The sequence below is a fragment of the Mangifera indica genome, chromosome 9 (genome assembly GCF_011075055.1).
Source record: "Mangifera indica cultivar Alphonso chromosome 9, CATAS_Mindica_2.1, whole genome shotgun sequence".
NCBI classification, from domain to species: Eukaryota; Viridiplantae; Streptophyta; class Magnoliopsida; order Sapindales; family Anacardiaceae; genus Mangifera; species Mangifera indica.
This window is the reverse complement of record NC_058145.1, coordinates 5390015-5534193: the sequence shown is the minus strand read 5'-3', so window position 1 is coordinate 5534193 and position 144179 is coordinate 5390015. Positions and strand designations below refer to the sequence as shown.

The following is a 144179-nucleotide window of genomic DNA, read 5'->3' as shown; positions in this document are numbered from 1 at the left end:
AAGACCATCACCTTAACCCTCTTTAGCCCTCAACAAGTCTATAAGGCTATCAAAGGAAAGGAAATCAAGAAAGAGAGCTTGTTTATGAGTAGTCTACGAGTGGAGAGAGTTCTCAATTGTCACCAACCCGTTTATGCATTGTTAATGCTTGAAGGGAAGATCAACCAAAAGGTGATTCAACTAAGCCTGTTAATGCAAACTCTCTTAACTAAATATGAAGATGTGTTCCTTAATGAGCTTCTATCCAACCTTTCTCCTTTAAGGGGCATTGAGCATCAAATTGACTTGATTTCCAGAGTACTATTGCCTAACAAGTTAGCCTATAGATGCAACCCCCTCGAGACTAAAGAGCTACAAAGGCAAGTAGATAAATTGATTGAGAAAGGCTATATGAGGCCTAGCATGAGTCCATGTTCAATTCCCACCTTACTTGTTCCTAAGAAAGATGGCTCCTATAGAATGTGTGCAGATTGCAAGGTGCCTATGTGTTTTCAAAGATTGATCTAAGAAGTGGCTACCACCAAATAAGGATGAAAAAAGGTAATGAATGGAAGACAACTTTCAAGACCAAAGGAGGCTTGTATGAATGGATGGCTATGCTCTTTGGCCTTTCCAATGCTTCAAGCACATTTATAAGGCTTATGAATAAGGTACTAAAACCTTTCATTGGCAAGTTTTTTGTTGTTTATTTTAATGATATACTTGTATATAGTAAAACTTATGATGATCATGTGAAACATTTTGATGGTGATCAAGGTACTGATTAAGTGCAACAAAGCAAGTATTCCTAAGATCCATTGCAAGGAATCGGTGGTCCAATAACTAGGGCAAGGACAAAGAAGATGAAAGAGGTATTACAAGGTTTAATCATGGAGATGCATGACAAAGAGGTTGTTTTAGAAGTTTCCAATCCTACACCAAGGATAATCACTTATCTTTATATGCAAGATAATGGACAAGGCTTAAAACTTGAAGAATAAAGCTTTGAGTCCATGACATAATTTTGAGCCGATGGCCCAAGCTAAAAAAAGGCTTAAATAAAATGATTAGGTGTTTTGGATTGTTAGATTTTAAGTTAAGGCTAAATATGTAAAAGACTTAATTTCTTAGGTTTGTTTGGGCTTGTAGGTTGGCCCATGTCTTGATATATCAACTAAGGTTTTTACTTTGACCTTTATGCCTAGGATTATGATGATTACATGCCTATATAAAGGCTACAACTATGAAAAAAGAAAATAGACATATCATTAATAATTTTGAGGTATTTTTTCAGCAAACTTTGCTTTGTTTCTTTGTGTCTTGGAAGAATACATCATCTTGACATATCAAACGAGTGATTAACCTTTGTGGCATTTTAAGATTGGGGTTTTAAGGACTTAGTTTCCTTAGGGTTCTAATTTGATTGATCAAATTTGTTTTCTAGCTTTTTTGGGATATGCATAACGAATTGATTCAAGAAGGGTTCCTAGGGTAGGTCGCCTAGAGGGTTCTTTATCATTTGGTATCAGAGCCTTGGTTCTAGAAATAGATTTACATCTCTTTTATCTATCTTTCCTTAGTACTTTTCTTTATGCCTTATTCATTCCTTGTGTTCTTTTTTGCTTAGTTCTTCTTGTCCGTGCTAATTAACTTCTTGATCTTGAAGTTGTATTAATTCTGTTTGTGTTTGATTTGATTAGATATTAAAAAAAAAGAAAAAAATCAAAATTAAGAAAAAGAGAACAAAAAAACAAAAAAAAAAAGAAGTTGTGTTTGAGTTGAGCAGTGTATCTTGATTCTTGTCATCTATTGGTACAATTGCACTCTGACTTTAATTCTTTTCAAGCATCAAGAGGATATCTTAAAATTATAAGTTTCATGTTCCTATTTGAATTATTCATAAAAATATCTTATTTCTTTCTTTTTTTGGATTTGGCTAGTTGACTAATTCAAAGCAAGTTGTATATTCCTTTTAGTTAGGAATTCTTTTCCTGAATTATATAACAACTATCCTACTACATTAATTAGTCCTAATCCTCATCAAATAAGGAATTCTTATGTCTCAATTATTTCAATTTCGTGCTCCATATTCTACTTAGCCTATTCCGGTTCAATTGTGCATATATAAAATTATTTTTGCTTCATTTTGCTCTGCTCCTTAAGTCTTTGTATTTTAGTGATTTCCTTTACATGTCTTTTGCTTCCTTTTGGAGTTTTCTTATTTTCTTGGCTCCGTTAACTAATTTTTTATTTTATTTTATTTTCAACTAAGTTTTTAAAGTTCTAATTTTGAGACTTGCCACCATCTAACTGATTGCTCCTTGTGATTTGTTGATCTTGATTCTTTTAAGAACATAAAGGGGGTTGGCTTAAATGAAAAAAAAAAGTGGTGAGATCATTATTGAGAATAAAGTGAAACACGAGAGATAACAATTTGGTTTAAGTGCAAACACATGAGAGAGTGTGTGAGGGACAAATTTCTTTTAATTACTAACGTGTTTTGCTAGTTGTAACTATAAGTAGTGAAGGAGAATAACACAATATAGACATGAAGTTTTGGATAAAGGCTGTTATCGAACAATTTAAGCTAATAAATGCACGGCTAGATGATTTATAATCACCTAGCAAATCCAAATCTTCTAAGAGACGTGTGATTAAAGAAGAGGAAGAAGAAGAAGAATTGGATTATGAAGAATTAGGCTCAAGAAAAGGCAAGAAGGCTGTTCTAAAAGAGATAGCAATTTGGGCAGCATAAAAATGAAAATTCCAGCATTTCAAGGGAAAAATGATCCCGAGCTTTATTTGGAATAGGAAAGAAAGGTTGAGCATGTATTCGATTGCCATAATTATTTTGAGGAGAAGAAAGTAAAACTGGCAATCGTGGAATCAATTGATTATGCAAGTATTTGGTGAGACTAATTAGTGATAAATAGGAGGAGGAATGGTAAGAGGCCAATTCGTTCATGGGAAGAGATGAAATTGGTAATGGGTAAGAGATTTATACTTAGCCACTTCTATAGAGACTTGCATAGGAAGTTACAAGGTCTAGTTTAAGCCATGAGTATGGAGGACTATTACAAGGAGATAGGGATAGCTGTGATTAGAGCTAATATAGATGAAAACCAAGAGGCTACCATGGCAAGGTTTATTGGTGGCTTGAACAAGGAGATTGTCGATGTGGTGGATTTGTAACACTATTTGGAGATGGAGGAGCTATTGCACAAGGCTATCAAAATGAAGAAACAAATCAAGACCAAAGGGTCCAAATCTGGTTTGACCTCTACTTCTACGTGGAAGACAACTTAGAAATACACCAAATTAGCCTCAAGGCCAAAAGAAGATGCAGAGCCAAAGGATTTGGTTGCTATTTCTAAAGGTAAAACCGAAACCAAATCTTCTTCTAAATCTCGTGATATTAAGTGCTTTAGGTGTCAAGGGCATGGAAATATTGCATCTCAATGCCCAAATAAAAGAACTATGATTGTGTTGAAAAATGGTGACATAGAAAGTGTTAGTTCAACTGATAATGACATGCCACCATTAGAGGATAGTTCTGATGTTGATGTTAAAGAACCCGTTCATAGAGATATGTTGGTTGCAAGGAACACACTAAATATTTAGCCTAAGGATAATAATGATGACGAGCAATATGATCACATTTTCCATACAAGATGCCACGTTAAAGACAAGGTATGTAGCATGATTATTGATAGTGGAAGTTGTACTAATATTACTAGTACTTTGTTGGTAGATAAGCTCAATCTGGAAACCTTTAAGCATCATAAGCCATATAAGTTGCAATGGTTAAATGAGTATGGAGAAATTAAAGTAACCAAGCAAGTTTTAGTTGCATTCTCTATCGACAAGTACAAGGATGAGGCTCTTTATGATGTGGCACCAATGCACACTAGTCATATACTTCTTGGCCAACCATGGCAGTTTGATAGGAAGGTTACTCATGATGGCTACAAGAATAGATACTCTTTTGAATTTAATAATCGAATTGTTATATTAACTCCTCTCAAACCTTTTGAAGCATATGAGGATCAGATTAAGATAGCAAGAGAGTGCAAAATGAGAGAAGAACAAATGAGAGAACAAAAGGAAAAGAAAAAAAAAAGAGTGAGAGGTCAAAAGAAAAGAGAGGAAGTAAGACCGAGAGGAAAAATTCAAGTGAAAAGAGTGAGACCGAGAGAAAAGTTAAAGAGAAAGGTGTGCAAAAAGAAAAGAAAAGAAAAGTAAGAGAACGAGTGTGCTTGCCAAAAAAAGTGAACTATTTGTACTTATGTACAAGGATGTTTATTTTCTTATTAATGACCTTAACCCCTTTTTGCCTAATGTGGTTGTATCATTATTGCAGGAGTTTGAAAATTTGTTTCTTGAAGAGATTCCTCATGGATTACCTTCTTTAAGAGGTATCGAGTACCAAATTGACTTCATACTTGAGGCTGCCATACCAAATTGACCTACCTATAGAACTAATCCTAAGGAGACAAAGGAGATACAAAGGCAATGGATGAGTTAGTGGAAAAGGGATTTGTTAGAGAGAGTCTTAGCCTATGCTTGGTTCTTGTCATCCTAGTCCCAAAGAAAGATGGAACATGATGCATGTGTGTGGATTACGAAGCCATCAATAAGATCACGATAAAGTATAGACATTCTATCCCTAGATTAGATGATATCCTTGATGAATTGCATGGTTCGTGTGTGTTTTCAAAAATTGATTTAAAGAATGGCTACTATCAAATTCACATGAAAGAAGGAGATGAATGGAAAACCGCATTTAAAACTAAATATAGATTGTATGAGTGGTTAGTAATGTCTTTTGGTTTAACTAATGCACCTAGTACATTCATGAGGTTAATGAATCATGTATTGCGTGCTTTCATAGGTAAATTTGTAGTAGTTTATTTTGATGATATTTTAGTTTATAGCAAGAATTTGGGTGAACATGTGAAACACTTGCATGCTATTTTTAGTGTGTTAAGAGAGAACTGATTGTATGCTAATCTCAAAAAGTGTACATTTTGCATGGAATCCATTGTATTTCTTGACTATATTGTTAATTTGCAAGGTATTAGTGTGGATGAAGAGAAGAAAAAGGTGATAAGGGACTGGCCTACACCTAAGAACGCAAATGAGGTAAGAAGTTTTCATGGTTTAGTAAATTTTTATCGAAGGTTTGTTAAGAATTTTAGTTTTATCATTGCACCTTTGAATGAACTTGTTAAAAAGAATGTTGTTTTTAAGTGGGAAGATGTGCATGATCGGGCTTTCAATACCTTGAAAGAAAAGCGTACTAATGCACCTTTGTTATGTTTGCCTAACTTTGATAAATTTTTAGAGGTAGAATGTGATGCATTTGGAATAAGAATAAGGGTTGTTTTGATGCAAGATTCCAAACCAATTGCTTACTTTAGTGAAAAACTAAGTGGGGTAGCCTTGAATTATCCCACTTATGACAAGGAACTTTATGCATTGGTAAGAACTCTTCAAACATGGCAACATTATTTGTGGCCAAGGGAATTCATCATTCATTCGGATCATGAGAGCTTAAAATTCTTGAAATCCTAAGGTAAGCTTAATAAAAGACATGCTAAGTGACTGGAGTTCATCGAAACGTTTCCTTATGTGATCAAGTACAAACATGGAAAGGAAAACATTGTTGTCGATGCATTGTCTAGGAGGTACACATTACTTCTTTGCAAACTAAGTTACTTGGTTTTGAATTACTTAAAGACTTATATAGTAATGATTCTGATTTTGGCCAAGTATGGAATGCATGTGATAAGTATGCGTTCAGTGATTTTTATGGGCATGAAGGATTTCTGTTTAGCAGAGATAAATTATATGTGCCTATTTGTTTTATTCATGAGTTGCTTGTTAGGGAAACTCATAGGGGTAGGTTGATGAGTCACTTTGGTGTGCAAAAAACTCTAGATATATTGTGTGAGCATTTTTATTGGCCTAATATAAAACATGATGTGCAATCTATTTGTGATAAGTGCATTACATGTAAGTAAGCAAAATCTAAGGTCAAACTGCATGGCTTATATGCCGCTTTACTCATACCTAACCAACCTTGGACTGATATTTTTATGGATTTTGTCTTAGGATTATCGAGGTCTCAAAGTGGTAAGGACAACATATTTGTAGTTGTTGATAGGTTTAGTAAAATGGCTCATTTTATTGCATTTTCTAAAACCAATGATGTAACACATATTATTAATTTGTTCTTTAAGGAAGTGGTTCGCTTACATAGTTTGCCAAGAACCATTGCTAGTGATAGAGATGTTAAGTTTTTAAGTCATTTTTGGTGCACTTTATGGACTAAATTGAGAACTAAACTTTTATTTTCTTCTATTGCACATCCTTAAACAGATGGACAAACTGAAGTAGTTAATAGGACACTTATTACTTTGTTACATGCTATCATTCAAAAGAACTTAAGGCAATGGGTGAAGTGTTTACCATATGTTGAATTTGCTTATAATAGATCTGTTCATTCTATTACTTCATTTTCACCTTTTAAAGTTGTTTATGGCTTTAATCCTTTAACTCATTTGGATATTTTACTTTTGCCTACTAACGAACATGCTAATATTGATGGTAAGAAAAAGGTAAACTTTGTTAAGGATTTACATGCCAAGGTTCATGCTAACATTGAAAGAAAGAATTAGCACAATGCAATACAAGCTAATAAGGGGTGTGTGGAGATTGTCTTTAAACCTGGTGATAGGGTATGGATGCATCTGATAAAGGAACGTTTTCCCCTACAATGAAAGTCCAAATTGCAGTCTAGAGGAGATGGACCTTTTCAAGTCTTGGAAAGGATTAATGACAATGCCTACAAACTAGATTTGCCAAGCACTTACAGTGATGTTAGTACTACTTTTAATGTTGTTGACTTATTTTTGTTTGATGTAGGTGATTCGAGGATGAATCCTTTTGAGAAGGGGGGGAATGATAGAGATCAAGTTGCTGATCAAGTACAACAAAACAAGTATTCCCAAGATCCTTTGCAAGGAATCGGTGGTTCAATGACTAGAGTAAGGACAAAGAAGATGAAAGAGACTTTACAAGGCTTAATCATGGAGATGCATGACAAAGAGGTTGTTTTAGAAGTTTCCAATGCTACACCAAGGATAATCACTTATCTTCATATGCAAGATAATGGATAAGGCTTAGAACTTGAAGAATAAAGCTTAGAGTCCATGATATAATTTCGGGTTGCATGGCCTAAGCTAAAGAAAGGCTTAAATAAAATGATTAGGTGTTTTGGGTTGTTAGATTTTAAGTTAAGGCTAAATATACATGTAAAAGACTTAACTTCTTACTTTTATTTAGGCTTGTAGTTGGCCCATGTATTGATATATTAGCTAGGGTTTTTACTTTGACTTTTATGTCTAGGATTATGATGATTACATGTCTATATAAAGGCTACAACTATGAAAAACAAAAATAGACGTATCATTAAAAATTTTGAGATATTTTTAGTAAAGTTTGCTTTGTTTCCTTGTGTTCTTGGAAGAATACATCATCTTGACTCATTAAATGAGCGATCAACCTTTGTGGAGTCTTAAGATTAGTGTTTTAAGGAATTAGTTTCTCAGGATTCTAATCTGATTGATCAAATTTGTTTTCTAGCTTTTCTGAGGTGTGCATAACGAATTGATTCAAAGGTTCCTAGGGCAGGTCGTCTAGCGAGTTCTTTATCACATAAGTATACGAAAGAGAAAAAGGTGAAATTAGCAGTTATGGAATTCACCAATCATGCAAGTATTTGGTAGGATCAGTTGCTAAAGAATAGGCGTAGAAATATGGGTAGACCCATAAATACTTGGGATGATATAAATAGTCTAATGAGGTGGCAGTTTGTTTTCCAACCCATTACCTTAGGGATTTACTTCAAAATTATAGGGGCTTAGGCAAAGGATAAAAAGTGTAGAAGACTATCACAAGGCAATGGAGGTAGCCATGATTAGGGCTAATATAAAGGATAGGAAGACCATTATGGCTAGGTTTTTAAATGGGCTAAACAAGGATATAGCAAATGTAACAGAGCTTCAACATTATGAAGAATTAGGGGATTTGGAATATACAACAATGAAGGTAAAGAGACAATTAAAATGAAAGGGTAAAAAAGATGTGGGGTCTTATTCTAGCCCTTAGAAACCAAGTGTGTCAAAGAGAGATGACAAACCACCTTATAAGACAAAATTGAACACTCTAAACCTAGGGGAGAGGAACCCAACTGAGAGAAACCTAGTACCAAACCTGAACCACCAAAGATAAATAGTGAGATCAAATGTTTTGAGTTTTGGGTAGGGAGGATGTGAGTATGAGATAGAAAAAGAGTCAAGTGATAAGTCTATACCACCATTAGAGGATGCTAATAATGAAGAGTTACAGTATGCAGTAGAGGGTGAGACATTTGTGTCTAAGAACGCTTTAAATTTACAGTACAAAAAAGAAAATGATGAGTAAAAAGATAATATCTAGCATACTAGGTGTCATGTGAAGGGTAAGGTATGCACTTTGATCATAGATGAGGGTAGTTACATGAATGCAACTAGTATTGAGCTTGTACAACTTCAGTGGTTGAATAAATGTAGAGAGATTAGGGTGAATAAACAAATGCTGGTGGTTTTATCTATGGTTACGTATCAAGTTGAGGTTTTGTGTGATGTAGCACCCATGATTGCTAGTCACATTTTGTTAAGAAGACCGAGCAAATATGATAGAAAAGTGACACATGACGGGTTTAAAAATAGATATTCCTTTATGATGAACAATAAGTTAATAACCCTTGTACCTTTGTCACCAAAACAAGTTTATGATAATCTAGTAAGGAAGAGAAAAATGCTTGATGAAAAGAAAGAAAGTGAGAGTGAGAAGAAAAGAGAAAATTTGAGTGAGGATGAGAGAAGAGAGAATGGGAACAAAAAAAAGAGAAAAAAAAAAGTGAGAAATTCGACCTTGAGAAAAGAAGAGGGAGAGAAAAAAATGAGCAGGAAAAAAAGAACTTTTATGCAAAAGCGAGTGATATGAGGGTAACCCTTATAACTAAACAATATTCATTATTGTTGGTTTATAAAAAACAATTTTTGTTTTCCACTAACTCTGACCATCTCTTCCTAGTGTGTTTGTTTATCTTTTGTAAGAGTTTAAAGACTTATTTCCCGAGGAAATTCTAGATAGATTGCCACTGGTTCATGGGATCAAGCACCAGATTGATTTCATACCTCAAATAGCGATACCTAATTAACCAGCCTATAAAAGTAATCTCGAAAAGTTGAAAGAGCTTCAGAGGCAAGTGAATGAGCTATTAAATAAGGGATACATGAGGGAGAGCATGAGTTCATATGCCATATCGGTGATTCTAGTGCCTAAGAAGGATGAGTCGTAAAGGATTTGTGTTGACTGCCGAACCATTAATAAAATAACTATGCAATATTATTATCATATACCTAGGCTAGATGATATGTTTGATGAATTGCATGGATCGTGTATCTTTTCAAAAATTGATTTAAAAAGTAGGTATCATCAATTAGGATGAAAGAAGGTGATAAATTGAAAATTGCCTTTAAAACCAAACATGGCTTGTATGAGTGGTTGGTACTACCATTTAGGCTTATTAACGAACCTAGCACAATTATGAGGTTAATAAACCATGTTTTACGAGCATTTATTGGCAAGTTTGTAATCGTATATTTTGATGATATACTAATTTATAGTTATACTTTAGATAAGCATAGAGGACATATATGTGATATTTTGCTTGTGTTTAGGAAAGAAAAATTGTTTGGTACTACCAATTAGGATGAAAGAAGGTGATGAATTGAAAACTGCCTTTAAAACCAAACATGGCTTGTATGAGTGGTTGGTACTACCATTTAGGCTTACTAACGCACCTAGTAAAATTATAAGGTTAATGAACCATATCTTACGTGCATTTATGGGCAAGTTTGTAATCGTATATTTTGATGATATACTCATTTATAGTTATAGTTTAGATGAGCATAAAAGACACATGCGTGATATTTTGCTTGTGTTTAGGAAAGAAAGATTGTTTCGTAATCTTAAAAAGTTTTCTTTTTGCACTGTCTAGGTTGTTTTCCTAGGATTTGTAGACTCATCTAGAGGAATTAAGGTAGATGAGGAGAAGGTCAAGGCTATTCAAGAGTGGTCAACACCTACTTCTATTACCGAGGTTAAGAATTTCTATGGTCTAGTTAGTTTCTATAGGAGATTTGTGCAAGACTTTAGTACACTAGTTGTACCATTAATTGAAATAATTAAAAAGAATGTAAGGTTTAAGTAGGGTGAGGAACAAGAACGTGCATTCGCTTTGATTAAAGATAAGTTGAAAAAGAATGTAAGGTTTAAGTAGGGTGAGGAACAAGAACGTGCATTCGCTTTGATTAAAGATAAGTTGAACATTGTACCTTTACTTTGCTTGATTTTTTCTAAATTGTTTGAAATTGAGTGTGATGTTGTGGGTGTAGGCATTGGAGCTGTTTTGATGCAAGAAAACAGGCCCATAGCATTTATTTAGTGAGAAACTGAACAGGGCCACCTTGAAGTACCTTACTTATGACAAGAAGTTATATGTTTTGGTAAAGGCATTAGAGACATGGCAGTATTACCTTTAGCCATACAAGTTCGTCATATAGGGTCTCTAAAACATTTAAAAGGACACGTTGAACAAGAAACATGCCAAGTGGGTTGAATTCATAAAAACTTTTCCTTATGTCATCAATTACAAGCAAGGTAAGGAAAATATTGTGGCAGATGCATTATCACACAAGTATACTCTAATCTCAACTTTAGATATTAAGTTGCTTGGGTTTGAGTATATCAAGGATTTGTATGTGACTGACGTAGACTTTCAGTATTTATGATGCTTATAAGAAATTTGCATTTGGTAAGTTTTATCGGCATGATGGATATTTGTTTAGGGAGAATAAATTGTGTGTGCTTATGAGTTCTTTGCGTGAACTACTTGTTAAAGAAACACATGAAGGTGGATTAATAGGTCATTTTAGCATAGCTAAAACCTTAGACATCTTACAGGAGCATTTCTTTTGGCCACTTATGAAAAGGAAAGTTGAGCATATTTGTAATAGATGTGTTAGGTGTTAACAAGCCAAGTCAAAAGTTTTACCCCATGGATTATATACACCCTTACTAATACCTAGTGAACTTTGGGTTGATATTTCTATGGACTTTGTGTTAGGGTTGCCTTGGATAAGGAAAGGTAGGGATGCAATTTTTGTAGTCGTTGATAAATTCTCCAAAATGGCACACTTCATTCCATGGCATAAAACTGACGACGCTACTAATATTGTTGATTTGTTTTTCAGGGACATAATACATTTACATGGAGTTCCAATGAGCATCATGTCCAATTGAGATGTTAAGTTTCTTAGGTATTTTTTGGAATGTATTGTGGGAAAAATTGGGTACGAAGCTCTTATTTTCCACTACATATCACCCACAAACCAACGGGCAAACTGAAATAGTAAATAGGATATTAACTCAATTATTGCATAATGTGATTGAAAAGAACTTAAAAACTTGGAAGAAATTTTTTCCACACGTGGAATTTGCATATAATAGGACTGTGCATTCCACTATAGGTTATTCCTCAATTGAGATCATCTGTGGTTTTAATCCACCAACTCCTTTGGATCTTTTACCACTATCTGTTGATGAGAGAACTAGCTTAGACAGGAAAAGAAAAGTGGAGCTTGTGAAGCAGATTCATGAGAAGGTCAAATAGAACATTGAAAAATGGATTGAGCAGTTTGCTAAGTAAGCTAACAAAGAAATGAAAAAGGTGGTATTTCAACCAGGAGATTATGTGTGGGTACATATGTGAAAAGAAATATTTCCTTAGCAATGAAAGTCAAAACTTCACCTAAGGGGATATGGTACATTTCAAGTCCTTGAGCGAATTCGAGATAATGCCTACAGATTGGATCTTTTGGGTGAGTATAATGTAAGTATTACTTTTAATGTTTTTGACTTATCTTGTTTGATTATACAGAGATTTAAGACAAATCCTTCTCAAAAGGAGGAAGTGATAGAGACATCATTAGAGCATCGATTAATGCACCGAACCACGAGGTTGATCCACTTCAAATACCAATAGAACCAATTACAAGGAATCGAGCCAAAAAATTACAACAAGCCTTAAATAGACTCATGGAAGAGCTTTGATACAAGTCAAGCATCATGGAGGCTGATTGGGTCAAGGAAGGCATTAAGAGACTAGTTAATTTGATACAATGCTCAATTCAAGGAGTAGAGGAATTTGCCATAGGGGATAAAAGCCTAATATAAGAGTAACATTCATATTCAGCCGTCAAGGAAGCATTCAAGAGAAGTCGTCCAAGCATGTCTTCGTTAGGCTTAGAATTACGCTATTATTTTTGTAATGGGATAAGACTTCTTTTATTAAAGCCCAAGCTTTTATTTAAGTTATGTGTTATGTAATGGGCTACTTAAATTAGTTATTTTTAAAGCCCAAATGTCATGTTGGTTTTTAACTTAGGTTATTTGGCATTTAATTAGTTAATAGGCTTAGGTAAATTGGGTAATCCATTGGGTTAAGGTCAAGTTAGACCTTTAGGGTTTGAGAAACCATTTTAAAAAACAATTTTTTTAGAGGAATGAATAGTAACTATGAGTTTTAACATTGCTTTAAGATTTCAACTTCTTGATTCAAAACTATGAAAAACTTATCCAAGTTTATCCCTTGTGGTGTTCTAATCACTAATTTACACCAAGGTTCATACGAATTTCATTCATATTGGGTCAAGGTGGAACTTGTTTCAATCTTAAACATAAATCGATTTTTGATCAGGTTTCATATGTCGTTGTTGAATTTTGTATTAGGATGCCATTAAAATTTTTTTTGTTTCGAAAGAGCTACTCAAGAAGGTTAATTGTACCACTATTACCTTGGTTCATACTTGTTCTCATCCTTCGACTTGTGGGGATTATAGGACTATTTCTTGTTGCAACACTATCTACAAATGCATTACTAAAATCTTGCCTAATAGAATTAAAAGGGTACTTCTGAGGATCATCAATAATGCTCAAGCATCTTTTGTTTGAGGTAGACATATTGGAGACAACATCCTTCTTTGCTAAGAAATCCTTTATAATTATCATAGAAAGACATAAAATGGAAAGAATTATATTATGAAAGTGGATATCATGAAGGCTTATAACTTGGTTAGATAGAGTTACATGCTTCAAATAATGAAAGTTATGGGATTTCATGAAAGGATCATCAAATGGATTGAGGTTTACATCTCTTCCCTTAAGTTCTTTATTAGTTTGAATTGTGGATTGGTTAGTTTTTTTGGTAGCTTAAAAGGCCTAAGACAAGAGGATCCTCTCTTTCCATATCTCCTTGTCATGGCCATTGAAGGTCTCTTCAACTTATTTGATGAGGTAGCAATACATTCTGATTTAAGCATCATAGAAATTGTAAGGAGCCTAAATTATTCACTTGTGTTTCACAAATGACCTAATGTTTTTTTTCAAAGCGGAAGAGAAGTCTATTTTTCTCCTTAGAAATTTTTTTAAACCTTTTCAATTAAAAGCTAATGTGAGGAAGTCCAATATATTTTTCTCCGATCAAACTAATTCTCTCCGTGGTTGCATTGCGTCTAAGTTAGGTTTTAAAGTCAGTGTTTTGTTGATCAAATATCTAGGTATGCCTCTAATTACTTCCAAGCTTAAAATAAAGGGTTGCAAACCTCCTTTGGACAAGATTCTTAGCAAGATAAACTCTTGAAGGAGTAAGTTTTTATCTTACATGGGAAGGATATTGTTGATAAAGTCGATTCTAGCCTTTTTATCTTCCCCTCTAGCATTCATAAACGTATGGAAAGGATCCTTAGAACTTTCTTTTGGGTTGGTCCATAGGGAATCAAAGCTAAAGCAAAGGTGGCTTAGGAGGATATTTGCATTCCTTGAAAGAAGGAGGGCTTCAACATAATGAGGACCTTTGAATGGAAAAAGGCATCATGATGAGAAATTTATGGAATATGGCTATTAACAAACAAGACTCTATTTAGGTTAGATGGGCTAATCGACATTACTTGAAGAATAAATCTATTTGGCAAGTTCACACTCCTCAAAGTTGCTCATGGACTTGGAGAAACATCTTTAAGCTTAGGAATGTTGCCAAGGATTGTATTGACTATATTGTTGGTTATGGTGTTAGGATTAGCTTGTGGTATGATAGTCGCACCCCTTAGCACTCTTTCAGATAAATATGGTGAGCTTCAAATCTATGACACTAGAATTAGTAAACTAGCCATGGTTGAAGTTATCATTAGGAATGGGAATTGGTGTTAGCTGAATGCTACCTCTTAGGAATTGATAAAGATTAAGAGAGAAACTACTTTCTTGCCTAGGAGAAGAAGTGATAAGGTGCAATGGAATCCAACAAGTTTCGGATGCTTTAATACATATTCAACTTAAGAAGAAATTAGAACTAGATGTCTCTTGGTTTTGTGGAGTAGTTTGGTTTAGTTTAAGCACCGCATTCTTAAGCATTCTACTATCCTTTGGATGGTCATGAAGGAGAAAACATATACTAAGATAAACTTATGAGATCTGGCATATCTAATGATCAAGATTGTGTTTTTTGTAGCAAGCATTTAGAATCTTTGAATCATCTTTTCTTCTCTTGCCTTGTGACTAGGAGGATTTGGAGGAAGGTTCTAAACTGGACTAGTATGACCTATTTTGCTATACCTTGGAAAGATTTCATTACTTGGGCTAGCCATAGATGAAAGGTAGATAAGCTCAAACATAAAATGACTAAGCTTACCCTTGGAGAGGTTGTGTACTTTAGTTAGAGGGAGAGAAATAATAGAATTCTCTCTTAAAGAACTAAAGATATTATGGCCTTGATTATGAAGATTAAGACCATTGTGAGAGTTAGAGCTTCTTTAATGAGAATCCATCACATTAAAGAAAGGGATGAGTTTATTTTCCAAAAATGGAACTTGTCTTGCCTTAATGTATTTTGTTATGTTAAGCCTTGTTCGTCTTGTATTAGTTTACCTTGGAAAAGCACATGGCAAAGTCTAATAAAGCTTTAATTGATGAGACAAGGAAGACAAGTGGGCAGCTTAAGGTTACCCCATTTGGCAAGGATGATTAGTCCAACTCTATGGTTAACTTCAAAAATAGGTTTGGGCATCTTGTTAAAGTTGTGAGATATTATCAAAAGGAAAGAAGAGTAGTCCCAGTGAAAGATGATGTTAATAGTAAGGAACTTGGCTAAGGGCAATGAAGAGGAAACTCAAAAGGACAACACTCAAGCTTCAATTAAAGGAAAAAGATCTTGCAATCTAATCAAAAGGAGAAATCCCCTCAAGTTAGAGCTAAGGAATCATAATTAGAGAGGAAAATAAGTAAGAGATGTCCTCGAAAGAGGAAGACTTGAATCCTTTCAAGTTATTACTTTTGGTAAATTCTTAAAGATTGATGAGAATGAACCTAAGGGTGGTAAGATGAGCAAGCATCAAAAGAAAAAAATAGCCAAAAAGAATAAGGAATCTTGTTCTTCTAAAGGGGATGATGATTAATCTTGGACCTTGGAATATAAGAGAGCTTAATTCCCCCTTAATATAAAAAGAAATAAAGCTTTGCATGCCTAGAAATAAGTTGGATATGAATACTGTGTTAGAGACAAAAGTTAGGGATGAAAACTTTGATAAAATCAAAAGGAATGTTTTTGGTGATTGGGAGTACATTACCAATAATGACTTACATCCGAGAGGACATATGTGGGTGACTTCGAATCAAAATATCCGTTAAGTGTCTTCACTTAGAGGTGAGAATTGTTTCTTCTCATGAAGCTTTTTATGTGACTTTTGTTTATGGCCTAAATGACTATATTAATAGGAGGAGACTTTTAGAATGAAATTAAAACATTCTCTAGGACAATAAATAATATTCCTTAGGTTGTTTTAGGTGATTTTAATGATGTTAGAACTAGAAATAAGAAGGTTGGTGGGTCAAATAAATGGGAGTCTTATCAGGATGATTTGAATAATTGTTATACACAAACCCACTTAGAGGATCTTAGGTATATAGGTTTGATTTGGATTCAACCCATGATTAACAATCAAGCTCTAACACTTCAGGCTTTACTAACTCAATCCAAGCCTAATGAAATTACTTGTTTAGTTAATTATGCTTTAGTTAATCTTGTAATAGATTAATCATGTGCTTTGTTAAGCAAACCCTATTAGTTTTGTACTAGTTCAACATGGGGAAGTTCAAATCAAGTCAAATAAAGCAATTAATGGTAGAGGCCAAGGAAACAAGTGAATGGCTTAAGCGTTACCCAAATCAACAAAGACAACATCATGGATGGTCCTTGTCCCTTACCTCTTTGGGAGATCCTTTAAACTATTATTTGTCTTAAATTTTGAATTTGATAATGTGATAGTTTAGTAATATTTTGAGGTCTATATTAAGGATCTAACTTCTCCATGTAATATCTAAAGCTTGGTTAAAGAAAATCATGGTGCTTGTTCATTGAGCAACTTGTTTCCTTTATCTTTTCTCCTTTGGTGGGAGATTAGTGATGGATTTTTCCTAGGCCAATGGTTCTCCTTTAAGTTGTAGGTGTGTCTTTGGCCAATTATTATTTCTCTTTTATCCTTTCTCTCTTGATCGAAGTTAGGTGGTAGAATCCCTTGGCTGGTAGTGTGTTTTTTAAGCTTCGGGTTATTTCTTAGTCATTTATCTTATTATGTTATCATTTATTACTTGTGTGCTTGTATCTTGAGTTCATTCATCTTTTTCCTATCTACCCTGTTAATGACCTTTTCAGTGTTGGTCTCCCTTCTAGGAATCCTACTAGTTTTCGATCAAGCTTTGGTCCATTGTGGTTTTCTTTCTTATTCTTGTTTTAGTTTGTTCTTTTGTAGTTTGCGTTTTCTTTTAATCTTCTTGTTTTTGCTAGTTTTCTTCCTAGTAGTGTTGAGTTGATTCTTTTGCTCCTGTTATGGAGGTTGTTTATATTTTTCAAGGTTTGTGGTCTTGCATTGATCTATACTTGGTCGTTCTTTGGTGTTGGTGGGCTATTTAATGGTACTTGAGTGGCTCAATGGTTTGTGTTATTTTTTATGTTTTATTGTTTCTCTCCTTAGTGGTTATTGTTTAGTGCTACTTTCAGTCTTAGTAGGCTACTGTTGGTTGACCTTCCTAAGGTTTTGTATGTCTGTTCTACAACATCTTGTCCTTAAAAGAAAGAGTTTCTTTTCTCGCATTTAATGGTGTTTGAGTCTTATTGCTGGTTTTTCCTGATTGGCTATTTGGTCTAATGTGGTTACCAACATGGACAGAGTTCTTTGTGTGGGTTGTTATCCCTACTTGTGGGCTCCTTTACAGTAGCCTTTTTAGTGCTTATAGACTACTTCTTTCTATCTCATTCTATTTTCTTTTAAGTTATGGCATTACTAATCCTTTGTGTGCATGCAATGTAGCTTTGCTTCTTTTATTTCCTCGATTACTGTTTTATTTGTGTGCTCTCTACCATGGCTTCGTCTGCCCCTCTAGTTTCGTCCCCTTCTTCTAGTGATGGAACTATGGCAACTGATTCTCCCTCACTTAGCCTTACTAATGGTGTTGTCTATAGAATATTTTCCCCTTCTTATGTGGAAGGCACCCAACAAAGCCTTTGTTGAAGTCTCATGTGAGGTTAATGATAAAGAGGCAAAGTTACAAGAATCTTATGTTGTTGGCTTCTTCCTTAACTGATGTGTTCCTTTCCTATTTGTCAAAAGATTCTCTAAAAATACTCGAAAGAGTTATGGTCTCTCTAGAATCACTTTTAATGATCAAGGTATGTTCATCTTATCTTTTTCCAATAATGATGATTTGATGAAAATTATTAAGGAAGGTCCTTGGGTGGTTGGTGGCCAACCTTTTTTCTTGCAAGAACAGTAAAAAAACTTGGTTATTGATATTGCAAACGTTAAAAAAGGTAATGGCATAGGCAAAAATCTTTAATGTTCCCCTTGTGTTGTAGACGTTGAAAGGGTTGAGTTGCATGGCAAGTAGCTTAAGAAAACCTTTGTATATGGATTTGGTTATTGAAGAAAGACCCCATCTTGAATTTGCTAGAGTTTTTGTGGAAATGAATGTTGATAGCTACTTCCCTGATTTTATTGATTTCAAAATGCCAAATTGGGAGATTATGAAGTTTTGTATGGAGTTTAGCTAGCGGCCTTTGAAGTGTCTAAGTTGTAACACTTTTAGCCATATGAAAGAGAATTGCTAGCTTAATAATGAGAAGGAAACCAATCATGTTCCCTAACAAATGAGTAGGAACATCTTAGTTCAGAGGAAGGTTGTGGAAGGGTAGGAGAATAAGAAAGATAATATAATGAAATGGAGGAAAGATAATGAAAACATAAGGGATGTACAAGGTATCCCTTATGACTCTTATTTTCTAGCTTCTAAGAAATGAAGCAAAGAATTTACTAATAGGTTTGGGCACTTATCAAAGGAAGTCCACTTTGATGAAGTGGAAGGAAAAGTGAAGCCCATGAAATGGGAAGTTGCAAAAGCTAACTTAAAGAAGAGCAAGGAAGTTATGATGGTAGAGAATGACAAGAGTAGCAAATCCATAAAAGAAAAAGCAAGTGACCAAGTTGAGAAGTAGTGCATTCTCATCCAAAACATGCAACAACATCCAAAATGCAAAAATTTGTTTTCACTGTTCATTTAAAAGGGACAGTTTTTCAATTCATTCAATTTGACAACCAAGACATTCTAATCCAAACCAAACTTATATCAATGCATTCACAACACAATGAGCTATCTTTTGATCTATGGCAGCACAAAAATGGGATAAGATAAAACAATCAAAATGAAGATAAAATTCAGTGGCTGATTCAGTAATTTCTTCATAGCTCTTTAGTGCATACATTTCAAACATACACAAATGCATTCAACATTGGATTCTAAGGATGTAAAAATGAAACCAAGGCATAAAGGAATGATTCCACCAACCTTAGGGTCTTCCACTATCAATCTTCCACCAAGATGATTGGATAAAGGAAATGAGGGATAAAAGCTTCAATGTTTTATCTCAAGTTTCATTCAAAATGCCAACCAAAAAAATACAAATGAAGGCCTACCCCTTTATATAGAAAGCATAGAGGACAATGATACAATTTTGTCAATAAAATTAATTAAAAATAAACTAAACTCCTTAAAGTATGTTGAACTAGCCATCATAAACTAAACCTATACCTTATTAATTTACAAGGAAATAAAAAATGGGTATCTTTTTCCTTAAATCTAGGAAATATATCTCTTATCTTTGCAACCAAGTTTTCATCTAGTTCTAAAGCAACTAAATATACAAGTTTGGGCCAAATGGGCTTTTTAAAGCTCCTTAGATGGTTTGGGCTCAAAATAAACTTCATTTGTTGCTTTTTTGGGCTAATGAGTGCAAGTTATTCACTTGAACCTTGGGTGCATGCTATGAGGCTATGCCTAAAAGTAAGATTAGGCCAAAGATAAGGAATCAATGCTTCTTTTGGCTTATGAGTTGTTGGATTTTCATTATTCTTGGTTTCAAGGGTAGCATGGAGACTTAAGAAAGGGTTGGAACCCGAGAATAGTGATAGAGCTGGGTATGCATCAAGAAGCATGTTGGCCAACTTGTTTATTTAATTATGTTTTAGTTAATCTTCTAATAGATTAATCATATGTTTTGTTAAGTACACCCTATTAGTTTTGTACTAGTTCAACATAGCAAATTACCTTCTTGTTTTTTTGTAAAGTTGAAGAAAAGGTTACTAGTATTGTTAAGCAAGCTTTGCTCCTCTTTCACTCATGCTCTATTTTGAAGGCTAATGAAGCAAAAAGCTATATTCTTTTCGGGTGTGGCTAATGATGTTAAGGAGGCCACCTTGAGTTAGTTGCACTTTAAGGAAGGTTATACTTCATTTACCTACCTTGGTGTTCTTATAATTACTTATAAGCTTTCCTTTAATGATTGCAAGCCTTTGATTGATAAGATTCTTATGACGATTAAGTCTTAGAAGAGTAACTTTCTCTCTTATGCTAGTCGGTTAATGTTTATCAAGTCCATTCTCTTTAGTATTCAAATATTTTAGGCTTCTATTTTCCTCCTTCCTTCTAAGGTGATTAAGGAGATTAATGGTAATCTTAAAGCTTTCTTTTGGGTAGGTGTGTCTTTTAATAAAAGAAAAGCTATAGTGGCATGGAAAGATATTTGTTTACCCAAGGAAAAAGGAAGATATTCTAAGCTAGATTAGAATAAGATAGCTATGGCTAAGCACATTTGGAACATTTGTGATAAATCTAGCTCTTCTCTTTGGGTTGATTGGGTTAAAGCCTTTAGATACAAGGGTAAGAGTTTATGGGAAATCAATGCTTCTGAAAATTGTTCTTGAAATTGGAAGAAAATTCTTAAGTTGAAAGATTTCATGAAAAGTACAATCAAAGTCATTATAGGTAATAGGGAGAAGATTCTTCTTTGGAAGAAATTTTGGCATCCCTTTGGCTCTTGTATTAACTATGATATGGGTTTTGGTGAGTTTTCTAAGGTGGAAAACATCATTGATGTCTTGAAGTGGAGATGGCCCTTGGCTAACACTACATACCTTGTAGAAATAAGAAGCTTTGTCAACTTTCGGCCTAGTAGAGTAGAGGATAGGACTATTTGCCTTCCTAGTAAAAATGTCTCCTTCTTCATCCATGTGGCTTGGAATGAACTAAGAAGAAAGAAGGATGAAGCGACTTGACCAACTTGGTTTGGCACAAAAACTACATACCTAGGCATGCTTTGATTCTATGGATGATTTTAGAAAAAAGATTTCCAACTAAAGATAATCTCCTAAGGTATGGCATTACCCACTCCACCACTTGTATTCTTTATAATGAGGCTAATAAAACTCTTAATCGTCTTTTATTCCATTGTTTTTTTAGCAAGTTCATTTGGGATGGTCCCTTAAGTGCGTGTGGTATAAGTTATATCTTTCAACCATGGGATTCCTTCATTGATAATGCTATGATTAATTGGAGAGCTTATAATATGAGAAATATTATGAGTAAAATGGCTTTTGGGACTATGACCTATGCTATTTAGAGAGAAAGAAACAGTAGAAACTTCTCGAGTCAAGCTCACCCTAAGGAATTAATCCTTACTTTGGTGTTTCGTATTTGTAGAGATAAATGAGCTTTTTTAATAAGGTTAGACAAACTAGGGAGAATGAAAGAGCTACCAAGGCTTGGAGTCTTCCTAGATGCATTTTCAAATCATGGAAGATAGAGTATGGGTAAGTTGGGACTGGTGGTAGATGAGGGATTTTTTTTTCCTACCCTTGTGTGTTCTTTTGTAAATCTTTTTGTTTTATTTCCCCTTACTTAGAGCTGTTATTAGCCTATTATTACTTTGTTTGTGAGTAGGAGTAGTTTGTTGCTAGTCCTTTATTTGAGAGAGTTTTTCCTACTTTCTTAGATGAATTGGGCTCAAGTTTTCTATGCTTGCTAGTGGTAGGTCTCTCCATTTCAATGGTTGATGTTATGTTTCTTTCTTTAGCTGAAGTCATGGAGCCTCATTTTCTTCTAGCTACTAGATTTGTTCTTGGTTGTTTGATGCTTTTGTCTGATGATTATGAGCTAACTACTGACTTGTATAGATTTTGTGGTTGCTTGTATAGCTTGTGTATAGCTCTTGTAACTAATAAAGCCTTTTGTGTTGGTATTGTGGTTAGTTGCTTAGTGCCCACTCTTGTTATCTATCATGATAACATCTTGATAGGTGATAAGAAAGGGAGGCTTATTTGGATTTGCTTTCGTGTTTTTTCTTTCCTCGTAAGTTAGTGCTTGTTCTAGAGTTGGGGTGTCTTGGTTTTGTTTAGCTTGTTATTTAGCGGGTGGCCTTTTCTTTGTCCATCATGCTTAGGTTGTTTCTGCCTTTTTGCTTTATATACTTACTTATTCAGTCAAAAAAAAGTCAATGTCGCTATCATCGATGATATTTATAAGGCTTCTTGTAATACCCATAGGTGCATAGTAAAGTTGTTTGTGTCCTTTCATGTCAAATTAAGTTTATATTGATATTTGAATAAGTTAAAAATGATTACGTATTTTTAGTTAAGTAGTTAAGTTGGTGAATAATCATACATAAAGTGTTTATGCACCATTCATATCATTCTTATTGGATCTGGGTCTACCCATATTTGTTATCAGAGCCTAGGATACATATTTGTTATGTTTTTTGTGAATAGTATTGCGTATACTATGCCAATTAGAATCTGTATATGGAAGTTTGTTTAAAATTTCGTTTTTAGGGACGAATTTAATTCGGGCAAAATTGCATGAAATTGGTGTTGGGAAACATGTTGGATGTATGCTAGGAATAATATTACATGTTTTAAATTGAAAATCAACTCGAATTAATGCCGAAATCGATCGAAATAGACCCAAATCCGAGACCGAAGGTGTGTTTTTCTTGCTCGCTGTTTCAATGGATTTCGGCGCCGATGGCGTCAGAACTTGGAACCATTGGACTCCGCGTAGACTATACTACAAAAGCCCTATGGTATTTTCGTTGAAAAATCGTCGAAAAATGGCCAATTAGACGGACAACAAGATTAGGGTTCATCGCGTAATTTCGGGTCAAAATCGGGTTGGGAAAACCTGATTACCCGAACTGGAGGTCAACAGGTTGGTCAATACCTGAACCGGTCAATGGGTTAACCCGTTTAGTCAACCGGGTCGCCCAACCCGGATCTTGACCCATGGATAACCCAGTCAATGGTCAACATTTGACTGCGTGTGGTGACCCATTTCTAGGTCATGAAAGCGCGTGACAGCACATCTGAGTCATTCCTGGCGCGTGTAGATATTTATACAGCTCGTGGAGGCGCGTGCAGTGTCTACTTGGCGCATGAAAGAGCTTATGAGCTTATTTCCACGTATAAACACCTACTTTCAGAGTGTATTAGCACGTGAAACTTGTTTTTTAGTCCTTGGAAGTTGTGTAGTACTTGGATCGGTATATGAGATGTGTTCCATGGGTCTTAAGGCATATAATGACATGTAATATCTTATTCCAACTCCCGAAAACACATATTGGTGTTTTATGATACATGTTTCTACTTCATGCAAATTTATTGATTAGAGACCATCACGTTGCATGTAGAAATTATCAATATCCTATTGAATTCTCTTAATTGGGAAAGAGAAAATATCCATGCGTGAATATGATCCCCGTAATCAATGATCTTATTCAGGACAAGAATTTAAAACCTTTTGGGATTGAGTGGATTCATTACAACTTGCTATAGAGCGACGCTTAGTAATGTACGATAGAATATTCATTATTTTATCGTTATTCCCAAAACTAACGTAATGCGAGGTATTTGACCTAACGCAAATGTAAGAGAGACTTTATCATGGATAAAGTGTCTCAAAGATCGATACGGGTTGATGAAATGGTCCTAGTCAAAATAGATAATGCATTCGTTGTATCATATATATTTGTTAAGTGTGGGAATTCTGAGATTGGTAGAATTTAATGAAATTCTCATCCAGAATTAATATTGGCGCAATTAGATTAAAGTTTAAAATGTCAAGCATTTGTGTCATGGGAGATGATTGGGAACATAGTGAACTTTTGATTTTGTGCCTTATATGAGATATTTTAAAATTTTAACGCGTAATTGTGACAATTGATGTGTATTTGATTGCATTGATAGCGTTGTGTCAGATAGATGTCTTTGTGATCTAGTTAACCATAACATCTTAGAAAATAATGGCTGATTTGAATGAGAATGATACTGAATAGAGAGAATTAAACCATGTGGCATTTGAAATGCACAATATCCTAGATAAGCAAAAGGCTTTAGAGGCTGTAAATCAGGTTAAGATTTAGTTGTGGCTGACTAAGGGATAGAAACCTAATCAGTGCCTTACACAAACGTGATGTGGACGCACATCACAGATGTAAGAAACAAGATCCACTTCATGTGATATTTTGATTAGTTTCATAATTATCGATCTGGTATATAAGTAACATGAAAGTTCAACTGTATATGCCATAAGTTTGGTTTTAGTTGAAAAGTTTGGAGGAATTGTGGTCCCCAACCAAAGATAGTTGATTTTTGAATTTGATTGAATGTCAAATCTGATTATGAAACTAAAGTCAACACGCGTAACCTGATACATGAACATGAGGTTCATTTAGAAAAACGATTTCTTCTCAATAGTGGGAGTGTATAAAGGTACATATGACCCACAATGAGAAAAAAAGGACTTTTGTTAATTATTCTAGCCACATAAAATTGGAGTATAAGCGCCCAAGAGGTAGCTGAATTTAATACTCATGCATACGTTGTAGAATCAACTTTTAAAAGTGAGTGGCTCAAGTCCTACTATAAGAAAGAGATCGTTTAATGCTCAAAGAATAAGAACAAGGAATTAAAATGAGAAAAGTGGCAAAAGTGTAACATCCGAATTCAGGTGTGTCAGTAAACTCCACTTTCAAAATTACCCCTAAAGTTGATTTTATAACTTGTTGTGTAAAGAAATTACAAAAGAATTATAGAAAACTACTAAATAAGCAATATTTTTCAAAGGGGATAAAATGGTCATTTTATAAAAATTCAAGGGACAAAGTGGGTATTAAAATTGAAGGGCACACTTGAAATTATATGGTGGTGCTAAGGGTTTTTGGTAATTGGCTAAGGATAAAATAGTAATTTATGAAAAATGTTAAGGGCAAAATGGTCCAAAAAGCTTATAAATTATATAATCTATTCATCTTCTTCCTTATTGCCGAGAACTCCATGAAATTAAGCTAAAGTTTTTCCCTTAACCAAAATTTGTCCAAAAACCTAGCTAAATCACCTAATTTTCAGAGGCCCCAGTTATAAAAAGTGTAGATCTGTCAATTCTGATCAGTTCTAAGGTAAGAAATTTAATTTTTAAGATATGTGAAATTTGGGAGTTTGATGGATGATCATATTTTTGGTTGATTAAGGTTGCCAGAAAGAAGAAAAGAAGGTGAATAAGCTTAAATCACCTATTTGGCAAAGAAAATGTAAGAATTTCATACTTTACATACTTGAAGTAAATTTGAGTTAGGTTATTTAAATAACCTTTACTTATATAAGTGTGTAAGGTATTAGAATTAAGGTGATTTATGCTTAAAAGGATAAAGAAATTCATTATGATTCATGATGTAATTTTTGGCCAAAAGGGTAAAAAGGTAATTTTGGTCATAAGGGCAAAAATGTCATTTTATGTGATATAGGTTAATTTTGCTTAATTATGTACATGTTATGTGAAATAACCCTTATATTAAGTCTATATTGTATAATTGAAATTAATTTGAGGCATGATATATATATATAAATGCATGAGAAAATAATATGATGTTTGAGAAGGAATGAAAAGAATAAGGGAAAATAACAAATGCGCATATTTCATATTATGATTATATATACATACATGAGGAATCATAACATATGCATGATTTAGAAAAAAATAAAGAAAGAGGAAAAATATTTTCTAATCATGCATGTTTTCAGAAAATAGAAAATAAGTATTTTTGGTTTTATAATGACTCATATGATACAGGAAAGCAGAAAACATACTAAAAATCCTTACACGCCAGCTGTACTGTGTGGACAGCAAATAAAATAATCGGTTGTACTGTGTGGACAACCAGTTGTACTGTGTGGACAGCAAAGAAAAAAAAAATATCAGCTGTACTGTGTGGACAGCAAAGAAAAATATCAGCTGTACTGTGTGGACAGCAAAAGAAAAATATCAGTTGTACTGTGTGGACAGCAAAGAAAAATATCAGCTGTACTGTGTGGACAGCAAAGAAAAAAATATGCGTGTAAGAGAGAATTATACTTTGTATAGTGACTGCAAGTACTATCATATGTAGTCTAGACCGGTCAATGAGAAAGAGAAAGAAACAAATTAGTAAATATTTTATGAAAGTCATTTGCATTAGAATTATGCATACAAGCCTGTGTGGCTGATAAAGAGCTGAGAAAGATGTACGATCAGAAAATAGAAATGTCATGACACTCATACATGCATAAATCATAACGAGTGAATCATATCTGTATAGTAAGGAAATGAATAAATGTGTGAAAGGAAAGAATTCTGATATGTGTTTAATGCGTGTTCGTGTCAATAATTTTATATATGAATAGCCCAGACACGCTGAGTATGAAAGAGATTAATACTGGTATGAAATACTTTAAGTGTTTAGTATGATTTTCTTACTGAGCCATAGTCGCTCACTCCGTTTAATTTAATATTTTACAGGTAAAGAAATGCAGCATAGGTTCACGGGGAGCACTAATGAGACATGAGGCTAAGGGAGGAAGACACCATATTTTTATTGATATATATATGTTTTGATGTATATGTGAATATATGCCTATATATATATATATATACACACTTGATGCAGATATTGGTGGATACGTATATATATATATACAGCTAGTTATGAAAATTGGTTATAAAGTTTCTGTGGGTGATAATTTTTATAATTGTTATTATTATGTATTTATTTTACTAATTTAATATTTTACAGGTAAAGAAATGCAGCAAAGGTTCACGGGGAGCACTAATGAGACATGAGGCTAAGGGAGGAAGACACCATATTTTTATTGATATATATATGTTTTGATGTATATGTGAATATATGCCTATATATATATATATACACACTTGATGCAGATATTGGTGGATACGTATATATATATATACAGCTAGTTATGAAAATTGGTTATAAAGTTTCTGTGGGTGATAATTTTTATAATTGTTATTATTATGTATTTATTTTACTAATTGTGATTAAGTTGATGAAAATCCAGTCGATTGGTAGGACTGGTTTGTGTGAATTACAAATTGGGAGTGTTACAGGGCATAATTAAAAAGAGAAAAAAATTCCCCGGGCCCTCTAAAATAGGGGAACTCATGCCATTTTTCTGTAACACACCCAATGGTTAAGAGAGGTTACATTTTTGGTATCAGAGCGCGATTTTGGGCGCTTAAAGGAAGATATAATATAATGTGTGGTAATATAATACAATATATCTATGGTTTTACATTCTAATATTGCACAGGTGCCTCTCATGTCTCACAGATTGGCTCCCGAGAATCGACTGCAGTAAGTTATTTTCTTTACTTGTATTCAAATAATAGAATATTATGTAATTACACTTATGCAGTTATTAGATGATGAGTACCCCAAGACGAGGACGAGGACGGGGTCGTGGAAGAGGTATTCAGAGAGAGACGGGAGAACCGTCTAACCCTGCCCCGTCAGTTGGTTCAGGATTTGGGCTAGCAGAAATAAGAGATATAGTCCGTCAGGTGTTGACTGAGAGTCAAGATAGACCCACACCTGAAAATATAGCCAGAGATGCCATCCGAGATGAGATTAGAAGCGAGATTCGTGAGGAAGTCATAGAAGAAATCAGAAATGAAATGAGGAATGAAGGGAGAGGAGAAATTAGAGCTCAAAGGCGACTTGAGCCCATTTATTCCTTACCTAATTAGCATACCCCTCCTGAATTTAAAGGTACTAAAGATCCTTTAATGGCTGATGACTGGATTAAGCAGGTGGAAAGTACTATAGATTTATTTTCTATGACTGATAGAGAAAAAGTTCGGTATGCCAGTTTCTTAATGAGTGGAGAGGCCCGCGTATGGTGGGACCTAGTTAAAGAAACCAGAAATGTAAATCTGATGACCTGGAAAGACTTTAGAAGGGTATTTGAGGCCCAATACAGAACAGCTGATGTCGTAGCAGTCAAAGTTCAAGAGTTCATTTCTTTACAGCAGGGAGAGGGTTCAGTAAAGGATTACTCTACCCGTTTTGATGTCTTAGCCAGTTTTGCTCCAGGTATAGTGAGTACCCCTAGTCTCTGGTTGGACAGATTTCTTCAGGGCCTTAGACAGGAGATAGCCTTACATGTGCTAGCTGGACCTCAACCTCCTCAAACTTATGAAGAGGCATTGGAAAGAGCATTGAGGTTGGAGGTATATGTTAATAAGCTACCTAGGAATGCACCTTCCATGTCAACACCTCCATCAGTGACAGTACCCCAAACAGTGATGCCAAGTCAATCAGCTTTACCTGTTTTATTGACTATTTCAGCACCAGTTACAACATCTAGGGGTAGCTCAATTGGCTCTAGTTTCAGAAACAATAAGGGAAAAAGAAAATTCCAGTCAAAAGCAAGTAGAAAAGGTTAGAAGAGTGACAAAAGGCCTAGAAAAGAAAATATTCCCCAGTGTCAGATTTGTGGGAGACGTCATAGTGGAGAATGTTGGTACCAACAGAAACAGGTGATTTGTTATAGATGCCGACAGCCAGGGCATATAGCAAAGGATTGCCAAAGTACCAAAGTGCCAGTTCAGATACAGCCACAACAAAGCCTAATTCCGCCAGTGCAACCAAGTAGAGGTACTAATGCACGGGTCTATACAGCTACCCATAGTCAGGCGGAGGCTAGTCCATCTGCAGTTACTGGTCAGTTCTTTTTCCACTCTGTTTCCTTATATGCATTGATTGATTCAGGAGTTACACACTCCTTTATTGCACTAGGGGTTATTGAAAGGGTAGGTTTAGTGCCTGTTAGATTTACCCATTCCATTAGAATTGAGATGCCAGATGGGGGGAGTGTGATTACAGATAAAATGCTAAAAGACCAGAAGGTAGTGATACATGGGAGAGAGTTAAAGGTGGACTTGATTGTCTTTGATATGCCTGATTTTGATGTTATCCTGGGCATAGATTTCTTAGAAAGATATGGAGTTGAGATTGATTGTAGAAAGAAAAAGGCTCGATTCCTACTTGATAATGGGGATTACTTTAATTTCGGAGAGGGTCATCAGCCTAGTATGATGATCAGTAGTGTAAAGGCGCAAAAATTATTGAAAAAGGGGTGTACGGGATATTTAGCTCATGTGATACATGAGCATGATGTTCAAAGATTGGGTGTTCAGGATGTTCCCATAGTACGAGATTTCCCAGATGTCTTTCCTGATGAGTTACCAGGTTTACCTCCAGAGAGAGAGTTGGAATTTAGTATCGAGTTAGAACCTGGCTCAGCCCCAATTTCAAAAACCCTTTACCGAATGGCTCCAGCTGAATTACAAGAATTAAAGAAACAGTTGCAAGAACTTTTAGATAAGGGTTTTATTAGACCTAGCCACTCTCTTTGGGGAGCACCTATACTATTTGTCAAAAAGAAAGATGGGTCGCTCCGTATGTGCATAGATTACAGAGAGTTGAATAAATTAACAGTGAAGAATAAATACCCGTTGCCTCGAATTGATGATTTATTTGATCAATTGAAAGGAGCTTCTGTGTTCTCTAAAATTGATTTGAGGTCGGGTTATCACCAGGTGAAGATTGCAGAGCAAGATATTCCAAAGACAGCTTTTCGGACTCGCTACGGGCACTACGAGTTTGTGGTGATGCCCTTTGGATTGACTAATGCTCCAGCAATCTTTATGGATTTACTGAATCGGGTATTTCATGATTGCCTTGACAAATTCCTGGTGGTATTTATTGATGATATCTTGATATACTCCAGATCAGAAGAAGAACATGCCGAACACTTGAGATTTGTGCTACAAAGATTGAGAGAAAAGAAATTGTATGCCAAATTCTCTAAGTGTGAATTCTGGTTGGATCGAGTAGTATTTTTGGGACATATGGTTACTAAGGAAGGTATAGTTGTGAACCCCAGTAAAGTAGAAACAATACTTGAATGGGCGAGGCCAAAGACTGTGAAAGAGATCAAAAGCTTTTCAGGGCTAGCCGGCTATTACAGAAGATTTGTTCAAGGTTTTGCTTGGTTGGCCAAGCCACTTACAGCTCTTACCAGACAAGGAACTCCTCTTCTATGGACTGATGCTTGTGAAAAGAGTTTCCAAGAGCTAAAAAGGTGGTTGACTACAGCTCCTATTTTAGTATTACCAAAGGAAGGTGTAGATTATGATATTTATTGTGATGCCTCGCATAATGGCTTAGGAGCCGTGCTGATGCAAAAGGGTAAGGTGATAGCGTATGCCTCTCGACAGTTAAAAGATTATGAAACACGCTACCCTACCCATGATTTAGAGTTAGCAGCAGTGGTTTTTGCTTTAAAAATTTGGAGGCATTATTTATATGGAGTTAAATGTAATATCTACACCGACCATAAAAGTCTAAAATATTTCTTCACTCAGAAAGACTTGAATATGAGACAAAGGAGATGGTTGGAGCTAGTCAAAGATTATGAATGTGATATTAAATATCAACCGGGTAAAGCAAATGTGGTAGCCGATGCTTTGAGTAGAAAGATTGCCATAGCTCACCTCACCATTCAGATAGAGTTACAAAAAGAGTTTCAGAAGGAACAGATTGAGGTGATAAGAAGTCAAGTGGCTAGATTGGAAATTCAACCTAATCTCTTCAATGAAATAAAAGAGAAGCAAGTAGAAGATTTATGGTGCCAGAAAATAAGTCAACAGATATGCGAAGGGAAAACAACTGAGTTTCAAATGATAGATAGAGTGCTCAAGTTCAGAAACAGGGTATGTATTCCCCAAGATCTGGAGTTGAGAAAGAAAATTCTAAGTGAAGCACATGATACACTTTACACTGCCCACCCTGGGGGAGTAAAGATGTATCAGGATTTAAAGAAAACTTATTGGTGGATAAGTATGAAAAAAGATATTGGAGACTATGTAGCTAAGTGCTTGGTATGTCAACAGGTCAAGGCCGAGCATCAGAGACCTTCAGGTTTGCTTCACCCACTTAGTGTTCCTGAATGGAAGTGGGAAGATATTTCAATGGATTTCATCATTGGCCTACCTCGAGTACAAAAAGGCTATAATGCATTATGGGTGATTGTAGATAGATTGACTAAATCGGCCCATTTTATTCCAGTGAAAGATAGTTTTACTTCAGATCAATTGGCCCAAATTTATATACGGGAGATTGTGAGTAGGGATGGCAATTTGGGCCCGACTTTAGGGGCCCCGACCCTCCCCGACCCTAACGGGGAGGGGATTCCCCCATAAAAACGGGGAAAGGGGCGGGGATGGGGACAAAAAAAATCCCCGTAATCGGGGACGGGTCGGGGACGGGGATACATGTGTCCCCGCCCCTCCCCTCCCCGCCCCGCCCCGCCCCTCCCCTCCCCGCCCCTCCCCTCCCCTCCCCACCCCCTAAATCTAATATATTAATTTAATAATTTCTAGAAAATTTTACATTATAATTTATTAAAACTATAGCTTTAATTTACTAATTTTTGAATTATCAATTATTAGCTTTTACTAATTTCTAAACTATTAATCTAATATATTAAAAAAAACCTAGAATTTCATTATCATAAAATGTAAATGCACCAAATTAATTTTATTTCAACTTCAAAACTTAGTTAGTCAATCCACTAGGTTTTACACACAAAAAATAATAAATTATAAACTTAATAAAATCAATTGAAATCAATGAAAAGTGTTAAGTTTAATGTTATTATAAAATTACCCTAAATCACATACATGAAGAGATTGATTATTGCATATTGTTAGATTTTATGAAAACTTTATATTTGAACTAAAATAACAAAGAATATTTTATAGCTCTTGTAGCAAGTGATATTTTGAAAAAATATGATTTATTTTATTTATTGAAATATATAAAAGAATTAAAATTTATATTTATGGGTATGGGGAGGGGATTTTTCCCCGCGGGGACGGGGCGGGGCAGGGATGGGGAGGGGATTTTTCCCCACGGGGACGGGGCGGGGATGGGGAGGGGATTTTTCCCCGCGGGGACGGGGAGGGGATGGGGAAGGGATTTTCCTTCGCGGGGAGGGGACGGGGATTATTTTTTATCCCCGCAACGGGGACGGGGCGGGGACGGGGATTGATATCCCCTACGGGGACGGGGACGGGGATTGATATCCCCTCCCCGCCCCTCCCCATTGCCATCCCTAATTGTGAGATTACATGGCGTACCCAAAACTATTGTGTCAGATAGAGACCCCAAATTTGTTTCAACTTTTTGGGGTAGTTTACAAAGAGCATTGGGTACGAGGTTGGCATTTAGCACAGCATATCATCCTCAAACAGATGGCCAAACAGAGAGGGTGAATCAAATACTAGAGGAAATGTTGAGGGCCTGTTGTTTAGATTATAAAATGACCTGGCATGAAATGATTCCATTGATCGAATTTGCATATAATAATAGTTACCAGTCCACCATTAAAATGGCCCCATATGAGGCTCTTTATGGAAGAAAGTGTAGATCCCCATTACATTGGGATGATATAGGAGAGCGAGATGATTTGAGTCAAGTTCTTGGGCCTGAGTTAACCCAAAGAATGGTGGAAGATATAAAGATTATCAAGACTAGATTGAAGCAAGCTCAGCACAGACAAAAGAGCTACGCGGATTTGAAAAGGAAAGAAGTAGAGTTCCAACCGGGTGATAAAGTTTTTGTGAAAGTAGCCCCTTACAAGCACGTGATGAGATTTGGAAGAAAAGGGAAACTTGCTCCAAGATTTATTGGCCCATTTGAAATTTTAGCAAAAGTGGGCAAGGTGGCTTATAGACTTGCACTTCCACCTAGTATGGATCGAGTTCATAATGTATTTCATATTTCTTTATTGAGAAAATACATTAGCGATCCTTCACATATCTTAAAATCAGACAATGTGGAATTAAAAGAAGATTTAGCTTATGAGGAGCAACTAGTGCAGATACTGGACAGAAAAATAAAAGAGCTCCGAAATAAGACAATTCCATTAGTGAAAGTATTATGGAAGAATCATAAGGTGGAAGAAGCCACATGGGAGGTTGAGCAATAAATGAGAGAGAGATTTCCCAACTTATTTGTTTAAATTTCGAGGACGAAATTCTTTTAAGGGGGGAAGAAATGTAACATCCGAATTCAGGTGTGTCAGTAAACTCCACTTTCAAAATTACCCTTAGAGTTGATTTTATAACTTGTTGTGTAAAGAAATTGCAAAAGAATTATAGAAAACTACTAAATGAGCAATATTTTTCAAAGGGGGTAAAATGGTCATTTTATAAAGATTCAAGGGACAAAGTGGGAATTAAAATTGAAGGGCACACTTGAAATTATATGGTGGTGCTAAGGGTTTTTGGTAATTGGCTAAGGATAAAATAGTAATTTATGGAAAAGGTTAAGGGCAAAATGGTCCAAAAGGCTTATAAATTATATAATCTATTCATCTTCTTCCTTATTGCCGAGAACTCCATGAAATTAAGCTAAAGTTTTTCCCTTAACCAAAATTCGTCCAAAAACCTAGCTAAATCACTTAATTTTCAGAGGCCCCAGTTATAAAAAGTGTAGATCTGTCAATTCTGATCAGTTTTAAGGTAAGAAATTTAATTTTTAAGATATGTGAAATTTGAGAGTTTGATGGATGATCATATTTTTGGTTGATTAAGGTTGCTAGAAAGAAGAAAAGAAGGTGAATAAGCTTAAATAACCTATTTGACAAAGAAAATGTAAGAATTTCATACTTTACATACTTGAAGTAAATTTGAGTTAGGTTATTTAAATAACCTTTACTTATATAAGTGTGTAAGGTATTAGAATTAAGGTGATTTATGCTTAAAAGGATAAAGAAATTCATTAGGATTCATGATGTAATTTTTGGCCAAAAGGGTAAAAAGGTAATTTTGGTCATAAGGGCAAAAATGTCATTTTATGTGATATAGGTTAATTTTGCTTAATTATGTACATGTTATGTGAAATAACCCTTATATTAATCCTATATTGTATAATTGAAATTAATTTGAGGCATGATATATATATATATATAAAAATACATGAGAAAATAATATGATGTTTGAGAAGGAATGAAAAGAATAAGGGAAAATAACAAATGCGCATATTTCATATTATGGGTATATATGCATACATGAGGAATCATAACATATGCATGATTTAGAAAAAAATAAAGAAAGAGGAAAAATATTTTCTAATCATGCATGTTTTCAGAAAATAGAAAATAAGTATTTTTGGTTTTATAATGACTCATATGATACAGGAAAGCAGAAAACATACTAAAAATCCTTACACGCCAGCTGTACTGTGTGGACAGCAAATAAAATAATCGGTTGTACTGTGTGGACAACCAGCTGTACTGTGTGGACAGCAAAGAAAAAAAAAATATCAGCTGTACTGTGTGGACAGCAAAAAAAAAATATCAGTTGTACTGTGTGGACAGCAAAGAAAAATATCAGCTGTACTGTGTGGACAACAAAGAAAAAAATATGCGTGTAAGAGAGAATTATACTTTGTATAGTGACTGCAAGTACTATCATATGTAGTCTAGACCGGTCAATGAGAAAGAGAAAGAAATAAATTAGTAAATATTTTATGAAAGTCATTTGCATTAGAATTATGCATACAAGCCTGTGTGGCTGATAAAGAGCTGAGAAAGATGTACGATCAGAAAATAGAAATGTCATGACACTCATACATGCATAAATCATAACGAGTGAATCATATCTGTATAGTAAGGAAATGAATAAATGTGTGAAAGGAAAGAATTCTGATATGTGTTTAATGCGTGTCCGTGTCAATAATTTTATATATGAATAGCCCAGACACGCTGAATATGAAAGAGATTAATACTGGTATGAAATACTTTAAGTGTTTAGTATGATTTTCTTACTGAGTCATAGTCGTTCACTCCGTTTAATTTAATATTTTACAGGTAAAGAAATGCAGCATAGGTTCTCGGGGAGCACTAATGAGACATGAGGCTAAGGGAGGAAGGCACCATATTTTTATTGATATATATATGTTTTGATGTATATGTGAATATATGCCTATATATATATATATATATATATACACACTTGATGCAGATATTGGTAGATACGTATATATATATATACAGCTAGTTATGAAAATTGGTTATAAAGTTTCTGTGGGTGATAATTTTTATAATTGTTATTATTATGTATTTATTTTACTAATTGTGATTAAGTTGATGAAAATCCAGTCGATTGGTAGGACTGGTTTGTGTGAATTACAAATTGGGAGTGTTACAGGGCATAATTAAAAAGAGAAAAAAATTCCCCGGGCCCTCTAAAATAGGGGAACTCATGTCGTTTTTCTGTAACACACCCAATGGTTAAGAGAGGTTACAAAAAGTACTAGAAGAAGAGACAAAAACAAGATGAGTAGTTGCAATAGAAGCAACAAGAATTATATCGCCTGCGAATGAACAGAGATGAAAATGATAGTCTTGTTTAAAATCAAGTGATAAAACTTTGATTTTCTAGTACTATGATATTAACTAAGTATTATCCTATGTGGATTATGGACTCTGTAGCCACCGACCAAGTAGTTCATGATAGAAGATCTTTAGTAGATTTCTATCAAATTTTGAATAAAATGGATTGGATATATGTGGGCAACAACACAAGGGTTATAGTAAGAGGAATAGACACAAGCAAATAAGTTTTACAGATGATCGAATCCTATACGTACACAAAATCCATTATGCTCTTAATATTCAGCAAATCCTGGTCAAAGTACTTGTTCTTCTTAAACTATGATATAATTTGAATTTCTATAGATTTTGTTTGTTGGTTGAATGGTTATATGGTGTTTGTCACCTTACATTTTTTATGATGTTAAGTTTTTCATTATTTGCTTCTCCTATGTGTATGGATATGAATGCAAATATATGACATGTTACACTTGGGCATGTAAGCTAAGATGGGTTGAATAAATTGGCTTATGATATATAGAATTGTCCATATGTAAGCATTGCTTAATTAGAAAAACTTATAGAAAACCATTTGACAAAACTATATGAGTTTGACTTCCTTTGCAATCTATATACTTAGGTATATATATTTTCCTATGAATGTAAAGTTTGAGAATGTATCTCATTTTTTATTACTAATGATGATAACAATACTTGATTTGGTCTTGTCTACTTGATCTCCCATAAGTCAAAAATAATAGACTGCTTTAGACACTATATATAATTGAGGTTAAGAATCAATTAGACAAAATTGATAAGAGTTTTATGAACTCATCGAGATCCTGAGCATTTGTTCCAACAGTTCAAGGAACTGAGTAATGAAATAAATAGTATGGTAAATAGTAATTCCAAAACTTCGCAACAACCAGTGTAGTGAAGAAGAGTAATTGAACTCTATTGGAAATGGTTAAGTCAGTGAAAGCGCAAGCAAAACGTCAAGTCACTTTGTGATAATATGATATTTATTATTGCTTGAGAACTTAACCGATTGCCTACTAATCTAGTTGTTTCCACTCCCTATGAGTTATGGTCAGATAGAAAATCTGAGATAATTGATTGCAACCTCAGTGGTTAGCAATATCAATCCATAATTTTTCTCATAAGTTAGAGTGATTGGGATTGAGAAGAAATGAATGTATCTTTATCAAATATGTTGAGCACTCCAAAGGGTATGTGTTCATTAGGGAGGATTTTGTTGGAAGATTAACTGAACTTGTATTAGAGATATTACATTCATAGAGGATATTTTTCTTAATAGGGATGATATTGATAAAAGGTTTCATCTAAATGAGATGAAAAAAGAATGAAGATGGGTATATCTTAACGACCATTGGTTGAGTCCTAAGATATAAGACATATACTTGTTCTAGTTAGTGGGAGCAAATGCAATTGAGCTCCAGCCTATTTTGGATAGTGGGAGTAATGATCTTTAATTGTTTGCTTCATTCATCTCACCCTAGTAGGAGCATTGAGATTAAGCTTCAATTTATTTCGGATAGTGAGAACATTAATTCTCAATTGCATTGGAGTGGATGTCCAAAAGTATTCAAGTGACGTTTTTAAAGTGAAAACAAAGTTTTCATAACCACTCCCCAAGATAATAAAGAACCTGAAATAAATGTCTCATCCTTTGATAAGAAAATTTTGAAATGCATTTGAAGAAGAGATATGATACTAAGAAAACAAACCAATTCTAGTTTTTGGATGACTTATCGCCAGATCAAAAATTCATTGGGAATGAATAAGTTTCCTGAAAGTCGTAAGGCGGATGGCTCAATAAATATATATAATTTTGCTTAATAGCGAAAAACTATACCCAATGAGAAGGTATAGATTGTGTAAAAGGATATTTTCGTCATTTATAATATTTACTTCAATGTATTTGGTTCTAGTTATAATAATAACACATTTAAATTTAGAATTACACCAGAGGAATGTCAAGACAATTTTTCTTAATGGAAAACTTGACAAAGAAATCTGCATGAAATGGGATATAGATCTTATTGTTATAGGTCTGAAGCGCAGAATGTGCGAGCTTCAAAGACATTGAATGTCCTAAAACTGTCATCTAGATGCTGGTACTTAAACTTTAAAATGATTAATCAAAACCGTCATGTCTATGTGCAAAGTCTGATGACAAATTTGTAATTCTATCAATGTGTGTGATGATGTATAAATAGCTAGAAATGATTTGAAGTAAGTGATAATCATCAAAGGATGGTTGTCCATATCTTTGACTTGCAAGATGTAGGAAAACAGAATATATATTGTGAATTTACATTTAGAGGAATTGTTCAAAGAAACTTTTGACTCTGTCATAAGAGCGTAATATTCAAAAGATTCTAGAACAGTCCATTATGGTATATTGTGAACCTGTTGATATTCCTGTGACAAATGACGAATTATTGAGCCAAAAGAGATATGTCCCAAAACTTAAGATAGAAGCAGAGAAATGTCAAAGGTTACCTATTCAGATGCCATCAGATGTATTATATATGTTATAGTACATACATGCCCAGATATTTATTTTGTTATTGGGCTGGTTAGTCGATATAAGTAAATGTTGAAAAGAGCACTGAAAGGCTGTATGTAGAATTGTTGATATTTTTAAGGCTCTGTGGACGATTGATTATGTGATTAAGGATTGAACTTGCGTTTGATTGGCTATTGAGATGCCAGTTAGGGAAGTGTTTTTTAAACCAACGCAAATTATATAACGGTTAAGTTTTTCTTACTCCAAAAGGACCAATATCTTGGAGCGATAAGATACAGAGATGCGTAGCCGTATCCACATTGGAAGCCTAGTATATAGCCTGTTCAGTTAATGTGTAAGAAACTGTTTGGTTAAAAAGATTCTTTGTGAATCTGAGTAAACAGGACAATATTGTTTGTTGAAATGAAAGATCTTGAATTTTTATAAGATAATCAAACATATCGATACTAGACACAACGTAATAAGAGACTCAATTTCCAAGAGGGAAATGAACGTACAATATAATTCTACGCATTGTATAGTCACTGATCCTTTGACTGAGATTCTTCCAAGAAAAGTATATCTTGCACATGTTAAATTTCTTGGATTGCGTAGATAATGATTGATAAGTGTTGAGCTTATATATTGTACTGATGACACAACATCGAAAACCATGAATTTAAGTTCATTTTATGTTTTTGAACTTATGTCCCGAAATTCTTGGGTTTTCACTGCATACACATCGTTTTTAGCTCAACAAGATTGTAATGTCACACAAGTTAGAGATTGACTCCTCACACAAGCAATCGCCTTTGGCGCTAAGAAAGCGAGCAAAGATGAGACATTATTCTTGAGAATTGTGATGCTAAGAGAGCATACCAATGGGAGACAAATTTCTCAAGAAAAGATTTATTGAAATAAAAATGTCACCTTGATGATTGATCAAGATGAGGTCATAAATAGATACATTTGAAAATGACCGATTTGGATTCCCTACGTCCAAATAACTTGTGAATGTCAGATGTGAGTTCTTAATATAAATAAATACCTACAAGTGTGAAGATGATTAAGAACTCAGGTTAGACGCTCGGGGTAGCGACTGAACTAAGATCTGTACAGTGTTGTGAATGACATTTGAGAAAATACACACTGTAGCACATGATTCATACCATGTGTGCATAAGTAAGAGGACCAGTTAAAGTAGTGGAAGGATGAATCCCTGCTCCTTCACTATGTGAAACTTTATGAGAATTAACTCATGTTGGTACCCTTTGACTCTTTACTGTTGTTTGATATTTACTCTTAGTGTTACTGTCTTAACTTAGAACCTATGGCCACGCATGATTCGGTCTATGGAACATGACTAGAAAAACAGCTAAGTTTAAATTAAGAATTTCGAGTAGAAGAGGAAGACTTATATATATTGCGTGTGTCCATTAGCTAGTCGATCATGTCACTTATATGAAGATTGGACTTGATCATGGATACATAGGAAAATAACACAATGAAAAATGAGGGATTAAAGAGAGCTGGTGTTATCGAGTAAGTTTCGGGTGCTGCGAGTCTAACGCTTTATTTTTGTTTTATTCGGGTTGAAGCGACTATGCTATTCCTAACAGATGCATAGTATTTAGCTCTCAAGTGTAGGTTGCTCGCAAGGTCGCACGACACATTTACAAGTATGAAACGTACTGCTATATGAGATTTTTGTGGCTAAGCATTTGGTTTGGGTCTTCCATCATGTGTGAGTGGGAGATTTGGATCCAGGTCCACCCATGACGGGTCGACCCGACCCGATTTGATTAATTACCAAAGGGCAGTTATTAGCGGTTATTGGCGGTTATTATTGGCAGTTGGACTTTTATATAAAGTCTTAACTGCCTCCCAAAGCAAAGTGATAAGAATATGAGAAATGAGAGAGAATGCCATTTTTACAGTGAACTTTTCTCTCCTGCCAAAACCAGTGCACAGTAAATTAGTCTCCCAAATGGAAATCAGTACGTGGGCAAATGGCGTCGTGGAAATAGACTAACGTCAACACCTCACGTAGAATTCGATGACGCTTCATCGAAAACAGAAATGGGTATGCAAATTCGTATTTACAAATTTCACAGATTATGATCCTGGCATGTTTAATTGTTTCTAACAATTTTAAATGGACAAAATGGATAATGTGCCATGTCTAATAATATTAAGCGATAAATGACTAGTCATTAAGAGTGAACAACCATTCCAATGATTATTTGATTTTTGTTTTTTTAGTGACCGGAAAGTTAGGCAAGTAAACCCCATGAGATGCAATGACTAAACCCACAATAACTACATTAAATAAATCAAAATTTTGCTATGTTTTGACCATCTATTCAAGCTTAAGCTAGTTAGCCTAAGATTTTTTTATGCAAAGGATGCAGCTATCTGATTTGCATAACTCCACACCTAAAACTCAATAAACGCACACTCTAAAACTAATATTTGATATTTACAACCATAAAAGCGATAATTCTGGGAAGAAATAAGAATTTGTTATCAAATTCTTAAAGGGTTTATGGTGTGACTGAATGTAACATGTAAATTGGAGATATTATATTTTTAGGAATTAAAATGGCTGAAATATAATGTATATGATATGTTAGAATGGAATATTGTACATATATAAAGATAATTTAAGGGTTTTGCATGATTAATGATTATAGCAATAAAACATTGTGCACAACTTTATACATAAACAATGATGTGTCGTCATGTGATTTGATATTGTTTTATCTCTAATTTTAAAGTATGGAATCATATGATAACACATTGTTGTTTGTTCACATAACACTAGTTGTTAATATAATTGGTGTAGGGTTTATTTGATTATGATCTATTACTTGAATGCATATTTAGTGTTATATATAAGTTAGAAACCATAAGAAATAGATTGGTTTTGGCTTGGTGAGACATCCCAACAAAGATAGTTGAGAATATTTGCTCTATAAACGTAGGGATGATCATTTCAAGGACATGAATGGTTGTGTATTGATATAGATTAGGATTTCATTCACAAGCAAAAACTATATAAAGATCATGCATGATTTTCCATTGATTAGGAAGAGACGTCGATATGTGGGGGCGATCATAGAGAGGGCATGTGCAATTGTTTGTGACATATAGGATAAGATGCGATGAACATTCATGTAGAAGAAATAAATATACAACCGTTCATGTAAGAGAAAAAGCAAAAATACCCCTAGGGTGGTGAACGGTCATAAATGTGAAGTTGATGAGTTATTCATGATATAAGAATGAACGACCATTTAAGGACATGCATGGTCATACATATTGACTAAGACATGAACGATCATGAAGGAAGAGAAGAGTTATTCATGTTGTGTAAAAAGCATACACCTATTCACAGAGGATGAATAATCGTACAATAGACAAAAAGTGAATGAACACTCATTATAGATGAACAATTGTTTGTAAGGTTATCCCACTAGTTTTTAGGTAAGTTAAAGGCTACGTAGTAGTACCAAGACACGCCAAGGGTAAATTTATGATTAAGGGGCATGAATAGACATGAATTTTAAAGGATGAAAGCAAGATGTAAGCCTAAGTTATATGTTTAAGGGGCTCAAGTGCATGCACATGTTTTTCATGAAAAGATATCCCATAAGATGTTTTATGCATGAGACTAGTTTTCTAGTATCATATTTCCCTAGTATTAAAGTGTAAAGCCATGTTTTGGAACTTGATCCTATAATATACATGTGAGACTAGAGCTTCATAGTACATATGTGAGACTTGATCTTGTAGTACACATATGGACCTAGTATACCTAGAGTACATGTGTGGGGGACAAGTTTTGTAGTTTTCATAGTTTTCATGACACCAACGAAAACATATTTTTCTCATGATAGTTTTTATCAATATCTTTGCATAATGATTGTTATGAGGGAACACTCATGAGATTCTTCTTACACATGTCTGCAATAGGGCATAAACTATGTAAATAGTAGTCCAATAGATATGTGTAGGAAAAAAGAATTGTTTAGTTATGTTACTTACATGGTTAGAGTGTCATCAACTTAATCAACATAGAAAAAATGTTTTTAAAGCAAAATGGATTCACCACAACTTATTATGCATTACACAGAGTCATCATAGATTAAGGTCCAAAGGTGTGTATCTTAGATGTCTAAGAAAATGTTCTAAGGCATGTAAAGTCATCAAAGTTCAGGGACCAAGAGTGTTCCTAAGATGAATTGGTATAAATTAAGAATTCCAATCACGTAAGTTAGAGTTTGAAAGTGCACTTTAGATGACTAAGTTTGAGTGGAATATAAGTTATGAAATGGAAATGAATAATATAAAGGGATGTGTAGGATTAGTTTCTCCTACTCATGAGTCATTATTACTCACTTCTTTCTCTAGTCAACTACGCTGAGGCATGAGAGTATGGTAGTCAATTTATGATGTTGGTGTTTTATGTTATGATTTATAATTTGAGTATTATTTTATAGATTGTATAAATTGCACACTTGTGGTATTTTAGTTGAGGACATTTTTGACATTTTTATTGTTGAATGTACAAGAAGATTTTGGTGAATTTAAGAGAAGTTTTATTTCCACACAAATTTTAAGGTTAAATCATGCATATATGAAAATGAAAGTAACACTTATAGAGTAGTAATTTTGAAGATGAATGTTACACTCCTATTATCGGGATTTTTTTGTACTCATACTTGTATATGGCTTGCCGTCAATATAGAAATGTTTGCTTATTAATTAAACTAATCCCTCATACATTGTGTCCATAAGAATTTGTATTTCATTATGTATTTCCCTCCATACCAAATTAAAGTAATAGCAAAACTCAACATATTAATCGATGCCACAACAATATATAATTTCATAAGCAAATTATTGAACAACTAATTTAGTAATAAAAAACTCAATTGTTTCAAAAATTCCCATTTAACCTAAAATTTTCAACATTTTGCACATTCGACACATGATAAAAATATTAATTACCCAATCTATATAAAATATCCATTAAGCCCCATATGATAAAATGTTGATTAACGTCATATGATAAAATTTTATTAAACCCCTATACGGTAAAATGATGTCAGCCCCCAATTATTTTGCTAACTAAAATTATCATATTTCTATCATTCATAATTAAGAAATGTACTTCAGAGTAATAAAATCAATTCAAACACACCAAATAACAATACACAATCATTAAAATAAACTTTTTTAAAGATTTAGAGGCTGATTGTAATGTCGGTTGGCATGAAGGTCTTGAAAATTTGATGCATGCCCATACACACAAAAACATTTATCATGTCTTTAAAGATCAAACTGCACGATATGTTTTGACATTTTGCTTTCGTCTTTTACAAGTTGGAGAACCCTGCTTTCGTCTTTTACAACTGGATATTCATTCGTCCAATTCAAAACTCATTCAGGCACAATACTTTTGGGTGATGGAAATAGGCAAAAAAAATTGAAATTGTCTAAACCATAACAAATATCAATATCACGGTGAGATAAATGTTGATTGAAAACCAGATAAGGGACAAAAAGCTCCACCATATTGGTGTCAACAGAGGTACCTCAATTCAACCAAGAAAAGGACTTGCAGCCACCATTTTGTGTAGCTTTCATACCTGTCTCCAATTCTCTTCACCTATCGTTAGTTAGGAGCAGCCATCTCCCCACCTGATACCCTTAAGTTTTCTTTACGAACAGCTGGGATATCCCAACTTCCTACAACTTCATTTGACCAAAACCTCCCTTGAACGAACCATAAAGAGGTTGTGATCTTCTGAAACAGAAAATATCATCAATATGAATGATGGTAGGTTCAGCTGATTCACAGTTTTCTGATGTGTACTCAGATGCATGTAAGCTCCCATAAACTCTAACACTTAGTGTCTTCTTCTGAGGTGCACCAATTTTAACATATTCATTGAAAAAATCTATCAATTCTTCTTGTGTAAGCTGCCTTAAAGCTGCAGCCTGTTTCAGATTCAACAATAATTGTAAAAATCAACTATTTCATGAAATAACAAGTCCATGTCTATAGATGGAAAAAATATTTTTAAATTTTGCATGTTCTTCAAAATCAGAAAGAGTTCTAACAGTGCAGAGGCTACGTTCTTAAGGCCCCTCACTGCATTTTATTTCTCTAGGAAAAAAGAAAATAAATATCCAAAGATGAAGAATCTTATCTTGAATATGTGTAAATATATGAGATTCCTTTTCATACCTCAGCTTCCCTCCTATCAAATTTGAATGTCCCATCAGAAATCTCTCGCCAGTAGAATCCAGATTCTTCCCTTAGATTCTTGTGCTTCTCAAGTTTCATATCAATCAATGCATTCACGTTACTCTGCGTCACAATTGCTATGTTATCCTTATGGTGCCAAGCCGTTAAATCTCATGTATGGATCTAATGTAATTTACCAATTAAAATCATGTTACCCAATGACTTGATTGAATTTTCTATTTGTAAGAGATTTGAACTCTGGAACTAGCACCCCCCCACAAAAAGAAAAGTAAAAAAGCATAAAAACCTACCAATGTTTTCGTAAAGAATAAATAATTTAAATTCTTCCATTGTGATCATAGAAACATTCTCATCACCAGAACACCAAGAAAGAAGTTAACTAGAAGTGTTATCTCACCTTGAATTGTTCACTAGTTATCTCATAAAGTTTACTTTCAAACATCTTGAGGAATGATTCAACTCTTGTATCAATACATTTTGGACCCTGTGAAAAAATTAACAAACAACTTGAGGCACTGACGCAGTGCTGAAAATTACAAGTGGAAAACTACGCCATATACCTTCACTGAAGATTGGATGATGAACTGCAGCCCACGGATACCAGAATCATTCCTACATCAAAAGAGATAATTAAAATTAAGTTAAAATGCAAATATTCCAAGTGCAATGTTGAACCAGAAACTATATGTTCTTTCTTTGTACCTCTGCATAAGCACAGTAATGTACCCAAGTTGCTCCACTGATCTAAGCTGGTGGAATGCTGCTTGTTTTGCAATGAGAGCAAAAAGTTGAAGTTTTACATTCATTTGGAAATTATCTTGATGGACCTGAAATATTGACAGGACCTGATGTCAGAATTGCAATAAACCTCCAACAAAGAAAATTCATCCAGTTGAATCAACAATGTAGAAAATGTCATATAGACATCATTAGTACTTTCAAGTTTCAACCCACAAAGCTTTGAGAATCATATTTAAGTATCATTTTTTTCACTTAACATATTAAATTTAAATTAGTACATTCAAGTTTCAACCCACAAAGCTTTGAGAATCATATTTAAGTATATCATTTTTTTTTCACAACACATTAAATTTAAATTAGTACTTTCTCAAAACACACAACCTTTTGTCTCTTCAATGATACAAAGGGTCAGGATGCATATATATGATTTTGTTGGATGGATAAATTTATTGCTCAATACCTTCGAAGATCAAAGGTCACAAAGCATTGTAACCTCCAAGTCTGGTCATGTGTCCAGGATTAGAAACAATGCTTAAATGCAGCATATAAATTTACAAAATAATGAACCAATTCATTTTCTTCAGAGCTTAATTTAAGAACCTCATTGGCATGCAATGAAGTAAGAAACATTGCCGCTGTTGATTTGCAATTTGCATAAAATAACAAAATTTACCTATCACATTTTATTCTATCTTTGTATGACCTAAGCTGAATAACTTAGTTATAAAGCACAGTACACGGGAACGCCAGTTGTGGTTACAAATCTGGGCCTTGATAAAAGCAATAATCTATATCAACATGTTTCAAAGAAGTTGAAATTTCTTTAAGATTGTAAATTGTAGAAACACGATGCTACAAACTAGGGGAAAGACATTAAGTAGCATTAGCTGAAGAAATTGACTATCAACTATGGGGAAAATAATCTTTAAAAGACGGTTCATGATCATGTAATGGATTTTCTATTCACAAGGTTGTGACACTTTATAGCTCTGAAAATTTTGTATTGAGTTGGAGATATTTAATCCATCTATCAAAGAACCTTTTGGCTTGAACTTTCTTCCATATGTTGCTTTAGATTTTCAGTACTTTATCAAACAGTTCTACATTACAAACTTCTTTGCTATTGAAACTAAGATATATAGCACGTGCTTATAACCAAATAAAGGTAGAAAAAAACAAAAATGGTTACTTGTGACGCTTTTTCTACAGCTTCCCTTTTAGATTATAATAAATGTGCCAAAAGGGTGAGTATAAATGTAAACAGTAAGTTGAGATGGAGTGTTAGACTAATGAATTTTCAAATGAAATTAATCTAAGAGTGTGTAGAAGCCAACTGAAATACGAAAAACAAAATTAAACCTAAATTGTTTATTTGACACAGAGCTAACTTTTGAACCAGTGGGAAGGCTGAATAATTCTCTGTCAAAGGGAGACAAGGAAAAGGCCCTAAAAGAACATGTTTAATACTGGAAATGACAAACTATCCAAAATATATGATCCTAAAAGGAACCCACATTAGCCAAAAAGATATACAGAAATAACAAAATCATAATCCTTTTGTTTTGTATTATTTTTTTTTTTTGGGGGGTGGAATAAAACCTCCAACATCCAAACATGTCATAGCATGATGAATAAAGAATATTAATGTTCATTCAAATAGAGAGAAATAAAGAATATGTTAGAATATAAATGATCCTAAATAGCAATCAGGAGCCAAATCTGACCAAAAAATCTTGCCCTCTATCCTAATAGCATGTTCAGATCTTCTAAGCGTCAGAATAAATTCATTTGAAGGTAACAACTACTAACCTTGACAAGAAGTCACTATATTTTATTTTTATAACCAATAAAACTATGTTTACACACTTTTTACACAAATGGATACAGACATGATGTGTCATTATGTAATTGAGTGATTTTAAATTAATGATAAAGTAATACTCAATCACATGATAACATATCATATCTATACTCATTTGTATACGCAAAAGTATGTACACATAATGTTACTCTTATATAACAAGTGTATTGAAAACTATTCCACAATGAGATCTCCCCGTTCTTTTCATAAACGCTAGTACCTGAATATAGTGGACTAGGCAAGAATTCTCATCATTTGAGTTCAAGCCATGCTTGGAGTACACATAACTGTTCCCCCTATCAAGCTTAACAATTCGATTTGTCAAATGTTGGGATGGGAACAAAGGTTGGCATATTGGGTTTGAACCATTAAAGAAAACATCTTCAATGTGCTTGATCATTGATCCTGCTTCATTTGATTCAATGTTTCCTAAAAAAAGATAGAAAATATTAGACGATGATTAGAAACCACAAAACAAAGACTGACATGAATTTAAAATAATTAAGCACAAGAACCTGCTATGTAACACTCTAAGAGGGCCCTGGAGAGCATCATGGGAGCAAATTTAGCAAGATCTTCAGCTTCAAGATGAGGAAGAACTTCAAGTTCTTCCATCCAAGGCCACGTCTGATCCTGTAGGATTAGCGAGCAGTAGTACATAGCCTGCTGATATGGTTGTTGAAACTTGAAATTTTGATATTCCTTTGTCACCAATTCCTGACAGAAAGGTAATAATAGGCGCACTAGAAACATTATACTTGCATAACTGCTCTGGTTAATAAATGATGTTCCTAGATTATATGCTCTAATAAGAACCTACGAGATCAGTCAAGGCAGAGAAACAAACTGGAGTAAGGAATCCAGGAAGGTCTCATTGATGTCAATGATGAACAGATATATAAGAACTATAAGCTCAGCCTCAAGGAATGAAGGTGTCTCCTGGAAAGCATGATTACAATATATAGCCAGGGACTAAATATTGAAAGGAAAAAAAATAAGTCCTCTAAGAATTCAACCCATTAAGTAATCCACAGGGGCCAGTTTGTTGGCTACCTGTGACAAGATCATAAATGAACATACAACCAGAGGCCTGATAATTTGTGGGACAGAGCAATCATAGTCCTGGATGAACTTTGAATAAATAGAACAAAGTTTGCTTGTAATAGCATATGAAATTTATGCAAAAGTGTAGTCCATATAATCAGAATAAAGAAGTGAAAAATAAAGATAAAATTACACATTCTTGCCATAAGACACGCAATTCATTAACAGCTCAATATAACAAAAGCAAACTATACTTTGGAACAACACAACAGCACAAAATAATTTCACAACCATTCAGCTGTCATTACCTTAATAATTCAACCAGAGCACTAATAACCATCACAACACAACAGCAAAAATAATTTCACAACACAGCAGTACTTAATAAATTAACGCTCAACATTATAAATGTAACATAGTTTGATCATAATAACCATCAGTCATTACCTTAACAACAGAGAATCTGTCAGGTTTCACCTTAAATTCTGCAATTTTTTGAATAACAGTTTCCAGTAAGATCCTCAATTTGTGGTTATACCCGACCAGAGTCACCTGATGAAGCAACAACAATTTATGACATGAAAACAGATGTGTCCCACAAAGAGTTTCAAATATGCAATAACAATTTTACCACAGATATTAATGAGCCTAGGAAACAATTAGAAAAGGTTAAATGCCAAAAGCAAAATATAGGGAAAAAAAAAAAAACAACCAAAGACAAAATTCATCGAAGTTGCATCTATGCAATTCAACAAAGTTTCAAAAAATGGTACAAATTGACTAAATAAATAACAATTTACAGTCGTGCATAATAACAGTGTCACATCCTCCCTTGGAATGTCCAAGGATAAACTCCCCAGTTGTGCCATAAGAACAGAAAATTCAGAAGTTCCTATATTGTTCAATTCCTCAAAAATTCAATGTTCCACCCAGGGGAATAAATGAAAATTACACCTTATGCTTGATCAAAATGAAATCAATAAATAAACAGTGTTTTATACAAGCTGTAAAGTAATGAGTGCTTGATGCATTACTGACGTTGGTCAAAAAGACATCTAGATCATTTCTGAGGACTTAGCTTAGGTTGGAACAGCTGTACGCAATGGCCTCTTTATTGAAAATAGTAACATGTGTAAATGTATCGACTTTACAATAAAAATGCAAGTCTGAACTGTTTTATGCAACAAATCTTTGTTACCCAAAAAAAACAATTTTTCTTTGATTCCTATCAAAAAGAACAAAAGAAGGATCATGCAAGAAGGCGCATTTTAACTAGAAAGCTGCAACTTAAGCTTTCTAAGGCCTTTTTTGTGCTTTTTTTTTTTAGGAACTCCAAACAACCCCTGCCATAGCACCAAGTGACAATTCAGCCTAAAGAGTTCCTTGAATTCATAAATCTCACACATAAATCCCATCCAAATGAAACCACATATTGACACTTCCTTGAAATCATAACTCAATCACCCAGTTCTTTACTGACAGATTTTCTTCAAGACAAGGAAAATAGGAATCAGAACCTCTTGAGAGCAAAAAAATTCCTTATAAACACAATTATCTTAAAATATCTATTTAATTTAATCATATGATTATCTGCACAGTAAGAACCTCAGAGAGTAAACTGGTATTTAAATTGCAATTATCCAATAGTTAAATAGAAATTTGATAAACCATCTAATGTTAAACATTAGACACATTAAGTTGCATTCCCCTACAACTGTATATACACAAGTATTGAGAAAGAGTGGACAGAGTGTCACATCCTCAAAAGTCTGATATAACAAGTCTTTCAAGACTTACTGCATCATAAAACAACTACCAAGCTAACAAGTCTTGCACAAATTTTATATAGCACCATCATTGGTGCTATACATATTCTCAAAATGGAAATCTTATGATTTTTGTACATGTATTGATTTTTGGCGGACACAAGTGTCATCCATAGGAGTTCGATGAACCAAATTTACAATACAAACGTATAGAAAATAAAAGCTCTCTGAGACTGCTTCAACTGATCTGTTTTCTTCATTGTACATTAGATCTTATTACTTCCCCAGCAGCTTAAGGAACAACAACTGATCAAAAATTTTGAGATTCTGTTTCACAAATTACCCACCCATGGATGACATGATCAAAAGATTAGTCAGAGCACCGTGGCATAACTACTTTCAAAAATTTTTCACTTCAAATGAAATGTAATATGTTTCATCAATTTTTCTTGACCTATATTTATCTCCAGAGGAAAATAAAATTTCAAAAAACCATTGCAAGGTCAAGTAAAAGAGATCAAAAGGGAGTTTACTACCTTTTACTAATATATAAATCAAGAAATTGTACATAAAATCAAAGGGAGTCACAAAAGTTGAAGCAAAGTAAAGATAATACCTGAAAACCATGATCTGTGTGGTGTATGCTGTAATAAAGACCAGCAACCTGAGCGTAGTAAGCTGAAATTTACAAGATATGGGTTAAGCAATATATGCACTCAAACTCACTACAAATAGAAATTGATGACAGAAGCTCAAGTAGGAAAAACATCATCAAAGTGCAGATTTATGGACTAGAATGTATAACTATGCAGTACTCTTCTGTCATTCATCTATGGTCAAATAGAGAAGATATTCAATGGTCATTCATCTAATCCTACTTCAACATCCTAGCACATTCATTCAACATCTTACCATATTCATTCAAATAGTCCATTAGCAACCGAGTAAAAATATCAGTCAGAACTTCGGCTTCAGGAGAACTGCTAGAGTAGGGGCAGTTGAAGTATATCCTAACAAATGCCTTGGGAGAGGAGAACATTGTGTCAGGCTTGTACCATAATCTTGAAAATGATGACGTTCTTAACAAAACTGGAAATTTGGCCTGTTACAATGATCATTCAAATCAGAACAATTACTTCAGAGAATAGTAGATTTAAAAAAAAAAACTAACCTTATCTTGTGATTCCTTAAGCGACAAGTCAGTGGGGATGAAGATATTAGGTGCTGGCAGATCAAGATCTTCATTAGGAGCAGACAATATCCATTCCTACAATCAAGTAAGGCTTTTAATAGTCATTAATTTCTTTCTGTTCAACCCCAAAAAAGAGCAACCCCAAAAAAAATTTTGGGGTTACCCTGCAGCCTCACCCTCAACATCATTTCTTTTCTAATGCTTGGCTTCAAGGCTAATTGCCACTGTTGCATTTAGTGTCACTAATACATTGAAACTTATCACAGGCAACATCAAACAACAAACCTGAATCACAGAGTCATTGATTTTCTCAACAGAATATGCTGTGCCATACCATGGCTCAACCATGTCAGTGTGTCCTTCAAATTTCTTTGACTCCCAAAAAATTCTGAGAACAGAAAGCTTATTAGAAAACTATCACCTGTCAATCACATGCTCCAAATTTGATTGCAAGATAGAGAATTGAACAGTACAATAGATAATAAGATATAATAACATTTCTAAACATGAAAACCAACTGCCAAGATGGAAAGAGGAATGAGTCCAGATGGTAAAAAGCAAATTCTGCACCAATAAATCTGACCCTTCAGTAAAGCTAAAATCTTAAGCTCTTTTACTTATTTTCTAAAAGTATGACAGCTTACAAAAGATGTGGAAAGCAATTAATTAAACATGTATCTGCAAAGAAGTAAAAGAAGACGATAAGACATTATTTTAATAAATTCATGTCAGAAGCTTCAAGCCAGTATAAAATTCCAATCATATACAACATAGGACATTGGGACTTACTTTGGTAGTAAAAATGAATGAGATAAAAAACCTATCATCTTGTCAGAATATTTTCAAATAACAAATGCTTCATTAAAAGTGAATGCCTCACAATTCTACACCCACTGAAAACCCTTGCAAGTGACTTGAAGACTAGATACTAGTAGGTTCTGGTATCACAAGATTTCTTAGGTTACACCAACAAAGCCATAAGAAGGTGAAGGACAACACAGTGAACCGAAATAATTGAAAGTCAATGAAATATTCACACCTAGGACAATATTTTACAATGCCCGCAACATTTTATTCAAAAAAAGGAAGAACGAACCAAATTTGAAATTTAAAAAAAAGGAAGCACAGAGAAAGAAGATTTGAAAGTCAACCAAATTTTCACAATGGCATGTGGAAATTTAGGCTATACGCTAATTAAATTCTTTTTATTTACATAATAAAATTTGAGGGAAATATTATATGATGTTTAATTTATAGAAAAACACAATGTTTGAGTAGAAGATTGGATGTTTCATGTCCATTATCATAGAAGAAGAAGAAATAGAAGCGATAAAGGCCACCCTACCCATTTTCCTATTCAATATAGTTTAGAAAAAGAACTACTGAGGGTGGTTGGAATCCTATATCAACTTAGTGAATCGATATCTTCCTTGGATTTGCATGGATTTTCATCATATAAAGGGGAATTACTTGGTTCTCGTACACAGCCAAGGTAGAAGAAAAAAAGGGAGAAGCACTGGATAAATTAGGAAAACTAAGTATTTCCCCTATTTGTTTAAAAAAAACCTTAGATTTTGTAACCAAGAAGAAAAAGTAATATTGGATTTTGAATGTCAGGAATGAAATCAGAGGTATTCAAATGTAATCCTCCAAGAATTATGTATTTTCTATAACAACAATTACATTATATAATTGATGGACCAAACGGGAAATAAATCATCCTAGGCATTATTCTAGGAAAATAACAATTAATCCTATCAAAGCTTTATCCTGGGCACAATTCTTGGAAAATAACAATTACTCCTACCAAAACTTTTGGAAATAATAAAAAATAAATGTAAAGGATAGAAACAACCAAGCTAGAAAAGTTTGACTTGAATCTGAATCCTTTAACTTCAAGAATTCTTGTCAACTTTCCAACAACAACCACACTAGAAAGTTTGATTTGAATCCCTTAACTGTAGGAATCCTTGTCAACTTTCCAACACTTCCCCTCAAGTTGGTGAATGCATATCAACCATTCCTCGCTTGCATACATTTGACTCAAACCCGAACTTAAGCAAGGCTTTCGTGAGGACGTTTGCTTCTTGTAGCTTTATCAACACACAAATCAAGTTGATTTTTCCACTATCGATCTCAGATTTGATGAAGTTTCTATCAATCCATACATACTTCATCCAGTCGTGTTGTATAGGGTTGTAAACAAATGCAATGCCTAATTTATTGCCACTATACAACTTCATAGGATTCTGTAGTGAAATATTTAGATCTGATAGAAATCAATCTAGCCAAATCAATTTGCAAATACCTTATGCAATAGCCCTGTATTCTACTTCACCACTACTCCTTGCTACAACTGTTTGTTTCTTGCTTCTTCATGTAACAATGTTTCCCCACAGCTTGGTACAATAACCTGTGGTTGACTTTGTATCCTCAACTGAATCAACATTTGCAAATCCATCGACTTCTCGATTGTCATTCCTCCAAAACAGTAGACCTTTGCCAGGAGTTCCTTTCAAATACCTAAAAATTTGATCAACAGCAACTTGGTGTCTTTTTGCAGGAGCATAAATGAACTGACTGACAACACTAACACTATAGGCAATGTCAAGCCTAGTAAGTGATATCCTCCTTTGTTCACTAAAGGATCATCTTCAAAGATCTTATGCTTCCAATTTTTTTCCAATGGTGTACTAGCTGACCGACATCCAAGTTTTCCAATTTCCTTAAACAAATCCACGTATTTCCTTTGGGAAATTGAAAATGTCAGTCTTACTTCCAGCTATTTCCATCCCAAGAAAATACTTAAGCTTCCCTAGTTCTTTGACCTCGAATTTAGACTATAGTAAACTAAACAAAGTATGATCAACTTGCCTTTGCTTGTAGCCAAATTTCTTCATGGTTGTACTAAATCAAGTAAACCAAGCTTTGAGACACTGTTTTAAGTTGTATAGAGACTTCTTCAGCTTACACACTGATCCTTTTTTTCTTTATCTTCGAATCTAGAAGGCAACTTCATGTATACTTCTTCTTCAAGAGTTTCATTCAAGAATGCGTTTGATACATCCATTTGATGCAACTCCCAATCTAAACTAGCTACCATAGATAAGAGAACCTATATAGAATTCAACTTTTCCACAGGTGCAAAAGTTTCTTTATAGTTAAGGCCATAGATTTGTGTGTACCTTTGAGCAACTAAACGTGTCTTGTCTCTCTCTATTTTTCCATCTAAGCCTACCTTCACAGTAAAAATCCACTTGCAATCCACTAACTTCTTTCCTTTAGGAATGTCAACAATATCCCATGTGTCAATGTCGTTCAAGGCCTTCATTTCTTCCATGATTGTCGCTCTCCATCTTGAATCTTTCAAGGCATCACACACATTTGTAGGCACTTCCATAACATCAAGTTGAGACACAAAAGCCCTATAGGTGTTAGACTGTCGCTCTCCATCTTGAAATTGAATGTTGAGTACAAGATCTTAACCCTTTTCTAATAGCAATGGGAACATCAAGATCATCTATCGTACCAGTACCTCTCTATGGAACTTGTGGTATTGGATCCACCTTAGATTCTGATGTTTGGTTTTGTTGAACAACTCAAGGTCTCCTTGAGTAAACACATAGTTCACTCTAATGTTGGGCTAGTTCTCCCCCTTGACCTATGTCACCTATGGACTTGATGTGTTTTGTGAAGGAGTTAGAGATGACACAGACAATGGGTATGTTGGTAAAGAAATAGGGCAAGAGATAGAAGGATTCCAATGGTTTTCTTCATTGGAATTTTCCCCCTAAAAAGAAGCATGGGAATAGAATGGTCGATCTTCAAGGAAGGTGACATCATAGGAAACATAAAATTTCTTTAAGAATGGATTGTAACATTTATAGTCTTTTTGAGTAAGAGAGTAACCCACGAAGATACACTTTACGACTTTGGGATCTAGTTTTCCTCGAGCAGGATTGGTTTTGTGAATAAATGCAGAACACCAAAAAACCCTAAGAGAGAGAGATTGGAGTTAGGGCTGGATTCGAACCGAACCGAGCCAAGCCGAGCCGAGCCGAGCTCGTAGCTAGCTCGAGCTCGGCTCGGTTCATATATGGGCGGCTCGAGTTCGATTTGGCTCGGCTCGACTCGTTTTTCGTTATCAAAACGACATCCTTTTTAATATATATTGATCAAAACAACGTCATTTTGTATAAAAATTTTTTTTTAAAAATCTAACGAACCAGCTCGAGCTTGGCTTGAGCGAGCCGAGCTCGCTCGAGTCCAACACTAATTGGAGTAGATGGACATAGGGAAAAAGTTTTTGGAGACAACTAATTGGAGTACAAAAATTTTGATATTTGGATGGAAGCCTGCAGATTAGATAAGAAGTAGTTAACACAGACTCACCCTAATAGCGATGATGTACATGGCTAGCAAACATGAAGGGACCAAACCATTTCCAAAAGATGACAATCAACTCCATTTTGTTGATGAGTATAAGCAGATGAACTTTGATGAAAGATGTCATTATCAATGAGGTAATCTTTTAGATCATGAGCAAAATATTCCCTTTTATTATCTATGTGGAGCATATGAATAGTAGATTGAAACACAATTTTTATCATTTTATGAAATTATTGGAACACACAATTTACATTAGTTTTTTTTTTTTTAAGAGATAGACCTAACAGGCATGTGTGATCATCTATGAATATGATGAACCATCTTATACGAGTTAGATCTACAACTCGAGCTAGTCCCTAAATATCAATGTGAACAAGATGAAAAGGTTTGGAAGGTTTATAACTATGAACTAGATAATTTTGTTCATTGTGCAAGTATACATGATTCACAAGAAGAAACATCTTTATTGATAAATAACTTTGGGTACAAATGCTTCAAATAATGAAAACTAGGATGACCAAAATGTTTATACCAAAGACATCAAAATTAGACGAAATAGACAAAGAAAAAGATGTAGGTGTTGTTGGTGCTAGAGAAGTACCAGTGAGATGGTAGAGACCATGTTATTCTTCAGCATTCCCAATCATTTTCCCTCAAGACAGTTCTTGAAAAATACAACGATCACAGAAAAAAGTTATTGTACAATTTTGATCTTCAGTTAACTTACTAATAAAAAGGGATTGTATCTTAAACTGGGAACATGAAGAACCGATACCAATTCTAGCAACTCTAGACAAACTCCCATCAGCCACCGTGACTTTCATATCATCAACACACTTTTGATACTCGAAAAACTATTACATGACCCTGTCATATGATCCAATGTCCTAGTATCAATGATCCACCCATCAAAAATATCCTTTTGAGACAATAAGGATGATGAGATGATACCTCGTTGAGCAATAACAACAGTAGACGTTAAGGCTAAAGGTTCAACGGTCCTTGGTGGGTTGAGGAGAGTCCTCAAAATCTTCATTTGTTCAAGAGTAAATGCAGGTGTGCTTGCTTTCTTGGTCTCAACAGTAGCTTCGGCCACATGTGCAATTGAGATGTTTTTTCTCTGGCTTCGTGGTTTCCAATCTGGAGGCTTGTCATGTATGTCCTAACAAATCTCCTTGGTATGGTACAATTTTTTGCAATGTTCACACCATAACCAATTTTCCTTTGGCCGAACTTTGTGGTTGTTCTTCTAGAATTGCATTGGAGGAGGTATTCAATATAAATTTGTTCTAGCTTTCCTCTCGTCGGACTTCTGCAAAGGTTTCACATAGTGATGGCAAGAGCTTGGCTTTGAGAATATGGCCTCAGACTTCATCCAAGTTTTTGTTTAGTCCTTGAAGAAAATCAACAACTCGGTCTTTCTCAAGTACTTGATGGTAGAGTACTCCATCATCTAGACATTTCCATAAATTGTGTAAAACAAGTCTATCCCTTGCAGTTCATTTAATCTATTATAGTACTTTGTGACACATTTGGTTCCTTGTGTTTCAAAGGGTAGATCAAATTTTGAAACACTGAGATATGAATACATCTCTTAGATAGCCTTTTGTATCTCGTGTCGTTTTGTCAAACAAATACGTGCGTCCGATCTATGGCTCCATGGAGTTGACTAACCAAGCCATGTGACACAGGACAAAGGCTGATGGGGTTATAATATCATTCATAAGAACGTTTAAAATTGATATCGTTCAACAGACGCAAAGGAATAAACAAGAATTCAATGCAATTTGCAAAACAATTCTTTAAAAAACAAAACTCAAACTGAATTTTATTAATAATTTGATAAATTGATTTTTTTTAATGATAAGACTCATGTCTTTATATAAACTTATTTTCTTAACTAGACTAAGAAAACTTATTGATATTAGTTTAATTGGAATTAATAATATCAATTAATTCCAAATTTTAAGAAACTATGACTCTTAAGAAATAATATTAAAAGACTCATAACTAAAATTGAGTTTTCCTAAACAAATATTTTTAAAAACTCTTTATTATATATTTAATAACTTTCTAAACTCAAATTACGACTCTTTAAGGACTAAATAATTAAACCCAAAATAATAGGAAATTGACTTTAAATTAAAGACTCAATAATATTAGGAAAGTTTAATTGAATTAAACTCCCTATAACTAAGAAACATGCCACCTCATGCTACATAAGCAAGCCACATAGCTTTGTCATGTCATTCTTTATTGTCACATCATCCATTCATCCTCTCTTTTGTCTTTGACTCGTTTCTTTAATGTTCTCATTCACTTTTTCCACCCAACCTCCCTCTTTCCTCCGATCTTTTGTCGATCTCTTTTCCCTCCATAATTTAATCTTATTTTTTTTCATGATTGGAATGCCTTGGTCCCCCATCACCATGATGATGGAATTTTTTGCTTCCCAAGTTCTAAAATTTGCATCGCCCTTTGGTGGAGTAGTGACTTCTCCAATGAGATAACCTATCTTTCCTTTCCCTCATACAACCAACAACACAGATTGAAACCACTTGAAGAAATTTGACCCATTCAATTTGTGTTAGCTAATTTGTAGTGAGTGATTGATCTCCGCCAAAGAGAAGGGGGTGATGTTGGGTATCAAAGAAACATTGGATGACTCCTTTGTTAAAAAGGGTTGGCTGGACATGATGACAATGAACGAAACTTAAATGAAGGAGAATCATGGAGAAGAACAAAGATTTTTTTTTTTTTTATGATCTCATGCTAGGAGGAGAGACAAGCTTTGATACCACAAAATCAAAACAAACTGAAAACTAAAACATTAGAAAAGAATAAAAGAAATATTTAAATGAAGTTTGGATAAGTTCTACCCAGTCACCAGCACCAGGACCAAAGAAAAACAAGAAAGAAATTGAGAATAGTAAAATCAAAGCATAATTAAGAGAAAGCAAAATGTAATGATGCAAAGTAGATAGTGTCCTTTCCATGTACCCACTCAAAATTCTCTAGCACTTACTAACTTACCGAACTTTATTTGGAGAAAGCTCATTCAATATCTTTTCAATGGTCTCTGGACAGAAATGTGAAGGCAAGGATGATCCCACTAACCAATCTTTTGGGGGATATATCTGAAAATAATTTCAATGGATCAATTTCAGAAACAAAAAAAAGGGCAGTAGTTATGATTCATTTCCAATGAACAAAGAACTATAAAATAATCATATTAATCAGCTAAACTTCATGATTTGTAAGCCATGAAATGTTTATCCCAGAAATAGGAAAAATATAACTACAGCCAAATATTCAGACATTCTATAATAGTAGTTCAAGGACCAATAATAAATTATAAAAGCAGTGAAGAAACTACATATACAAAGCCCATTTTCCCAGAATATAGCAAAAGAAAATAAAATTTACCTACCTTATCACTAATTCAAGATTATATAAAAGACATATAGTAAGAATTAAAAATTTTATACCCCAGGCAAAGGAATGAAAAAAATAAATCTCTAAATTCTTACAAAAGATAAAAAAAGAAAAACTTTGGAGCAAAAGAAGATCTAGAATAATTTTTAGTCATTTACTGATTGAAAATATGATGCCAACACCACTTTTCATTTATTCAAACATAAATTAAAGGTGTTTCTTGCATGTTAACTGATCTTGTCCATAACTGTGGTGATTCAGACTATGACAATCCAGTTTTTTCTTTTTTTGGCATTTTCAAAACAAAAAGAAAACCCTTTAATAGAGCAATTTCTGCAACTAATTATTTCAACTAAACCTATAAAAAAAATGGTCAAATTATAAGGAAAGAAAGAAAGAAAGAAATTATTTATAAATGCTGAAGGGAAACTTTATAAAGGTAGAACCTTTCAGATACCTGCATATTAGAAGCAATATTAACCACATAGTCACTTGGGGGGATTTTATCCTGATAATGAAATGTTGTCTCGGAAACAGCTGAAAGCTTCATAAAAATAAATAAAATGTCTGAAAGTTGAAAAACCAGGAAGGCAACATATAGAAATATAGATTATATTAATGTAATAGGATATACCAGAATTCATCAAGCTAAACAATATCTTGGCAACACTAAACAAATTTTGTGGGAAAACAGCAAGACATTTTAGTGCACAATGTGCAAGATTTAATAGAATTCCCGAAGTATTTTGACTCATTACTGACAGCTCCAACAAATAAGTTCATAGCAACTTCATTTTTCCTTCATTGGCATCTTTTGTCAAGATTTGAAGAATTCACTAATACAACTCCGATTGGCATTAATAATTTGGAATGTTTTAACTCAACTTTCTTAGCATTGCATATCATTTTTGGGCATGTTACATTGTTGTTTTTCCCATTATAGGCGAGTAAATCCTATAGATTGTTGGTAGCTACAGACACAGTCATACCTTTGGAATTCTAACATTTTGTTTCTGAAAACAAGGGATACAAAAAATTTTATGAAAACACTTTTAACAGAAATAAGTTATAAATTTTCCCAAAAAAACAATTAAGGGCCATGTTCACAGTGTTCCATTATTTTTAATTCGAAAACAATTTGTGAATATTATATCAAACAGATTATCAAATATTAAAAATATTAAGACACAACCCACAAATTTGAATAGGTATTTAATTTTAGAAAAATATTTTTCTATCATAAATCAGACACACCCTAACTATTGACAATATATAAGAATTTAAGTAAAGAAAAAAATACTATTCCCCATATGAACTGTTGGTCATAAAGTTATAGAACCACTCAAAAATCAGACCAACCTAACTCCAAAGAATCTATGTAGATGAAATCAATGACAAATTAATTATCCTGGTAGCTAAGCTTTTCTTTCAAGGTGTTCAATGTAGATAATGAACTATAAAAATGACAGAAATACCTCATCAAATATCCATTTGCAAGCACCAGACTTTTGTAAGAGGTTAATGTACCTAAATAACAACCCCACTATATTCTGCATGTGCTCTGTAATTCATAAAGGAAATGTGAATTCTTAGTCCAGAAATCTAGAAGCTGTGGACATGACATCCTCTTATCAGGACAATATTATCAAATCAGAAAATAACTCAATATCAAGTAAAATCTACAAGTTACTTACCATGACCAGCATCAGTTAGTTCAATTACAACATCAAAGAATGAATATTCTGAAGTCCAATCCCCTTCACCTGCAAATAATCCTGTAGCCCATCCTGAAAATATTGGAATGAAAGCAAACACCATCAATTCGCCTAGCAAAGATTAAAAGTTGAGTGCTGGTAAGAAAATGACAGCACAGGTAAAAAATTTTTACTATTTTAGCCAAGTGAAACCAATCAAAAGGGTATCACTTTATTGTTGTTACTGTTGTTGTTCTTATTATTATTATTACTTTGCAAGAAGCTTTTAGGATTATTATTATCTTCTACCACATAAGAAATAGCCTTTATCTCATTGTGTTTAACTTTCTCTCAACCTCATTAGAAGTTATCTAGGCAAAAGTATCCTATTCAAAGTAGCGTTACTCTACTATAGTTACATGGCCTTGCAATATTTGGGGACACAGCTGTTACCTTAATAATAAGTATATCCTCATAATTGAGTTCTTTTTCATTGCTAATGTATTCTTAGTACTTATAAAAGCCAGCTCATATTATTCTCATAAAAATAAAGTTTCCCAAAGAGATGTGCATGGTCTGGTTTTAGGCAGTTTAAGAAATTTTTAAAACCAAACCAAACTAAATTAAAAAAATACAGTTTGAACCAACTTAATAAATAATATTGAATTATAGTTCTCTAGGAGAGAAATAAATAGGCAAAATAAACATGAAATATATATATGATAAACCTGTAAAAAAAAATGATGAGATAAATATAAAAGACAAGTGATATAAACCCCTAATTTATTGTATTATGAGTAATTCTTTGTAGGTGTAATTGTTATTTTTAAAACTATTGAAAAACATTAAAATTCAAAAAAATTCAAAAATATCTCTAAATTTCTTCAAATTTTCAAAATCCCCTTGAAAAAAAAATTAACATGCCTAAAATTTCCAAAAATTACAAATATCTCCTAAATATACAATTATATGTCATTCACACCCCTAATTATAATTGTACTTGCAAATGTTTTTCTATTTTTAATCAAACCGTTTTAAAAATCAAATCAAACCATAATTTTCAAACGGTTAGGTCTAGTTTTACAATTTAAACCGAATTATTCACACCAAGAATCGAAAAACTAAACTGGACCGGCCAATTGAATTGGCCAAACCGTGAACCAACCCTTTAGGCGGTTTCTATTGTAAGCAGAACCGTTTTATAACTATAACCAGATTGAACCATGGCCAAACCGACGGTTCATTGGTGGTCCGTGGTCCAATCCGGTTCAAGCGGTTCCCGACTTAGTTTTTAATATAACTTGTACGCACTGTGCAGATAAACGCATGATAAGCGTTGATGGGGTTGTAATACCGATAGCCAAGAACACTTAGGTTGATATCATTCAACAGACGCAAGAGATAAATAAGAATTCAATGCAACTTGCAAAGTAATTCTTAAAAAAAAACTCAAACTAAATTTTATTAATAATCTAATAAATTGATTGACCTACAATGACTTGAAATCTTTACAGAGGCTAATAACTCTCCTCATTAAAATAGAAATCTTAAATTTACTAAAATAGAAAAATTATTAAATTAGGATAATAGTTTAACTAGAATTAGGAATATTAATTAATTCTAAATTCTAGGAAACTATGATTATAAGAAGTAATATTAATAGACTCCTAATTAAAATTGAGTTTTCTTATACAATAAACTCTTAAAAGCCCTTTATTACCTAAATTAAAATAGGATACTTAAAATATTAAAAAAACTAAAATTAATTAAAGACTTAATTAACTAAATTGGATTAGAAATCTTTATTTCACATGTTTAAGGCTTCCTATATGACTCCCACATCATCATGCACATCCATATGATGTGCCACGTCATCCTCTTGCATTTGGCTAGCTTCTTCATGCTTTTTACGCTTTTTACCTTACCACCTTCCTTCCATGGTCTTCCATTAACTCCTCTTCACTCGTCTTTTCCACCTAACCTCCCCCTTACCATCCTTTTGACATTTTTTCTCCCCATATTTCAACCTTATTTTCCTTCCACAAATCTAATGTCTTGATCCCCCATCACAAACTCTTCCCCAGCTCCTTCTAACACGTCGTTGTTGTTGTGCCTTATTACATGTGACGATAACGATGATTGACAACAACTATTTTTGCTACAGTTGATGACGATGGGTGACATTGCTATAGAACCTTGAAAATGCGACGACACCAGGTTTCTAGACTTTGCATTGCTACCAACACTATTGCTCCAACTCTTCTCCATTGCCACCGATGACGACGTTTCTCCAATCCCTCTAAGTTGCCACCAACACCACTGCTGTAGCCCTTGTGTGTGCAATACTGACATTGCTGCTGAACTAAACAGCAGCCAACCAATACGGTTTGAGGATTAAACCCAAGGTAGCTTGATAAATTTGACTCATCCTCATTTTGCAAATTGCATAGTAAATTAAAAGCTTGCTAAATTCTGTAACATTCATACGTTGGCAATTTACTAAATTTTGTAACATTGCTTATGTAAATTTTGTCTATTCTAAAACATTGTAAATTGAGTGTGTAAACTCAGTGTGTTCAGATTCTGAAACATTGAACCATAAAAAGTTTTAGAGGATTATAATTAAATCATTCTCCAAGTCATGACCAAAGAAATTTTATTGCATGATTATCATTAATCAATTATCATAAAAAATACAATAAATAATTTAAATTAATGCAAACCTTCGTATGAATTATCTACATATGATAGTCATTATGATTATGCCTCTGTACGATTTGATCTTCTTTATTAATTATGCATTATATGATAGTCATTATATGATTATGCCTCTGCACAATGCAATCTTCCCTATTAAGTATGCATTATATGAGAGTTATCATATGATTTTAAATTATTGCATAAATTACATACATATGTTAGTCATTATATGATTATGTATATATATTTACAAATCATATAATGCATGATTATATATTTACATACAATTCAATCTTCCTATATAATCATGCATTATATGATTTGTAAATATATATATATTTAATTGGTACTTTGATTTTTATGGTTCTTTTTATTTTATGCAATAGACAGATAAAGTGGAAGAATGTCATCATCCAAATTTAGGGCTTCTTCGAAACCATGTTGAGTGAAAGGTGATATTGTTTAGGCACATGTTTCTGAGAGTATAGATGAGAATGGAAGGAAAATATTGAATTGTTTATATTGTGGTAAGACAATTAGAGGAGGTGGTATATATAGAATGAAACAACATTTGGCCAAGAAAAATGCGGATGTTGGTCCATGCATTGAAATTCCTCATGATGTTAGATATCAAATGGCAAATGCATTAGATGAGATTGTGACAAAAAAGACAAGATTTTCGTAGACATGCGACTCCTTATAGTGCTAGTGTACCTCAATTTGAGAGTGATATTGTAAGTGAAGAATGTCAAGGGTTGTCTCCTCCAATAAACATGAATGAAGGTTATTGGGTCTTCTAGAAAACAAAGTAAGCTTACAAATAATTCAAAAAGAAAAAGACCGATTGGGGTTGGTATTTTTTCACTCCAAGGACTACTAGTAGATTTTAATCATCAAGAAGAAGTGTTTTGGCCGGAAAATAAGCCAAATGGAGAGCTAACATAGCTATTGTTAGGTTCTTATATGATGTTTGCATCCTTTTTAATATATTAAATTCTATTTTTTTTCAACCTATGTTGGATGTCATAACTGCAATTGGCCTTAGATATAAGCAACCGACATATTATGAATCATGAGTGAATTTGTTAAACTACGCAAGGAAGGAAGTTCAATACTTGTTGATAGTTACAAAAAAATTTAAGAAGATGTTAGTTGTACACTTATGGTTGATGGTTGGACAGACATTTCAAATAGTTCATTAATAAATTTTCTCATGCATTGTCTTAAAGGGATTTGTTTTATCAAATCAGTAGATACATTTGTTGTTGTAAAAGGAGCTGACACATTGTTTAGATTGTTCGAGGAAATTGTTTAATTAGGCCTAAGAGCATTGTCCATTTTGTGACTGATAATAAAGCTAATTATAAAGCTACTAGAAGATTGTTGTATGAAAATTATCAAAATATTATTTGGTCGTCTTATGCAACACATTGCATCAATTTAAATTTAAGAGATACTAGTGAAATCGATCACATGGTTAGAATTTCCGAAAGTGCATATCTTGTTACGAAGTTTATTTATAATCATAAATTATTCATAGCTTGGTTGAGAAAGTGAGAAAGATGGAAAGAAATCGCCCGAAGCAACCTAGTTTGCTTCGACTTTCATCGCAATGAAAAGCCTTTTCTAACATAAACATGACTTGTAAAAGATGGTCACGAACAAGTTTTTTATTGATTTTATATATTCAAAAAATAATAAGGGCAAAAAGGTTGTGACCATAACTTTAAATAATGAATTTTGGAACAAAATAGATATAATTGTAAAAGTTATGGGTCCATTGAAGCATTTACTTCATATTGTGGACTCAGATGAGAGGCCTGAGTTTGGATACGTCTATAATGGCATGTACAGAGCTAGGATGTGGATAAAGAAACTGTTCAAGAATAAAAAGAAATTCTACAAGTCTTATACTCAAATAATCAAGTTGAGGTAGGACAGGACATTACATTGCGGTATTCATGCAATTGCGTATTACTTGAATCCAGCCTTTCAATATGAGCGTGAATCTTTCTGCATAAAACCAAAGGTATTACAAGGTTTCCTAGATGTTGTTGAGAGCAAAACACCAATGCTTAATTTTAGTAAGGCCAAGTTAGCGGAAGCGAGTGGAATGTTCCATGATTGTGATGAGAGTTTTTCACGTTAGCTTGCTATTAAAACATGCAAATTTAAACGACCTAGTATAAATTAAATTTATATATTTTTTATGTATCAATTCTTTTTTTAAGTTGTGAAATTCTATTACATAATTATTTATGCGTCATTTTGCATCAAACGAATGGTGGAGAACATTTGGGCACACTACTCCCAATTTACAAATGTTTGTAATTAAAATTCTTAGTCAAACTTCAACATCTTCAGACTATGAGCGTAATTGAAGTGTTTTTGAACGCATACATACTAATGGAAATCTAATCACAAAAGTCTACCATTATAGGCCCAAAGGGAAGATTCCAAGAGGCAATCCAATGTGTGCAAATGTTGGCCCAACTGAGAGCAAAAGTAATGGCCAAGTGTGTAGAGGCAATTTGGACAGTTCACCAGAGCAGTTGAAATTAGTTGAAGCTTTCCTTCAAAAATTCAAAGACAAGAATCCTTAATGGTGGGATCCATTTTCAGTTAGAAGGGTTGTGCATATATTAAGGAGTGCATGCCAAAGGAAGCAAAAAAGGTATTATTCAGTTATTACTATTTGTAATTAGTGAGAATTTTGGAGAAGGCTAGCTCTCAAAACTCAGCTATGTTAATTGTTCTTTTACTATTGCTCTTTGAGTTCTTGCTTTTCAGCATGACCTGTTGTTACAAATGTGGATCATTGTTGTAGCTATTTTCTCATTATGAATATGGAATGAAATGTTATTGCTACTCTGTTTCTAATCTCATTACAATTTTGTTCAATTATAAATGATGAAAGGAACATTGAGAGTGAATTTGTACCTGCGACTTATACCGAATTCCTTGTTTGTTTGTGAGTGATTTAGGGTTGTTGATTAGGTTGTTGATATGAAAAAACTAAGATTGTTGAACCTATTGGAAGAAGCTGTGCTTGGAAACTGTTGGAGGAGCTTTTGAGTGCTATTGGAACCAATAGCAAAGAGGATTGTTATCGATTCATTCAAGTTGCAATAAACTTGGTATTAGAGCTGTCGGAACTGGGTTATGGTAACAAGAAGAATGGAAGGGAGAGTTGAAGAATTAGAAAAGCATTACAAGAACTTGGCCAAGAAGGTGGCGACAATGGCTGAAAAATTGGTGCAATTTGAAGCTCTCTCAACCTCACGATTTGACAAAATAGATGGGAATTTGTATAAGATACGAGATTTGTTGACAAAAGATATCAAAGGAAAAGAAACTGAAATAGTGTCGACACCTACTATTGCTCATTCACAAGCACCATTCCAACCAGAGAAATGTTGTCACAGGAGAAAATTTTGACCAAGCTATCCCACCATTGTCGCCTTTATTTCCTGAAACTAGAGCAGTTTATGGAGAGGCTTCCAAAAATAGTTGTGTGCCATGCTATGCCTATGTTGAGCATGGAAATCAACGAGACCACCACCACTGGAGGATGGAGTTTCCCATGTTTAATGGAGAAAACCCTTGGGGCTGGATAGCCAAGGCAAAGCGATACTTTCAGATGAACGACAAGGATGAATAGGACCGCCTACCAACAGTGATCCTCTATTTCGAAGGTGAGGCTTTGAGTTGGCTGTAATTCCGAAAGTTATGACAACCGTTTGGAGAATGGAGAAAGTTGAAGGAGTTGTTTCACTGCTTTAGGTCGACGTAAAACCGTACTCCCTATGAACAAATCATCCTTCACCGACAAATGGAGACGATGGCAGAATGTCGAACACGTTTTGAACAACTAGTCACCATGCTGTCAACGGTGTCCATTGAATGGTTGAGAGGCGCCTTCTTGGCTAGCCTGAAACACTATATCTACGCGAAGCTGTGACTACTAGCACCGGCATACCTCCAAATTCTGATGTCATTGGCAGTAGACATTGAACAACACAATTGGGCAACATATGGGGCGAGTTAGCTTCTAGGAACAATGAAACAGTCCATTTTGAGTTGGTCAAGGTAATTTTTCATTAAATGCACCACCAAGTTATTTATGCACCCACAGAATGCAAACCCAATGCCTTACAACCCCGCCTCTTCCCCAAGCGCATGTTATAATTAGGCTAGCCCACCCCAACCCCATTTAAAACCAACTGCAATCAACCCAATCAACCTACCACCAGCCTAAGCCTAGAATTAATATCCATTATATAACCCAATATCGATCCAGCCAATTTCCCCGCCGAACCATATAAACCCAATCCAATCCGTTTACCTCAAAGATCCCGCAGCCTAGACCCATATCCCTTATTCACATCTCACCTAAGCCCAAATACCTAACCCAACCCAAGCCCAATCAAATTACCCAAGCCCATATCACTTCTCCATCAAATATCACCCACTCAACTCCTTCACTAGCCAATATCAATCCTTTGATGAACCCTGTCGCTAATTCAACGGCGTCCACAGCAACCGACCACCCAAAACCACCAACTTCCATTCTCGACCACTCAAACCTATTATCCCATCCACCAACCACAAACTCCTCATCTTTTTCACACAGACAACCAACATTTCCTTCCATTCCCCATCAATTGTCTCAACCAAAAATCCAAGCCAGAAATGCACAAGCTCTTTGCTTCAAGTGTAGCAACAAGTACAATTCCATTCATCAGTGTCGATTCAGACAACTCCGGTTCATGGTTTGTGAAGGCAAGGACGTAGAAATTGACGATCCATCTGAAGAAGCAATAGAGGTACAACAACAAAAAGGGGTGGTTATTGAATTACCTAGACATTCAATGGTGGGCATCAACTCCCCTAAAATAATGAAGATGTTGGAAACAATTTCTGGAATATCTGTGGTTGCATTGGTCGATTGTGGCGCCACTCACAACTTCCTCTTTTAGCAATTGGTCACTAATTTAGCTTTTCCTATTCAACAAAAGGCCTTTACAGTCACTATCAACAATAGTCAAAGCATCAAAGGACGAGGAATATGCAGGGTAGTACAATTGCATTTGGGTTCTATTCATTTTCTTCAGGACTACTACATGTTCTATCTTGGTAATGTAGATGTAATTCTTGGGATAGATTGGCTGTCAACACTAGGAATTGTTCACAATGATTGGCAATCTTTGACTATGTGGCTTGAATGGCATGGCCAACAAGTGACTCTTTAGGAAGCCCTTCATTAATTACCAAGGAGACTTCGGTTCATGGGATCTGCAAATCTTTATAAAATTGTAGTCTTGCTTATTAGGTTGAATTGGCATTCACTGTTTTTGAGGACAGAATAGACCAACTAGAAATTACTACTGTGTTGTAGTGTTTCCAACACCTATTTGAAGAGCCTATGAGTCTCCTTCCACATTGAGCTCATGATCATGCTATTTAGTTAATTGAAGGGGCCAATCCACCAAGCATTCGACCGTATCGCTATCCCCATCATCAAAAAAATGAGGTAGAGAAGTAAGTGTGGGAAATGTTAAATGCCAACATTATCTGCCCAAGCATTAGTCCATTCTCTAGCCTGATTCTACTTGTTCAGAAAAAAGAAAGTGGCTGCTACTTTTGCATGACTACAGGGCCCTCAATAAACTCATTATACCAGATAAGTTTCCTATTCCAGTTATCCATGAATTATTAGATGAATTATTTGGCGCCACTATTTTAGTAAATTAAATTTGAAATCCAGATACCACTAGAATCGAATTATTGATAATGATATAGAAAAAATGGCTTTGCAGACCCATAATGGACATTACGAATCCTTGGTAACACCATTTGGATTGTCCAATGCGCTGACCACTTTCCAATCTTTGGTGAATAAGGTCTTCTGAGAACACTTTGTATCATTTTATACAGGTATTTTTTGACAACATATTAATTTACAATAGAGACCTCTCAAACCACATCAGGCACTTAGATACAAGTTTGACCTTGCTCTCAGAGCACCATTTGGGTTTTAGCAGAAAGAAATGCTCCTTTGTCGTATCACAGCTTGAATATTTAGGCCACATTATTTCAACCACAGGGGTTGCTGCAGACCCTAAAAAAATTTAGTGTGTGGTTGATTGGCCACGCCCTAAAGATATTAGTGAACTTCATGGATTTCTAGGCGTCACGGAGTACTATCGACAATTCATTTACAATTTTGGTCAAATCGCCGATCCCTTTACCTAATGAAAAAGAGTTCTTTTGTTTGGTCGGATGAGGCCACATGGGCATTCAAGGCTCTTAAAAAAGCTATGACTTCGGTCTCAGTATTAGCGATGCCTAATTTTACCTTTATGTGATAAGGTCAAGCAAAATCTATATATGAGCGGGAATTAATGGCTATAGTTTTAGCCTTACAAAAATGGTCGCATTATCTATTAAGTAAACATTTCATAGTCCGCACCAAGCAGAAAAGCCTCAAACATTTAATGGAGCAGACAATTGTGAGTGGTGACCAAAAATGCTAGGTGACGAAATTGTTCGGATTTGATTTTGAAATCCAGTATTGATCAGATTTAGAAAACAGAGCTACAGATGCCCTTTCCAGATTACCTACTAACACCATCAATCTAGTAACTATTTCTACTAGTTTATGGGTTGAGGGTGATATTGTGGCTAAAGAGGTTCACTCTGATTAGCATTATTGAGGCATCATTCAAGATTTACTTCAGGACCCAACAAGCCAATTTTTTGTTGAAAAATAGGATCCTTTTTTATAAAGGCTGATTAGTGCACATTTCACAATCTACTATCCTCCCTATTGTTTTGTTTGAGTTTCATACTTCCCTTTTTGGTGGACGTTCGTGGTTTTTTCACACATAAACGAATTGGAGCAGTATTCTTCTGAGTTGGCATGAAAAAGTCTATTAAGGATTTTATGGCAGTTGTGAGACTTGTCAAAAGAATAAATATCAGGCTATTAGTCCAGTTGAGTTACTACAACCTATACCAATACCTGATAAGGTCTAGGATGACATTTCTATGGATTTCATTGGAAGCCTACCACAGACGAGACAAGGTGACAATATATTGGTCATAGTTGATAGATTGACGAAGTATGCTCATTTTTGTTGCTTCCACACCTGTATACTGCAAAAGATGTGGCTAAGGTATTTGGGAAGGAAATTGTACGACTCCATCAGTATCCTTGCTCCATAATATCAAATCATAGCCTTGAGACTTACCTCTGTTGTTTCTGTGTTCAGTGGCCACGTAATTGGACTAAATGGCTTCCTTGGGCGAAGTATTGGTATAATACTTCCTTTCAGAGGCCCATAGGCATGACACCTTTTAAAGCTTTGTATGGTTGAGACCCTCCCACACTACTTCGATTGGGTTCTGCAGTATCTAAAATCGATGAGATGGGTACTTTGCTTTAGCAACGTGATAATATTTTGACAGAGTTAAAACATCACCAAAATTGTGCCCAAGAACGTATAAAAAGACAAGCAGATCTGAAAAGGAGAGAAGTCCAATTTGATACTGACAATAAAGTATTTCTTATATTATAGTCTTACCACTTCAAAAAATTAGCCAAACTACCCAATGAGAAATTGAGCCCTAGATTTTATGGGCCTTTACAGAGAAGATTAGATTGGTTGCGTATTGCCTACTATTACCACTAGGTACTAAAATTCACCCCGTCTTCCATGTCTCTCAGCTAAAGAAATTAATAGGTTTTGTAGTTCAATCCTAGCCATTACCTGCATGCCTCTCTGACGATTTGGAGTTTCAGCTGCAACCCGAGGCCCTGTTGGGAACCCAATTCTCTAAGAATGGCCATTTGGATGTTCTCTTGAAATGGCATCTCTTACCTATATATGAAAATTCTTAGGAGGACTATGCAAAGGTTAATGAGCAATTTCCCTCCTTTCACCTTGAGGACAAGGTGCGACTTCATAGGAGGATATTGATGGAAATCTCTATCATCGCAAACCCAAAGGGAAGGTTCCAAAAGGCATCCAATGGGTGTGAATGTTGGCCTAACTAAGAGCAAAAGTAATGACCAAGTGTGTAGGGGCAGTTTGGACAGTTCACTAGAGCAATTGAAATTAGTTGAAGGAAAAATTCAGAGACAAGAATCCTTAATGGTGTGGTCCATTTTCGGTTAGAAGGGTTGTGCATATATTCAAGAGTGCATGCCAAAGGAAGCAGAGAAGATATTATTCAGATATTACTATTTGTAGTTATCGCTACTCTATTTCTAATCTCATTACAATTTTGTTCAATTATAAATGATGAAAGGAACATTGAGAGTGAATTTGTAGTTGTGACTTATACCCAATTCCTTGTTTATTTGTGAGTGATTTGGGGTTGTTGATTGGGCTACTGTTAAGAAGAAACTGAGATTGTTGAACTTATTAAGAGCTGTGCCTGGAACCTGCTCAAAGAGCTGCTGAGTGTTGCTGGAACCAATAGCAAGGAGGACTGTTATCCATTCATTCAAGTTTGCAACACATACTAAGAAAAATATATTGGAGCATCGACATTTAAATGATCTTGTTTTTATTCATTATAACTTACAGTTGCAAAATAGGTTACAAAATTATCAATTATGCATCATTAAATTTCTGAATATTTCTATTTAGACTATTTTATCATGTTTATTGATTATCTACTTAATGGCTATTGGTATATTGCACTTTTAATTATTTACTTTTTATCATTTTGGTTATTTAGGTTATGTTACAAGAAAACAAATTTTGATCCAATTGATTAAGAAAGTAATGATAAAACTAACTAATGGATAGTGGACAATGAAGAAGAGTTTAGTAAACTTAATGCAAATGAATTGGAATAAATGTTCTATGAAGAAGGATCTATTCCCATCAATAATTATCCAACCGATCATGATTTGTCATATAATTTCCTAGGTCAAAATAATTTTTTTTGACACTTACATAGTTACAAACATTTACACATTTACATAAATGACTGATTTTTAGATTGAAAGAAATTGAAATTTTTAACTGTAAGTTTTGTAGATGATGCTATTGAAAAAGATGGCGTAGAAGATTAACAAATAATGGGGGGTGCAATAGAAGCGATGTTAAGATCTTTTACCATTACTGATCTTAAAGAATAACAAATTACTCATTTATTAAATTTTATGTTAGACTAATTATATTTTGTTGAATGTTAATTTTAATATATTTTGTTAAATGTTGTATTAGATATTATTTGTTCAACAATGATTATGTTGATTGGTTGGTGTTATGTTTTGCTGAATGCATATATTGTCAGATTGACGTTTAATGATATGTTGAATGGTTAATGATTTGTGTTTTGTTTAACGTAGTAGGTTTAATTTTTGTTCTGATTTGTGTTGTAATGGTTATGTTACATAATTAATTTCTTAGTTTTTCAATATGTGTTTTGCAATAATTGAATTGAAAATTATGCATAAATTAAAATTCAGTATGTGAATAACATGTAATCTGGTTGGACTGGCCGATCAAAACAGTCCAACCGGTTCAACTAGAACCAGCACATAAAACAATTCATGCTCTGGTTCGATTCTTAAAACCTTGATTCACGCCCCTAGTTTCCCTCCCAAATATCAAAGCACTTAATGTAAATTATGGTCAAAATTTAAAGAATGTGCAACAAAAAAACTGCCACTAAATTCACTAGGCTATAGCATAAAAGAACTGCAAAACCTACCCAATGTCTTCAAGACGTAAAAAAGTGACCCTTCTCCTTCATGACCAATAAGATGACTAAGATACCTGCATGGTGCTTCCTTGTAATGGTGAATGCTTGGAGTTATTGGCCATACAATTCTCAATTTGTGACCTTGTTTGATTGGAACAGCTCTAACAAGGATCTGAAGCAAAGATTAAATAAGAGAAATAATTAAAAAAATAAAAACAAAGAAGATAATCTCTCTAAAATAATAATATAAAAGGGCACATTTAGTATGGCCTCTTCGAGGGGAACTTGTAGATGCAAATATTATAAAAAAAGAACTTTCATGAAAAATTAGTTGCTTGGTTGTATAAATGTGATAGAGCTTTCTAACAATAACCACCAAAAAGAGTTATCATACAAAGGAAGATCAATAAATTTCTAGAATAACACAAGAATATTTATGATATTTCAAGCTTAAAAAAAAATAACTCAAATGATCTTATAGGAAAAACACAACTTTTGAGATTCTCCAAATAAACGTAAAGAAACTTATTTAATTGCTTGAAAGCTTTTCTTGGTTGCAATACCAAAAGGAAAAGAAAACAGCTTTCAGCTAACAAATAAACCAACTTAAGTCATAATTAAAACCATTTCACACAGAATTTCCTTACTACTTTGATGCAGTGTCACTTCAGGCCTTTCACTCTGCATATAAAATTCACTAGGACCATGCGTACCTGTAAATGTGCTGATCCACAAGGCTGGCCAGGAAAGTGAAAACAGCTCCGATCCATGTTCCGAATTTCCTGGAACTTATCCTCCACTAGGCGGTGAATTTTATCCAAGCTTTCTAGAACATCAATCACAGAGATTAAGTGAAATTTCAGAATAGTTTAATTCAACATCAATGCATAGCAGAAAAAAATAGTTACTAACCTTTTGAATACACAACCAGATGCATGAGGTTTGCTGAGTAATTTGCATCGTAGAACTTAATAAGCTCGTCTCTTGTATCCAGTCCTTTAGCCTTTGGTTGGACTGCCAAGGTATCCCAGTTCCCTGTACATCCAAAAATTCATGAATAAAAACACCAAAATCTGTAAAATGAAAAAATAAATGATGGAAATCTGGAAAAAGAAAAAAATATGACACAGAAAAAGAAATCCAAAATAATGCATACTGGCATGAAGATTTGAAGTTCCTCAAAACCTGATTTCAAATGAAATCCTTTTTTTTTTTAATTTTATCATAATTATCTATTATTTTTTAGAAAGGCACGTATTTACATCATTGATTAAAATAATTACAGAATGGTGAAAAAGATTTCCACAAAAGATAACATCCATCTAAAGGATCACAAAAATATCTATAGATATACAGAATGATCAACACAAAAAAGATGACAAGTAGTCAAACATCAATGCCAATATTATTTCCTTCCCTATCTAAGCATAGAAAGAAAAAATGAAATATCTAGAAAGCTTTTAGAGATAGATGCCAAAGAGAAGTGAAAAATGAATTGTGTCCCACAAAATAATTGTCTTCCTCTCATCTATTTCCAAAAGATCCTTCTTTTACTTTCTCGCCAATCATCCAAAATAGCACAATTCCATAAGAATTTGGCCTTATCTCCTCTACGAAACCCAAATATATGTTCAGAAAGAAAATCACCACAAAAGTTGGAATCACCCACTATATTTTTGCCACCTGGAGCAGTGTGTAAACTTAATTTTGATGAAATCCTGAACCATCAAGAGTTGGTATTTTAGGTAAATGAATGGAAGGTTAGAGAAAGTTTCCATAAACTTTTAATATTAAAGTAGATAAAATCATAAACAGCATAAACCTCACATATGCTTAACACAAAATACTTGCAAATTATTATAATCACATGCTAGGGGAAACTTATAATGAAATACCACCTGAAATTTTTGCAGAATGAAAAATGTTAATAGAACTCATATTTGACTAAATAAACAATTTGACATAATCCCGAGCAAATACACCTAAATGCATTGGATATCCAAACCATATAATCAACTAACTTTCTAAAGGAGTTCTGTGAAATAACTATTAGAAAATAGTTGTTGAAGTAAAGGTAATTTGAAATTTATATGCAATATGCTCATAGCTGAATCATCAACTAGATAAATTTCCAGAGTGTGAAAGAAACTATTTCATATTATGGGGAAAGGAAAGGAAGAGCAATAAAAGAACATTTTGTTATGTTTGTACAAAAGTACATAAAGGAACAGACAATCAAAGAAGTGCTCTTCTTGAACCCATCAAAATAAATACTTCGAAGATTGGATGGAATGATGGAAGGAGGAAGAGAATTGCTTTGGAAAATTTTGGTTTACAATTTTAAAGACATGAATTCATCCATTTAACAAGGAGATAATTTGATCATATATTGCTCCATCTTCTTTTCCTCTCTTCCCCCAAAACCCAACAACCAGAAGGGAAGATAACCTTCTTCTCTTCACGTTATATTTTCCATTATCCAGCCATCCCCTTCCAATCTTAAAACCCTCCTAATATACATATTGCTGAAAAAATTGAAGCAGCAAACACTGTATTATGCGTATACATTCTAATACTTAATGACCAAATTGATCTGAGGATAGGCAGTGCACATGGCAACAACCAGCTTGCATGTGACTATAAAATAAAGAACTGGTCCTTCACCCAAAATAACAGTGTCAAATAAAGTGCTGACCTGTGCTGAATTTATGATACGGATGGCCTTCCAAACTTACATGTTTCTGAAGCTGCATAGTTTAAAAAACATTTTAAAAAAAAGAGAGAGCAGCAAGAAGTATTTCTCACTAAAACACTAGTGCATCAAAAATAAATTGGTAAAACCAAAAAAAAAAAAAGATGATACAATAATCACAATTGGAAGGACCATTATAATAAATCAATAATAATAATAATTTCAACAAGGAAAGAAGAAAAAGAAAATGCTAGCTTAGTAAAGAAAATCTAGGAAAATAACTAAACACCTAGGACTTACCCCAAAAAAAAAAAAACTAAACACCTAGGTAGCCGTGATAAACTGATAAAGACCTGAAGCCTTTAGCTGGACAAGAGCTGCTATTGTTCAAAGATAATCGGAAACTGAAGGTTCCATTTGAGCTATTGTATTGTGAATGTAACAATTTGCGAAATAATGTAGAACACAGCAAGGAAATGTAATAAACTTGCATTGATATTTTTGTATTTGACCATTTTTTTCCAATAATAAAAGATTTAGCAAATCAACTACTTCATTTACAATCTACTCGCAAAATATTCATAAGGCTAACAAAGAAATCAACATTCAAACATAACTCCAATGCCAACATTCAAGGGTTCGTTCTCTCCCATTCTTCCACTATCACTCTTCACTTGCTACCATTTTTCTCCTCTTAGGTCTATATCTCTCTTTCTCCTCCCACAACCATTCCTCCAACCCTATGGTGCCACCTCAGCCAAGGATATCCCAATGGTCCCAGGAGTTGGTTGCATATTTGCTGTTGCAGTGTTTGCTACTTGAGTGCGTATTGCTGGTTCCAAAATTCTCCCACCTGTGCTCACTGCTTCCCTTTCTGCCCTTCTTCTTGTACATACCTGGGACCTAACATTGCCCCTCCCATTGAGAGGCACCTTGCCCTCAAGGTGCAATTGAAGGAAGAGACATTTAATGCTTTCATATCATTCCCAGGAGCATTCTGTTAGGATCCCAAATGCAAGGTATGAGACTTGGATCCCACATTGGAAAGTATGGGCAACTAGTGTGGGGTTTATATGGTCTTGGGCTCTTCCATCTCAATAGTTAGCTTTTGAGGTGTGGTTCTCCTAAGGTTCGTATCATTTGGTATCAGAGCCAGGTTGATACGAACCTTAGGAGAACCACACTTCAAAAGCTAGCTATTGAGATGGGAGAGCCCAAGGCCATATAAACCCCACACTAGTTGTCCATACTTTCCAATGTGGGATCCAAGTCTCATACCTTACATTTGGGATCCTAACACATTCACAGTTAGGTAACCTGTCCCATTTGATAAATATCTCTAACTCCCCTTGAGAAGAATACCTGTAATTCAAAACTACTTTAGCATAGACTTTCAACTCCAATTTTTCACTCAAACCTTTTGGCAGTGGCTGACTAATCACAACAAGCCCTAAATGCTTCTTTAGTTGCGAGATGTGGAAAACGGTATGAATTTGAGCTATCTCAAGCAACTTCAATTGGTATGCTATAGGTCTCACCATCTCTAACACCTCATATGGCCCATAGAAACGGAGGCTTAGTTTTTCATTTAAGCATGATGCCAACAAACAAAAATGGTATCGTTGTATCTTGAGGTAAACCTAGTCCCCAATAGTAAATTCGACTTTGAATCTACTTTTTTTTTAAGTAATTAACTTCATGCCTACTTTGATCAACCAATCTTTTCATTCTTTCTTGGGCTCTGTGCAAGTTTGCTTTCAGCTCATCTAGAATGCAGTTTCTCTCTTGAATCCTAATGTTGATATCCTCAATTTTACTGTCTTCTTCAACCAATCTCAAAAGTGGTAGGGATCCCTCTCATAACAACACAGAAAGAAGTCATACCCAAAGAACTCTTGATAAATGGTATTGTACCAAAACTCAACCCAAGCCAACCATTTTAGCCAACTTTTTGGCTGCTCGGAACCAGAACAGAAACAATGCAGATACGTTTCCAACCCTCGATTCACAACCTCCGTCTACCCCTTGGTTTGTGGGTGATACGTCATACTATATTTTCACGTAGTCCCCACTGTTCAAAAAAGCTCCATCAAAAAATTATTATAAAAATCCTATCCTTATCCAACACAATGGTAGAGGGAAACCCATGGAGGCGAACCGTCTCTCTAATAAAAATTCTAGGCACTCCCTTAGTTGTTATTGGGTGGCATATGGTCATGAAGTGACCCAATTTAAATAACCTATCTACCACTACCAAGATTGTATTGAATCCCTACACCTTAGGTAGTCCCACATGAAATCAATCGAAAGATCTTCCCATATTTTGGAAGGAATGGGTAGTGGTTGCAACAACCCAACAAGTGAAATCGTTTCATATTTGGCTCTTTATAAAGTCTCTCATTCAGCGACAAACCTCTTCACATCATTCTTCATTCCTTCCCAATATAATACGAAGGTTATCATCTTGTACATACTAAAGAAACCCGACTATCCTCCATCTAGAGTAGAATGAAACTCAACCAAAAATAATGGAATAAATCTGGAACTCTTTGCCACCACTAATTTGTCATTATACAGTAAGTCGTCTCCCCTTAATGAATAGCCCTTATGAGAAGTTAACTTATACAAAAAATCCTGAATAATTTTCCACAATTTCTTATTTTCCCTTACCTCTATTTGAACCTCTTCTCCTAGAATGTGTGTCATTGTCACTGCCATCAATTCACTCTTAAATTGGGGTTCTGAGAAAAGGCGTCTACTGCCCTATTTTCACACCCCGGTTTATACACAATGTCAAAGGCATATTCTAGCATCTTAACTAGCCACCACTGTTACTCCTATCCTACTACTTTCAGGTCTGTCAAAAATTTCAAAAATTTTTTATCAATGCAAACTTTGAAATGTCTTCCTGATAGGTAGTGCCGCCAGTCTTGGGATGCCAAGACCATATTATCAACTCCCATTCATACTAATTTACTTCTATTCTGTGGAGAAAATGTCATACTTAAAAATGCTACTGATCTTCCATCTTGCATGAGGACCGCACCCAACTCAGATCCTAAAGCATCGATTTCTATGATGAATTCCTTTGAAAAGTCAAGCATTGCTAGCACAAGTACATTTACCATGGCTGTTTTCAAAGATTCAAAAGCCTATTGTGCTTCCTGTCCCCACTGAAATGAATTCTTCTTCAACAAATTAGCCAATGGTTGTGCTATCTTCTCATACCCCTTTACGAATCACCAATAAGAAGCACCTTAAATTTTGTATATCACATGGTATTGGCCACTACTCCATATCTCAAATCTTCCTCAGGTCTATCTCTGCTCCATTTTTTGATATAATATGTTTTACATAATCAATTCCACTCTACCCAAATAACCACTTTTTCCTTTTCACAACCAAACAATGGTCTCAAAGAAGACACAATACTAGCCATAAGTGATACAAATGATCTTGAAGTGCCCTATTGTATATCAATATATTATCAAAGAATATTAGCATAAACTTATGTAGATAAGGTCAGAAGATCTCATTCATTAAGTTTTAAAAAGGGCCAAAGAACTATTTCACCCCCAAGTTTAAGTGTTATCCCAAAGTCACACCAATGAGGTTTGAAAAAACCAAAATCCCACCCATCCACTAAAAATCTAAAATTTCTCCCCTAAGGTTTGCAAATCATGGTCGGAGTTGCTAGAGATGGCCGTCTCCGATGGTGTTGGCTTTCTTTTTGGGCTCAGCTCTCCTTGCCAATCATTTCTCAGCCACCGACGTAGGCTATTTCCTCCGACGAAGACAACCATCAATGGTCTCAGACAACCACGTCGTGTCCATCTTCGACCTCCAACGAAGACAATTTGTCAGAGTAAATGGCCTACGCCAATGGCTGGAAAGTGATCAACAGGAAGAGTTAAGCCGGGAGGGAGAGCTAACGCCATCGAAGACGGCCATCACCGGCAACTCTGACCATGATTTGCAAACCCTAGGAGAGAATTTTGATTTTTCAAACTTCAAGAGGCGGGGGAATTGTGAGTTTTCAAGCTGAAGGGGGTCAAACGTAATAAAACTTTAGTTTTTTTATTAAAAGACGGTTTTATCTTTAACCTTAACTGAGATTTTTAACGGATGAGTGAGATTTTGGGTTTTTCAAACCTCACAGGTGTGTCTTTGGGATAGCACTTAAACTTGGGTGGGAAATAGTCCTTTGGCCTATAAAAAGTCTTCAATGTGTTGGATAAGCCAAATGGCATGACCAAGAATTCATAGTATTCATTGTGGGTTTGAAACGTCATCTTCTCCACATCTTCTTCTACCCAAATTTGACAGCATCCCGACTTAAGGTCCAATTTAGTAAATATCGCAATCCCCACTAGTTCATCTAGCAACTTATCAATCACAAGTATCAAAAATTTATCTGGAACAATGATTCAGTCCAACACTGTATAGTCGACACAAAATCACCAACCGACATCACTTTTTCCTCACCAAAATGACAAGACTAGAAAACGGACTCACATTGGGATGGATTATGCCAACAATCAACATCTCGCACAGGATCTTCTCAATCTTGTTCTTTTGGTAGTGGGGATAGCGATAAGGGCAAACATTAGCCAATTGAGCTCCTTTGATCAAACAGAGAGCATGGTCACATGCTCTTTTGGGTAGAAGTCCCTGTGGCTCGCCAAGCACCCCTTCAAATTCGAACAACAAAGCGTCTTCTTCAACTAGTTGTCTCCCCACTTTTATCTAGAACCCTTCTTCTCCATCACTCATGGTTTTCATTAATGTACTAAGTGAAGACTGTAATTTAGAAAGCCTCAAGTCCCCCTTAATTTCCACTCTCTTCCCAGCGCATGAAAACTTCAAAGACTAGTCTCTCCAATTCGTTTTAACTTCATCTAAGTTACTCAACTAATCAAAACCCAAAATGACGGCTATACACCCTAGCTTGAAAGGAAGAAAATCTTGAACAACCATGATACCCTAGAAGGCAACTGCAAGTCCTTCACATTTTCCCAATCCTTCGACTTTTCTATCATTGCCTAGCACCACCACAAATTTAGCTACCCATATAAGAATCCTTAATTCTTTCACCAAGCTATCGGATATGAAATTGTGCATGGCCCTGTTGTCCAATAATACTATCACCTCTTTTCCCATTAATTTCTCCCTCCATTTCATTTGTCTTTGGGGAACCCAAACCTACCACAGAGTTGGTTTATAAACTCACCTCCACTTCCCTTTCCTTGGTCTAAACCTGTTCCTCCACCACCATTTCTTCTTCCTTCGCTTCATCTTTGCTCGATATTATCACCCAGTGTTGCCAAAATCGACAACGATGGTCGTGACTATACTTCTCGTCACAACAAAAACAAAGTCCCTTTTCACACTTTAGGCAATACTCTTCATCGAACAACCTTTGGTAGCCACCATCTCGCACTAGTTGGGAAAATGAGGCAACAAAGTTGGCTAGTGCTCTGAAAGAAGACGTAGTTGTCGTATTTCGAAAACGGGTGTCGTTGCAATTTTGGGGTGGGATTTATTTTCATTAAAACTGTAGTTTGGGTCAACTAGTTGATTTTCGAGTAGGTTAGTAGCAGTTCGGATCGGGGTGTGGTTAGTAATATTGGTTGAGCTAGATGTTGTTTGGCTTAAGGTAGGTTGGGTTGGGTTGGGTTGGGGTTCAGTGGACCTATGGAGATGGGAATTGAGCTGGAATAAGCAACTGGGTAGGCAAATCAGGTCAAGTTTACCAAGTGTTTCAGGTTGGATTTATTAGGTCGAGGCCCCCACTTCCCATCAATTATCATTTCTTCTCTTTTACCTCAAACGCCTTCTCCATGCTTCTTCCAACAACGTCGGGTGGAACAACTTGACCTCAGTGCAAACTTCATCCACCAATCCATTCATGAATAGCCCCGTCAACGTCTCTTCTATCAACCCTTCCACCGCAAAGGATTGTAATTCAAATTGACACTGGAAATCATGAACGATGTCAGTTTGTCGAAGTGACAACAATTCCTCATAAGATGTCCTCTCAAATCCCAATCAAAACAACGTAGACAAGGATTTTGAACTCCTCCCATCCCAAAAAAGCTTGTCAATTCTCTCCTCACCTTAGACAACCATGTGCGATACCTTTCATACAAACCCTTGTTATCGTCAACCACTCCCTCTCAGTTAGATTGTTCACATCAAAATATTGTTTACAAAGGAATATCCATTCAAGCGTATCATCATCGTTAAATACTAAGAGGTCCAACCGTCAATAGGGTGTATCTCCCTATCTCCTCCGGATAACTCCCCACACCTCTCCCTTGAAATAGCCTCTTCCTTCTATCATCTCCTCATTCCCTATCGATGGAGGCATGGTCGTCTCCTGTGGTTAGGGGGAATACAATGGTAAGGATGCCAAGCCTATCAATGTCTTGTCCCTATCTCCTCCTTTTCCAATTACGGCCTCTCAGAGTTTCCATAGGTACCTGTTTAGTGACTCCATGTTTCCTATTCTATTGTTCATGTCTCCTACTTTCTCACTCGTGTCACTATTCATCTCCATCAACTATTGGCTCACCTCTGCCATTTTTTCTTTCATCCCTACCATGTCGGCCTCCAATGCATCCACTTTTGCTTCCATTCTAGTCACGTTTTAATACCAAGTGATATAGAACTAGAGCCTTTAGCTAGACTGGAGCTATTACTGTTAAAAATGATTAGAAAACTAAAGGTTCTTAGAGAGATTACTTTTGAGCTATTGTATAATGAATGCAATAGTTTGCAAAATAATATAGAACATGACAAGGAAATGTATTAAACTTGTATTTGAGAAATTTTTCCAATAACAAAAGATTCAACAAATCAACTACTTCATTTACAATCTACTCACAAAATATTGATAAGACTAACAGAGAAATCAACATTCAAACATAACTCCTAAGCAAACATTCAAGAAGCTGGTTCTCTCCCCTTCTTCCACTATCTTCACTTTTCACTTACTACCATTTTTCCTTTCTCCAGGTCTATATCTCTCTTTTTCCTCCCATAACCTTTCCTCTAACCTTGTGGTGCCACCTCAACCAACGATATCCCAATGGTCCCAAAAGTTGGTTGCGTATTTGTTGCTGTAGTGTTCGCTACTTGAGTGCCTATTACTGGTCCCATAATTATGCCACTTGTGCTCACTACTTCCTTTCTTCCCTTCTTCTTTCTCTTTTTCTCATATATACCCAGGACCTAATATAAACACATGGCCTTGCCCATTGGACTAGTCTTACAAGGCCTATTGGAGCCTATCTCAGGTCTTGCTATGCAAAAGTTATCATTTAGCCTTATTTATGTTCCATGGAATTAAAAATCTAAAAGTTTGGTCTTCATTTGAATTTCTTATATTTAAGGAGTTTAATAAGAAAATTTTATTTACATATCTATGTTTCCTATAATATAAAATTGAGCAATTTATTACTTTCTTGGTATGCTAGAATTGGCAACAACCCATGAATCTTTGATGTGTTTGTGTTTTAGTAAACATCACATATATGCCTTGAGAGATCCACTAATAAAGGACTATGGCTAGAGCGTGGAAGGGTGGAAGATATTAATGTCTTTAAAGTCAATCAAATTATCAAATCATTAATAAAATTCAGTTTGAGTTTTCCTTAAGAATTTCTTTGCAAATTATATTGAATTTTTTGTTTATCCCTTTACGTCTGTTGAAATATATTAACCCTAAGTGTCCTTGTAAACAATATAACAATCCCATCAATGTTTATCTTGCGTCATGCACTAATTTCGAATAACCCAATATAGTTGAAAACTATTGGAAACCCCCTGAATAGAATTTTTTTGGCAAAAAAATAATTGAAAACCCTTGGTAAGGTGTTCTTCACATATATGAAAACATTGGGTTTGATTAAGATCATCACTCAGTGTGATGATTTCCCCTTTTTATATATAGAAAAGAATGAAAAAATTCTTCAAAATGGACCTCTGCAAAAAGCCTATAATGAATGAAATCAATGATGTGATATACCTTAAACAAAAGTAATTAGGAGAATATAAATCCGTAAAAGTCAGTTAGGAATATATGCAGCAAATATACATGGCAGAGATTCATAGTTATCCATCTACCCAAACAACCTTCAAAGTTCCCATGCAATGTCAGGTATCCCTAAAATTGGAGTTAAGCCAGATCTTATACTGCATTGCCCTGAACAATTTCAGCTAGGCACCCCTAGCTTCATTCCTTGTGGCATTAAAGAACCACAAATCTCCTAAAATCTAGAACATTGAGACAGTATTAAGGCTCCAACCTAAAATTTCAATAAAATCCAAATTTTTTAGAATGTTTCAGAACCACGACTAGCAGAACTAGTCAATTCAAAAGAATTAATTTACAAGAATATAAAAAATGATCACAGAATTCCTGCCAACACAACATATTGCAAGGAAAAACTTATATGAATAAGAATTCATAACCATCTTTCTTACAACATATGGCATCTTATGGCAAATGGGATGCTGTCCAGATAACTGACCAGCACCACATTTGAGATTATTGTATTAATTGGCAAATACTACTAATTGGAAAAATATAAGCAAACAAAGTAACCAATACCTGATGCATTCTCCATGAATCAGAGAGTAAGTTCTTTTGGTTCTCTGGATAAGTGGAGAGGAAGAATAGAAGAACGGAAGAATGAGGGATGGCAAACCAAGATTCAGAAAATAATGTAATCGATGCACAAGAATAACTAAACAATGTAACTAACCAGAATCAACCGCTTTAATCTCCCTAATTGTAGCATCAGCTGACATCAATGGTTTGATAAAGAACTGCGCAAATCTGATTGGTAAATCACAGAAAAAAAACACATAAACCCACAAACTTATGAAACAAATATATTAATTTAGAAAAATGGATAAGAAACATGTACCTGTCCAGAGCCTCTTCAAAAGAATCAGTGGTAATATCAAAATAGTAGTTGGTATGCTCAGAAGCTGTAAAAGCATTTGTGCTCCCTCCATGCTGTCCATCAGAAAGATAAAGCAGAAGAAAAAAGTGGATCAACACAAATACAGGTAAAACTTGTAAAGATTAATCACAAAATGAAAAATGGAACAATTAATATGCATCAATAATCACATAATTTAAAATGGAGATGAGAAAGACTGTCCTCAAGAAATTCCAGGTCAAAAAGGTGGGAGAAATCCTAAATGCCTGAGAACAGTCTGCACAACATGCTGTTCATCTTAACTCATTACTAGCGCCTCAAAAATTTCCAAAGAGACATATCCTTCAAAGGGAACAAAAATGCACTCTCCAAACAGACACCTTAAGGGAGTACATAAAAAAACCAATAAATGACATATAATTCTGTCCAATCGCTAATAAAAAAATAATAAGGGATAATTATAAAACATGTTTGTTTCTACAAGTAGTTAAAAATATCAACAGATAGATTCTTATAATAACAATTTACAATACAAACATATGGTTAATTACAACAATCACCCATCAAAGGAGGCAAAGTCCACAGCATGTCTAAGAACAGTAACAGCAGAACTTTGACAGCTTAGATATTTCTTCCCAGCAACATTACCAACTAGTATCAAGATGTTAATTTCCAATCACATGAAACAAAAAGATAGAACATCAAGGTGGTCATAAAATAAATTATGTACCTGCTACAACTAATTGTAGGTCACTATTTGAACCACAAATATTCAGCTTAACAAAGTGGGTGAAAGCATACATCAAAACAAAGTAACAACCAAAAAATTGGGCAACTGTAAAGTATTCATTTCAAGCTTTTGTTCACCATATGCTTGATTGACTTCCCAGCAGACTAATCTCCTCAAAAAAGATGGCTGACTTATTTACTTATCTGCTTTTTCTTCAACTTCAATTGCTTCCATTGAAGTTCCATAATTAGAAAGAAAAGAACTTGCCAAACATCACTGTAAAAGAACGTCACAAAAAAATATAAAAGAAATAAAAGAAAAGGTCGTACCTCTGCAATGTACTTTGAATAGCTATCCTCTAATGGATATTTCTCGCTAGCATAGAACAGCATATGCTCTGAAACAATCAAGAAAAAATTCACTAAAAAGGCAGAAACTTGTATAAAAAACTAGTAATAAAATTGAAACAATATTACGAACTTGTACACGGTTATTAACTCATTTAATTACTAATTTAATTAAACACAAGAAAAATACCAAGAAAATGGGCAAGGCCTTCGAGGCCAGCAGGGTCACTGAAGGAGCCAACACTCACATTCATTGAAGCAGCACACTACAACACAAACAAAACAGTAAATTCAATACAACAAAAAATCAACAGATAATCAGATCGAATCAATTTCAAATTCAGACGATTGAATGCCTTATCGGTATCAGGATCGCTGATCAACAGAGCTTCAAGAGAGTTTCTAAGAACAATCCTCCGGTAATCTCTCTTGTCCGTACGCGGTTTCCTTATCTCTACATCGTCTTGACCAACAGCCATTTTTGAAGTCAGAGAGAGAAATGATCGCTTTTCTGGTTTGCAAATGATCGATTGATTCTCTTTTACATAAAATCAGAAGGGAAGACTAGTCTACAGCGGTCCTTTTGAAATCAAATTATAGTGAAAACTCCTATTTTTTTTAAATTTATTTAATTAAAAATAAAAATATTATTTATTTAAAATTGTTTATATAAATTAAATTTTTTTTCTTAAATTTAAAAATTAATAATTTTTTATCTAAAATTTAAAAAATGATAATTTTTTCTTAGAGTTTCATTTTTTTTCTCTCCTTCTCTAGCAACTGTTCTCTGATTAACCTCTCACATCGACGCACCCATCAATCTACTAAAAGAAGATAAATTATCGACCAACCGAAGGTCGACCGACAATTTATTGGTCGAAGTTTGTGCAGTGCACTAATCATCAACTGATCAATGATTTGTCTTCTTCTGATAGACTAAAGAGCACACTAGTATGAGAGATTAGCTAAAAAATATATGCTAGAGAAGAAAAAGAAGAAAATAAAACCCTAGAAGGGATATTGTCACTTTTCAAACTTTGAGTAGAGAAAAATTATTAATTTTTTAAATCTAAAGAGAAAAATATAATGAATTTTTAGCTTTTTAATAATTTTAGCTAAATAATATTTTTACTTTTAGCTCTATCAATAAATTTTAATAGAATGATAGGTTGTTAGATTTTAAAAAATAAGCAAATATGAGTTTGAGTTCTCACCGTCCCTGAAGAAAACAAGCATTTTTCAGTAAGATACTAATTGAAAGGCATGCTATCACGGTGAAGGTTTTTAATTTACAAAACGTATTTTTCAGTGGCATACTAATTGAAAGGCAATCTTTTGGGTGTATACTATTCTTATGTTTATATTTGATATCAATGGACAATTATAAATAATTATTATATTTAATTAAACATAATACAAAGATATTAATAATTTAATATATTATTTTTTAAATATTTTTTATATAATTCTTAAAAAATATAAAATAAATTAAGGTAGTAGTTTTACATTACTGAAAATCAAATTTATAAATAAGTCTAGTAACTATTTTCTATCCAAACTTTAATAAAACAATTTCAAATTGAAAATTTTGATAGGAAAATATTCATTCAATTTATAAAAAAAATCGACAATCTCAATTTGGTGCTAATTTAACCAAGTAATTTAATTAAAGATAATTTTACTTTCATCTCTCTTTTTTTTTTCATAATCAAACCCGTCAAATACAAGATGAATTAATTCTTCATAATCAAAGTAAACAACCTGTGAAAGTTTGGTTGAACAATTGCAATGGTAGATTTCTCAATCCTTGATTGTGTTTATATGCATCTTAAAGTTGTTAAGATATAAATCAATGGAGATTATGTTCCCTAAAATGCCTCCCATATAACTTGTATTTTAATCAATACTCAAACTTGTGTTTTTATGAATGTAAGAAACAAAGTTGTAATACAAGATTTTGAATCCTACTTAGTGGGAGAAATAAATCATAATGATGATGCCATAAACTACGAGGAAGCTATATTGGATATTGATTCAAGTAGATGCTTAGAAGTAATGAATTCTAAAATAGAATCAATGTATACTAATCAAGGATGGACACTTATCAATCCACAACAAGGATTGTTCCTATTGGTTGTAAATAGGTCTTTAAGAGAAAAATTGGCAAGGATGGAAAAATGGAGACCTATAAAGCGCGATTAGTAGCAAAAGCTTATACTCAGAAACAAAGGTTGGATAATGAGGAAACTTTTTTGCTCGTAGCTATGATTAAATCAATTTGAATAATGCTAGTTATCATAACATACCGTGATTATGAAATTCGGCAAATGGATGTCAAGATCGTGTTCCTCAATAGATTCATTGAAGAAAACATATATATGGAATAACCTATAGGTTTTGTATCCGTTTTTGAAAGGCATAAGGTATGCAAGTTGCATCAATCTATTTATGGGTTAAAACAAGCTTTCAAAAGTTGGAACATTCGATTTAATGAAATAGTGAAATTGTTTGATTTTAAAAAGAATACACATGAGCTCTATGTTTACAAATGGGTTAAGAATTATGTCATTACATTCCTCATATTGTATATATATGACATACTATAATGGGTAATGACATTAGCATGATGAATGAGGTGAAAATCTGGTTACCCAGAACTTTCTTGATGAAAGACTTAGGAGATGTGACATATGTCCTTGAAATTCGTATTTATAAAGATCGAATGAAAAAGATAATTGGATTATCTTAAAAATTGTACATAGAAAAATTGTTGAAAAGGTTTAACATAAAAAACTCAAAAAAAGAACTTTTACCCGTCATTCATGATGTTTATCTTTTTAAAGATATCGGTCCAAAGACTAATAAAAAGCGACAGTGGATGCGTAATGTGCCCTATGCTTCAGCTGTAGGTGGACTCATGTACACAATGCTATGTTCAAGACCTGATGTATCATTTGTTGTAAGTGTTATAAGTAGATATCAAGATAATTTAGATGAGAAACATTGGTCAACTATGAAATCAATTTTAAAATACTTAAGAAGGACTAAGGATCTTATTTTAAGTTATGGGTGTTTGAAGTTAAACATTTAGGGACATTCAAACTCTGATTTCCATTCAAACGTTGACGATAAAAACTCTACATTAGGGTTCATTTTTATTTGTAATAGGGGTGTGGTTAGTTAGAAGAGTTCCAAACAATCAACCACTGTTGACTCTACTACATAAGTTTATTGCTTCAAAAACTGCAAAAAACGTTGTATAGATGTGCAAGTTCATATTTAAACTTGGTGAGTTTCCAAACATAGCTTATTTGATAACCATGTTTTGTGATAATACCAGTGTTATTACATAGGCAAAAGAACCAAGAGCGCATCAAAGGTCTAAATATATTCAACGAAAGTATCACATTTTGAGAGAATTCATTATAACTAGAGAAAGAATAATACAAATGACATCGAAAACTAAAAATGCAGTTGACCCACTAACTAAGTTAATGACACTGAAATAGCAAGACCATTATCTTAAGAAGATGGGTATACAATACAATAACAAATGACTCTAGTGTAAATGAAAGTTTTGTTAGTGTATGCCCTATCAACCATTCATGTTATCGGTTCTAGGGGCATTTTAATCTTATATGTACATTTATGTGAATTATTAATAAAAGAAGTAGTTTTTTTTCATATGCATAAGTTGTTTCCTTTATTTGCAATAATATAAAGTATGTATGTGAATTGTCTGAATAACTCACTTAATATACAAACTGAGTCATCGAATTGTTCCTACGAACGTGACATAACTTAGGCAATTATATCATATAATAGGCATATCGAATACCTTTGTTAAATATTATGAGATGATGTTAGTTCGGATGACAATGATGGTCATGTTATTACGATATTGATATGGATTAACAGTTAGAGAATCATTTTTCAAACATGACCAAATAATGATAAGTCACACGGTCATTAAATTGTAGTTAATGACTTATTATAAGTTGTACTAGTGTATGAAATAATCTTTTGACCTGATACGTCATAGTCAGATCTAATATGGATAAGTGTGATTTATGTGGTGTATATATACAAGGTTAACCACATCTCATAAGATAAGTCATACTAGTTAGGTCTTATTTGTATATGGAGAAGAATGATGGTTAAGATGGGATTCATTAACTCAAAAAGTATTGACATCTGAATATCTGTTAATTTGACTTGGATCTGAGTTCTAAAATGAACATCGATAAATATTGAAAATCGAATCTCTAGCTAGAGTATAATGTAAGTCATATGAAGGATATTCGTTATGACATTTTTCGAATATTTAAATTAATGATTCGTAAAGAATCAAAATTAGGACTTCGATAATCTATGAGTCCAAAATTGATTTAGATTAGACAACAGGAGGATATTGCCTACATGGAATGTATGATTGGAGATTTCTTTATTCTGGTTGAGGGGTTATGACACATTATTAGATGTTTACTATTGTCATTGAGTTTTCGGTGCACTTTCGAATCATCTAAACAAAGACTCACAATTACACCACGGTAAACCTAAAGTGTCATACCAATAAAGCAAGCTTTTGAAAAGGAGGATTAATTATCCAATGATGGTAAGCACCTTCCAAAGGATAATGAAAATCATATAAATTGTTATATAGATGTAAAAATAACATTTTAAAAGTTAAAATGTTAGTGAGATGAAATTAAGGTGGCTAAGGTATATATTTGATATACATATATAGTAAGACTTCAAATTATGATTTTTTTGGGCCAAATAAGAATTTTGAAATTGCAAAATGGGTCATCATTATATAAAGTGCATTTTAGTTCATTCTGAACTAACACAAACATTCTTGCACTTTACTTTCTCTCATAAAACAAACTAAAAACTCTCTTCTCTTTCCAAGATTTGGCTTGGAAGGTGCAGTCTTTTGGATGTTCTTTAAGTAAAAAGCTTAATCCATCATCCTATATCTTTATAAAAGGCAAAGAAATAGGTAAAACTTTCATTCTTCTTTTATATGCCTTAATCATGGTTTGATTCTTGTTCTACCTATATGCATGACATTTTTTACATCTTCTTCTTCACCTATTATTTTTACCGTATCCATGCATTCTATCCTCTTTCAATACTACTTGTTTATTTCGGATTTTTTTACTACCTGCAAACTATTTGGTTTAGTCTACTTTATTTCCTGGTTTTTTGTTATTTTTGGTCCTTAACTGTTGCTCTAGGTTTTCTCTTTTTTGCTACATCATTCTTTGTGTTCTAGGTTTTTATACTCCTGTTAGAGATTTGATTTTTTCAAACTCAAACTCTACCTAGGTTTTTACTTCTGATATGGCAAAATTTTGGTTTTTATGTCTAGTTGCACCTTCCGTTTAAGATTTTATTAAGCCATCCTAGCATTTTCCTATAGTCTAATATCCTCTCTACTAAGCTAGTGAAGAAGTTTCTTTTTGTTGGATTTTTTTCAGCCTACCTTAGACTTTCTATTCACATGCATTCTTCCTTGCTCTAGGCTAGTTTTGCAACAGTTGTTTTGTTGTAGCTCCCTTTATTCTACTTCTATCAAACAATCTTTAGTTGTTGTGTTTGCTTCATTGTTTCGGTAGCCCAGAAGCTCCATATTAACTCCTTTTTCCTTGCCTTCTTAAGTGTTGCCATTCATGTCTTTGCACATGTTATGACTTGTGTTGTTTCCACTGTAGTTGCTCTTGTTTGCTTGGTATTCTATATTATGTATTTTTTATGGTGATCTCATGTATAGATCTTACATGGTGGACAAGTCTACTTGTTTGCTTTAAATTATAGATATATTAAGTTAGGTTCAATTCCTCTTGAACTTTCTTACAGTAAAAACCATGATAGACCTTCAAGAGAAAAAGATGCAGTCTTCTTTTGTTGTTTCTCAAACCTATCTTGCCCTGGCTTGTTTTTGCTAGTTTTTTATTAAGTTGGTCAAGCTTTGATTGTTCCAAGACCCTCTTTAAAGGTTCATTGCTATTTTTGTTAAATTACCAAAAGAAAATCTATCAATTTTAACCTATAAACTTAAAATCGTAACTTTTTCAAAAACCATAAATTTTGGATTAACACAAGCATTTATCATAAATTTTGTACAATGTAGTGAAAAACCAATCATAGCGAAATTTTTTTCTAATGTTTTAAAGTAAATCACTTCAAATTTTCGATATAACAAACGAAACAAAAGATAAATTTTCAAAATAATGAATAGAATGGAAGATAATATTTTATCTCTAATTCAAAATTACTCAATCATATAATGACATATCGTTGTTTGTATACAACTTTGTATTTATTACTTGTACACATAATTTTTTTTATAAAAAGAGTAATGTTATATGTATCTACTTTTAAATACACAAATGAATATATATATAATTTGTCACTATACGATTAAGTGCTACTTTATCCTTAATTTAAAATCATCATATTATTTGATAACACGTATCAAATATATACTTATTTTTATACTTAAAGTGGGTTTATATAATTTTATTATTATAAAAAATAAAAGAAATAGTTATCGATGTAATTTGATTTACTTCAAATATATATGATATTAAAATAATGAGTTTTAAATAATAATTTTTAGAAAATAAATAGGTCTTTTGAAAGATAAATTTTGTTATTTTCACAAATGAGTTTAGATAGGCTGTTATTATATTTTTTTTCAAAATAAAATAAAAAAGTCCAATTTTTATTTTTAAAATCTAAAAATGCATTTATTGTTGCTTTCTTTAAAAAGTTGAAGAAGAAAATTAGGATTACGAACCTGTAGCAATGATATTAAATTTTACATTTTTTAAATGGTAATTTATTGTACCTTATATCAAATCCAAAAATAAAAACAAAAAAGGCCAAGGGACTTATTTTCGTCCAAAGTATATTCTTTTCTCAAGTTCTTACCTATTATCTTTCAAAAACCTAAATACACACATATGAACTGTTAAGTCTATTAGTTTTAAAGGTAAAACCATTATTTTTTAGTAATATTAAAAATAAATTAAAATTTAATCTTATTTTCTCTCATAAACCCTAAAACTAACAATGTTTTCCTTACGCTAAGTTTTAAAAAAAAACAACATTTTCTCTTCTAGGATTTATTTTTCATTCCCTCTTCCTAATTTATAATGGTCACTTTCTTCCTTTATCTCTAGCAGCTCTTCATACCTGAGGTCGAGCCAATGTCGGTCTTACCTTGCATTATAGACACTCTCTCTTCTTAACAACTAGCATACGATATAGTATTCTTTTTCATTCATATCATTTGCCACAATCACTTTCTCCTGCTCTTGAGAGTCATCGGTTTCCCTGTAAGATCACTTATCTGTTTATGGCCATGGGAAGAGATTGTTGTCTTTGGGAAGACAATCATCTATTGGGGTTGGTGTCTTAGAGTCAATCCCCATTATGATACAAGTTCATTAATAAAAGTCATGTTTATAACTTACTATGACATTCTTTGTTTATAAAGTATATTAATATATGCTCAAACAAATGTCCTAAGAATGGTTGAACCATGATAAAACGATCAATGCTAGACATCTAATCATGAGAACCCTATGTGCATATTAGGTGATTGTTCTTAAAACATTTGTAACTCTGATATTACTATGACTAATAGCACAGGTAATAGTGATAAAGTTATTATAGTGTTAAACAACCTCACCGAAAGATGATGATAGTTTTCAAGTGTCAAGTTGTTTACTAATAACTTGGTGCAACACATGGGTGCAAGTTATAGATGTATTCACCAAACTGACTCACTAAGAGGATTCCATATGGATAGTTGCTCTAGTGTCTATGGAATATATCATTTTAGTGAATGGAGGTACATGTGATCTTTAGACTTGAGGTTATCAAACCATTTTGTGTAAGGATCAATATGGTTTTACGACAAACCAACGTAGTATGGCTAGAGAATTACCAAAAAGTTTGTGATTGATCATATCAAGATCTATACGAAGGCTATAATGGATCAATAGAGGATTCATTACTTCGAGTAGAGGAGTTAATATCTCAGTTAAGACCCTTTGATGGATGACAATAACAAACTAAATCTATGGCCATAGTGTGATTGAGTTGATGTTTGATTCGATTTTTTTTTAATCATTGATAGTTTTCGGTTTATGTAACTCAAAGATCCTTGAGGAAGACACTTCATTTATACCTTAACCTCGAAGAGATATCATATGACAAAATGATTGAATTGTACGAACGACAGTATCACTGATAGGTTAAGAAGTCACATGTTGACATTCCATTAATTAGATGACCATGATATCTTGCTAAAAGCCACTCTTGATCTTTGTTCGAAAGAATACTAGGTTGGGAGCCTGACATGGATCTTATCACTACCGATATAGTGCAAAGCCTAGGGGTCATATATAAAATAAATGGATCAAACTCTAGAGGTATAGGATTTTTCAAGTTAAATTAGAGTTGGATCTAAAAGTCTTAGAAAGGCTTTTAGACCCGAAAGTATAGTTTATGATACTAAGGGACTAAAGTGAAATAATAACAAATATATGTATGCATGGTGCCCAGTTCACAACGAAAGAACCTTTGTAAATGTTTTTTAAATTTTCTATTTCATTTTTGGGTTGTAATTCCTAAATAGGGTTATGCACTTTGTCTTTATCCCATTTCTTCTTTTAGATTAGATTGTTTTTATTTTCTTAGAATTTTGTAACTAGGAAATAAAGTCATGTAATAATTGAAGATTGGAGACAAAAGAACAAGTGCGAAGACTTGAAGATAAAGATTCACCTAGGTTAATTAATCAAACTCCTTTTAACTCGAAGGGTTTGACATTAGTTATGGTTATGTTCTAACACGTTTTTATTTTACGCTGTAGAATGTATGTATAGGTTTTATTTTACAAATATCACCTAATATGTGGCTAAAAACTTGACGAGACTAAATGATAAAACCTTGAACTTAAATATTAAGTCTAAAATTTAATTGATGTCTTCAAATATGACACCCTAATTGAACACTTGTTCATTAGAACCTTGTTCGCCAAAGTAAAATGTATGCTTCTAGCAAGTGAAAAATTAGATGATGCTCATGTTTGGTTGATTTAACTAATATATTTTGCTTCTTCACCAAAGTGAAGGTGAAATATGTTAGAGGCATGAATAGGGAATGCATTTGTTGATGTAAGGAGATATGTAGTATACACCCTAGTAATATCGAAAGTCACATTTAAGGTCACATGATTTGTTAGAGTAACACTTGGCTTGAGATCGTGATGTTTTGGTGATTAATTTGAATTTATCTATTCAATTAATTCAAATTTGTTCGCTAAAATGAAGAAGAAAATTAATGCGATGGGCTCTTGGTCTACTAAAAAGTTCATTGGAATTTCCTGGGTTCAATAGTAAGGGCTATTGATTTAAGAAAATTAGTAGGAGTATTTTAATGATAAAATCTGTAATTAAAATAAATACTGATAATTAAATAAAATTACTGATTCTTTTATTTGTAAATTATAGATCACTTAATCACTATGTTAAATCTAACATATCGATCAATTCTCAAAAAAGAAAATACACTCACTAAAAACAAGTTCACTGATTAGTATATAAATCTTATAATTATTTTACGTCAAGAGAACAAGTTTATGTCTTTAAGGGGTCGTATCCCCCTAAACTTGGTCCCGATGCCACCCAAGAGTAAAATGATACTTTTAACAAGTATTTTGATGACTCTATGGAAGTTTAGTGCCTCATGCTGACTTCCATGTCACCTGAGCTTTAAAAATAACATGAGGAAATGGATACGCAATCCATACTTGCACACCTTCGAGAGTTATATAGTGCTTATGTGAGGGCTAAACGATATGAGGTGTCAAGTGTGCTATTTGATTGCAAACTTTTTGAGGGAGGATAAGTTAGCACTTATGTGGTTAAGATGTTTGGCTCCATTGAACAGTTGGAGAGCTTGGGCTTCATCATGGATAATGAGATTGCTATTGACCTGATGCTGAAATTCCTCCCTAAATTGTGGGCTAATTTCATCATGAATTTTAACCTAAATAAAAAGGAGAAAACCTTTAAGGAATTGTTGTATATACTCAAATAGGCTAAACAAGAAGTACGAAAAGTAGCTTCAACTAATCTACTTGTGGTTAAAGCTCAAGCATCAAAGGTCAAGGCTAAAGGCAAAAGGCAAGGAAAGGCTATGCCCAAGCCCAAAACGAAGAAACACCTGGTACTGCTTACTAAGCCTATAGGTAGTGTAAGGAAATGAAAGGTTATCTACTTCTGTTGTTGCAAGAAAGGTTACTAGAGGAGACATTACAAAATCTTTCTAAATAACATGGAAAATAAGGTAGTTAAAGCCTTTACTTCAGGTATGTTTGTCATTGAGATAAATTATTCTCCTTGTTCATCCTGGCCTATAGACACAAGATGTGGTACTTTTTTTTTTTTGATATGCAAAGACTGTGGTAGAGTAGATAGTTTTCCAAAATAGAAGTTGATGCATTAGTCGTAGGTGTTTATTATCGCAGGTTGCCCACTAGACTAGTTTTAGAATTAAAATATTGTTATTATGTTCCTTCTGTTTCTTGAAACTTGGTTTCTGTATTTGTTTTTGACAAAGAATGATATTCAATTTTTATTACTGATGGTATTATAACTATCAACTTAAATAATATTCTCTATGGAATAGCTGAATTGTATAATGGCTTATATATTTTAAAATTGGATAATGGAATTATCAATGTGCAAAATAATAAACAATTGAAATCAAATGATCTGAATACCACATATATATGGCATTGTAGGCTGGGCCACATAGGACCGAAATGTAAGTCAAGACTTCTTGAACAATGAGTTATGTAATCATTTGACTTCCAGTCATATGATGAATGCAAATCATATGATGGCAAAACACTTTTCACTAGACATATTGAAATGGCGTCTAAACTGTTAGGGATCATTCACAGTGATGTGTGTGGGCCTATGATAGTACATAACAGATATAAAGAAGCCTACTTCGTTACATTTACTAATGACTTCAATAGATATGGCTATATGTTTTTTATGAAACATAAGTTTAAATGCTTTGATAAATTCAAAGAATTCAATAACGAAATGGAAAAGCAACTTGGGAAACAAATTAAAATCCTCCAAAGTGATCGAGGCAATGAATACCTAATGCTGAATTCAAACAATACCTAAAGAAAAATATGATAGTATCTCAACTCACTCTTTTTATTACTCCATAACATAATAGTGTATCTGAATGGAGGACCAAGACCTTGATGGAAATGGTTAGGACCATAATGAGTTTTACCAATCTATCCATATCTTTCTAGAGTTATGCCCTAAAAACTGTTGCCTTTACACTAAATCATGTCTTATCTAAATCTGTGGATAAAACTCCATATGAGTTGTGGTCTAAGTGAAAGCCCAATCTCGGTTACTTAAGGATTTGAGGCTATGAAGCTTATGTCAAGAAATTGATTTTAAACAAGCTAAGCGCTAAGTTCAAAATGTGTATCTTTGTATGGTACCCAAAAGTCACTAAAGCATATCGCTTTTACACCTAGAGGAGTAAAACATCTTTGTTGCTCATACTGGTGTGTTTCTTAAGAAAGAATTTATTCTTAAGAGAACCAGTAGGAGGGGGTAGGGCTCAATGAAGTTTTTATATCTCAAGATACCATAGATATTAGGTAGGACAATGTGTCATCATAGATGGTTGATCATGATGAGGAAGTTCCTTCATTTAAGGTGGAATAACCTTAATGCACATAAAAATTACATAAGTCTACACAAATATACACGAGCCAGAGAGATTTGGTTTTCTGTTATCTCAGCACAGTGACGTACGGGTTATCAATGATAACAAACCTAAAACCTATAATAAGGCCAAGTCTAGATTCTAATAAATGATTGAATGTCTTGAAATCCAAAATAGACTTTATGTACCATAACTAAGTATGTATTAAGATAGATGCCCTAGAGCCAATTAATTTGATATTTGTAATTGTAATTTATCTCATTAATTAATAAAATGACTTATAATCATTTAGTTAATATGCTTGTTTATTAGATGACTGTGAGAATAACATATCTTTATAATGGTAAAACTGTGACGAGGGGATTAGTCGACTGATCGTGGGAACCTTATACATATATTAAGTGGTCATTCTAGAAATGTTCATAATCCCGACATTACAATAACCGGTAACACATATAATGGTAATAGAATTATCATAATGTTAAGTGAACCCATCAAAAAGTGGCAACAGTTCTTATGTGTCGAAGTTGTTTGTTAATGGCTCGATACAACATATTGGTACACATTGTAGACATATTCATCAGATTAACCTTATTAGAGGAAATTCGTATGGATGGTTGCTCCAGTGTCTATAGAACAAATTCTCTGAACATTACGAATGCATGTGATCCTTTGACTTGAGGTTGCCAAATCATCTTGTGTAAGGATTGATATGATTTGGTCCTATCCAATGTATCACTATAATAAAGGTATCATAAAAGTAATGATTGGCCATATCCTGAGATGCATGGAGACTATGATTGATCAATAAAGGATTCATCACTCTTAAACATAGAAGAAAATACATCATATACGAATGGTAAAAGACATTCATAACTACTTAAATCTGTGGCCACCGTAGAATGAGGTTGTAGCCTAATCCTTGTAAGTCATTGATGTATATCAACTTATATTAAAGAACTACTGAAATAGACACACCTCTATGTCTCAGCCTCGAGAGATATCAATTAACAAAAGGATTGAATTGCATGTAATTGTAATATTGTAAAGGCTTATAGAGATATTTGCTAACACTTTGTTGTCTGGGCGGCCATGATGCTTTACTAGAGGCCAATCTTGGTTTGTATTTGAATTCTACTCAAATTTAGACACTATTATTTTGATAGAGAGTTTATGGATCACATGCATTAAGGGGTTGATACGAACCAAGAGATAAGGATTGTTTGATGACAATTTTTAGATCATGGAAAAAGAGAAACGTATGAATGTGTTTTGATTGGAATCATTTGGTGTGCACGGTGCCACATGGCATTGTTTAAATGCACTGCATGGTTTTAACTAGACCCACTTAAGAGTCCAACTAAGCAAAGCCAAATCATAGATGCGAGTTAACTAGCTAAGTTAACTCGTGGGTAAGGTGTTTTAGTTAAATAAAGATTATTCAAAGTCCTTGTAATATAGAAAATTTAGGTTAATCCTAATTTAATTAGGATTCCTATGTATTAAAAGTTTCAATAAATTTAAAGTCCTTATTTGATAAAATTTTTAGGTTGAGTTGGAATTCTAATTTAATTAGGATTCCTATGCATTAGAACTTTCAATAAATTAAAAAATTTAATCTAATAAGAACTCTCGAACACCTTATCACATAAGTAGTTAGAGTTCTAACTAACTTAGGATTCATGCATACCTTATAAATAAAGATGTTTAGTTTGAGTCAAATTTTTACACAACAATCCTAATCACACATCTCCAAGCCTAGAAAATTGTTGATGTAAGCTTTTATTACAGTGATCTAATTTCTAAGATCTAGTCAACAGAAACCCTGGCAACCTTCTTTTTAGATTGTTTTCCATTCATGCCCCCGTATGGATACCAAGGCGTCGCCTCAAGAGGGTCGGATAACTATCTTTACAAAGCCACATGAAATCTTAGAGGAGCCAATAATGTATGTTAATTTCTAAATACCCTATGTTTAATTAACATGTTCATGAATCTATGCATTAAAATGGGTATCTTGGATAAGTTTTAAGATCTTTGATAATTTTAAATTTTTTAATTCTACTGCGTTACTTGTTAACGATGCCCTAAAACCTTATAGTGGTATCAGAGCCACCATTTAGACATTCATGAAAAAATACCAGTAAAATTAATAAAGAATCAAAACCCTACAATTAGTAAAATTGATTCGCAATTATGTTGTTACATGATTTGTTGAGTTCAAGAACAATGTAAGGATGTGTTAAATTTATTGAGCGATTATTCCTAAAATTTTCTTAAATTTAATTATTGATGCAGGATTGAATTTAAGGTTGATAACCGATTTTTCACATGAGCGTGGTTTACTTATTGCTCATACGATGATTGACTTGTCTTTATAGAATGGCTCCAAGATTTCCTATCACTAGAAAGTCCATAAACGAAGGCTGGAAACATCACCCTGCATAATTGTAACGAAAAATGAATAGGGTGGTGCCATGAACGACAAGACTATTCTACACCACGATGCACTCCTAGACTGAATATGTTCTGTGGGAGAATGAGGGTGATAACTTAAGCTCTGACCATTTGGACTTGGTAAGGTAGGCTCTGCCCTATCCTGTTACTGAGGTATGGGTTGGTACATTACTAGACAATACCCATTTAGGCAGTTTTGTCTAGGCTACACATTGTTGCTAGTGCACTCGTTGCATCTTGAACTTGGACATGGCTAGACAGTTTTTTTGCCTAAGTCATGATTGTTTTTGGTGCAAATCGTGTACGATAGTCTTCCATCATTCCTTCAACATGCTTCTCGAGATGTTTATATTCCTTTCGAGATTAGAAATTAGATTTTAGTTCAAGTATCGTTGAATTAAAACCAAAACTGAAATTTCCTTGAATCTTGGGGTTGACCAATTATTTTTCAAAGATTTAAGGATAAAAATGTAATTTAACACTTGACTAATTAATTATTAAAATTTAATTTAATTGCATGTGTATGTATGCATGTATGGTGCCTAATACACAGCTAATAAACAGATGAAAATGTTTTTATTTTATTTACTTTTATTTATTTTCTTTAGGTTGTAATTCCTAAATACGATTGTGTGCCCTGCCTTAATTCCCTTACTTTTTTAGTTTAGGTTATTGTTTTATTTCTTAAAATAATGTAACTAGAAAATAAAGTCATGTAATTACTGAAAACTAGAGACCAATAGGACAATTGTTAAAACGAAGACCCGAAGATAAAATATTCATCTAGGTTGACCAGTTAGACTTATTTTGGCTCGAGAGGTTTGATATTAGTTATGGTTGTGTACTAACAAGTTTTAATTTTGCGTTTTTGGATGGATGTGGATGGTTATATTTTTCTAAATATCACCTAACATGCGACATAAAATCTGATGAGACCAATTAACTAAAAACCCTTAATTTAAATATTAAGTTTGAGATTAAATTGGTGTCTTCCAATATGATGCCCTAATTAAGCCCCTGTTTATTAGACTCTTGTTCACCAAAGTAAAGGATATACTTCTATTAAGGGGAAAATTAGGAGATATTAATATTAGCTCCGACTTAACTAGTGTACTTTGCTTATTCGTTAATACGAAAGTGAAGTATATTAGAGGCATGAGTAAGGAATGCATTTGTCAATGCAAGGTGATATGTAGCATCCACTATACTAATATCAAGAGTCACATTTGAAGTTACATGATTTTTTAGGCCAAAACATAGCTTAAGATTATGGGCTTTTAGTGATTAATTTGAAATTTTCCTATTTGGTTATTCATACTTGTTCGCCAAAACAAAGGGGAGAATTAGTGTGATAGGTTTCGATCCATTAGAAAGTTCATCGGAACTTTTCAAGTACAATAGTGAGGACTATTGGCTTGAGGAAAATAGTATGAACATTTTAATTAATTAAATTTGTAATAAAACTGAATATTAATTATGAACAAAATTACTAATATTTTTATATGTAAATTATAGATCACATAATCACTATGTCAAACCTATTGTATTGATCAATTCTTAAAAAGGAAAATAAATTCATTGGAAACAACATAGCTGATCGATACAAAAATCTTTAGATTATTCTATGTCAATAAATAAAGTTGTACATCTTTAAGGGATTGTTGCTTCGGGAGCTTGGTCTCAATGCCATCTAGGAGGAAAAAAGATACTTTTAATAAGTTTCATAATGACTCCATGGAAGTTTAGTGCCTCACACTAACTTCCATGTCACTTTAGCTTAAAAAATAACATGAGAAAATGGATGCTTTATCCATACTTGCGTACTTTCAAGAGTTATATGCCACTTGTGCGAGAGCTGAATGATATGAGATGTCAAGTTCATTGCTTGATTGCAAACTCTCCGAGGGAGGACAAGTTAGCCCTCATGTGGTCAAGATGATTCGTTATATTAAGCGGTTGACGAGTTTGAGTTTCATTATAGACAATGAGCTTGCCATTGATCTGGTGTTAAATTCTCTCCCTAAATCATGGGTTAATTTCATCATGAACTTTAACCTAAACGAAAAGGAGAAAACTTTTGAGGTAGCTTTAATTAATGTGCTTGTGGTTGAAACCCATACACCTAGATCCAAAGCTAAAGGTAAAGGCAAAGCCAAGGCTAAGCCTAAACCCAAAAGAAATAAGCAACCAAATATTGCTACTTAGCTAACAAGTGGTGTGGGGAAGGAAAGGTTGTCTGCTTCTATTGTGGCAAAACTGGTTACTAGAGGAGACATTGCAAGGCTTTCCTAAAAAACAAGAAGAAGAAGGCAACTGAAACCTTTACTTCAGTTATATTTGTCATTGAGACAAACTATTCTTCTTATTCATCCTAGGTTATAGATACAAGATGTGGTACTCATATTTATTATGATATATAGGAACTACGACACAATAGATTATTTGCCAAAAGAGAGGTTGCCCTAAAAGTTGGAAATAGAGCAAGTGTTACTACATTAGCCATAAGAATATATTATCTTAGGTTGCCCACTGGGCTTATTTTACAATTAAACAAATGCTATTATGTTCTGTCTATTTCTAGAAATTTAATTTTTGTATCTATTTTAGACAAAGAAAGATATTCATTTTTTATTACTGGTGGTGCTATAACTATTAGCTTTATTAATATTCTTTATAGAATGACTGATTTGCATAATGGTTTATACATTCTAAAACTAGATAATGAAATTCTCAATGTGCAAAATAATAAATGTTTGAAAATAAACAAACTGAATGCCACATATTTATGGCATTACAAGCTAGGCCATATAAGACCAAAAAACATATCAAGGCTTCTTGAGCAAATAGTCTTATAATCATTTGACTTCCAATCTTATCATGAATATGAATTATGTCTATTAGGTAAGATTACCAAAACACCCTTCATTTGATATAGTGAAAGTGCAACTGAACTGTTAGGGATCATTTACAATGATGCGTGTGGACCAATGACAGTGCATTCTAGATATAGGGAACTCTACTTCATCACATTTACTGATGACCTTAGTAGATTTAGCTGTGTTTTTGTTGAAACACAAGTCTGAATACTTTAATAAATTCAAAGAATTTAAGAATGAGGTAAAAATACAACTTGGGAAACAAATTAAAGTCCTTTGTAGTGATTATAGAGGTGAATACCTAAATGTTGAATTCAAAAGATACCTAAAGGAACATAAGATAGTCTCTCAACTCATTCTTTTTGGTACACTACAACATAATAGTGTATTTGAAAGAATAGGACTTTAACAAAAATGGTTAAGTCCATGATGAGTTTTACTAATCTACTATGTCTTTCTGAGGATATGCCCTAGAGAATGTTACCTATACACTAAACCGTGTCTCATCTAAATTTATAGATAAAACTCTATATGAATTGTGGATTGGGTGAAAACCCTATTTATAATACTTGAAGATTTGAGGCTATGAAGCTTATGTCAAAAAATTGACTTCAAACAACCTGAACGCTAAGTTTGAAAAGTGTATCTTTGTAGGGTACCCGAAGAAAACTAAGGGATACTACTTTTACCACTCGGATGAACAAAAAGTTTTTGTTACTAATACCAACATGTTCTTTGAAAAAGAATTTATTTTTAAAAGGACTTGTAAGAGAGGGATGATACTTGATGAAGTTCTTGTACCATAAGATACCATAAAAGTTAAATAGGACGATGTGCCATATGAATAACTTCAAAGCACATAAAAGCTATATAAATCTACACGAGTATGTCGTAAGCTAGAAAGATTTGATTTTCTTATGACTCAACACAATAACGTAATGGCTATATCTAATGATGAACTTAAGGCTTACGATAACATTGTCTCGAGTCCAGATTCTGATAAATGGTTAGATGCCATGAAATTTAAAATAAATTTTATGTACCAGAACCAAGTATGGACTCTAGTGGGTGCCCTAAAAGAGTAAAACCTATAGGGTATAAATGGATTTTCAAAAAGAAAACTAACATGGAAGGTAATATGCATACCTATAAAGCACGATTGGTTGTCGAAAGTTCCACATAAAAACAAGGCATTAACTATGATGAAACCTTTTCACTAGTTGTTATGCTTAAGTTTATTAGGATTATGGTTGTTATTGCTGCATACCATGACTATGAAATCTTTCATATGGACATCAAAACTATTTTCTTGAATGGTAACCTTATAGAGGATGTTTATATGGTGCAACCCAATGGTTTCGTTTTTGTTAGATAGACTAATAAAGTATACAAGTTACAAAAGTCTATTTATGGGTTTAAACAGGCTTTCAAAAGTTGGAACATTCATTTTGATGAAGTTGTATGAGAGTTTGGTTTCATCAAAATGTAGACGAGATGAGCGGGTATAAAAAGGTTAATGGGAGCATAGTTGCATTTCTAGTATTATATATCGATAACATCTTAATTATTAGAAATGACTTACCAAACTTACAATCAGTAAAGGCTTGGTTATCCAAGTGTTTCTCTATGAAAGACTTAGTAGAAGCAGCCTATATTTTTAGGATTAAAAATTACAAAGATAAAATGCATAGACTATTTGACCTAAGTCAAAGCATGTACATAGACAAAGTATTAAAAAGATTCTGTATGAAGGAATCCAAGAAAGGATTTCTACCCATGTCTCATGGTGTATATATTTCAAAAGAGATATGTCCATTTTCACAAGCTAAAAGAGATAAGATGAGTAGGATCTTATATGTCTTGGCTATAGGATCAATCATGTCAATCATGTTATGTACGAGACTTGATGTTTTATATGCTTTAAGCGTTTGTAGTAGATATCAATCTGATCTAGGTGGAAAACACTAAATGGTTGTCGAGATCATCCTGAAGTACCTAAAAAGGACTAAAGATGCTTTCTTGGTTTAAAAATAGGAATTTGAACTCACTATAAGAGGTTACATGTTGCCAATTTCAAAATTGATCGAGATGATTACAAATTCCAATCAGGGTATGTGTTTTGTTTGAATGATGGTGTAGTTAGTTGGAAAAGTTTTAAGTAAAGTACGATGGTTGATTCTGTAACAGAGTTTAAGTACATTGCTTTTTTAGAAGCAGTAAAAAAGGTTGTATAGATAAAGAAGTTCATAACTGAACTTGGAATGGTTTTGAGTATAACCAATCCAATTGAGCTCTACTGTGATATTAATGAAGTGATTGCTTATCAAGGTTTCATCAAAGATCCAAACATATACTTAGACAATATCACCTCATTTGAAAGATTGTACAAAAAGGTGACATACAAATAACAAGAATGGATTCAAATGACAATTTGGCTAACTCACTGACAAAACCTCTATCACAATAGAAACATGATAGACATGTAGTTGTGCTCGACATTAGATATATAACCGATTGACTATAGTACAAATAAGAGATTGTTAGGATAAGTGTCTTGGAGCCAATCGAATTTAACATTTGTGGATGTAATTTTATATTAATAATTAATAAATGATTGATTGCTATTCAATTAATATGTTATCTATTTATATGATTGTGTGAATAACATGCCTTTAATATAGTAGAACTATGACAAATAGATCAGATGACTGATTATGAGAAATCTATGTACACTTTTTGTGGTTGTTCTAGAAACGTTTCTAATCTTAACATTACAATGAATAAGGGCACATGTAATGATAACAGGAATATCATAGCGTTAAGCAATCCCACCAAAAGTGGCGATAGTTTTCACATGTCAAAACTATTGTAAATAACTTGCTACAACATATGGGTGTACGTTGTAGACGTGTTTATTGGAATGACCTGACTAAAGGACATCCGTATAGATGGTAGCTTTATTATCTATAGAATAAATCATCTAAACACCACGGGTGCATGTGGTTCTTTGATTTATGTTTATCAGATCATCTCATCTAAGAATCAATATGGTTCAATGTTATCTAACGTGTCATCATAATTAGGGTTACTATAAAGGTAGTAATCGGCTATATTGTGAGATACATAAATGTTATGGTGATCGATAATGGATTCGTCATTCTTGAGCTCAAAATTAGATATCTCACATGAGAACACTGAATGACATCTATGACTTTTTGAATCTATAACCATAGTGAGATGAGGTTATTGTCTAATTCATGTTAGTCATTGATGTATATTAGTTCATATTAAGGAACTACTGAGATAAACACTTTTTTATGTCATAGTTTCGAGAGATATTGGTTAACGAAATGATTGAATTACACATAACTATAATGTTATAAAAACTTAAGAGATGTCTGCTGACACTCTGTCGTCTGGGTGGTCATGATGCTTTGCTAGAGGCCAATCTTGGTCTGTGTCTAAATTCAATCTGAATTTAGACACTACTAGTTTGATAGAGAGCTTATGTTTCACACACATACAAGGGTTGATTTGAACCCAAAGGCGAAAATTATTTGGTGATATTTTTAGTGTTTATGGAATGACCATATTTAGTGTGCATGGTATTGGAAGTACCATGCAAAATTATTAAAACATGGCATGACTAGATAAACATTGCCTAGTCGTGCAATGTTTAAAATCATGCTAGGTAGAACACTTTTGGTGCCACTCGTGCATGGCTTGAAAACTTGTCAAGAGACACATTTGTGTGTCTCCTATACAAGTTGTGAAACATGCCAACTATACATGTGTGTTGATGGTACTAGATTTAGATGAAATCCTTGTTAACACTTGGACACCTACATATATTTAAAACATGCATTAGAATTAAAAAAGGAACAATACATATAGAAAAGAAATCCTATCCTTTGGTTTATGTTTTCTCTGCTTCTTCCTATGAATAGAGTTAATCTAGAAAAGAAACCTTAAAACACTTTTCTCTAGATTGCCTCTTATGTGTTTGTGATTCGCATGGATATAAAGACACTGCCTCAGAGGGTTGGATAACATTCAGTTTCAAGCTATATGAAGGTTTGGAGGAGCCACTAACGCAGGTATAAACCTAAAACACCTTATAAGTGTTTTGCATGTTCATAAATATATGTTAAAAAAGAGGTATCCTAGTTAGGGTTTTTTAGGATTTTTTGATTTTTAATTTTTTAATTTCACTGTGTTGTTGGTTCTTGATGCCCTAAAAACCCTACGAAAAGATATATAATATCCACCCTACTATAAACTGAAAGTCACAATTGAACTTGCACAATTGATTCATACTAATTATTGAATTAGAGAATGTGGATCTTTGTAATTGGTTTGATTGGTCTACCTAATAATTAATTCAAACTTGTTCATCAGAGCAAAGGGGAAAGTTAATTTAATGGGTTTTTGTCCCACTAAGAAGTCCATCGAAAGTTCCTGAGTCCAAAAGAGAGGGATGTTGGCTTAAATAAATAGTGGGAGGATTTTTTTGATAAAGACCGTGTTGAAAAATTAATTAAAATCAAGATTATTGATATTTACTTTTCTGCACATGTAGATAAAAAACGTACCATGTCGAACAATATTAATCTTCAATCGGTTTTGGAAAAAGAAAAACATGTTTAAAGGCAATAACTTCAATGAATGAGACCAAAGCCTACAGATCAAACTACATCAAGAGAAGAAACTGTATGTTCTTAGATGAGCAATGCCTCCCAAGCCTAGTCTCGATGCCATCCAAAAGTACAAGGATACTTATAGTAAGTATCTGGATGACTCTAACGATGTTGAGTGTTCAATATTGTCTACTATGACACTTAAGCTATAAAAATAACATGAAGACATGGATGCCCAATCCATTTTTGTTCACCTTCACAAGATGTTCGCAACTCATGTGAGTTATGAGATTTATGTAGGGTTTTAGGGCATCGTTAATTGGCAGTGTAGTGGAATTAAAAATTTTTAAATCATCAAAGATTCTAAAACCTATCCAAGATACTCGTTTTAATGCATAGATTTATGAACATGTTAAACACATATAAGGTGTTTAGAAATTATACCTACGTTGTTGGGTCCTTTGAGACTTCACTTGGCTACGTAAAGATCGCTATCCAACCCTTTTGAAGTGATGCACCTTGTTATCCATGCAAAGCACAAATGAGAAGTGATCTAAAAAGAAGTTTGTTAAGGCTTCTATTGATTGGATCTTGGAAATTAGATCATGATGATGAAAACTTGTGTCAACAAGATTCTAAGTGTAAAGATATGTGTTTAAGATATATGTATTTACTTGTTGTAAACAATTTTGGCTCAACCTAAACACCTTTATTTATATGGTGTGCATGACTCCTAAGTTAGTTTGGACTTTAACTATTTATGTGATAAGATGTCCAAAAGTTCTTATTAAATTAAGACTCTTGAATTATTGAAAGTTTTAATGCATAAGAATCCTAATTAAATTAGGTTTCTAATTCAACCTAAACTTTCTATCAAACAAGGACTTTGAATGCATAGGAATCCTAATTAAATTAAGATTTCAACTCAACCCAAACTTTCCATTAAACAAGGACTTTGAAAAATCTTTGTTTAACTAAACACTTTACCCACAAGTTAACTTTGCCAGCTGACTCGCATCCATCATTTGGCCTTACTCGGTTGGACTCCTAACTGGGTAAAGTTGAAACCATGTAATGCATTTGCATGATGCCATATGGCACCATGTACACCAAATGATTCTAGTCAAAACACATTATATGTTTTTCTCTTTCCATAATCCTAGAATTGTCATCAAATGATCCTTACCTTTTGGTTGGTATCAATCTCTTAATGTATATAACCCATAAACTTTCTATCGAACCGATAATGTCTAAATGCAGGTCAAATTTAGACATAAACTAAGATTGGCCCTTAGCAAAGTGTCATGCTAGATGACAGAGTGTTAGTAAATATCTTTATAAGCTTTTACAACATCATAATTATATGCAATTCAATCCTTTCTCAACTGATATTTCTCGAGGTTGAGACATGAAAGTGTATCTATCTCAATAGTTCCTCAATATGAGCTGATACACATTAATGACTTACATAGAGTAGGCTATAACCTCATCCCACTATGGCCACAGATTCAAATAGTCATTAATGTCTTTTAATATTCATATACTTGTGCTCAAAAGTAACAAATCCTTTATTGATCAACCATAACATCCATATATTTCATGATATGGTCATTTACTAACTTTATGATGCCCCTATGACAATGATCTCTCAAACCATACCAATCCTTACAAGTTAAAGGATCACAAGCACCCATAGTGTTTAGAGGATTTGTTCCATAGACACTAGAGTAGCCATCTATATGGATATCCTCTAATGGGTCAATTTGATGAACACGTCTATAACATACACCTATGTGTTGCACTAAGTTGTCAGCAAACAGTTTTGACACATAAGAGTTGTCACACCTGTTGGTGGGGTTACTCAATACTATAATAATCTCATTACTATTACATATGGCTTTGGTCATTATAATGTTAAGATTATGGGTATTTCTAGTATGACCATTTAATGTGTGCATAAGGTTCCCATGATTAGTCATTTGATCCTTTCATCATAATTCTACCATTATAAAGGCATATTATTCGCACAATTATATAATAGACAAACATATAAATAGAATAACTATAAATTCTTTTATTAATTAATGCAATAAATTATAATTACAAATGTGAATCAATTGGCTTTAGGGTATCTGCCATAACAATTTACGAGGTGTCAAAAGCACTTTATAAGTGCAAGATATTAAAGGTAAAACCAATGGGCCTTCATGTAATCAAAATAATTGGCTATATATAATGGTTGGCATCACTGGGAATGATTATGGATAATAACTTGACCATTGACCTTGTCTTGTGGTCCTTTCCTGACTCATATGGGATGCTTATTATGAATTATCTTATGAGTGAAAAGGAAAAGTCTCTCCCTGAGCTTCTAGGGTTGCTTAGGACTATTGAGTAAGAGGTAAAAATTTTGCTAATGTGCTTCTGGTAAATGCCAAGGACATAAAGGCAAAGGTAAGGTTAAGGCTAAGGCCAAGTCTAAGCCTAAAGCCCAAAAACAGGCTTCTACCCCTATGCAACCTAGAGGTGGCACTAGAAAAGGTAAGATTGTTTAGTTCCATTGTGGTAAGGCCAGACATTGACGGAAACATTGTAAGGCTAACCTTGAGAGCAAAAATAAGAAGTTGACTATTTTAGCTTCAGGTATATTCATTATTGAAATAAACTTCTTAATATCTATGTCTTGGGTTATAGACACTAGATGTAGTTCTCACATATGTTTTAATATCCAGGAACTAAGGGAGAGTTGATTACTCACCAAAGCAGAAGTAAACTTATGTATTGGAAATAAAGTTAGAATAACTACATTAGCCATAGGAAATTGTTTCATCAATTTGCCTTCTAGGCTTGTTTTGGAACTAATATATTGTTTTTATGTTCCTAACATTTCTAGGAATTTAATTTCTTTGTCCACTTTCGGCAAGTTTGGATATTCTTTCTTAATTGCTAGTGGTGTTATAACCATTAGCTTGAATAATATTCTTTATGGAATTGCTAGTTTAATAAATGGTCTTTATGTTATTGATTTGAGTGATAAAATATATAATATCAAAAATAAGAGAACTAGACATTCTAATCTGAATGTCATATATTTGTGGCATTACAGGCTCAATCATATAAAACTGAAACACATTTCGAAACTTCACAAATATGAGTTTTTATGATTATTTGACCTAGAGTCATATGATGAATACGAATCATGCCTTTTAGGCAAGATAAGTAAGTCACCCGTCGCTAGACATGGTGAAAGAGCAACTAAACTATTATCATCATTCATAGTGATGTGTATGGACCTCTAACAGTGCAAGCCAATAATGGATATTCTTACTTTGTCATATTTACTGATGATCTTAGTAGATATGACTATGTGTATCTAATGAAACATAAGTCTCAATGTTTGAAAAATTCAAAGAATTCAAAAACAAAGTAGAAAAATAGACAAAAAATAGTATAAAAATCATTTGAAATGATTAAAGAGGTGAATACTTGTCTATTGAGTTTAGAGATTACTTGAAAGAACATGGGATAATATCACAACTAACTAATTTTGGTATACCACAACATAATGATGTATCTGAACAAAAGAATAAGACTTTGATGGACATTGTTAGATCCATGATAAGTTTTACAAATTTACCCATGCCATTATAGGTATATGTTCTAGAAACAACCACGTATACACTAAATCGAGTTCTATCTAAGTCTGTAAATAAAACTCCTCTTGAGTTGTAGATTAGGCAAAAACCCAATTTAAAGTATCTAAAGGTTTGGAGTAGTAAAGCTTATGTTAAGAAATTGACTTCAAAAAAGTTAAGTTCCAAATTTGAAAGATATATCTTTGTGGGGTATCTTAAAGAAACCAAAGGATACTGTGTCTACCACCTAGATGAGTAAAAGGTCCTCATTGCTCAGATCGAAGTTTTCCTGGAAAATGAGCTCATTTCTAAAAGAACAAGTAGGAGGAAGATTGAACTTGATAAAGTTTATACATCACCAGATAACACAGGTATAAGACAAAAAGATGTGTCATCTTAGGAGGTTAAACATTATGAAGAGGTTGTTACATAACCAACTTAACATACACATGAGTTGTGTAGGTCCAATCTAGTTCATCATGAGCCAAAGAGGTTTGGTTATCTCTTGACTTAGTATAATGATATACTAGTCATTCAAGATGATAAATCTAAGTCTTACTAAAATGTTATCTCAGATCTCGACACTACTAAATGGCTTAAAACCATAAAATCCAAAATAGACTCTATATACCAGAACCAAGTATATACTCTACTAGATCCACCTGAAGGGGCAAAACTTATAGGGTGTAAATGGCTCTTCAAAAGGAAGGCTGACATAAAAGATAACGTGTTTATCTATAAGACACGATTAGTTATAAAAAGTTTCATGTAAAAGCAAGGCATAGACTATGGCAAAATTTTTTCATTGATTGTGATGTTGAAGTTTATTCATATTATGCTTGCAATAGCTACATACCATGATTATGAAATCTAGCAAATGGATGTCAAAACTATTTTCCTGAATAAAAACCTAGTAGAGGATGAGTATATGGCATAACTCGATGGTTTTGTCTTTGATGGACAAGCAAATAAGGTATATAAGTTATAGAGATTCATTCATGGACTCAATCAAACTTTTAAAAGTTAGAAAATTCATTTTGATAAAGCTATGAGAGAATTCAGTTTCATCATAAATGAAGATAAGCCATGTATTTATAAGAAGGTCAATGGGAGTAAAATAGTATTTCTAATATTATATGTTAATGACATATTAATTATTAGGAATAATATACCAAAGTTGCAATCAGTAAAGACTTAGTTATCCAAATGTTTCTCTATGAAAGACTTAGTAGAAACAACTTATATCCTTGGAATAAAGATCTACAAATTTAGATTACGTAGACTGCTTAGACTAAGTTAAAGCGTATACATTGACAAAATGTTGAAAATATTTGGCATGGAAGAATCCAAGAAAGGATATCTTCTGATAAGTCATGACATATATCTCTTTAATGATATATGTCCTAAAACACAAGAAGAGAGAGATAAGATGAAACTAATCCTTTATGCTTTTGCGATAGGATTAATCATATATATCATGTTATGTACAAAGATTAATGTCTCATAAGTTTTAAGCATTTGTAGTAGATATCAGTCAGATCCAAGATAATGTCACTGGATGTTTGTCAAGAACATTCCTAAGTACCTTAAAGAAACTAAAGATATGTTCTTGGTTTATAGAGGAGAGTTTAAGCTCATATACAAGGATTTGTATTTTGCCTAAATGGTAAGCAGTTAATTGGAAAAGCTCTAAGTAAAACATTATAACTGATTCTATAACTGAGTTCGAGTATATTTCTTTATCATATGCGATAAAAGAAATAGTGTGGATCAAAAAGTTTGTCATCGAACTTGGTAAGGTTCTATCTATAGAAAATCCTATAAAACTTTATTGCGACAACAACAAAGAGATAGTGCAAGCAAAGAAGTCATGGTCTCACTAATGATCCAAAAACACACTCAGGAGATACCACCTGATTAGAGAAATCATTCAATGTAAAGATATGTAGATAGGAAGAGTAGATATTAATGATAATTTGGCTGACCCATTGATAAAGCCTCTGTCGCAACATTAGCATGATAAACATGTTGCCTAATATGACATTAGATATATGTCTGATTAGCTATAGTGTAAGTGAGAGATTGTTAAAATAGTGTCTTAGAGCCAATCTTCACAATTAATGTTTAATGTAATCTTTGATATTTAATTAATAAAATGACATTTATATTATCTATAAATTATATCAAATAGATAATTATCCTAAAAGTAATTGAACCCTGATGACGGTATCCGTGCTCGACATTTGATTATAAGAACCTTATGAGCATATTAAGTGGTTATTCTTAAAATGTTTGGAACTCTGATATTACCATAACCAAAGGCATGAGTAATCGTGATAGAGTTATCATAGCGTTGAATATCCCATAAAAAAATGATGATAGTTCTCATATGTCAATGTTGTTTGTTGATGACTTAGTATAACGCTTAGGTGTATGTTGTAGACATGTCCACCAAACTAACTCGCTAGGAGGATTCCATCTGAATGGTTGCTCTAGTATCTATGGAAAATGTCCTCTTAATGAATGAAGGTACATTTGATCTTTAGACTTAAGGTCACTAAACCATCTTATATAATGATTGATATGGTTTGACACTAGCCCAATATAGTCTAGTAAGAGGATTGCCAAAAAGTTGGTGATTGGTTGTATCGAGAATTATACGAAGGTTGTGATGGATTAATAAAAAGATTCATCACTCCCAAGCATAGGACTTGATATCTCAATTAGGGCCTACTAATGGATGCCATGACCAATTAAATCTGTAGCCATAATGGAATAAAGTTAATGCTCGATTCAATATTATTCGGTCTTTAATAGATGTCAATCTATGTTATTTCAAGAATCTTGAGGGAACACTTAATTTGTACCTTAACCTCGAAGACAAATCATATGATAAAATGATTAAATTATACAAGTAACCATATTACTAAGAGGTTAAAAAAAGTCATATGTTGATCTCTACTATTTGGGTGGTTATAATGACTTGTTAAAGGCCAGCCTTGATCTCTATCCAAACGAATGTTGGGTTAAGAGCTCGACATGAATCTAGTTACTACTAACTTAGTAGAAAACCTATGGGTCATACGCAAAAGAAGTTGATGAACTCTAGAGGCATGATTATTGTCTAATTTAGATTCAGTTCGAATTTTGAATGGAGAATCTAAAGCCTTGGAAAGGTTTGAAAGCCCGAAATATATTTTATTATATTTTGGGACCCTAATGCAATAATCCTAAAAACTAAGGGTGTTTGGAGAATCGATAAGGTTAAGTTTATCTAGTTGGATAAATAATATACTAGTCAAATATTTCAAAATTTAAATTAAAACAAGATAGGATCTTATCCCATCCAAAATTGTACCCATCATTTTAGTTGATTACTAAAATCATGGGATTGAAATATTTGGAGACTTTATTCCACCCAATTTGTACCCATGATTTTAGCATTTAAATCATGGGATTAATATATTCTAAGTAGAATATATGCCTAGATTCTTATAAAAATTTGTGTATGTATTTGGCTTGCATAAAACAGTTAATTTACATAAAAAACCTATCTATTAATGAAAACCTCCACCCTTCTTTGAAACATAAGACTATTCTTAAGCTTTGACAAGTTTTGAGTATAGTCAAGCCTCTTTCCAAGTTATTGCTTTATGTGGATAGCAAGGAACAAGTCTATACTTGGTTTTGAAAACATGACTTCATAACCTTTCACTATCAAAGAAAGACGAAAGAACCATTAACACAAGTATATCCTAAACACTTTATGTCTATTATGTACATGTTTGTAAATTAATCTTATTACAAGGATGATCTAGAAAAAAGGTTTTGCAGAGTTAATTTTTATCAAATTAAAATTTTAATTTATTATTCTACTGCCAAAGATTGCAAAATCCTAACATCATCCTTATCCAATAGCATAATATTTTCTCCCTCTTTTTTTACTACCTCATATTCTTGTTCTTTCATTGCTTCTTTAAGCTTATACGTTTCTTCTTCAATTGTGGGTTTGAGATGCAAAGAAACCTTATATTTCCTTGGTTACATTTGGCTAGGAAGAATTGGAACCCTCCTTCATAGATTAGGATTGGTTTGTGTAAGTTGTGATGTAGATAGATTGGCTAGTATCTCATCAAATCATGTAGTCATCATCCTTCTTCAATACCATAATCTTTTCTCCCCTTTTTTCTACTACCTCATACTCTTGTTCTTTCATTACTTTTTTAGGCTTACAGGTTTCTTCTTCAATTATGGGTTTGAGCTGTAAAGAAACCTTCTCTTTCCTTGGTTACATCTGGCTAGGAAGAATTAGAACCCTCTTTTATAGATTATGAGTGTAAGTTGTGATGTAGATAGATTGGCTAGTATCTCATTGAATTGTATAGTTAGTCCCTCTATAGATCTAATGACTTTTGCAAGTTATTGCACCAAACTAATATGCTTCTTGATTTTCTTTATGCCCAATTATCTCAAGACAAGGCTCTTATACCATTTGTCATAGGACAAACGTAGTGGGCTTATGCTCTGATGCCACCTGACGTAAGGCAAACATTGTTAAGGTTATTATATGTAATACCCCTCTAAAAGTACTGCAATTCGAGGGAAGAAGTCATCAAATTGTTTATTTTAAGCATGCATTAAAAAAACAATAATAACTCAAAAACATTTAAATAAAATCTCATTTATTAAAATTTATGAAATTATTAAAGGGAAAAGGACTATTTCTCGACCAAATTTTAGCCCAGTTTCAAAGTCACACCCACGAGAGATGAAAAGTCTAAACTTTCACCCATGACCAAACTGTCGCCTAAAGTTTCAGTTAGAGATTGGGCAAAAATCATCATTTTACCTATGAACTTTAAAACTTCAAAATTTTATCATTTCCCCCTCCAGGTTTCAAAAACTAACATGTCAACCCATCTTCAAAGTTTGAAAAGTTTAGATTTCACCCCTAAGGTTTGCTTCCTTCTTTGGCCACCACTGATAACCGACGTTTTCCACAGATCTCTCTTCTTCGGCTACAAAGGATAATAAAGGACGAACCTTCATCACCCTATTATCCAGATCTTGAAGAATAGACGAAAGATGACGTTTTTCATCTTTCTTTGTTATGTCTAAACGATATGACGAGCAATGAAAGACGATGAAACATTGTCCTTCTATGACGAAGAGAGATTTCTTCGCCGCACCATGCGACGAGGAGATGAAGATCTCTTTGTTGCACTACCGTCGTCGCCCTAGGAGAAAGAAGAGGTTAGAGGTGACATTGGGAGATGAAGTTGAAAAGTATGGCTAAAACTACTTTTTTTGAAAGTTATGAAGGGCGATTGAGTTTTGAAAAATATGGAAACCTTAGGTTTAGGGGTGAAAATGTTACTTTTCAAAATTTAAAAACTTTAGGTAAAAGTGAAATATTAGTTTCTAAAACCTTGGGGGAAGGAAAAATAATAAACTTTATAACTTTTAATATAAACAGTAAAATAACTATTTTACCCCACATTTTAATAGAAAAAATTAACAGAAGTTTGATTATGGGTAGGAGTTTAGATGTTTCATCTCCTATAGGTGTGACTTTGAAATTGGGCTAAAATTTGTGTGGGAAATAGTCCTTTTCCCATTACTAAAATACATTTTTTCAAAAGCTAAATCAAAAGCGTACAAAAGATGTTAGATCATAAAATGTCAATTGAAAAACATAAGCTGTGTAACCTGACACAAAAATAAAATCTAAATAAAATAAAGTTGAAAAGACAAAAATGGCCTTATTGCTTTATGCTCGTTGACTACTACCTGTCCTGTAGCCATTACGATAACCTGTACCTACGCATATAAAAGTGGGGTAATAAATGATAAAACACTAAGTAAGTAAGAGACTTTGCTGATAATTTTTAGTGAAATCCCCAAAATGGTAGTAAACTTGACCTATGCTAGCCTTATTATCCATAATCGATATTAAACGCCTCTATAGATGATGACGGGTCTTATGTAATGTCTCTATGCTCATACTGTACTCTGTGGACTATCTAGATTGTATATCATTACTTTTGGGTCGAATTATGTCTTTCTTAGTCATTAAGGAACTACTCCCGGAGATTTCTATCTGGCTTGACCCTACTGAACTTGTTGAAGCATCTAAAGCTGAAAGTTGTAACTAAAGTTGTATACTAGGCTAATCAGTCTGGATCAAATACAGGGATTTGACATGTTGGCCATGTGAGTTATCTTTCTGTTTCACTACATCAAATTTTATCTTAATAAGGCTCAACTACGAGCATGTTACCATCTGTGGGTTTGTTATCCTACTGCGGAAGTACCTTACTACAGGCAGAGTAGTGAATGTGTACTTATGATGCCTTTTTACAATGATCTTATGATGTCTAACATGCATGCATCTCGAGCCTTTACTTAACTTAGCTTGTTCTCACTTTTACCTAATAGTATATATAGTGTTATGATATGACTTGACTCTTAAGCATGTAAGATATCATTGTATACCTAGATTATTTGTATTGTTACTTTGGACAACTCTTAAATCTCTAGCCTAGCTTTCTTAGTCTTTTCTTTCTTTTACCTTAAATAGACAGGCATGTACATTTAAACACACGAGGGTGTGTCACTTTGATTAACTTGTACACAACCACCTTCCTATAACTTTTCCTCTTGTGCTATTATTAACATATACATGAGCATGTATCTTTTAGATATTTATTTCACTTTTCTTTTTTTGTTCTCATCTCGATCGTTTTTCTTTTCAAGGGCATTACAGTCATTTCACCCTATATACGGTCGTGTTTAAACTATACACAAGAACTCCACGTGTCCTAGTTGACTATTCATTGGTCAACAACTTCCAATGATCATTGGATCACTGCGAAACGTAACCCAAATTCTATAGATCACGTACACAACCGTGTGTCCTATACCACATGGTTGTGTATCGATTTTAGAATTCAAAATAATAGTCCTAAAAAAGCACTTTAACTAGCCTCTATGCATTTTTTTTAATTCCAGACATACTAAATATATTTATAATCCATTTATAATGAGTTCCAACAATTTTATCAACACCAAAACATAAATTGTCTCAATATAAGCCAAAAAATACAATCAATATGAACTTTGTTGCTATAGAGTAAAACGACATACATAAAAACCCTAAAATCACCTATACTAAACTCCAAATCTTGGCATCTTTGATCTGTATAACTTTTCTATCGATCTTGGGCCTGTTTCATTCTCTATCTGATCAACTTAACATTCTTATTCATTTTTTAAATTAACTCAAGTCTAAGAGATTGAATCAAAACATCCTTCTCACCCAACTCATCTTAATGTAGAGGACAACAACACTTCCTACCATAAAATGCCTTATAGGGCACCATTTGAATCGTTGTGTGATAACTATTATTATAGGTGAACTTTACTAAAGGTAACATCTCAACCTAACTCACTATATGGTTCAAACAATAAGTTTTTACATATCCTTTAACACCTCAATTGTCCTTTCAGTTTGGTTATCTATCTACAAATGATAAGCTATATTGAATGCCAAATTAATGCTCAATGATATATGTAAACTTCTCTAGAAGGTTAACATAAACCTCATGTCTTTATCTGATACTATCGTCTTGGACACTTTGTGTAACTTGACAATCTCTCAAACATATAACTTATTCAACTGATCTGTAGGGGTGGTGTCCTTAATATGTAAGAAATGTACCATTTTAGTCAATCTATTATGTCCATCTTGAATGCTCAGGAGCCCAACAATAAAGTCTATGAAACTATACTCCCATTTATACTCTAGTACATTCAAAGGCTGAAACAATCCTAATGGTCTATAGTGTTCAACCTTAATCTATTAGCAAGTTTGACACTTGGCAATGTACTCACCTATCTCTCTTTTCTTGTCGAACAACAGAGACTCCTCTATAAATCTTGATAAATCTTTACACCCCCTAAGATAGACAGTGTAAAGAGAATTAAGAGCCTCTACAATAATCTTTTACCTTAACTTTGACGCCGGTGGAACACAAACTCCACTTTTGAACTTAAGAACACTATTTATCACCTGAAAGTTTATCTTAAGTCCATCATGAATTCTTTAAATCCTCTACTTGCACTAATCATACTAAAGCTGAGATGTCTTGATCTTCTCTACTAACGAGGATTTGATCTTCAATCTAGTTAAAGCTTTAATTACTAACTTAATCTCCTCTCTATCTAGATCTATTAGAATCTCCTTCTAAATAGTCAATTATGACAAGAACACTTTTCTACTAAGGGCATCTGTGACTATATTAGCTTTGCCCGAATGATATTTGATATCACAATCATAATCTTTCATTAGCTCGAGTCATCTCCTCTATCTCATATTGAGCTTTTTATGAGTAAAAAAGTATCTGAGACTCTTGTGATCGATATTGATATTGCATCTTACCTTATATAAGTATTACTTCTAAATCTTAAAGGCAAACACTTAAATTGCTAACTCTAAATCATAAGTAAAGTATCTAGTCTTGAAATCTTTCAATTGTCTCAAGACATATGTTATAACCTTTCCTCGTTGCATTAATATTGCTCCCAAACTACTGTAAGATGAATTAGTGAATAGATCATACTTGACTTTTTGTAAGGTAAGACTAACATTGGAGTATAAGTTAATCTCTTTTTTAACTTTTGGAAACTTTTCTCACAAGAATTTGACACTAAAACTAAATTTCTTTCTTAATGAGAGCTATGAGAGGTTTTACTAACCTGACAAATCCCTTAACAAACTTTTTGTACTATCCAACTAAACATAGAAAAATACAAACCTTTTTAATTATCTTTAGCCTTTGCCAATCTAGAATTACCTCAGTTTTACTCGAGTCCACTTATATACCCTCTACAAAACTATATGACCCGAGAAGGTCACCTTATCAAGCCAAAATTTACACTTGGAAAATTTTGAATATAATTGTTTTTTCCTTAACCTTTGCAAAGTAAATCTCAAGTGTCACTCATGCTCCTCATAACTCTTAGAGTACATTAAAATGTTGTCGATGAAGATCACTATGAACTTGTCTAAGTAGTCATGGAATACCCTATTTATCAAATTCATAAATACTACATGGCATTGGCTAGTTTGAATGACATCAACACAAACTTGAAATGGCGATACCTAATTTGGAAAGTTATCTTTGGTATGTCTAGCTCAACTACCTTTACAAGATAATATCCTAACCTCAGATCGATCATGAAGAATACAACTGATCTTCTTAATTAGTCAAACAAATCATCTATTCTAGGCAATGAGTACTTTTTCTTCACTGTTACCTTATTCAACTCTCTATAATTTATACACATTCTCATGAACCGATCTTTTTTCTTGGCAAATAGGATTGAAGCTTTCTAGAGAGAGTGACTCAACTTGATGAATCCATTCTCAAGTAATTCTTGGAATTGCTTCCTTAATTTATGTAGCTCGGTTAATGCCATTCTATAGGGTATCTTAGAGATAAGTGTTGTGTCTGGTGTTAGTTCAATGCTAAACTTTATCTCTCACTAGGAACTAATCCCAGCAACTCTATTGGGAACATATCTGAAAACTTCTAAACAATTGACGTCTTTTCAATATTTGGGTTTGACTCTACCTTACTCCTTATATAAGCTAAGAAGCCTAAATGCCCCTCACCAAACTCAAATTGATCTCTATTCTTAAGGTTGAACTAGACTTTCTTATGCTAATAGCCAATCTCAACTTAATTCCTCCCTAGGAAATCTATTCCCAAAATCATGTCAAAATTTGGCATTTCAAATACTATGAGGTCCATAAAAAATTATCTATCATGTATCTTAACAACTTGTCATATTATTATCTCATCATTCATTATTAATCCATCATCTGGCAACTCTATCTTAACTTTTTAGGCTACTTTGATTGGTTGTACTTCTAATCTCTTTATTAGACTCTTAACTATAAAATAATAAATACCACTATAATAAATCAAAATGTAAATAGGAGTACTGAGATAAGAGATATGACTAGTAACTACTATTAGGTTGGCCTTAACTGACCTATAAGTACTAGTAAACACTAGGGTAATAGTTCCTCGTATTGGCTACATGGGTCAGGTTGGAACCCTTCGAAAAGATCTAACCATATGCCTTGGCTGGCAGTATCTGTAGCAAACTATTTGCCCTATTAAGCACTTTCCTTTATGATGTCTACCATATCTCTGACATGTTAAAATCTATAGCATTCTCTATTTCTTATTACTCTTCTAGCCTTTCTCGTACCCTTGGGCTAGAATGATTACTTCCCTTTCCTCTCTAAAGGAAGACTTTTTTGAATTAAGGCACTATTACTGTGTGACTATGGTACTGGTGTTGGTATTGGAATTGGAACTGGAACTAATACTGGTAAGGGCATTGTCTGGGTCGAAGTCTAATCATACATCCTTATCACAAATACCTTTATTCTTAAAACCCTTATTGTAAATCTGGGTTGATTATATACCTATCATGATGTCTCAAGCTATAGTTGGATCGAGCCCATATGCAAATTTCTCTATCTGCCTTTTCTCTATGTAGGTTATTTTAGAAGTATACCTTATTATATGATTAAACTTGGTAGAGTATTCTTTCACTGTATCTATACCATATGTCAAGGTGAGGAACTTCTAAGCTCTGATGTATGTCACATCTGTCCCTTTGTACTCAGACTCAAATATTTTCTTAAACTCTGTCTAAGACATCTAAGAGTTCTTAGGCATCTCTCTAACTAGGTTCCACCATGTTTTTGCATTCGACTTGAAAAAATAGGTGGCATATCTGACTCTCTTCTAGTCTATCAAGTTAAACAGGACAATAACATTCTCCACTAACTTTAGTCGCTCCTCAGTTGTAATTGGATCCTTAACACAATTAAATTTCTAGGGTTGGTACATGTTGGGTAGATTGAAGATAGGGTACAACTGAGTCTTGGATAGTGTTATTGTCAACATTGCTGATAGTGTTGAGGTTACCTCTACTAAGCCCTATGTCTATGTCAATGGTACCTAAGTTAACTTACTGGCCTAAGTTAGAATACCTCTCTACTCTATGAATATCTCCCTAAATATGTCCTGACATCTTAAACACTCAGACCTGTTTAGGGAACTAGAGGTATTGCCTCATCATTTTGGCTTCTCTATGGGTTCTCAGTCTAAGTATTCCTGGTTTTAACATTTGTTCTCCTTATTTTTCCTAAAAACCCATAACTATGAGTCCCTAAAAAAACTTAGCAAGTATAAATAAAACTAAGCTAATGGTGATTGGCTGTGAGTGAGGTTAGTATGGCATGAGGGACTTAAATTCCTGCCTAATTTAACTACACATATTTTAAAACATTTTTTGAGTACTATAACCATGCTTTGATACTAACTTGTAACAACTTCTCCAGAAGTATTATCGTTTAGAGGAAAGAGTCATCAAATTGTCTATTTTGAGCATGTAGTAAATAAAAACAATAATAACTCAAAAATATTTGAATAAAGCCTCGTTTATTAAACTTTATACAATTACTAAAATACCTTTTTTATAAAGTTAAATCGAAAGCGTACAAATGTGTAACCTGATACAAAAATAAAATTTTAATAAAGTAAAACTAAAAAGACTAAAATGGCCTCACTATTCTACATCTGTAAATTGTTGCTCATCCCATAACCATCACGATCAACTATACCTACATACATGAAAGTAGGGGTATGAGTGATAAAACACTCAATAAGTAGGAAACTCTACTGATGACTTTTACTTGAATCCTCAAAATTCTCTTAAACTGAACCTATACTAACTTTGTTACTGGAGTTAGCATTAAACTCCTTTATGAATGATGACAAGTTATATGCTCATATAAGACTCTATAGATTGTCTAGGTTATATATGATAAATCTCAAATAGAACTATATTCCTCTCAATCACTAAAGAACCATTCCTTCGGATTATTATCTAATATGACCTTATTAAACTTGTTGAAAGCATCTGAATTTGAAAGTTGTAACTGAAGTTGTATACTAGGCCAATCTGTCTAAATCAAATATAGAGATTTAACACCTTAGCCATATGAGCTATCTTTCTATTTCGTTACACTAAATTGTATCTTAACTAGACTCAACTACATTCATGTAAATGTTTGTGGGTTTGATATCCTATTATAAAAGTGCTCAGTTGCGGGCGATGTAGTGAATGTGTACCCATGGTGCCCTCTTGTAACTATCCAGTGATGTCTAGCTTGCATGTATCTTGAGTCTTTATTTAACTTAACTTGCTCTCGCTTCCACCAAATGGTATATCTAGTGTCTCTTTGATTTAACTTAACTTGAGTCTATATTTAACTTAACTTGGGATAACCCTTAAATTTCTAGCCTAGCTATCTTACTCTTTTCCATCTTTTACCCTAAATATATGAGCATGTACATTTAGACATATGGAAGTGTGTCTCTTTGATTTACTTATGCACGACCACCTTTCCATGGCTTTTCCTCGTACGCTACTATTGATATATACATCGACATGTATCCTAAGTAATATGGGCATGTATCCTTTAGATATTTATTTCACTTTCTTTTTTGGTTCTCATCTTAATTGTTCTACTTCTTAAGGGTATTATGGTCATTTCATCCCATACATGGTTATGCTTAAATTATACACAGGAAGTTTACGAGTCCTAATTGATAGCTCATAGGTCAGTGGCATCTAACGGTCATCAGATAACCAAGAAACTCAACCTAAATTATGAAGATCACATACATAGGCTTGTGTTCCATATCATACGATCGTGTATCGATTCTAGAATTTGGAAGAATAGTCTTGAAAGTGCACCTTAACTGGTGGTCTCTATGCATTATTTTCAATTCTAAGCATATTGAATATATGTTTTATCCGTTCATAATGCGTTCCAACAATTTTATCAACATCAAAACATAAATCATCTCATTATAAGCTAGAAAATACAATCAATATGAACTTTGTCGCTATAGAGTAAAGAGGCATACATGTTAACCCTAAAATCATCTAACTATATCGATCTATCATTATTAACAACAACCATTAAAATCAACATACTACCCAAACATATATTATATACCATGGCAGAGCCTCAATCATCTAATATTAATATTTGAATCTTTACTATTCATAACAAAATCATCTGGATGCCAAATATCATAAGACAAATTGATTTCATACATCCATAATGTTTTAATCACAATATTAAATGCCCTCAGATACTCATACAATCCTCATGATTAATTTAACATAATTATGATCAAGAAAAATGAATCTTACCTCAATTCGTGAATCAAGAATACACAAATAGGTTTCCTTCTCTCTTCTTTTCTCATCACCAAAAAAAAGTCGTCAAAAGTTACCCACGAAAAGCTAGAAGATCAAGCATCAAACTCTTTCTCTTTTTGCGAGTTTCTTTCATTTAGGGATCATGAATCATGATCCTTAAAATGTAGCAATGTGTCTTATATAAAAATTGAAATCTCATTCAGCACACATGAGCATGTGTCTAGGGCACATGGTCATGTGTTACTTAAATTTGAAATTTACATGGAATCAATCTTATTCGGCTGACTTGACATGACACACAGGCATAACCCCTACATACATGACCATGTGTCTCCTAAAACTTGCACCTTGATTTAGAAATCACATTTAATCATGCTCATATCATAAAGTCATGAAAAAATACTATTTTGCCTTCAAGACGCACTTGCAAGTATTATATCATATCATTCACAAGGATGCTTAAGGTTAATATCATTCAACAAATGCAAAAGTAAGAATTCTTGCAAGTTTTGCAAACGAATTCCTAAGAAAACTTAAGCAAGAACTTTTATTGATAATTTGATAAATTAAATTGATTTACAAAGCTTATGCCTTTATATAGGCTACTAACTCTCTTAATTAAAATAGAAATTAGAATTATACTAAAATATAAAACTATTAAATTAGGACACTAGTTTAACTAGAATTAGGAATATTAATTAATTCTAAATTATAGGAAACTAAGACTTTAGGAAATAAATTTAATAGACTCCTAATTAAAATTGAGTTTTCCTAAACAATAAATGAAAGGGTAAGTGTCGAAGAGCCAATCGAATTTGGCAATTTTGGATGTAATTTTATATTAATTATTAATAAAAGGATTAATTGTTATTCCATTTATATGACTGTATGAATAACATACCCTTAGAATAGTAGAATTATGACAAAGGGATCAGATGTGTTCATAGGTACGCATTATAAACATGTTCATCGGATTGACCTGACCAGAAGATATCTATATGTATGGTTGTTCCAGTGTCTGTGGAATAAATCCTCTAAACACCATAGGTGCATATGATTCTTTAACTTGAAGTAACCAAACTGTCTCATGTGAGGATTGATATATTTTGACAATATCTAACATGCTACCATAATTGGTGTAACTATAAAGGTAGGAATAATCCATATTATGACATACATGAAGGCTAGGGTTGATCAATAAAGGATTTATCACTTTTGAGCATAGAAGAAGATATCTCATATGAGATACTAAATGATATCTATGACACTTGAATCTGTAGTCACAGTGGAATAAAGTTATAGCTTAATCCATGTTAGTCATTGATTTATATCAGTTCATACCAAATAGCTATTGAGATAGGGACATTTCTATGTCTTAAACTCAAGAGATATTGGTTAACAAAATGATTGAATTTTAGGTAATTATGATGTTATGAAAGCTTAAAAGATGTTCACTAACACTCTATCGTTCAATTAGCCATGATGTTTTACTAGAGGCTAATCTCAGTCTGTATTTAAATTTGATTCGAATCTTGACAATATTGGTTCGATAGAGACCTCATGGGTCACATACATATAAGGGTTGATTTGAACCTAAAGACAATGATTATTTGGTGATAATCCTAACATTTAGAGAGAAAGAGAGAAATCATTAAAAAACTAGGTTTGCCTATCGTGTTGAAGAACCTAGTTGACTATGCTTTGACCAAGGTACACTTGAGGTGCATGGTGTTGACTGGTACCATGGAAAATAGAAAGCATGGCACGACTGGATAAAAGATTGTCCAAACATGCAAGACTTAAAGATATGTCAAGTGACACATTTGTAATACAACCCATGCATATATGTCTTAAAGGTGTTGGGCTTGGTTGAAATTCTTTTCATACTCAGACACCTACAAATATATAAAGTGTGCGTTAAAATAAACAAATAACACAAAATTAAAAAAGTAGAATAACTGCGAGTTTTTTGTTCTTCTCTCATCTTGTGAACACACAAGTCCAGTTAAAAAGCCCTAATAGCCTCTTCACCTAGATTGTCTTTCTCATGTTCATGCTCTGCATAGATACCAATGCACTACCTCTCAAGGGTTAGATAACATTCAATCTCAAGCCACGTGAAAATTTGAAGGAGTCATCAAAATAGGTATAAATTCTAAAACACTCTACAATTGTTTTGCATGTTCATGAATATATGTCTATAATGGGTATCTTGTTTAGAGTTTTTAGGATTGTTTAATTAGAAAATTTTTTAAATTTTACTACACTACTGGTTATCGATGCCTTGAAAACCTAACTGTGGTATCAGAGCTACCATTTAACTTATTTTTATGAAATTTAATACTTGTTAGTTTTGGTTAATTTTATATGTTAATTGCATATAATTGAATTAATCAGGATCGTTAAAATTCGTAAAGATGATGTGTAACCGTGTTTTTGCATGATTTGTTGAGTATTATGTATAATGTAAGCTGTGTTAAATTATTGAGTTATGATTTTTGAAATTTTGTTTGAGTTTTAATATGTGCAAGTTTAACTTATCTTGATTGTTATCGCTTTCATGTTGTTGGATGAAAGCACTATCAAATCTTGCTGATTATATGATCTAATGGTTACTACCAATGTGAATACAGTTCACATGTCGTATTCCCTTACCTCGATGATTGGTTTGCCATGAACATAAAGTTTCTTGGATTTTTCGTTTTTGGACAAAATCTTAAGAATTGGTTCTGGAAAACCCCTCTATATGGCTTAGTTCTAGCATTAGTGCTAGGTAGATAATTCTACGCACCATGAGTAGTGCATGGCTGGACCAATTTTCGGTCTAAGCATGACTTTTTCTTAGTTCTTGGAACCATGTGTGTACATTGGTCATTGTTGGACAAAATTTGGTCCAACTATGCCTCTTTCTTGGTGTTTGGCTCCATATGTATACATTAGTCATGGCTGGACAAAATTTGGTCTAATCATGCCTCTTTCATGGTGTTTGGCACCATGTGTTATGCATGGTTGGACCAATTTTTGGTATAGTCATGACTTTATGTTTAGTGCTCCACTTTGGTTGCATTCTAGCCATGTAACATTCTAAAACTTTGTTGACTTCCAAACGCACGATTGGACTTTACTACACGCCTGGCAAAGTTAAAAATTCTAGTTTAGTCATGTTTTGTTGAATTTAATCTGAATTGAGATTTTTTAAGCTTTGGGGTTGAATTACCATTTTGTAAGGCTTTGTGGACCAAAAGTAATTTGACATTTGGGATAAAAATAATTAAATTTTTTTAATTGATATGTATATGTGTGGATGTATGTATGTATGGTTCCTAGTATACAGCCAAAGAACTTTGTAAATGTTTTATATTTTATTTTATTTTTCTTTTTTAAGTTGTAATTCTTAAATAAGGCTTGCACGCCCTACTTTTATTCCCTTTCTTCTTTTAGATTAGGTTTTATTTTCTTAGAATTTTGCAACTAGGAAATAAAGCTATGTAATAATGGAAGACTGAAAACGAAAGGACAAACGTGAAGACTTGAAGATGAAGATTCACCTAAGTTGACCAGTCAAACTCCTATTAGCTCGAGAGGCCTGACATTAATTATGGTTGTGTACTGACACGTTTTTATTTTACATTGTAGAATGTATTTGTAGGTTTTATTTTACAAAAGTCACCTAAAATGCGGCTTAAAATATATTGAGACTAATTAATAAAACCCTCAATTTAAATATTAAGTCTAAGATTTAATTAGTGTCTTCGAATATGACACCTTAATTAAGCGCCCATTTGTTGGAACCTTATTTGCTAAAGCGAAGGGTACACTTTTACCAATTGGAAAATTAAGAGTTGTTTATATTGAGTCCAACTTAACTAATATACTTTGCTTGTTTGCCAAAGCGAAGGTGAAGTATATTAGAGACATAAGTAGGGAATGTATATGTCGAGGCAAAGAAATATATAGTATCCACTCTATTGATACAAAGAGTCATATTTGAAGTCGTATCATTTGTTAGGGTAATACTTGACTTAAGATTGTGGGCTTTTGGTAATTAATTTGAAATTTACCTGTTTAATCTATTTAAACTTGTTTGCTAAAATGAATAAAAGAATTAATATGGTGGGGTTTTAGTCTATTTGGAAGTTTATCAAAACTTTTTGAGCACAATAGTGAAGGTTATTGGCTTAAAAAAAATAGTTGAAACATTTTAATTATTAAATTTGTAATTAAAAATAAATATTAATAATTGAATAAAAAAGTGAATTCTTTTATCTGTAAAATGTAAATCATAAAATCATGATGTCAAACCTAACATATCAATTAATTCTCAAAAAAGAATTTAGGCATTCTAGAAGCAACTTCACTAATTGATGCATAAACTTTAGATTATTTTGTGTCAAGATAAGAGGTTGTAGATTCTTGAGGGGTCACTGTCCCTTAAGCTTGGTTTTGATGCCACTTAGAAGGAAAAGGATACTTTTAATAAGTATCTTAATGACAACGTGGAAGTTCAATGCCTTATACTAACTTTTATGTCACATATGCTTAAAAAACAACATAAGACACTCGTATGAGGGTTGAACGATATGAGGTATCAAGTGCATTATTTGATTACAAACTCTTTTAAGGAGGACAAATTAGCCTCATGTAGTCAAAATGATTGGCCATATTAAGTAATTGGTGACCTTTAGCTTCATCATAGGTAATAAGTTTGCTATTGACTTGGTGCTGAAATCTCTCCCTAAATTGTGGACTAATTTCATTATGAATTTTAACCTAAACGAAAAGGAGAAACCCTTGAGGAGTTATTGTGTATGCTTAGCCAAGCAAAACAAGAAGTACCAAAGGTAGCTTCAACTAATCTACTGTGGTTGAAACCCAAACATCAAAAGTCAATACCAAGGGTTAAGGTAAAACGAAGGCTAAGCCCAAGCCCAAAACGAAGAACCAACTTTATATTGCTATTTAACTTATAGGTGGTTTGGGGAAAGGAAAGGTTGTGTACTTCTATTATGGCAAGTTAAGTTATTAAAAGAGACATTATAAGGCCTTTCTAGAGAACAAGAAAAAGAAGACAATTAAAACCTCTACTTCTGGTATGTTTGTCACTGAGATAAACTATTTTCCTTGTTCATCCTAGGTTGTAGATATAAGATGTGGCTCTTATATTTGCTTTGATATACAAGGACTATGATAGAATAGACTGCTCACCAAAGGAGAGGTTGACCTATGTGTTAGAAATGGAACACGTGTTGCTATATTAGTCGTAAGAGTTTATTATTTTAGGTTGCCTACTAGGCTAGCTTTAGAATTAAAATATTGTTATTATGTACCTTTTGTTTCTAGAAACTTAGTTTCTATATCTGCATTGGACAAAAAAGGTTATTCATTTTTTATTGTTAGTGATATTATAACCATCAGCTTAAATAATATTTTCTATGGAATAACAATTGTATAATAGTTTATATGTTCTGAAACTAGATAATGAAATTCTCAATATACAAAATAATAAATGATTAAAATTGAATAACCTGAATACCACATATATGTGGCATTACAGGCTAGACTATATAGGACCAAAAAATATATTAAGACTTTTTGAAAAAAGAATTTTGCAATCATTTGACTTTTAGTCATATAATGAATGCGACTCATGCTTATTAAGTAAGATGACAAAAACACCTTTCACTGGACACAATGAAAGGCGACTAAATAATTAAAGATCATTCACAATGATGTGTGTAGGCCTATGACAGTGTATAACAGATACGAAAAAGCATACTTTGTCATATTTAATAATAACTTTAGGAAAAATGATTGTGTTTATGATGAAACATAGGTCTAAATACTTTGATAAATTCCAAGAATTCACGAACAAAGTAGAAAAGCAACTTGGGAAACAAGTTAAAGTCCTTCAAAGTGATCATGAAGGTAATACCTAAATGTTGAATTCAGACAATACCTGAAGGAATAAGGGATAGTATTTTAACTCATTCTTCTTGGTACTTCATAGTATAATAGTGTATCTAAACGGAGGAATATGACATTGATGGAAATTGTCAGGTCCATAATGAGTTTTACTAACTATCCATGTCTTTCTAGGGTCATGCTCTAGAAACTGTTGCCTATACATTGAATCGAATCCTATCTAAATTTATGGATAAAACTTTATATAAGTTATGGACTAGACGAAAACCTAATCTAGATTACTTGAAGATTTTGGGCTATGAAAATTATGTCAAGAAACTGACTTCAAACAAGATGAGTGCTAAGTCCAAAAATATGTCTTTGTGAGATACTCGAAAGTTACTAAAGGGTATTACTTTTGCCACCTAGAGGAGCAAAAGGTTTTTGTTGCTCACACTAACTTGTTCCTTGAGAAGGAATTTATTCTCAAGAAAACCAATAAAAGAAAGATAGAACTCAATGAAGTTTTTGAACCGTGATACCACAGATATTAGATAGAATAATGTGTTATCATAAATGGTTGAGCATGATGAGGAAGTTCCTCAACCTCAAGTGAAACAACTAAACGTACACAAGAATTATGTAGGTCTACACAAATATGTCACGGGCCAGAAAGATTTAGTTTTCTCTTAACTCAGTATGGTATGGTAACATACTGGTCATTAGTGATGATGAACCTAAGACCTACAACGAGGCTGTTTGAAGTCCAAATTCTAATAAATGGTTAGATGCCATGAAATTTGAAATAAACTTTATGTACCAAAACCAAGTATGGACTCTAGTGCATTATTTGTCTATAAAGGGGATGCCAGTTTCCAAATTAATCAAGATGATTATAGATCTCAATCAAAGTTTTTACTTTGTTTGAATGTGATGCAGTTAACTAGAAAAGCTCTAAGCAAAGTATATCGGTTGATTCTATTATAGAATTAGAGTATATTGTCTTCTTAAAAATGGAAAAAGAAGCTGTATAGATCAAGAAGTTCATAACTAAACTTGGAGTGGTTGTAAGTATCATCAAGGCGATTAAGCTTCATTGCGACTATAATAGAGTAATTGTTCAAGTAAAAGAGCCACGATTTCATCAGAGGTTCAAACACATACTCAAATGATATCACTTTATTTAAAAGATTGTATAGATGATAATTTGGCTGACTCATTGACAAAGCTACTATCACAACAGAAGTATGATAGGCATGTAGCTAAGCTCAATATTAGATATATTACCTATTGGCTATAGTACATGTGGTAAATTGTTAGAGTAAGTGCCTTAGAGCAAATCGAATTTGGCATTTGTAGATGTAATTTTATATTAATCATTAAAAAATGATTGATTGTAATTCAATTCATATATTGACTATTTATATGACTGTATGAGTAGCATATCACTTAAAATAGTGGAACTATGACAAAAGGATTATATGACTTATTATGAGAACCTTATGTATGCATTAAGTGGTTGTTCAAAAAGCGATCGTACTCTCAATATTGTAATAAATAGAGGCACATGTAATGATGAAGAGATTATCATAATATTGAACAACTCCACTAAAGTGGTAATAGTTCTCATGTGTTAAAGCTTTGTAGACAACTTGGTGCAATACATGGGTACACATTGTAAACATGTTCATTAGATTGACTTGACCAGAGGATATCCATATAGATGGTTGCTCTAGTGTTTATGGAATTAATTAGAACATTGCGATAGCATGTGATCATTTGGCTTGAGATTGCTAGACAGTTTTATATGAGGATCGGTATGGTTTGATGCTATCTAACGTGTCGTTGTAATTGGGGTAACCATAAAGGTAATAATCGGCCATATCATGAGATAAATGGAGATTATGGTTGATCAACAAATGATTTGCTATTTTTGAGCACATGAGAAGATATCTCACATAAAAATACTAAATAACATCTATGACAAATTGAATTTGTGGCTATAGTAGGATGAGGTTATAGCGCAATTCTTGTTAGTCATTGATGTATATTAGTTCATACTAAAGAACTACTAAGATATGCATAATTTTGTCTCAGCCTTGAGAGATATTGCTTGATAAAAGGACTGAATTGCACGTAACTATGATGTTGTAAAAGCTTAAGAGATGTACACTGACACTTGATTATCTAAGTAGCCATAATGTTTTACTAGTGGCTAATCTTGGTCAGTATCTGAATTCGGTTTGAATCTAGACGTTACTAATTTGATAGAGAACTTATGGGTCACACGTATATAAGGGTTGATTGGAACCCAAAGACAAGGATTTTTTGGTGATAATCCTGGTGTTCAAGGAAAATAATAAATCATTGAAAAACCAGGTTTGACCATTTAGGTTGAAAAACCTAGTTGATCACTCTTTGACTAAGGTACACTTAGTGTGCACTATAGAAAATTAATAGCATGACACGACTTGACACAAGAGTGTCCAGCTGTGTAAGACTTAAAAACATGTCAGACAGTATATTTGTGATGCCACTTATGCATGTGTGTGTTGATGGTGTCGAGCTTGGTCGAAATTCTTGCCATACTTGGACACTTGCACATATATAAAGCATGCTTTAAAACAAACAAATAACACAAAATTAAAAGGCAGAAAACCCTAGTAGTGGGTTTTTCTTCCGTGAATACACAATTCCAATTGGGGAGCCCTACTAGCATCTTCACTTGGATTTCCTCTCTCGTATTCATGCACTGCATGCATACCAGGGCATTGCCTCTTAGGGATTAGATAGTGTTCAATTTCAATCCATGTGAAGATTTGAAAGAGCCATTAAAGTGTTTTGCATGTTTATGAACATATGTTTAAAAGCAATATCGTGGTTAGGGTTTTTATGATTGTTTGATTTGAAAAATTTTTAAATTTCATTGCACTATCAGTTATCGACACTCTAAAAACCTAATAATAAAAACATAAAAGCTTTTTATTCCCTAAATTAAAATTGGACTGTAATATTAAGTAAGGATTCACTTAACTATTTTAGACTAGGAAATTTGATTTAAACCACAAACTTGATTTAAATCAAAAGTCCACGTAACTATGAATCATTATTTGACATGTATTAGGCTTCTTACATGGCTTCATATCATCTTGCATGCGTATATCATCATGTCATGTTGCCAAATAAGTTGCCACATCATCATAGGCTTTCATGTCATGTGCCATATCATCCTTTTGCGTATGACTTGTTCTTTCCACATTTTTTATGCTTTCTACCTTGCCACCCTCTTTCCATGGTCTTTCTAAAAGATTAGATGAAGGAAAAAGATGTAAAACCAACATACATGTAGAAGAAAACAAGAATCGAAACATGTATGAAGAACATAATAGAAGGTTAAGTTATTTCACCTATTTGTTTGCCTTTTTTATGGATATATGATGATGGATAAAGTCTTCCACTTGCAAGACCTCTAAAAGATTGTAGCACCTAGCAAAAATCCTTCATTGGCTAAGAGGTTTAGAGAGAAAAGAGAAAGTTTTTTTCTTTTGTGAGAGAAAGAAAGACTTAAAAATGATATTAGCTAGCTCAAAATGAACTAAAAAGCTTTTTTTTTTTTTTATAATGGTGGCCTAATATGCAATTTTGAATTTCTATTTTGGCCGATCAAATTCTTAATTTGAAGTTTTGTTATGCATATATATCAATTATATACCTTAACCACCATAATTTTATCTTACTAACATCTTAACTTAAAAAATGTTAAAATGTTATCTTTACACCCATATAATATTTTATATGATCTTTTTTATCTTTCAGAAGGTGCTAACCAACCCTAAATAATTAATTCTCCCTCTCAAAAGCTTGGTTTATTGGTGTGACCTTTTAGGTTAATCGTGGTATAGTTATAGGTTCTTTTTGGATGATCCAAAAGTGCATCCAGAAACTTAACAACTGTTTCTTCATCGAATAATTAATTCTCCCTCTAGCAATGTGTCATAACCGCTAAATCATGATGAAAAAAATACTTCATCAAACCTAATACCTCTAATCATATGTTTCGTGTAGGTAATATATTTTTGTTATCCAATCTAAATTGATTTTGGACTTATGGATCATTAAAGCCCTAATTTCAGTTCTATACGAATCATTGATTGAAATATTTGGAACACATCATCATGAATGTCCTTTTGTACGACTTACATTATACTCTGGCCAAAGATTTTGATTTTTAATACTTACTAATGTTTGTTTTGGAACTCAGACCCATATCAAATCAGTAGATATTCATAACCTAATACTTTTTGGGTTAATCCCATCTTGATCATCATTCATCTCTATATGTGGCTTTTGTATGAAATATGGTTAGCCCTGTATTTATACACCACATGAATCACACGCATTCATATCGGATCCAACCACGACATCTTAGGTCAAAAGATTACTTTGTACAGTAGTATATGTAGGATCGAATGGTCTAAGAGGGGGGGTGAATTAGGCAATTTAAAACAATCTTTACCTAATTAGAGAATTAGAACAATTTATTCAAATAAATTAATATTGCCTATTCTTAATCCAATTTGTGAGAATAACTAAAAATATTTCAAATAACCAACACAATCAAAATAACATAACATAAAGTATGAGTTTAAGGGAAGAGAAAATCAAACACGAAATGTATAGTGGTTCGGCTCAACCCGGCCTATGTCCATTCCTTCAAGCTTTCTCCCTTGGAGTATTCCACTAATTCTTGGTTGACTAAACCTCAATCAAGCTTTTCTTCACAACCAAAATAGCTTCCAAGGTGCTATTAACCTTTACAAATGTTAAAGCTCAATTTCTCTCACTAGAAATTTGCTAATCTCTCCAAGAGTGAACCTCACTCTTTTATAGCACGAATTTTAGTATGAAATTGAAATATAACCTCTCTCAACAGTGTATATGAAAGTTAAAGCTTAGTACAACCCAATGCAAATGAAATTACAAAGTGTATGAACAAGGGTTTTGATTAGAGAGAAGAGTTTGCAAGTCAATAGCTCAAAACAAATTTGCTCTCAAATATATGAAAATTTTTGGTGGCAAAAGTTCTTTTCGAACGAAATTGATTGGGTTTATATAGGGGAAAATAAGGAAAGTTACCGTTGTGTACAAAGATAGCCGTTTTAATTTTCCAGAAAACGCACAATTTGGTCGATCGGATGGAATTCAGTCAACCGGATGTGACGTGGCACTTCCGTGTAGCTTATGTGGCACTAGCTGTTGGAAAAATTCAAACCAAAATTCGGTTGACCAAATTTTTGAAGCCAAAATACATGGCTTCTGGACAATTCGGAAGCTGATTCGGTCGGTCAAATTCGGTCGATCAAATTTTATTACATTTTACCCCCTAAATTTTTAAAAATCGTAATTTAACCCCTAAAACTTTGAAAAGTGACAATTTAACCCATTTTTGAAAATTCTTTCAAAACCAACTTTAAGATATGAAAATATAGTTCACAAAACTTCATCACTTTAAAAGAATTAATAAACTTTAGTGACAAACTTGGCTTAACCCAATAAGTTTGAAAAATGACATTTTAACCCAAAATGTGAAGGATATAAAAATGAGTTTTCAAGTGAGCTATGTCATGCAAATAAATATTCTAATCAAAATGAATGCTCTAAATTACAAATATATCTACCTAACACTTGAGTTTTTCTTCAAATCTTCAATAACTCTTCAATTGACTATTCTCTTTCATTGCCATCTTGAAACTCCTTCAAGTGCATTAGATAAATCCTTGCAATCTAAGTTCACACTCAATTAAAATCATTAGTCAATATGTTTAGGGACATATTAGTTTGTTATCATCAAAATAAGGGCATAATGACTCATTGAGTCAACAATCTCCCCCTTTTTGATGATGACAAACACATATGTACTTCAAGGAATTTTATAAAATATATCAATGAATATATTTCCTTGAAGTTAAGAAACACTTGATTTTTAAAAAATTTTGCAAGAATTTGTCTTAAAAAATCAAGTTTCCTCCCCCTGAATATATGCAAATAATAATATGTTCAACATCAATATCCTTATCAAAATATCCACAACATATATCTTTATCAAGATATCCACAATAACCACAATATCAACGAAATGAAAGTATCAATCATCAATCAAACTTTTCTCCCCCTTTGTCATTATCAAAAAGAATAAGGCAATGGATAAAATGAGAGGAGCAAAGAGATAAAATAAGGGAAAAGCAAATGAGCACCAAAATGACCCAAAAATAATCATCAAGACATAGTGCATGAATATAATGTCTAAATAAGTATGAGCATCAAAATAAGAGCATTAACAATTCAAACAAGATAAAACATAAAAGCATGTGGAAAATCCATGGACATTAAATATCACATCCATAATCATAATCAAATGTATCCGTAATCAAATATAGAATATAACATGTATAACTTCTCCCCCTTTGTCATTATAAAAAGGAAAATAAGCAAGATATATATCCACAAGGCAAAGAAAGACTAAAATACCTTAACACATACATAGAAGATATGATTATCAAGGCTAAACCAATAAAAAAAATCTAAACAATCATAATCATCCAAGTAAGAGTATTAATGCTTAGACAATGTAAAGTGTAAGTTCATGTAAAATACACGAATATATCACATAAACTAACAAGTGCTTAACTATGCACAAACTAATCACATAAGTATCAACTTAAATAAAATGAACCACAAGAGTAAGTTTTCAAATGGAAAATAGAGAAGAAGTATAAATGCCATATTGAGTGCAATAAAATGAGATGAAATGCACCATGGCTTCAAATGTATGTACAAGGGCAAAAATGTAAATGAACATTCACACATTTGAAATTTGAATACACACCCAAGTTAAAAATGGTGAGAGAAATCTAATGGTATAGTTGAAATCCAAAAAGGATAACCAAAAAAGGTATTTTAAGACAAAAACCGAATTTTGGATGAATTGGAGCAAAATTCAAATTTTTTAGGGTCTAAAATCTTTAGAGATTTTGTTAAAAATTTAGGTGAACTATGATGTTTTTGAAAGATAATTTTGGTTAGAAAGTATAGAAAAAATGTTGGGAACCAATTTGATAAAAAAAAAGTTGAAGAAACATGATGTAAAAAGGTGGAGAAACATTTGCCCTTATACATTGCAGAATCACTGTAGCAAACGGTCGACCAAATTTTCCAATTCGTCAGCCGAATTCTGCAAAATTCTGGTGTATATTTTATGCACTTTGTTGTCCCATATTGAGTATAAACAAGCCAAAATGATCCAACTATGCAATTTTGACTCAATAACATAAAGTACAATGAAATTTGATGCTGAATATGAGGAAAATTAAATCAAACACATTAAAAATCAATGCAAGAATAATTGGTACAAGAAAACTATCAAGGATGGTCAAACATGAAATGATGCATAAAACATATATTGATATTCTCAATTAATCCAAAACACCACAACCACAATGATATTTAAGTGCAAATGCTAATGTGGTGATTCCATGATCCCAAGCTCACCTCTAAGTTTGCAAAAAACGTTCTTCCCCAAGAGGTTTTGTAAAAATATCCGCAAGTTGATTTTTTGTGGATACAAAGTCAAGACAAATATCACCCTTTTGAACATGATCTCGAATAAAATGATATATAATTTCTATATGTTTGGTTCGAGAGTGTTGAATGAGATTTTTGGATAAGCTAATAGCACTTGTGTTATCACACAAGATTGGAGTTTTAGATAGGTTAACTCTATAATCCCTAAGAGTTTGTTGCATCCACAAGGCTTGAGCACAACAACTACCGGCGGCAATATATTCCGTTTCCGCGGTTGATAAGGCTATGAAGTTTTGTTTCCTTGAAAACCATGAAACTAATGCATGACCTAGAAAATGACAAGTACCACTAGTACTTTTTCTATCGACTTGGCTTCCGGCAAAGTCGGCATCCGAATAGCTTACTAGGTCAAAAGACGTTTCTCTAGGATACCACAACCCCAAAAATCTAGTACCATGTAAATATTTGAAGATTCTTTTAAGGGCTTTTAAATGAGATTCCTTGGGACATGATTGGAATCGAGCACACAAGCACACACTAAACATAATATTGGGTCTACTAGCGGTTAAATATAAAAGAGAGCCAATCATACCTCTATACATTTTAACATCAACATTTGGCCCACTCTCATCTTTGGTGAGCTTGATAGTTGAACTCATTGGTATGCTTGAAGCTTTTAGTCCTTCCATGCCAAACTTCTTTAATAAGTCCTTGATGTATGAAGATTGGTTGATGAAGATACCCTCTTTGCTTTGTTTGATATTAAGTCCAAGAAAATACTTGAGTTTTCCCATCATGCTCATTTCAAATTCTTTGCTCATGAGGTTAGAGAATTCTTCACACAAAGAGACATTAGTAGATCCAAAGATGATATCATCAACATAAATTTGAACCAAAAGAATATCATTTTCTTTTCTCTTAATAAACAATGTAGTATCTACTTTTCCAATGCAAAAGTCTTTTTCAAGCAAGAATTTACTCAAACGTTCATACCATGCTCGGGGTGCTTGTTTTAAACCATAAAGAGCTTTTTGAAGTTTAAAAACATGGTTTGGGAAATCATGACTTTCAAACCCAGGAGGTTGTTCAACATAAACTTCCTCCATGATAAATCCATTTAAGAAAGCACTTTTGACATCCATTTGATATAAAATAAAATTTTTGGAACATGCAAATGCCAAAAACATCCTAATGGATTCTAGTCTAGCTACCGGTGCAAAGGTTTCTTCAAAATCTATTCCCTCCTCTTGGTTGTAGCCTTGAGCCACTAATCTAGCTTTATTTCTAACAACCACTCCGGATTCATCCATTTTGTTTCTAAAAACCCATTTTGTGCCAATAACGGATTGATGATCTAGACGAGGGACTAGTTCCCAAACATTATTTCTTTCAAATTGATTTAGTTCCTCTTGCATGGCTAAAATCCAAAATTCATCATTTAATGCATCATGAAATGTTTTTGGTTCAAATTGTGAAAGAAATGCTAAATTATTACAAAGATTAAAGGATGATCTTGTTTTAACACCTTGATTTTCCTCACCAATAATTAATTCTTTAGGATGAGCATTTGCATACCTCCAAGCCTTAGGAAGATCTTTATCTTTATCTTCTTCATGTTCTAGCTCTTGTTTTGCTTCATCCTTATCATCATTTGGTGAATCATGAATTTCCGTTTGGTCACCATTTTTAACTTGATCATCATCAATATCAACTTGCACACTAGTTAAAGGATTAGATTCATCAAAAATAACATGCATGGATTCCTCAACTACCAGTGTCCTTTTGTTAAACACTCTATATGCTTTGCTAGATGATGAATATCCAAGAAAAATGCCAATGTACGATTTTGAATCAAATTTTCCTAAGTTTTCTTTTGTGTTCAAAATAAAGCATTTGCATCCAAAAACTTTAAAATAATCAATATTTGGTTTTTTTGTTTTTCCAAAGTTCATATGGAGTTAAATCTAAAGATGGTCTTATTAAAACACGATTTAAAACATAGCATGCGGTGTTTACGACTTCCACCCAAAAATATTGAGGTAAAGCCTTTTCATTTAACATGGTTCTAGCCATCTTTTGAATTGTCCTATTCTTTCTTTCAACAACACTATTTTGTTGGGGAGTTCTAGGACAAGAGAATTGATGTTCAATACCATGCTCATCACAAAAGTTTTCGAATAAATGATTTTCAAATTCTCCCCCATGATCACTTCTAATGCAAGAAATATGCATTTCTTTTTCTTTTTGTATTTTCTTGATAAATTTTGAAAATGCATGGAGGGCTTCATCTTTTGATGCAAGAAAAAGTACCCAAGTGAATCTTGAAAAATCATCAACAATAACAAAAGCATAATGTTTTCCACTTAGGCTTGCGGTTCTTGAAGGACCAAAAAGATCAATATAAAGAAGTTGTAAAGGTCTAGATGTAGAAATATGAGTTTTACTTTTAAAAGAATTTTTTATTTGTTTACCAAATTGACATGCATTACAAATTTTATTTTTAATAAAATCTATTTTCGGAAGACCTTTTACAAGCTCCTTCTTGGAGATTTTTGAAATCAAGTCCATGCTAGCATGACCTAATCTTTTATGCCACAACCAACTATTTTCATGCAATGCAGAGTAACATAGATTTTCATGAGATGCATTTTCTACATTTATAGTGTAAACATTTCTATCTCTATTTCCTACACAACTTGTTTTTCCATCATTCATATTTTCTATAGTGCAACTATTTGGCTCAAAAATGACTTTAAATCCTTTATCACATAGTTGACTAATACTAAGGAGATTATGCTTAAGACTATCTACCAAAAGAACATTTTCAATGATAATATGAGAGTTGTTACCAATATCTCCAATGCTAATAATTTTACCCTTCGCATTGTCTCCAAAGGTGACATGACCTCCATCTTTCTTGCTTATTGTCGAGAAAAGTGAGATATCTCCAGTCATGTGTCTTGAGCAAGCGCTATCGAGGAACCATTTGCTTTTCTTTCTTTTATTTTTAGGTTCCTAAACACAATGGAAGATTCAAGAATTTGACTTAGGTACCCAAATCATGTTGGGTCCTTGGTGGTTAGTTTTTGTTCCCTTAGGAACCCACACTTTCTTAGTGCCCATATGATGTTTCTTTTGAATTGTGCAAGATGATGAGATATGACCTTTATTTCCACAATAATTGCAAGTTATATTTGATTCACTTGAAGTTGAAGCTTTAACAAAATAATTTTTTAAATATTTTGCCTTGATAAAAGGTTTATAACCAAGTCTTCTTTTGTTTAAAACTCCTCTTTGCACACCAAGCATTTTATCAAGAATGTCTTTTCCATTTTTAAATTTTAAAACTATTTCACTTAAATCCTTTGCTCCCCTTTTTAAAACTTCAATTTCATTTTCTATAATTTCTTTTTCCTTTTTAGCTATGCAAAGATCATTTTCAAACTTTTGTTTTTCTTTTTCAAAAATGGAATACTTGTTTTCTTCATTTTCTTTTCCTTTAAGCTTAAGGATTTTTTTGTTAAGATTTTCATTTTCTTTCTTTAAGGACTCATTTTCTTTTTCCAAATTAAAATTTTTCTTTTTAAGGGTTGCATTTTTAGACATGCAAAGAGCAAGTTTTTCATTCATCTCTTCAAGTGTATCATATAACTCTTCATATGAGGGGTTTTCATCTATCTCATCATCTATGTCATCTAAATCATCAAAAGTATTAGATGAGTTAGAGTTAGTTACCTCATTATTTGTAGTTGCCATGAAACACATGTTGGCCACTTCATTATCCTCCCTTTCGGATTCACTTTCATCGCTATCGTCCCACGTAGCTTTCATTGCTTTCTTTTTCGATCTACCAATTTTGAGGAGAGGGTAATCATATTTGATATGTCCCGGCTTCTTGCATTCATAGCACACAATTTGTTCCCTCCTTTGTCTTTCTCCCCTTTCATCTTTAGAAGCATCCCTTTTTTATGAAGTTTCCATTTCTTCTTAGCTTTCTATTCTTTAGAAGCTTTCCAATCTTTCTACTCAAGAGTGCAATGTCTTCATCTTCATCATTTGATGTCTCCTCTTCCTCTTCTAGGAACTTTTCATTCTCTTTGATTGATGATTTGAAGGCAATACTCTTTTTCTTCTTTTCCACTTCTTCAATTTGTCGTTGTTTCATAGTAAGCTCATGAGTGAGAAGTGAACCTAAAAGTTCTTCAAGAGGTAGAGTCTTGACATCCTTTGCTTCTTCGATTACCGTCACTTTGGGATCCCAAGAGGGAGGCAAACATCTAAGAAGTTTCTTGACATTTTCTTGGTTAGTATAAACTTTACCAAGATTTTTCAATTCATTCACAATAGTAATAAATCTATCAAACATGTCACTAATGGTTTCATTTTCATTCATCCTAAATAACTCGTATAAGTGTGTGAGCATGCTAATTTTAGTCTCTTTGACTTGTGAAGTCCTCTCATTTGACACCATCAATAATTCCCAAATTTCTTTAGCCGAGGTACAAGCTTGTACCTTGTTAAATTTATATTCATTTAATGCACAATATAACACATTCATAGCTCTAGCATTAATGACAATATTCTTCTTATCTTGAAGGGTCATTTCTTCCCTAGTTTTGGGCACTTGTTTTCCATCCATTTCTTTCATAGGAACAAAAGGTCCATCTTGCACTACATCCCACAATTCATAATCACTTTGAAAGAAAATCGACATGCGATTTTTCCAATGGGCATATCCGGTGCCATCAAACAATGACGATCTATTAGGGGCAAGCCCTTCACTAACGGTATGGGATTTTCCTAGGTTCATGGCCATTGCTCTAAACGGTTAAATTTATGATAATGAGCAACCAAGCTCTGATACCAATTGTAGGATTGAATGGCCTAAGAGGGGGGGTGAATTAGGCAATTTAAAACAATCTTTACCTAATTAGAGAATTAGAACAATTTATTCAAATAAATTAATATTGCCTATTCTTAATCCAATTTGTGAGAATAACTAAAAATATTTCAAATAACCAACACAATCAAAATAACATAACATAAAGTATGAGTTTAAGGGAAGAGAAAATCAAACACGCGATGTATAGTGGTTCGGCTCAACCCGGCCTACGTCCACTCCTCCAAGCTTTCTCCCTTGGAGTATTCCACTAATTCTTGGTTGACTAAACCTCAACCAAGCTTTTCTTCACAACCAAAATAGCTTCCAAGGTGCTATTAACCTTTACAAATATTAAAGCTCAATTTCTCTCACTAGAAATTTGCTAATCTCTCCAAGAGTGCACCTCATTCTTTTATAGCACGAATTTTAATATGAAATTGAAATATAACCTCTCTTAACAGTGTATATGAAAGTTAAAGCTTAGTACAACCCAATGCAAATGAAATTACAAAGTGTATGAGCAAGGGTTTTGATTAGAGAGAAGAGTTTGCAAGTCAATAGCTCAAAACAAATTTGCTCTCAAATATATGAAAATTTTTTGTGGCAAAAGTTCTTTTCGAACGAAATTGATTGGGTTTATATAGGGGAAAATAAGGAAAGTTACCGTTGTGCACAAAGATAGCCGTTTTAATTTTCCAGAAAACACACAATTCGGCCGATCGGATGGAATTCGGTCAATCGGATGTGACGTGGCACTTCCGTGTAGCTTATGTGGCACTAGCCGTTGGAAAAATTCAAACCAAAATTCGGTCGACCGAATTTAATTCGGTTGACCAAATTTTTAAAGCCAAAATACATGGCTTCTGGACAATTCGGAAGCTGATTCGGTCGGTCAAATTCGGTCGATCAAATTTTATTGCATTTTACCCCCTAAATTTTCAAAAATCGTAATTTAACCCCTAAAACTTTGAAAAGTGACAATTTAACCCATTTTTGAAAATTCTTTCAAAACCAACTTTAAGATATGAAAATATAGTTCACAAAAATTCATCACTTTAAAAGAATTAATAAACTTTAGTGACAAACTTGGCTTAACCCAATAAGTTTGAAAAATGACATTTTAACCCAAAATGTGAAGGATATAAAAATGAGTTTTCAAGTGAGCTATGTCATGCAAATAAATATTCTAAAAAAAATGAATGCTCTAAATTACAAATATATCTACCTAACACTTGAGTTTTTCTTCAAATCTTCAATAACTCTTCAATTGACTCTTCTCTTTCATTTCCATCTTGAAACTCCTTCAAGTGCATTAGATAAATCCTTGCAATCTAAGTTCACACTCAATTAAAATCATTAGTCAATATGTTTAGGGACATATTAGTTTGTTATCATCAAAATAAGAGCATAATGACTCATTGAGTCAACAGTATAATCACGTGACAAGCCATTGACCATGATTTAATGACTATGTGACTTATCGTTATTAATCATGTTTGAAAAATAGTACTCTAACTATTAATCTATATTAATGCCCAAATGACATGACCATTATTGTCAATTGCACTAATGTCGTGTCATGACATTTAACAGAGACATTCAGTATGTCTACTATGTGAAATAATTGTCTAACTTATATCACATCTATAGGAAAAAATATGATGATTTAGTTTATATATTAAGTGAGTCATACGGATAATTCACATACATACTTTATATTAAAACAAATAA

The 144179-nt window shown here is 33.4% G+C and overlaps 1 protein-coding gene across 3 annotated transcripts; it reads right to left on the bottom strand.

Annotated features, from left to right (window-relative positions):
- Positions 1–43159: 43159 nt before the first annotated feature.
- LOC123224732 (insulin-degrading enzyme-like 1, peroxisomal) lies at positions 43160–85947 on the bottom strand. 3 transcript variants are annotated; one of them, XM_044648431.1, is made up of 26 exons: positions 85729–85947; positions 85563–85638; positions 85355–85422; positions 84278–84369; positions 84113–84186; positions 83959–84002; positions 75348–75399; positions 73565–73687; positions 73366–73478; positions 72662–72824; positions 60230–60322; positions 60011–60096; positions 58993–59079; positions 58134–58237; positions 50997–51099; positions 50691–50786; positions 50432–50621; positions 50136–50197; positions 48201–48305; positions 47225–47426; positions 46930–47138; positions 44810–44934; positions 44668–44719; positions 44505–44591; positions 44087–44209; positions 43160–43642 (listed from the first exon to the last, which is right to left on the bottom strand). In XM_044648431.1, exons 1-26 carry the CDS (start codon positions 85849–85851, stop codon positions 43511–43513), a joined length of 2784 nt encoding a protein of 927 aa, XP_044504366.1. In that variant the 5' UTR covers positions 85852–85947; the 3' UTR covers positions 43160–43510. The 3 variants fall into 3 exon arrangements, with proteins under 3 accessions (XP_044504366.1, XP_044504365.1, XP_044504367.1); XM_044648430.1 differs by having other exon boundaries at positions 43160–43836; positions 85729–85946; XM_044648432.1 differs by lacking the exons at positions 75348–75399; positions 85355–85422; positions 85563–85638; positions 85729–85947 and having other exon boundaries at positions 43160–43836; positions 84278–84345.
- Between the last annotated feature and the right edge of the window lie 58232 nt (positions 85948–144179).

Excerpts from the sequence above, each read along its gene's own strand:
- LOC123224732 (XM_044648430.1), bottom strand. The coding sequence starts at position 85,851 with ATGGCTGTTGGTCAAGACGATGTAGAGATAAGGAAACCGCGTACGGAC. Across the intron at positions 75,400-83,958 it reads ATTCATGGAGAATGCATCAG|CTTCAGAAACATGTAAGTTT; the intron begins GTATTGGTTACT and ends TAAACTATGCAG. Across the intron at positions 50,787-50,996 it reads TCAATGACTCTGTGATTCAG|GAATGGATATTGTCTGCTCC; the intron begins GTTTGTTGTTTG and ends ACTTGATTGTAG.